The sequence below is a fragment of the Tasmannia lanceolata genome, unplaced genomic scaffold, assembly GCF_043159265.1.
Source record: "Tasmannia lanceolata isolate RefF3 unplaced genomic scaffold, GAP_Taslan_0.1 ptg000019l, whole genome shotgun sequence".
In the NCBI taxonomy this organism is placed as follows: domain Eukaryota; kingdom Viridiplantae; phylum Streptophyta; class Magnoliopsida; order Canellales; family Winteraceae; genus Tasmannia; species Tasmannia lanceolata.
In genome coordinates, this window is record NW_027518696.1 from 6,907,079 (window position 1) to 7,039,961 (window position 132,883).

General features: G+C 38.6%; 5 protein-coding genes across 8 annotated transcripts; 4 read left to right on the forward strand and 1 right to left on the reverse strand.

Annotated features, from left to right (window-relative positions):
* The first annotated feature begins 274 nt into the window (after positions 1-274).
* Positions 275-3,908, forward strand: LOC143852933 (S-adenosyl-L-methionine-dependent methyltransferase). 2 transcript variants are annotated; one of them, XR_013236908.1, is made up of 3 exons: positions 275-2,549; positions 3,162-3,283; positions 3,409-3,908. XR_013236908.1 is itself a non-coding variant. In XM_077362594.1 (2 exons), the coding sequence occupies exon 2, from the start codon at positions 1,231-1,233 to the stop codon at positions 2,638-2,640; it is 1,410 nt and encodes a 469-aa protein (XP_077218709.1). In that variant the 5' UTR covers positions 275-631; positions 762-1,230; the 3' UTR covers positions 2,641-2,717. The 2 variants fall into 2 exon arrangements, 1 of the variants encoding a protein (XP_077218709.1); XM_077362594.1 differs by lacking the exons at positions 3,162-3,283; positions 3,409-3,908 and having other exon boundaries at positions 275-631; positions 762-2,717.
* Positions 3,909-9,539: 5,631 nt separating this feature from the next.
* Positions 9,540-82,293, forward strand: ABH1 (ARM repeat superfamily protein). 2 transcript variants are annotated; one of them, XM_077362065.1, is made up of 19 exons: positions 9,540-9,749; positions 14,321-14,380; positions 19,232-19,288; positions 32,477-32,548; positions 42,026-42,088; positions 44,046-44,222; positions 52,099-52,230; positions 52,840-52,906; positions 54,745-54,944; positions 63,074-63,144; positions 63,391-63,475; positions 65,379-65,447; positions 72,008-72,126; positions 72,971-73,109; positions 75,343-75,840; positions 76,425-76,724; positions 77,421-77,599; positions 77,701-77,812; positions 81,916-82,293. In XM_077362065.1, the coding sequence occupies exons 1-19, from the start codon at positions 9,666-9,668 to the stop codon at positions 82,033-82,035; spliced, it is 2,604 nt and encodes an 867-aa protein (XP_077218180.1). In that variant the 5' UTR covers positions 9,540-9,665; the 3' UTR covers positions 82,036-82,293. The 2 variants fall into 2 exon arrangements, with proteins under 2 accessions (XP_077218180.1, XP_077218182.1); XM_077362067.1 differs by lacking the exons at positions 9,540-9,749; positions 14,321-14,380 and having other exon boundaries at positions 19,233-19,293.
* Positions 82,294-84,336: 2,043 nt separating this feature from the next.
* LOC143852202 (acyltransferase GLAUCE-like) lies at positions 84,337-85,960 on the forward strand. The gene is made up of 2 exons (XM_077361582.1): positions 84,337-84,853; positions 84,950-85,960. The coding sequence occupies exons 1-2, from the start codon at positions 84,401-84,403 to the stop codon at positions 85,850-85,852; spliced, it is 1,356 nt and encodes a 451-aa protein (XP_077217697.1). The 5' UTR covers positions 84,337-84,400; the 3' UTR covers positions 85,853-85,960.
* Positions 85,961-92,157: 6,197 nt separating this feature from the next.
* LOC143853077 (nuclear transcription factor Y subunit B-4-like) lies at positions 92,158-93,191 on the forward strand. Its single transcript, XM_077362799.1, has one exon. The coding sequence runs from the start codon at positions 92,403-92,405 to the stop codon at positions 92,937-92,939; it is 537 nt and encodes a 178-aa protein (XP_077218914.1). The 5' UTR covers positions 92,158-92,402; the 3' UTR covers positions 92,940-93,191.
* Positions 93,192-103,200: 10,009 nt separating this feature from the next.
* On the reverse strand, positions 103,201-124,538 carry LOC143852723 (potassium transporter 5-like). Of its 2 annotated transcripts, none has more exons than XM_077362288.1 (8): positions 124,354-124,538; positions 115,351-115,576; positions 114,631-114,879; positions 112,238-112,288; positions 107,738-107,998; positions 107,418-107,585; positions 107,066-107,320; positions 103,201-104,337 (listed from the first exon to the last, which is right to left on the reverse strand). In XM_077362288.1, exons 1-8 carry the CDS (start codon positions 124,495-124,497, stop codon positions 103,337-103,339), a joined length of 2,355 nt encoding a protein of 784 aa, XP_077218403.1. In that variant the 5' UTR covers positions 124,498-124,538; the 3' UTR covers positions 103,201-103,336. The 2 variants fall into 2 exon arrangements, with proteins under 2 accessions (XP_077218403.1, XP_077218402.1); XM_077362287.1 differs by lacking the exon at positions 124,354-124,538 and adding an exon at positions 116,559-116,802.
* Between the last annotated feature and the right edge of the window lie 8,345 nt (positions 124,539-132,883).

A 132,883-nucleotide genomic window follows, 5' to 3' on the forward strand; every position in this document is an offset into this window, starting at 1 on the left:
GTAAGCTCTCATTCGTAACGTACGTGTAAAATAATAATAAATAATCATAATAAGAGATGGTTTTTTGGCCCCCTCTAGGATTATGCGCCCCGTTAACTGATTTTGTGGGCAGAGTTTAACGCTTTTTGACGTAAATTAACGTTACTAGGGGGGCGTATAATCTTACAGAGGGGCGAAAAAATTATAAAAACTTCCGCCGCAACTACAAGTAGAGCACGAGGAACGACCCTTCCCGTATCTTTTTTCATATTCCTCGCGAAAAAGCGGGAAGAAAAATAGGAATGGCGGAAACGAGCTTCTTCTTCTTTCACCAACCAAGCAGAGTTATTTCACGTTCTCTTCACATTAGGAAAATAATTTCCAAATCCCCCAAACGGCGTAAACTTGCCGCAATGAGAGCTGTTTCTCACTGTCATGGAAAACCTAACCCTTACCTAGGTCAACGCCTCCAAACACTGTACAGATTAAAATAAAGAAAAAAACTTCCAGATGTTAGGGTTTTGAGCCTTCTGGGTTTCAAAACTCACGATATTTAGGGTTTTGATTTCATGAGAGAAAAGAGTTTCCAAAAATTCACCCGATCGGGCGTTCGATCCTGCTGATCGGCGAGGATAGGAGTGATTGGAGTTAGGTAAAGTATGTTTGCTATAGAATTTTAAGATAAAGATGTTTTTTTCTCATTGCAAAAATCAGTTCTTGATTTGTGATCACGTCATTTTCAAAAATTCAAAAATCAGTTCTTGAATTATTATTATTTTCAGATCTTTGCCTTTAGGTCATTTTCAATCTTTGGTCGTCGTCAGCTCTTCAAGAGATCTAAGGATTTAAGGAGGATTCGCTGCTTCAGATTCCTGTCTTTTTTTTTTGTGGTAAATTAAGACTCCGAATCATTCATATGTTTGAATTTCAGTTTTGTAGCTCTAATCCTCTGTCTAGTATTAGATTTTAGCCGGAAAAAAGAAGAATCTAGGCTCTATTTTTTTTAAAAAAAAGGAAGAATCTAGGGTTTTTAATCGCCATTCGTATGGTTTTACTCTCTGAAGCAAGAAATCGAGCGATTTTTTTACCTTTTCGTGTATCTAGATTTTGCTCTGTTTGAATTGACAGTGAAGCTAGAGGTTTCAACGTAATCTTGGATTATATGAGATTTGAGTTTTCTACTTGTCCTGGTTGAACACTTGGAAAAGGGGAAACCATTGTTCAGCATTTCCTAAAAAATTCGTCTCTTAAATGAGGATGGAGAGGTTATGTTTTCCGCGATGCAGAGTTACAAGAATAATGGCTATACTTCAGATTGTTTTAGGAGGGTTTGTTGTACTAGTTAGCATTACCAATCTCCTTCGTTTCTACTCTGCTGGATTTTTCCTGCACGAAGAAGATATTTGCCGGCATTTTTACGGTAACAAAGATGCTTATGCTGATTTTGACAGTAAAGCTTTGTCGGATCGAGTTGAGGAGGTCCTTTCAAAAATGGCAACTTTGCAAGGCAAGCTTGAATCCACTGTACAACAGATGGAGAAAAACAAAGACACCTTGGGTGTAAACATTTCGAAAATGGAGTACAAGAGGTTTCTACAAGAGGAGGTTATTCAGCCTCTTTATAGTGCTCACATCTCTCTGAGACTGATTCGCATTCCTAAGGTTGAAGATACCAAAAATGGGGCTCTAAAAGAAGACCCTTTGATTAATTTCTTCACGGTTGAGGAGATTAGGAAGTATATAACTGCGAAGGAGAACCGATTGGGGAAGATTAATATATACGGAACACATAAAACTTACAACACGATAGGTCACACCTGTGTCTTAATGAAGAAGGAACTGGAAGAGTACATGAATTATGACATTGGGTCTTACTGTAAAGATGACTGGAACATAGCCCAGCGGCTGATGATTAATGGGTGCAACCCATTGCCTCGGAGGCGATGCTTGGCTAGGGCTTCAAAGCTCTACCAAAAACCGTTCCCAATTAATGAGTCTCTGTGGAAATTACCAGACGATAGAAATGTTAGGTGGAGCAATTACCAGTGTAGGAATTTCAACTGTTTGTCAAGCAAGAATCCCAAGAGGGGTTATTTTAAGTGTGCTGGGTGTTTTGAGATGGAGAAGGAAAGGTTTAAATGGGTAAATAACAACTCTTTGCCAGTAGATTTCTTGATAGGCGATGTCTTGGCAGTCAAGCCTGGAGAGATAAGGATAGGGCTGGATTTTGGTGTTGGTACAGGGACATTCGCCGCTAGAATGAGAGAGCGAAATGTGACAATTATCTCAACTGCTTTGAATCTTGGCGCACCTTTCAGTGAGATGATTGCACTGAGAGGTCTGGTTCCTCTTTATGTCACTATAAATCAACGGCTGCCATTCTTCGATAACACGTTGGACATGATTCATACAAGCGGGTTCTTGGATGGCTGGATTGACCTACAATTGATGGATTTCATCTTGTTTGATTGGGATCGGGTCTTGAGACCAGGCGGGTTGCTCTGGATTGACAGGTTCTTCTGCAGCAGAAAGGATCTGGATGACTACATGTACATGTTCTTGCAGTTCAGGTACAAGAAACACAAATGGGTTATTTCTGCTAAATCCAAGGATGAGGTTTTTCTTTCTGCATTGTTGGAGAAACCACCTAGGTCTTTATGATTGGACATGTTATGTTATTACTTGTACGTCTTTTATATGCTATTGATCTAGTTAAAACTATCATTACTTGTTTGCAACTCATGGCTTTCATTTTTTGGGAAGATAGAACCTTAAGCCCAATACAACAATACCGGGACCTTGAGAAAGAATAGTTTTAATGAATACTGGGCCTTGAGAAACAATAGTTTTAATGAATTGACCATTACTAGATAGTTGGGATGATTGGATGAACATATATTTAATTCAAATGGTTGTTTTCATCAACCATCGCAATCTTCCAAGCTCATTCCTCTTCACTTTTTATACCTCACACCATGGCATCCAATATCTTACGATCAATCCTTACTCCTACTACGTTTCTCAACCATTTTGAGCTCTGCTATCTCAGTTCATTGATTCTCATTTGTAGGTATTTTTCTGTCTACTATATATCACTTGCTTTGGCTCTTTTTCTTGAATACACTTCTTATAGATTGCTATGTTGCCATCACAAGCTGTTAATTCCAACGTGTTTCTCTCAGATTTAATCCTCGACAGTGAATGCCTTCAGTAATTCTCTTCTCCAAAAATCTGAAATAACAGCTGAGATTATAAGGGAACGGATTGGAAGTTACTCATCATGATAAATGGTTTTAACTAGAAGGTAAGATGTGAATATGTGATTGCCTCATGAGCTAGTTTGAACTTTGAATTAAGTGCAATTCTAACTATTAGGTTTTGACTGGTAACTTAAAGTACACATCAGTTGAATATTTTAGATGGTCACAGATATCACCCAGCACTTGCCTGGTCATTGGTGTTTGGGATCAGTTTGAAACATGAGAGAGCTCATTGCCCTTCTTCACATGAAGGCTACATTACCAGCAAAGTCAGATAAATGGGATGAGGCGTGAGGAAGATCCAAGTGACCAAGTGATGTTTGCTAAAACATCTGGGATTGAGGAGTAAGGAAGGTGGGCATCATGACAACAAAGGATATGTGGAAGGTAATTTCCCAAAATCAAACGTCCAAGGGCGTTTGAATGCAAATGTGTTGTAGGTGGCTAGATGTCTTCCCCTCGCCAAGTGCTCGGACTGTTTTATCCATCTGGGTCTGTTTCGTTGCACCACCATTGTCCTAGTAGAGTAGTTGGTAAGTAGGAAACTGGTAGAGTGGTGGGGTCCTAGTGGAGTAGTGGTAAACCTTTGGTTCTCAAGCGTAGAGTACTAATCTCCTTGAAGAGTGAGAAAAGAGAGACATAAATCCCACAATTCTACTGTAAAATACTACCTTTTAAAATGTTTTTTTAGCAGTAGAGTTAAAGGGTGTGACCTCAACAGACACGGGACTAACTTGTAGAGTAGTGGGCAAGTAGTTTTTTGGGTTTTGGCTTCTTTTTGCAGCCAAACGTAACATGACGCCCAACTTTACTAAGTAAACTACCAGTGAAGTCCTCCAAAGTGTACAACCAAAGATCTCGTGTTTGTGTGGATCCAATAATGTAAGATGTTACATTGAACCCCGGATGGGGTTTGCAATCTACATGGTCAGGTGGTTCAGGGTTCAGGCTGTGGAAGGTTTGACATTGCTGTGGCTTCAAATAATAATGCAACCAGGGAAGCATGGAGAAAAGCCAGTGTCTCATACCTATGGGGAGGAGGGTCTCCTCTACTTGCAGGAATTTTCTGAGTCCGGAAAAGAAAAACTTCTCCAAAACTTCTTACTTTTTCACTGTTTGATTACAAATGAAAACAGTTACTTGAAACAGAGCAATTCAAGATTTATCTAGTACCTTCAACTTATAATGGTCTGTTGCATCTGACAACAGCCACAGAGGCTCACTTTACAGCAGATTTTGCCTTCATTTACCAGGTGGCTGCTGTTAGATGCAACAGACCATCTGTGAAATGCCTTTTGCGATGGATGCTAGCAAATCCCCTCTAAACAAGCCATAACTATATCATTTTCCTCTAAATGGTGAAGATGGAAAAAAAAATCCCTGTCAAATTTTTTCCACGAGAAATTTTTTTCAGGCAATCCAAACAGGGACTGTAAATAAAATAACATAAGATAAAAAATTGAGGTCCTATTTTGGATGCCACCAAAATTGACCCTTATTTTCATATCCATTACATAAATTCACTTGTGTAGCCATGTGAACCACCGTTATTTAATACCTTATAAATGTAAATTTTCCTATGGGAAATGTTATCAGCACTACTGTATTTTGATGAGGGCACTCCTCACTTTATTAAAAGTACGGTATACCCCGCAGCATTGGATGATCCAAACCGTCCATTAGATGGGCCACAGCCTAAATAGGCTGCGCCCCAAAAATCATTTCCATAGGTTCATCCTAAACCTTTGATCTATAGAGGGTTAGGATCAACCTTCTAACATTCAGATCAGAGGGGTAGGATGAACCTACGAAAATGATTTTTGGGGCACAAATTAGTTAGGCTGTGGCCCATCTAATGGGCGGTTTGGATCATCCTATGGTGCAGGCCATACCGTACTTTAATAAAGTGAGGAGTGCCCTCATCACCCTCATCAAAATACAGTAGTGTTGATAACATTTCCCTTTTCCTATAGTTATTAAGTACCATGTAAACTTATTTGTAGCTATTAAACATCTTTTTTTTTTTTTTTTTTCGAGAAAGGTAACAAAATTTTATTCCAACATAAACGGTAGGGGACAAGATGTCCCCAATTACACTAAACAGTGCCAAGTCGTCCAAAAGATCCTGACTAATTATAATAAAAAACAAAACTCAGATCCGGGAGAGGATGAAGGACTCGCATAAATTGATAGCCAGATTAACTCCCGCCTTAGCAAGCGCATCCGCCGAGGAATTCGCCGATTTCCTCCGATGGACCACAAGAGGTCGTAAAATTCTCACCAAACCTCTCACTTCGTCAATCTTGTTTGCAAGCCGCCAGGGTCCACACTTCCGGTTTGTCGCCCAGGCCACCGTATTGGCCGAGTCACCTTCAATTATAAGAGGTGCCAAGTTATGTTCCATAAACCATTTGAGGGAAAAAAGAAGGGCCGTGACCTCAGCTTCATTTGCATCGCATAATCCTGCCGGCCCGGAATATGTAAAGAGAGGATTTCCAAAGTGATTTCTGATGATGCCTCCGAACCCCGCCACACCGGGATTACCAATGGAGCTCCGTCGAAATTTAATTTAAGCCATCCCACGGGCGGTGGCTCCCATTAACATTCTTAAACTTTTTTTTAGAAATAACCGTCGACCAAGAAGAATAAGAGATACCTCCTTTGGCCCTTCCCCATCCAATGACCTCCAGTTTGATCTCCAGGGAGATATGCTGCCAAGATCTCGCCACGCCATTAAAGATGCGATTATTGCGTTCCTTCCACAAATACCATGTGATTGCAAATGGAACAACAGACCACATGAACTCCCCCACACAGCTATGAAAAGCCCATCCCCAATCCATAGTGACCCTTGAGATGCTACTTTTAAATACCAACCGCATACCGAAAAATCTAATAATATCCATCCAAACAAGAGAAGAGAATTCACAATGAAGAAGGACATGGTCAATAGATTCCTATAGCTATTAAACATCTTTTGAATGTAAGTGTCTCTATCTATTAGATCTAGATGTCTGTGCTATGTATAAATTTAAGTTTCTCTATAGCTATTAAATATCTACACTATAGTTATTAAACATCTTATAAATACGTTTGTCAAGTCCGTGCCTTATGCTCTGTTTGGTTGCCGGGTTTTTTTTGTTCCCGGGAGTTAAGTGGGAGAAAAAAATACCCTGGGAGATAGGTGGAAAAAAAAGTCCTGGAAGTATCCTGGTAAAATAAAAATCCCATGTTTGGTTATGTGGGAGAAAAAAATACCCTGGGAGATATGGTGGGAGAAAAAAAAACCTTTGTTTGGTTGCTTGAACTGTTGGGTAGAAAAAAATTCTTCTCAAGCTTATTTTTGGTTCCTGAGTTTATTTTTGTTCCTGGGGTTATCTTGGGATGGGATGAAAAGGCAATCATTACAAAAGTGGGATTAAAAAATTCACCCCACAAGTAATCATTACAAGAGTGGGATTAAAATAAACCTAGTGATAAAAGGCAACCAAACATGGGATGGAACCAAAATTTAACTTACTCTCCCACAAAACTCCCAGGCACAAAAAAAACCCGGCAACCAAACAGAGCATTAGGGAGGGCTCTTAAGCACTCGTTTTTTATTATTTTTAATTTGACCTCATAAAAGTTTAGTGATGTAGAACAAGTGGCCAATGACTACTTTGAACGATTAGATTTTGAAGAAATTGGGTCGAAGGGCAGGTGGTGATGTTAGTGTGCCCACCTTATCTTTTGATTCGAAAGGCGTAATTGGGTTACGGTTGTTAGAATCGCTATTATTACATATAGCTAGAAAGATTGTCGGGACCTAGGTAGAACTCACCCTTAAAAGCGAGCCGTTAAGGGGAGGGTGCCCGTTCCCTTATATGCCCATCTACATCCATATCACTCTCTGAAGTGGGATCTTTTTTGCATTTGAGTGGAACCCCCAACAATCTCCCCCAACATGGAAGCCACGTGGACAATCTCGCCATGGGTGGAGCTAGGAATTTTCACTCGGGGGCGGGACTAATTTACACTTGCCTGCATTGGTCATTGGGCGGGGGGGGGACATGGCCACTATACTACCTAAGCATGTATGTCTGGACATACATGCTTAGGTAGTATAGTGGCCATGTCCCCCCCCCCCCCCCCCACCCTCATGCCATATGTGCCTCTGCCCCCGAATCTCGCGCCTCCATACGGCTGCAATGTGGGAACTACAAGATCTCCTCCGAAGAAACTTCACCGTCCTTGAAGATATACAGGGGTTACCAATATTTTCTCCTAGGGACCTTCTACATCCATATCACTTTACGAAGGGGAATCTTTTTTGCTTTTGCGTGGAACCCTAACAAAGATGGCGAGGAGCCCTACAATGTTGCTAGTTAAACCCTTTTCTTACCAGACAAGCAGGCGAAAAAATAATGAGAATCATCCGAAGCAACTTTGAGCCACTCTAATCGTTCACCATTCCTAAAAGTGAGCATGGCACCAAGTCAATTTGTGCCATGTAAATATTAAGGCCCTGTTCGTTTAAGATTATGGATCTGAACTCGCAATGGTTGTCATAATCAGGGCCTACGTACGTGCATGTTTGGTTGCTAGGGGTGCAACTTGGGTCGGGTTCAACCCGAACCCGGTGGGTTGAACCCGAATTTGGGTTGGGTTGGGAAAAATCAACCCGAATTGGAAACCGGGTTGGGTCGGATTGGGGTGTCGGGAAACCCGACCCGAAACCCGATTTCCAATTCCAATATGTATAAAATTTTTACTTCTATATTTGTTTTGTCATTACTTCAAAAATAAAATGGAGAAATCAAACAAATGGTGAAATCGAGTTGGGTTGGGTTGAGAAAATTACAAATCTGGTTGGGCCGGGTCGGACCCGACCCGAGTTGCACCCCTAATGGTTGCACTACAAAAATTTGTGAAAAAAAGTTCTTCACTTAAAAAAATCATTTCAGGGCCCTTTTAGATTTCATGAAAAAACATTTTTTACGGAATTTTTTGGGAAATTTTTTAATTCCCACAATTTAGAGGGAAATGATAAAATTGTGATTTTCTAGGTTTTCGTTCAAATACTTTTATCTGGAAAAGCTGTTACTTACAAAAAAAAAAAAAAAAAACTGCCAAACATGCTACACGAAAAATTGGTGATGTCAACCTTATTCATATGGGTGGGCTCAGAAAATAGGGCTGGCAATTTAACCCGGGAAACCGGGGATCCGCCCCGCCCTGTTCGGGGCAGGGATTCTCCGATCTAGACGGGGCGGGCCTTGGCCCCGCCTCGATTCATTATATTATAAAAAATAACTTATTTAAAATTTGAAGATCTATCAAATGATCATTTCATTTTTCAAAGGCTTTCACAGCAAATTAATGAAGAAAAGACAACTGAGGTTGTGCAAATATCATTTTCCATAAAAATATGCTTATGATTTAAGTTTGTCTTATATTTTATATGTAAGCAGTTCTCACATTTCTTATTTCATTGGGCGGAGATTGCACGGGGATTTTTTCCCAGGCGGGGATGGGGATTCCACGCAACCCCCGAAGCGGGGACGGGGAATGCAACATCCGGCCAGGCCCCGCCCTATCAGAAAATCCAAAATCCTAGCCCTCCAACGTAGAGATTGCTTCTTGTACGATGGAGATTTTTTTTTTTTTTTTTTTTTGGGTGGGGGTCAGTACAATGGAGATTTCATATAACCACCAAAAAAAAAAAGAGACTTCATATGAAATCGCCTATGTATCATATGAAAACAATGGAGAATTCATATGGTACATAGGTGTGTGATTTTTGAAGAAATATATTAGGGCATACAAACTAGTAATATGGGTCTACCCTTTGGATGATCCAGACCATTCATTTGTATGACCCCGGCTGTACATATCCGTGCCTCAAAAATATTTTCCATAAAGATGATCATAACTCTCCGTAATGTTAAAATCGGTATAAATTGGGTCACTGCCTCTCAATGGTGGGACCAACAAGTGGACGATTTAGATCAGGGAATGTTAAAATCCCCCCCTATTCTACCCGGGCCACCCCCTAGTAGTCTAAAAAAGTAAGTCATAATTCATAAATACACTAGAGGGGACTAGCCCGAGGAACCAAATGGGGCGAATTTATCACTGGCTCACTGCCGTTTAGATCATCAAAACAGGTGGGCCTGCTGTGTGTACTCGGCAAAATACGACCACGTATCATACGGTACTCGTACAAGTTGCTTCTTATTGGAAACTGGAAAGGACGAAAAAACCCTTCCAAGCTCCTCTATTTCTTGCCGGTAACATAAAAGCATAAAACCCTCCTCTATCCCTCTCTCTCACACACGCGCGCGCGCACACACACTATCTCTTTACTTTTTGGAGGTTTCGGTAAGATTGTTTTGGGTTTATACCTTTGTTTTTTCACCCTAGGGTTTTTAGGGTTTGGCAGCCATGAGCAGTTGGGAGAGTCTTCTGCTTAGGATCGGTGATAAATGCCCCGAATACGGTGGAAACTCTGACTTCAAAGAACACATTGTGAGTAAATTTTCTCTCTTATTTTTTAGCCATCTGTTAATTTATCTATTCTCTACTTCTCGAAGCCCTATTTTAGAGAATTTGCAATGAATTTATCTATATACAAGAAACCAACATGTTCTTGAAACTGAATATTTGAATTCTATGGAATCTTAAATTTTAGGCTCTACAATGGAAACATATCAAATTCGAAGGGTTTTAGGTATTAAAATCCAAGTTTTAGCTTGTAAAATCTGGGATTTTACAATCCTGTATTATAAATTCCGTGTATCCTAACAGCCCCTTACTGTTTTGGGTGTCATGAAATGTGTGGATCTGTTGCTCATGCCTTACTCAATTTGGTGCATTTTTCATGAGTGCCTCTGGGTTTGCCATGATAGTTTGAGGCCTTGAGCTAGCTGTGAATATCTTGTACTAGTTTAATTTCTATGGGCTTCTTTCTAAATTCTTTTGTGTGTTTCTCTGATCTTAGAAAATCCATAAATGTGCGAGCATAGTTGGAGAATGGGCAATCCGATAATCATTAGATTGTTAACTAGTCTCTTTATTTTCATTTCTTCTGTTGACATAAATTGACAATTTTTTTTTAAAAATAGTCGTCCTTTGTAAATACATACAAACTTCGTGAGAATAAATCTTTCGAGCAATCTGTTAAAGTATAAAAGATAAATAACGCCTTTCTCCAATAGCTTTAGCTTTTGGAGAAGTTGGTAAGTTAACATGGTATTAGAGCTAAAGGTCTCGAGTTCAAACCTCCCGGATAGCAAAAATCCACATGCCATGGTCGGCCCAAAGTGGGACCACATGTGCCACGTGTTTGCCAAGTGGGCCACACGTGCGGGCTAGTGTTAAAGTATAAAAGATAAATAACGCCTTTCTCCAACAGCTTAAGCTTTTGGAGAAGTTGGTAAGCTAACACAATCAATGTACGATAATGTATTGTAATTGCTTCTTAAACAAGCACATGAATTTGGAAATGCTTTTACTTTAACTAAAATAGTGGCTAGACTATGAGCTTACTAGATGTAGCGTAATAAACAGATAAACCCAGCCAGAAGTGAGAGATATTATTTTTCCCATTTGGAAGGAATCTTCTTGGATGTTTCAAACTGGGAGTCACAGAAAAATAATGTTATTTTAGAAGCCTCCATGCAATTTTGCTGTTGGGATTAAATTTCTGAACCAATGTTTCTTTTGACTCATGAGGTAGAAGGGCATGTGATGGTTTTCATTGGAGGAGGAAGGTAAACTTCTTGATGTTATGCTATGATTTCCTTTTGGGTATCTTTAAAATATCGTAGAATGCTGTTGACTCTTGCCCGATTATGTAGATCTCATTGAAAAATCTCTGTTGCACTCTCTCTTGTTGTGCCTGGTGCCTCTTTTTGGTCCTTGTTAATTTGCATTCCTGACCCACCCCCTTGAGTGGTGCCTCTATCAGCGCAATGTGATTATATCTGAGATGGGTTTCCCTCAAAGGAATCCATCTAGTTTTTTGGTATTCTTCGATCTCCTTCCACTTTCTAAGGAAATTCTGGATCAAAAACTTCTCGTCTAGGCAACACTTAATATTCGTAATCGCTCAATGCTAATATTTGTCATCGCCTTCTCAATAATGTTCTATTAATCTGATGTAAAATATTATATCGATCAATTTAAATAATATTAACATGGGCCAACACTCGGATATTATTAATATTGACATGTATAAGTATAGTACATTTATGTTAATATTTAATGTTAATATAAATAAGAAACTATTTAATTATGACTGGACAGGAGGTACCTAAGAGGGATATCTTTCGCTATTTTTGTCCAATCCTACATAAGGAAGGAGAGATTGAAGAGGATGTTAACCACATAATACGACCGGGTTGGTTGAAGTGGAAGCATGCTTCAAGAGTTCTGTGCGGCGTAAAATACCTACCAAGTTGAAGGGAAAGTTTTTATAACACAGTTGTGAGGACAACCATGCTGTACGGCTCATAATGTTGGGCCACCAAGAAGCAGCATGTGCATAAGATGGGTGTAGCAGAGATGCAAATGCTTAGATGGATGTGCGACCACACAAGGTTAGAGCGAATTAAAAATGAAGACATCCGTAAAAAGGTTGGGGTGACACCAATTGAGGAGAAGATGAGAGAGCTTCGCTTAAGATGGTTTGGGCATATCCAACGTAGGCCTTTGGATACTCCAATGAGAAGAAGTGAGTCGTGCCAAGTCGAGGGAGTAAAAAGTGGTAGGGGCAGACTGAAAACAACTTGGGTAGAAACAGTGAGGAAAGACTTGAGGGCTAGGAACACAACATAGGACATGACCCTGGATAGGATAGAATGGAAGAGAATGATCCTTGTAGACGAACCCAAGTAGTGTTAGGATTAGACTTAGTCAATTTGAGCCGGGTAGATCCTTTCACCTTCTTTATGAAAATTTTCTAAAGGATTCATTAGCCGACCCCAACTAGTTTGGGACAAAGGCTTAGTTGAGTTGAGTTGAGTTGTATAAATAAGAAACTATTAGGATTTGTCTAATTACTATAGGATATCACTATATTAACATTTTAATACAAAAAATCATTTTGAACAATCACCATTTTCCTTATTGTACGACTTGGACCACTCACATGTACACGATAAGGTTTCTGTATCTTGTCAGCCATCACAAGTCCAGCTGATCGCTCTTCGTCCCATCTTCATTGAACCATCCAAGTCCCTAGCCCATGGGCGATGGAAAAGACATCATTTGAAGTGTCTCCAAGTCGTTGATGCACTCTTCCATATGGAGAATGGGATCTCTATTTGACATGGGATCTGGGCCTACCAGGTCATGGGTCATCATATTATCAATCCCGTTTGATGACTTTTTGTCCCTGATCCTTCGATTCGCTCGAATGGCGAAAGTGATCCCGGCTCTAGCCAAAGGAACTTTTGCTAAAATAATGAAGGAACCAGCACTACAATGTCTTGTGCGGCTAACTTCGGGTGTTGAAAAACTCATTGATTAACGAAGCCGAGTTATTTAAAAGCTTGGGCTGGAAAGAGAACTTGCCCGAGATAAAATTGACTGGACTTAGAGTCAATGAACGGCATGATCAATAGTGATGCTGATCAACAAACACTTGCGTCAATTGTACGGCGTATTGGGCTCTTTTCATTCTTCAACACGATATACTGGGCTGCTAGTCCATCTTTTAATAGAAATGTTTTCATTAAGATCTTGTTTGGGGATTTTTTTCATAATGATCAACCCGAGGTCCCATTTGCAACATGAATGTGATTGAGTCCAGTTATCTAATGGTGTACACAAGTCCAACCTATTGTCAGTGTTTACACTCTGATTGACTGATCATAGCCCCTTGATCTCTAAAGAAACTGCTTAGGTTTCTGCTGAGAGAACCTAAATTGTTGTGGTTTTAGGTATTAATCTTATGGTGGCATGTTTGTTTGGTATGGGAGAACCTAAATTATTGTTTTTTTAGGTATTAATCTTATGGTGGCATGTTTATTTGGTATGGGACTAGTACCGCATGGCTTACCACATGATGGTCCTCCAATTAGCAGTCTACTCTTAATCACACTCAGGTTTGTCATGTGGGACCCAAGGTTGATTTTAGGAGAATTTCTAATGGTGATTTTAGGCTGAATTCCTTATTTTGAGTTTTTATATGGTGTCCGACCGTCCACCAACAAGGGCAGAGAGAACACCCCCACCCCTCTCCCCCCCTTGATTTTTGATCCAGGTCAAACCCCCTTTTTTGAATTCCACCTTGATAAAAAATTAACGTGGTTGATATTTTCTCTCTCCGCCCTTTACATATAAAAGGCCGCCACCATATAATTTCTCCATTATTTTAATATCAATATTGGAATACTGATATTAATACATTTGCAACCACTTAAATGTGGATTGCGTATTGATATTAAATTTTAAATATTGCACACAATGTTCATCATTATATTGTAGCCTCTGTTAGATGGTGAATGCCAATCTTTTCAGCACTTGATAGTTTAGTCAAATTAACGTTCCGATGTTAATATTTAATATTAAAAAATATTATTGGACATAGCTTGTTAGGCATTGATTTTTTCAAACTACCATTAAAAAAAAGCATGTTAGGCATTGATTTTTCCTTTCAAAATTTTTTGCATTATATATAACAAAAAACAATGGTTGGAGCCAAAACAAAATGGAGCTGTCATGCCAGATCATTAAGTCAGTACAAGTCCTCCCAAAATTTGCTTAACTTTCTGCTAAACTATACCCTTGTGTATATAGGGACATAAACAATTAGCCCAACTGAGATATCATGCATTTCTAGAAAAAAAATCTCCTAAACCTCCAAGGCGAGGATGTTATCTTATTAAGCTGCCAAATAACGCTGAGCACGTCGCCTTCAAGCCACAAGTTCTGAATGTTGCCATTATAATATTTACTTTGCGTATGATTGCGGGAAATCACTTACTGGTTTAATCATAAAAATACCACTTTGTACTTTACTGCGTTACCTTCGTTGAGTCACTCTGTTGGGTTCAGAATTATGCAGTGTATTACATTACCGATTTTTGTTGCAGGAAACATGCTATACCATACTTTTGCGGGAGTTGGAACACTCTGGAAATGATATTTTAGAGGTAAAGGCTTTATTTTTCTTTCATCTCAACTATGCTATTTTGTAGAAATACTTCTAAAATGGTGAAGCATGTTCATTGAATAGGTTTTCAGTGTCATATCTGTTAAGTGTCATCCTAATTTTCTTGAATATTGCGTTGAATATTTTATTATTGTTCAAGTTCAAACAAGTAAACATAAATATCGCATTGAATATCGCGGACTATTTATTTTCAAATTCTTAAGCATTTATCTCATTATTATAGTTGCCACGTTACAAATATTTCAATGCATCTAATACTAGGTACTCGTATGAGTGGGTTCCATCAATAACTTAAGGAGGTTGAGCAAATGAATAAGAAAACATGTGAATTTTGTCTCTATTGATGTTGTCAGCATGACATCAGCAATGTGGCTCACCAAATTTTTTATCAGGATGGAAACTGATCATTTTTTTTCCTAAAGATTTTTAGGGGATATTTATTTGATATTCAGGTGCTATTTATATGGCTCGTACAAACTCCCTTATGTTGCCAACACCATATGACCTCTTTTTCCCTTTTTGTAGTTGGTTTTAGAGACTTCTATTGCTACTTATGAATAATTTTAGTTGTGGTGAAAGGGTTTTGATTAATGATAGGGTAAATCTTAGGTTTTGGTAGTATTTGGGTTTTAAGCTTTTATTATATTTAGGGGCTTTTAATGCAATCTTTGGCCTAATTACAAAAATTTTCAATTATTATTGATTTCTACCGGTTTTCTCCATTGGATCAGCCACTTTCATTGTTTATGATCCCTTTCTAGTTGTTTTGGATTGAAGCCATTGTTATGTGCTTACGTTTTTTTTCTTTGATTGACAACTTGATTGTTTTGTTGTGGCTTTCAAGTGATCGAATTGCATTGATTTGGTGTTAGATTTTAAGCCTTCTAGTCCTTGGTTTTGAGGATGCACATTTATTAGGAAGGATAGAGTATAGACTGATTGCAAAATTCAATTGAGAGGATTGATTAGGGATCATACACCCAAAACGTACCCCCTGAAAGCACACAGTGAATGCTATTAAAAAAGGAAAGCACGCAATGCTCCAACTATAAGATGGCATGAGGGACGAAGGTGGAGGGTCTACTACATGAGATATTCTCTACAGGGGTGTTATTATAATTTTGGGACCATATTATCCCTAGGGTGTCTATATCAAAGATGGGTGTCGTTATCATTAGATGACATTGTAATTGATGGGGTGTCATTATCATTATTGATCCCAACTCATTAGACACTTGTGACATAATGTGACATCATGTCAAGTCATATATGGCCCACCCTTTGCCTAGAAAGAATTCTATTGATCATTAGGGCTTATTTTAATTGTTATCAGTATTGCAATATTTGAATAACAGAATAAGACAAGTAACGTGTCAGAACACTATTGGTAGATATTGGGAGTAGTTGTTTGGTTGTAGCAGGATTATTAAAGAGTTCTTGTGATTTGTGACGGCAGTATTAAAAGTTTAAATTTAGATAGTTGAATAAGTCTTAGGATGCGTGCCAGTTTCCTATTGGTACAAAACATTGTTTTAAATTTCCCTAAAGTTTCCCCAAAACAACCGAAATGTTTCCGTTTCCATCCCCTCTGGAACGAAATCTCAACGAATTCCTTCCACGCCATTATTTCCATCAAAATTCCTGAAATTTGTCCGAAATTTCCAAGATTTGACCGAAATTGGGAACGACAAAAATAAAAATAAAAATAAAAATGGAAAGATATATATAAAAATATATATTTTTTTAAACTGAAAAAATAGAAAGATGTTATTATTTGCATTTCATTAATGTAGATAATGATATTTGGTAGGCAACATCATTGACGACACTGATGTAATTAGAAAACACATGAAAGACATCAGCTCAAGCTCTAAATAAAAATTGAAGAAAGCAATTGAAAGTACTATGATGCAGTGAATTTTCATCGAAGAGTAGATATTTTCAATGGAGGAGATTTGGTTATGATGCAATTGCAAAAAGGCCTATTTCTGGTGTGAAATTGCAATACGTTGGAGTAGATGAAAATTGCACGGTGCATACTGATATGGATTCTCAAATAGATCAAACTACGGATGTGTTGGATGCAAGGTTTAAAATTTTGATTTCGGTACCGGTTTCGGACTTCCGGAAAACCGAAATTTTGACCGAAATTTGGAAATTTGGTTCCAAATTCCGGACCGAAATTCCGAAATTTCGGCCGAAATTTTGTAACACTTTTTTTAAAATTATTAAATAATGTCATTAAATCGAAAATTTGGACCGAAATTTGGTAAATGGCGAAAAATTGAATTTCTGAAAATTTCGGTTTCGGTCCCCACCGAAATCTGAAATTTGGACCAAAATTTCGGATTTCGGTCGAAATTTAAAACCATGGTTGGATGTCAAGCAATGACAAATCATGGTAAAATCTGTAATCTTTATCTCAGTCAGTGGGTTGGATTACTATTGCCTTCAACTCTTCAAGTAGCACTTTGGTTTTAGTAGAAGACTTCAAAAAGGATCGTTGAAGAGAAATTCAAACAGTCCATCACCAACTACTCGATGATTCTCTTTGACCTGGGCGAATGATGCTTATGATTGGGCCCAGCCTCCACTTAAAGGGTTTAAAAAAATGGAAAATTAAGAGGTTTCAAGGGTGAAAATTTGACCCCAATTGACGACGTCAACATGATACTTGCATTGGGGTCCACCCATTTTCAACTCGAATGAAACTCATGGAGTATGTCTTTTTTTTTTTTTTATCATTTTAAGATTTTAGGTATGTTTCTTTGTTTTTTAGGGCTTGTATAGGTGGATTTTAGAAACCCTTATATTGCCCAAACCATATGGCCGATCGGGTTGGTTAAAGCTCTGTTTTGGTGGTAGCAACAAATTCAACCACGGTTCCACTAAAGTTTTTTTTCTTTTTTTTCTGCCTATGTTTGTTCTATTGATGCGACAATTTTTTTTTTGAGAATGGCCACCATTTCATTGATATGAAGACCGAGATGGCCAAGGTACACTGAGAAAAAGACATCCAATGGGCTAGAAAACAAACAATAGAAATGATTCAGGGAGGAAGAGATTCAAACAAAGCAAGAGACTCTTTCTGCACTCCTTCCCTAGTCAGACGATCAGCCACCTCATTGTCCGTCCGATGAACTTGCATGAAAACAAACTCTGAATTTCTCGACCAATCTAACATCTCATCAAAGAGCCTATCAAATCTCCACGGATGGCTTTGATTCCTTTTTAGCCACTCACATTGAGAGAATCCCCTCTACTGCCGCCTTTTCTATTTTGTTCTCCACCATAAGTTTAAGTCCCCGATTAAGCCGCACGAACCTCCGCTTCCCCAATGGGGCCCGAAAATGCCCATACTACATCCCCTTGAGCATTTCTTACCACGCCTCCTATTCCTGCCTGCCTAGATTCCTCAAACTCGATCCGTCAAAGTTTAACTTAAGGAAGCCGGGTGGAGGGAGTTCCCATTTCTTAACTATTTTTTGTTTAATCTCCACGCTCCAACATACTTCCCTCCATCCTTCCCAAAGATCATAAGCCGATGCGAATCTAAAGGAAGGAAGAGATTTCACCGAATGGATTGTGAGGGCTATCACTTTGATAAATAAGCCCTTGAGTGCCCTTTGAATACCCTTGCATTTCTTTCCTTCCAAAGAACCCAGATTAGCATTTCTTTCCTTCCAAAGAACCTAGATTGTTGTGACTAATGTTGTAGTTAGAATACCAAAATGCGATCAAGTTGCTAGGCCAAATTCAGCAAGCAACACTATGGATTGAGGGTGAATGGGTGGATCTCTAAATAGTTCCAAGTGAATATGAGAGGGACCCTTTCTGCATTTCTTTTTACCTTATCTTCCCGTTTGTTAGGTTGGGTTTACGTTGTCCTTCACAACGCAAATTCTCAAGCTCATGAACTTGGTAACTCTGGATGTGATGTGATGTTTTGATGGGATGGTTAATATAAATATTTAACTAGCTTGGGTTCTATTTCTAGTGTAATAGCTTTCACAATCTCTCAGCTAACAGAATGAGTAAGTAATTCAACTCATTCGCTTGTAGATATGAAAATTTGAAATCAATATTATGCAAGGGAGCATTCTTTCGTTAATCTTTTTTGTTGCAACTCACCCCCATTAGTTCATTTCTCTAATCATATTTTTCTTTTAATTACCAAATGACCTGTGATTCTATAATGTAGTGACATTTCACAAATCAGAACCATATTTGAAGTTTTTATAGGTACCTGGATTTTGTTTTGGGAGAAGTCATTAACATTTTGTATATTAGAACTATTTGTTCTTTTGCCACTGGTATTATGGTAGTAAAAAAGTTGTGCCAGGAAATGGACGTTATCATTGTGTGGTTTCTTTTGGGTGGCTTATTTTTGCCATTTGGCATGAGAACAATGCTTATCAAGTAAACTTAATGATTTATGTAGGTTTGTACATAGAAACTGAGTACAAACTTAAATGAAAACAAAAAAATAGGGTTGAAGAAAGAAAACGAATTAATGCATTCTAGGCTTTTGCAAGCTTGGATTACTCTGATAATTGTTTATCAATGTTGTGTACATGATTCACGGATGACTGAGCTATTGGCAATCGTATTGGTAGCCTATGTGATGAATTGGTAGCCTATGTGATGAATACTATTTGAACTTGAAATTAATGGTAAATCAATTTAAAGCCTTCTGTGGTCTCTTGAGGTTATTCTTTCCAAGATTGATGCTCAATACTGTATTTTTGATATTTTGTTAAAAATAAATTCATTATTTTTCTGCAAGTTTTCACATGTTTAAGTACTTACTCGGTTTTCTGCATTCTCACAGTTCCTACTTCAATGTGCTGAACAATTACCACACAAAATCCCTCTGTATGGAGCAGTGGTAATGTATATCTATGTCCATTTGTTTCCCTCTCTTGATAGATAGCTGTGCATTTATTGAACTTTTGTTAATTAGTTCTTTCTCTATTAGCCTGATAATTATCTCCAATATGCCATGAACTAGTGCTATAAGTATGATACTTGTTTGTTGCCGAAGCATCTGAATTCTGAATTACACCCAAATCCTCGTTTTTTTCAGTTGAACTTTGTTGTCATATTCTATTCATGAAGAGAAAACAAAACCCTTATAAAACGAAAGGGAGAAACACACAACAAAACTACAACAAGGGCAGAGATTGTCCCCACAACTAACATATCTCTACTAATCCCATTCTTGGGGTGCTTTGTCAATCATCAACATCTGCTGATATTGGCTAAGCTTAAGCTATGCTTGAACTTTACTGATTTAGTTAGCATATCCACTTCATTGTCATTTGTATGTGTTTTCTTTAGTACTTCCATCTGCTATCCACTCTCTTATCTTGTGATGTCTCACGTGAATATGTTTAGTCCCGTCTTGATGTACTTTGTTTTTCGCTAAATATATGACACTTTGACTCTTACAATGTAAGAAGGCGCCTTCTTACTTCAACCCTATATCACGAACCAATCCATCCAACCAAATAACCTCCTTGGTAGCCTCATCTACCACCATGTACTCTGCCTCTGTTGTGGACAAGACAATCATAGATTGAAGAGAAGCCTTCTAAGAAATAAACCCACATGCTAATGTGAACATGTAGTAGTTTTCTTCTCGTCCATATTTTCTATAGAATCTGAATCTACACAGCGTATCAACCCATCTTCAATTTTATCCATGCCATACAACAAGCCAAATCTTGTAGTGCCCTGTAAGTATTTGAGAATCTAATTCACTGCACTCCAATGCTCCTTTCCCAGATTTGCCATGTATCTACTTACTACACTCACAACGTTGCTATATTTGGCCTTGTACGGACCATAGCATACATTAGACAACCAATAGCACCAGCACGAGGGATGTTAGACATGTCTGCCCGTTCCTCAACAGTAGATGGTCTTATAGATGCTTACTCAAGTGACTTGCCAAAGGAGTGCCAACTGGTTTTGCATTTTCCATTTTGAACCTCTCTAGTACCCATTCACTGTACTTTGCCCGTGAAGGCCATAGCACTCACTCTTTCATGTCTGGTCTAATTTCAATCCCAAGGATCTTCTTAGCAGCACTGAGATCCTTCATATTGAATTCTTGTCTTAACATAGTTTTTAGACTATCGACGTCCTGGCTAGTGTTGGCAGCAATTAGCATATATTCAACATATAATAGCGAATATATATGAATTATCATCAATAACACGATACTAAATACATCAATCGAAGGTACTTGTGTGTACCCATTCCTTGTAAAAAAGAAATCAAACTGCAAACATCTAGGTGACTGCTTCATTCCGTAGAGGGACTGCTTCAGTAGACATACACGATCCCCCTTTGTCCTTTTCAGCAAGCCTTCTGGCTGCTTCATATAAATTTGCCCCACCAAGTCGCCACGAAGGAATGCCAGTTTTGCATCCATCTAGTCTAGCTGTAGATTTTGCCCTGCAATCAAACTCAACAATACCTGGATCGAGGTGTGTTTTAACACTGGTGAGAATATCTCATTGTAATAAATACCCTTTTTCTGGTCATATCATTTTGCGACTGGAAGGGGCTTGCACATTTAGGGGTAAGGCTGTGTACATTTAGCCCCCTCCAGACCCCGCAATGGCGGGAGCCTCGTGCATTGGGCCGTGCATTGGGCCGCCCTTTTAAGGGGCTTGCACATTTCCCCACCTGTATCAGAAGATGCCTCATTCTTCTTGTATATCCACTTGCATCCAATTGCCTTCTTTTCTCTTTGGAAGCTTTACGAGATCCCTAGTATGATGTTGATGGTGTGACTACATCTTATCTGTCATAGCCATAACCCACTTGTGGCTTTTCCCGCCACTCATAGTGACATTCTCCAGTAGCAGTAACTAAAGCAAAGGAGACAAAACTTTAAATCCATACGTGACTGATTGCTTAATATTTTGATTTGGCTTTGACCTTGCTATTCTATATGGCGCTTCTTGCTCATCATGAACGCTACCCGATGATTCTTCTTTGGAAGACTGGATCATGTTGTTCCCTATTATTGGATAATCCCAAATCATTAATATCGAATTGTGCTGTATCATATTTCTTCCACATCTATAATTCATGGTTCGTCTATTGGTCCACTAGTTTTCAACATATTACTCTCATTGGAGATCACAGCCCAGCTAGCCACAATTTTTTCCGTTGTAGGGTCCCATAGCTTATATCGTTTCACTTCTTTCTCAAAACTAAGAAATAGAGACTGTTTGGACTTAGCATCCATCTTGTTTCTCTGTGAACTCTGGATATGCACATAAGCTGGGCATCTTAGTGATACGAAATATAGAGTAATTATTGACTTTCTAGTCTTTATTCACCACAACTGTCCAAAATGTTTTTGATAAATTTACGTTGAGCCTCATACCTCTGACTATATCAAGGGTCCCCTTCATTACGATTAGTGCTTCCTTGACTATTTTCATAACACCTGTTGCGCTGCACTGGTAGCTACTAGCATCCAATGCCCCAAGTGGCATTAAATTATTCTTTAACTCTAAAAGATAGCATACCTCAGATAGAGTCCGCAATCCCATTATGCTTCTCGATTTTAACTGTACCTGCACCAATATCTTGACAAGCCGCATATAAGAATAATTCATCCGTGATATGGCTTGTAAGTACGAAACCAATCTTTGTTCGGGCACATACGAAAGGAAGTTAGGAACATCTCGAATCAAGAATCCATGTATTTCGAAAATAACTCTTTTTTGCAGACAGTGATAAAACATCCAATTCATCTTCGCCATAATTTTCTGCTGCAATATTGGCTTAATTTGAGGCATTTTATTTCTTCTAAATCATTCTGACGCTTCTTGATGTTTCTTTTGATGCGCCTCTTTTTATGGCACAACTAGTGTTTGATTTTGCCTCTCCTAGTCGATTTGGATAGAGATTTTCCTGTGTCTGACCTCCTATCACGAGATTGACCACGTTCCTACCTTTTGTTGACATTCAGTATATGCCTATCTGCCTTGGATTCTTCCCCAGTAACCATCTTTAACTTTTCACTTGCAAGAAGGGTTGAATTACCTCTGTTGTGATCAAGGTATCCCTCTTGGTATTCAAAAACTTTCCTTTAAAGTGATCGAAGTATTCTATAGCCACCATGAATCCACGCAAATGTTGCTGTCAAACTTCTTCTTCAACACAAGGAAAGAATCTGCTCTGATACCAACTTAGTGCAGTGAACGAAGAAAATCACAAACCTGAAGCACTATCTCGTATACAAACTGCTTCAATATATGGCTTTTACGAAACCACAATACAGGGAGGAGGAGGAAAATAGTTGAATGGTTCAAAATGTCCAAAATTCCCTTTCTCTCCTATCAATCGTCCATATATATCCTAAAATCTCTGAATGCATGTCGCTATAGACAAAGATAAATTCTTAGGAAACAAAATCACTTAGATTACTATGTTTCCTAACACTCCTTTTTTGTTGGAATTTCGGCACAGGAATATCGGCAAAGGATGCGTCTGCATCAGCAATTTATATGGCTTCTTCATGTTTATATTACAATGGTCCCTGCTCTTTTCCATGAATTCATACACTCTTTGGGGATAAGATTGCCATCCAATATGTGACGACCCTCCAGATCCTTGGAATGATGAAACAATTTCCAACGTAACCTTCAATCTAATTTATAGTCTCTGCGATGGTCTTGTAGAGCCTCCACACCAAATTCACTGGGATAAAATCTCTAATCTCCACTGCATCGATCTTTTTCGGAATAATGTCCATGAAGGTCACTTTCTCCTTATCAATATCCTCCCTATGAAAAATTTCCATCATAACTCGCTTAAGATGCTCCTTATTACAATCCCACTTCTCGTGATAAAAACCCATCGTGAACCCATTTGGTCTTGATGATGAGGAAGACGGTGTTCTCCATGATTATGGACGAGTTGCAGATTCTTTCGTGAAATTATATAGTTAATAGAATTCAAATACTAAATTCTGAATTGTAAACTTGCTCTAAGGATCCCATCTTTAAGCTTTTAGTTGCATGAGCAAAACTTGGTTATTCGAAACTTGGTTATTCTTTGTATGTTGGAGAGTGTCGTATCTAAGAGTATCCTTGTGGTTCAGCTGTATTGAATGCGGAAACCACGGACTTATTTGAGTCATGAGGAGCAAAATGTGCTTAACATCTGTGCGCTATACTATTAGGGATGATATACTGTGCTTATGGTCCAGTGGTTGAAGTAGAACCATAAAATACGGTCTAAAGTTGTACCGGCCCCTTTTTTTTTTGGAAGACGATGGAACTTTATTAAAAGAAGGAAAAATCAAAACTACGAAAGGGCAGAAGCTGCCTACAGCTAATACAGTCCTATGCACACCATCCTTAGCCCAAGAGTTGGAAGCATTGTTTGCATATTGAAGAGCATATGTGAATAAATTTTCCTCCTGAAGATTAATCCGAGGAAGAATCTGTGGATAAATCAATGAAGGCCATGGGACTTGGTGGCCGCGGTGATCTTCTTCTCTGGCGTCTGATAGGCGGCTGGTAAGCGATTCGGAGAGATTCGGAGTTGGGTGGAATCGGATTGGGAGTTCTTCTTAGGCTAGTCGAAGCTGATTGGTCTCCTCCCCTATTCCTCTTCGTTTCAGCCTCGAACTCTTCCCTCTCCGATCCTGTTACTGAAGTTTCCGACGTAGAGGTTTCTACGTTGTACACATAGGGCTCATCGTATTCCTCTTCTGTTTCTTCCTCTTCTTCTTCTTCTGTATCTTCAGCTTCGGTGTCATTTCCCATTTCCGTGTCTTCATGGGGATCGGAATCGGAATCTGGTGGATTAATCCTGTCTACTGGCCTGCACATCTTTCTGAAAGGTGGAGGCTTTAGTAAGGCCTGTTTCAACGCGGTGTGGTTTGCCGCTTCTATTGATGGAGGAATTTGTTAAGAACATGAACTCAAATGAGCAAGAGCGGAATCTGGGTCGGCTTGCCTTTCAACCCCGTACCTGGAATAACAACAAGGATGCCCTGGCAAAGAAGTTCCTATCAGGGAGGAAAATTTATCAAGAGGTCTGGAAAGTTAAACTTAGTAAAAGAGATGAGAGATTGGTTAGGGTGGCAAAAAGAAGAAGAAAAAGCAATTTAGAGGATTGGAAATGTTCTAAGTGCAAGTTTATCAACTTTAGAAGAAGGGTGGAATGTTACAGGTGCTGGAAAGTATGGTCGGGTTTCGACATCGACATTCCCTCTTCCTTTTCAAAATTCTCCTCAGTTATCTCCTCCAAGGAGATGATGACAGAATATACGCCTAAGGCAGCGGCTAGTATGAAGGAGTCAAAGTATACAGGGGTTTGCTCTAACGCAGAGCGTAATGAGGAGGGATTTGTTAACTATGCTAATGAGCCAGAATTTCATGAGACTTCAGTTTTATGTCCAGAAGAAATTTGGGCGGAATCAATCACTTTAGCTTCCCAGTTCAGTATTGTGAACACTCTATGGGGAAAATCTAAAGGAGGAATAACTCTCGAAGCAGAGGAGTTGCAAAGGTGGTTGGAAATGACTTCAGGTAACACAGGAAGCTTAAAAGTTTCAAAGGTGGCTCCTCAGGAGTTTGCGATTGCGTCCTCCCTCATCCTCTTACTGGACTCGTATAAGGATCAATGGGCTAATGCTGAAGATAGTCCTTTCGAAAGGATATCTGTGTGGAAGGATAGATTCACAGGGAAGTTCTTATCTTCGTGGTGGTCGATTAAAGGTTTGCCTCCTCATGCTTGGTCGGTGGTCAATTTCAGAAAAGTGGGATGCAGAATCGGGAGAGTGCTAGCGACAGATGGGTCTTGCGAAAAGGGTAATGGGTATGAGACAGCTTTGATATTATTAATGGTATCTAATTCAGCTCCCGATGTAATCAAACTTCCGGTGTGTATAGACGAAACTGTATTCTGGGTGGCGGTAGAACGATGCTCTACTTGACCTTGGATAAATGAAGTTCGTGAATCGGAGGAATCAGCCGAACTGTTTTTTCAACCGTGGTCTGGTTCGACCGCGAATAATGGCGGAGTCTTGCCGGAGAAGAGGGGTGCCCAGTATAGCAATCAAGGAGGAGAAAAACTTTCGTACGCCTCTTCCTCTTCTAGCATGCAATGTGACGTGTCCTATGTACGTGGTGGTAGCTTGAGCTATAAGGGGATAGCCTACGACGATTTGATCGTTGAGAAGATGGCCATGCAGAGGGTCAACGTGGAGGGTGCTCATTCATCTTCAGTTCGGGGTGCGTCAGAAGTAGGTTTCTCGAATGTGGTGGAGACGCATATCCCCTTGATAAGCTTCGTGGGTCCTCAGCCGTTGGATGAGCAATATTGGTAGACGGGTCCTCAGCCGTTGGATGAGCAATATTTGCAGATGGGCCCATCATCGCAGATAGTTTCTTCTCCTATCCCGCAGATCTGTGGATCTAGCCGTCCAATCCTTCCTATTAAATCCGCTCCGTTGGGAAGTCTTGAGTTATCACGTTCGGCGGACCTTTTTAACCTATGCTGTATGGAGGCCTAAAGCCCACGTGATCTGATGGACTTTATGGATATTTCGGTCAATGGGCTCTCTATAGATTATCCAAGCGGCAATGGGCTCTCTATAGATTATCCAAGCGGGGTTGGAAGCACGGAAGTTTCCAACTTACAGTTGAAAGTCCCTGCAATCTCTTCTCCCTCACTTCTAGTCAACTGGTTTGTGCAACCCAAGGGCCTCTCGCCCTTTCTATCACCAAGTATGGGGACCCGAGGGGAAGTAGGGATTATGGGCGAATCTAATATTATCTCTAATCTATTGGACGAGTTTGCAGAAGCCTCCCGGGGAGCAAGCAACTCCGAGGAGGGCGTTCAGGGTGATGTTTATGTGACAAAGGGGAGGCAAGGTCAGTTACTGTTGCAAAGTGTGGAGGTGAATGAGGTTATACCTTCTTCAACTGCACCTTCCGATAGATGCGCGCAGATGGATAGGCGGGTGGGTATCGGTGGGGAGGATAGTAGGGGCAACGAAGAATCATTTTGGTCCGAGAACAGGTGTAATAACTTGGCTTTGGTTATTTCTCAGGAGGAAGACCCAAAACCCATTTCCTGGGTTGATCCTAAAGCTCAGATTCTGGAGGTGTTCGTTAACCACATCATTTCTACGAGCAGGGCTTTGGGCTTGACTTACTCCGGATCAGAGGATCAGTTAATAGATTTGTTCAGGGTTGCAGAGGGAAGAGAGTTAGATCAGAGAATGTTATCCGACCCTTCCAGCTTAGAGGGGATCAAGAAGATGCTGCGGGAACTAGCTAAACTCTAATCCGATGTTAATTATGATGGGTCTCATGGTAGTATCCCTAAATCTTCAAATAGGAAAAGCAGTAGAAGAGGAGGTCCAAGGGGTCTGTTACCTCTACAATCGGTGTGTCCATGAAGATAATTTCTTGGAATGTGAATGGGTTGGGGTCCTTGGAAAAAAAGGCCCAAGTTAAAGCAGTTGTAAAACATAATAAACCTGTGGTAGTCTGTATTCAAGAAACTAAGTTGGGGGGGGGGGGGTGTAAATAGGTCTCTAATTAAGAGCTTAGGAGCGAATGCGAATTGGGAATTCCTAGCCTTGGATGCCATTGGAGCTGCAGGGGGCGTTCTAGTGATGTGGGATCAATCAAGGTGGGAAGTTCTAGAATCTTGGATAGGCAAGTTTTCAGTTTCAATCGTATTGAGGCAGGTGGGGGAACCTATCCTGGTAACCTTCACAGGCATTTATGGTCCAACAGTGAGGAATGACAAGGTCAAGTTATGGGAAGAATTAGCCGTAGTCAGGAATACGTGGGGTCATCCGTTCTTGGAATGTGAATGGGTTGGGGTCCTTGGAAAAAAAGGCCCAAGTTAAAGCAGTTATAAAACATAATAAACCTGTGGTAGTCTGTATTCAAGAAACTAAGTTGGGGGGGGGGGGTAAATAGGTCTCTAATTAAGAGCTTAGGAGCGAATGCGAATTGGGAATTCCTAGCCTTGGATGCCATTGGAGCTGCAGGGGGCGTTCTAGTGATGTGGGATCAATCAAGGTGGGAAGTTCTAGAATCTTGGATAGGCAAGTTTTCAGTTTCAATCGTATTGAGGCAGGTGGGGGAACCTATCCTGGTAACCTTTACAGGCATTTATGGTCCAACAGTGAGGAATGACAAGGTCAAGTTATAGGAAGAATTAGCCGTAATCAGGAATACGTGGGGTCATCCGTGGTGCTTGGGGGGGGGATTTTAATGAAGTTAGATGGGTGGAAGAAAGGATGGGGTGCAGAAGATCCAATCAGTATATGGGTGATTTTTCAGATTTTATTGCTAGGCATGAATTGATTGATATTCCTTTGTCGGGGGCTAAATTTACTTGGTCTAGAAACTGCAGGAAGAGTCGGATTGATCGGTTTTTGTTTTGCTCAGAGTGGTTATCCATCTTTCTGGACTCCTATCAAAAGGCTCTTATTCATTCGGTCTCGGATCACTGCCCGCTATTGCTGGATCCGAGATTGGGTTCTTGGGGCCCATCCCCGTTTAGGTTTGACCTGGCTTGGCTGGAAATTCCTAAGATAGTGGAGTTGATTGGGGGGCTGTTGGGTATCTCACAATGCTGTTGGGGCGGCGGATCTAGTCATAGGGGAAAAGCTCAGAGCGGTAAAAAAGAAACTCAAAGAATGGAACTCTAATAGACTGGGGGAAAGATCAGGAAGAAAATTGTGTTTATGCGACCGTATTCGAGCGATCTCTTTGGCGGATGAGGAGGGGACTGCTGTAGAGGACGAGCTGATAGAGTTGGGTTGTTACAAGGAAGAACATAGATGTCTTCTATTGCAGGATGAAATATCTTGGAGGCAGAAATCAAGAGCTTTATGGTTAAAGGAGGGGGACAAAAACACAGCTTACTTTCATTGCATCGCTAGTGCGAGGAGGCGAAACAATCATATAGCGACTCTTGAGGTTGACGGTGCTCCTTCATTCAATCGGGAAGTCATCACCAAGGAAATTCTGGATTTCTTTAGGTCATTATATTCCTCGGAAGTCATTATGAGACCTGTCTTAGATGAAGTGCATTTTAAGGTTCTAGACGAGCACAACAAGTTGGCGCTGGAAAGGCCATTCTCGGAGGAAGAGGTAGAGTCTGGGGTTTTTTCGATGGAACGCGATAAAGCTCCAGGGCCGATGGTTTTTGTTTGGCCTTCTTCCAATCTTGCTGGGAGTATGTTAAAGGGGACATCTTTAAATTTTTCAAGGACTTCTTCGAAGGGATGGAGCTGGATAGGGGTACTGGAGCGTCGTTTATAGCTTTGCTGCAAAAAATTAAAGCCGCGGTGAAGGTCTCGGATTTTAGACCTACCAGTCTAGTTGGTTGTCTTTATAAAGTTTTGTCAAAAATATTGGCCGACAGATTAAAAGTGTTTCTTCCTTTAATCATTTCGTTGAATCAGTGTGCTTTCGTGAGCCAGAGGCAGATTTTGGATTGCTCTTTGGTGGCCAATGAAACGGTGGATTGGATGGTTAAGTCGGGTGCGGCGGGGGTTGTGTGCAAACTTGACATGGAAAAAGCGTATGATAGAGTTGAATGGCATTGTTTGGATCATTTCCTTGGGAAAATGGGGTTTGGGAATCGTTGGCGGGGGTGGATAAAAAGTTGCTTATCGTTGGCTTGGTTCTCCATCCTTATTAATGGTTCTCCAAAAGGATTTTTTAGATCGACTCGAGGATTGAGGCAAGGGGACCCTTTATCTCCTTTCCTGTTCGTTATCGTTGCTGAAGCTTTGAGTCTCTTAATGGAGAAAGGCAAATCCGTGGGACTAGTTAAAGGGATCCAATGCGGCCAGAACGGTTTCGAAGTGTCTCATCTGCAATTTGCAGATGATACTCTTTTATTTAGTTCCCCCTAGATTTTGAAAATTTTGAATCTTAAAGCAGTTCTGAGGTGCTACGAAATCATCTCTGGTCAAAGGTCGAATTTTTCAAAGTCCCGAATGTATGCTGTGAATGTGGGGGAGGAGGAAGTAAATAATTTGGCTAATCTAATGGGATGCCTTTTAAATAGTTTCCCTTCTTCTTATCTTGGGCTCCCTTTGGGAGGTGGCAGACCAAAAATAGGTTCGTGGGCGCCCATTGTGGAAAGAATCGAAAGGAGACTAGATACATGGAAAAGGAATTTTGTATCAAAAGGGGGAAGATTGACTTTGATTAAGGCCGTGTTGTCTAATATTCCTATTTACCAATTTTCTTTATTCAGGTGCCCTGTTTCTATTGCAAAGCGAATCGAATTGATTCAGAGGAGGTTTTTGTGGGGAGGATCGAAGGAAAAAAGGAGCTTCTCTTTGGTCTCCTGGGAAGATGTTTGCAAGCCGGTACTCGGCGGAGGTTTGGGGATCCGTAAGATCAAACACGTAAATGATGCTCTCTTGGGGAAATGGCTGTGGAGGTTTGGCGAAGAACAGTCACAGTTGTGGACGAAAGTTATTGGTGGTAAATATGGCACAGACGTGGGAAATTGGAGATCTCTAAATCGATACAACAAACCAGGGGTGACTCTGTGGAGGGATATTTTACGGTTGAGTCCATGTTTCGACCGCGGCATAAGATATAGAGTATACTCGGGGGATAGAATTTCTTTTTGGAATATGGTATGGTGTTCCGTCATCCCTTTAAAAGATTTGTTCCCTGATTTATATGTTGTGGCCAGGGACAAGCAAGCCTTAGTCAAAGATTGCTTTGAGCTTCGGGCCAATAAGGTGATCTGGAAGCCGCTGTTCCGCAGAAATTTCTTCGATAGGGAATTGCTCTCGTTGGTTTCATTTCTTCAGGTCTTGGACGACAATTACATTAGTTCATCAGGGGCGGATAAAAGGATCTGGGTGTGGGATTCTTCGGGTTATTTTTCGGTAAAATCTTTCTACAAAAGACTGTATCCGTGTGTGGCAAATCTTTCTGTGGCCAAAGTGTGGAAGATAAAGGTTCCCCCAAGAATTTGTTTCTTCGGATGGTCGGCGATTCAAGGCCGTATTCAAACGGTAGATTTTTTGAGGGCAAGGAATATGATCATAGTAAATCATTGTGCTATGTGTATAGAAGCTGGAGAATCTGTGGAGCATTTATTTATTCATTGCAAAGTCGCTCGAGAGTTATGGGGAAGGGTACTGTCGAGATTCAGTATCGCGTGGGTATTCCCTTCCCAAGTGAAGGATCTTTTTGAGGGGTGGGCTTTGAGTCCATGGAGGACAAAAGGTAAAGTCTTGTGGTTGATTCATTATTGGCTACGCTGTGGGTTCTGTGGTCGGAAAGAAACAATAGGATTTTCGCTCGGCGTTCAAATTCTCCTTACTGCCTGTATATTAAGGTAGTAGCATTATCAATTTCATGGGTGAGGGCACTGCCCATGTTCAAATTTGTTTCGGCTTTCGACCTGTGGGTGGGATGGAAAGTGGTCTGCAACAGTCAAGTACCCGTTCTTAGAATATCTCAGCAATTGGTCAACCCTCCTGTAGGATTTTCAAAGCTGAACTTCGACGGATCAAGCTTGGGTAACCCTGGTCCAGCTGGGATCGGGGGTGTCTTAAGGAATTCAGAGGGGGATGTGGTGCAGGCTTATTCCGGGCCTATAGGCGTCGCAGATTCAAACGGAGCTGAAGTAAGAGCCGCTTATCAAGGCTTTCTGCTGTTAGGAAGCGAGAGGGTAGCGAACACTATCGTGGAAGGTGACTCGGTGAATGTCATTAGGTGGCTTAGGGGTTCGGTGGCTCCTCCTTGGAGATTTCTTCGTTTTTTCGATGAAATAAAGGATATTTCGGTCGGATGCTCTGTAGCTTTCCATCATGTTAGGAGATCAGCCAATGAAGTCGCTGACAAGTTGGCTAAAGCGGGTGTGGTCAAGCAGTCTCTGGAGCTTTACGACTTTCTCCCTCCTTAATTTCTTATTTTATTGTTTTCCTATTTTTCTTCCTTCCTTTGTGTAATTCTGGCCTAGTGGGGTGTGTGGGGGGCTTTTTTCGGTCTATCCCTTTTTAATATATTTAGTTACCATTCAAAAATAAAATAAAATAAATTTTCCTCCTATTCACATCCAATATTCCATCAACTATATGGCTAACTGCCATGGTTCTGGGTTGCGGCGGAGTGCCCATGATATGATGTTAACGAGTTACCTTTCACACACAACTTCCGTTCCAAGTTGTCTTGGGAGACATGAAGACCGATAAGAAGTGTGTGAGCCCCGGCTTCATTTGAGTTCTTCAAACCAATCGACCTGGAAAAAGGCCATCTCAACATTGCCTTTGGAATGTTGACGATTCCCCTAATACAATCCGGTGGTCTCAGCCTTGAGCTTTGAGTGTTTGGCACCTGAACCAATCTTTGTTGAACCTTGTTCCTTTTAGATTCCAATGTCATCCATGTGCATCAGAAGGAAAATGGTCTCTCAAATGCTATATGTAACTATGACTTCTTGGTCTCGTTGTCATTGCTTCTTTTTCTTCACTGAAAGCCCTTCTTCTTCCTGGCTCAAAAGTTAGATGGAGATAGAGTAATTGCTTTAATAATAAATGATTACATTTAAGTAAAATCAAGAATGACTGTAACAGGATGGGGTGATCTACACTTGCCGTTTTAATTTATGAGACTTTTTTTTTTGTATTTTATGGAGTTTTGGGCCATTTTGATTTTCACATGCTGGTACTTGTAGTTGGCATGTTGATACTTGATATCCATTTATTTAAGTTGATTTGGGAGGCAATGTCATATCTTAGAGCTCTCTCTTATAGTCTTATGTTGATTGTTTCAGCTAATTTATTTTGTATTTAATGATTGTGGAAAGGCTCTCCCAGCTCATTCACTATGATCTTTTTCATATTTTTGCTATTTTTTATGCGTTAGACACTCGTTTAGTTAATTTCGTACTGTTATTGTGTGGTAACGAAAAGAACAGGACAATGAATTCTCAATTCCAACCCACTTTCTACTTTTTGTTGGAAACTTTTTGTTAGTCTGTATCCTTACACTTCTTCTTATTACTTTAACTACCTTATCTTGCCTTACAGATTGGTTTGCTTAATTTGGAACACGAGGACTTCGCCAAAAAAGTGATAGACAACATCCAAATTAATTTACAGGTGCACCTTACTCAGTCTTCTCTTTCGACTATTGAATGCATATCTTCCGTTCCTCTCCTTTCTTCCATTGCTCTATGTAGAATGTATTCTCTTGTAACCCCTAAGTGCTGTCAGATTAAAAATTTTCTTTTTAATTAATGGTTTTCTTGGTGCCAAATCACATCAAGTTTTATGAACTGTGCATCAGAATCTATGGAGGAATGGATTGAATTCTTATCTGACAATGAGATATTTAACTATGTGGTTACTTCTGGACTTGTTCTTAATGCATGATTCATCGAAATCACTTTAGTTTAGTTGTTTTAAATGTTTTTTTCATTAATTAGGATTAAAAAAGGTGCGTACTAGGCATGTTTTAGCTTGGCTATGAACTATCTCTGTTCACAGCTCAAGGAGTTTCTGATGCAGTCTTGACAAAAATGTTGACGAAAATGAAGCACTCCTAATATGTCCACTCTTTGCTGTTGGTTTATTCTTGTATTTATATCACAAACATGTGACATTTTTGTGAATTGTCTCGAGAAATTCTGCAATCAATCTAGGCACTGAATGCGCTTCCTACTTTATTCAAAACTCTGCTTCATGAATATAGAGGATGTTATAATTTATTGAACCTGAAAGTGCAATCCAGGTTCACTTGGATCATGGTATCATGATTTCCATCATAAATGGACTCAGTTTTGATTTATTCATGAATATCTCTTGATGTATTCGCTCTTTGGTATTGGTTTATCCTTGAGTTTTATCTCTCAAAAAAGTGACATGTGAATTGTCGCAAGGGATTTGTCAGTCTTTAGAGTGAAAGCACTTCCTATTTTATTCAAAACATGTCTCAATGTAAAGGATATTATGGTTTGTTCAAGTGGAATGTGGATCTTGGTTCAGTAGGGTCTTGATCTCATGATTTCCACCATAAATGGTATATTTATACTATTTTGATAAATTTATGTATAAAATACTCAAATATTTCATTCCAATAAGTTTTCTTCTGCAATTAATTTGATAAAGACAATATTCATATGGGCCCCTCATATGGAAGCTTCATTTAAAACCCTAGTGATCGAGCTCATCTACCGTTTGTTAGCATCATTTATACCATTCATATTCAAGCTCCGTGGATTTTCTGTAGTAAAAATTCACGTCAGCTGAATGATATCCCATGAATTTTCCACCCGTGAGATGCCACTCTTGAAGAGTCCTGTCCCACATTGAAGGACAGGGCATCGAGTCAGAGATTGTTTGGAATTCTTAACCTTGGAGTAAGATTTTGTAGAAAATCTATTGGTATTATAATTCATAGACTTCTGGATACATGCAAATTTTCTAAAGGATTCATTAGCCGACCCCAACTAGTTTGGGACAAAGGCTTAGTTGAGTTGAGTTGAGACTTTCTGGATACATTTTAACTCAATAAAAGAGGTCTCCTCACATTTATTAGGCCATACATAAGTGTTAGTTCCATCCATTGTTTTAAAACTCCCCCGCGTCATTGTGGACTCCCCCAAGTCGACTCCCTTTTCCCTTAGCCGCGTTCAGCGTTCTGCCCTACAAAGTCAATAAAAACTCCTTTGACTCCCCCGAGTTATGACCGCGTCGATCGAGTACTTAGCTGTGTCAACTGCGTCATTGGCTGCGTCCATGCCGAGTCGACAAGGATTTTTCTTGGCCGCATTTTGGCCTGCATCCACGTTTTTAAACACGGGTTCCATCTCCTATATCATTTCTCATGCTTCCATTGAAAAGCATGAATTCGTGTTCCCAAGAATTCTAGATGTTCACTTGAATTCTTGTTCCCGAGAATTCTAGATGCACATTGTACAAAAGTTCACTCTGTATGCTGAAGAAGGGCCCATGGAGCTTTAGGAGTAGGGAGGAGTCTTTTTTTACCCCAAGCCTGGACCAATTATGAAATTGACCTTTTTTTGGATAGACGATTGATATTATATAAAAAGAACTACAAAGGGGAAGAGGTTGTCCCCTCCTACAAGGAATTCTGACACACACTAGATTTAGATTTTAGCCAACAAATCGCCTAACCAGTGGCCGGCGGGAAACACATGAAAAGGAAACGTCTAAATCTCTACAACTGGCCACTGCTTCATCAACAAAACAAGCAAGGTGGCATGGACCCGAGCGCCCCCCCCCCCCCCCCCCCCCCCCTCCCCCCCCAAGGACACCCACACACCCACAACTAGAATGAACATTCCTAAGAGGAGCATAATTCCGGAGTAAGTTTCTTTACAATTTTTTCAACTTCTCAGCCATCGAAACAAAGCTTATGAATGGTGACAAGTACATCTGGATATTAGCTAAACTTGCCATTATCAAATTTATCTGATGAGGGAACGGAGATATTTTCCTTTGGATGTAAACCTAGATTTTGCACTTGAAGGTCCCCATCGATCATGGAGGTGCAACCTTCTTTGGGGAAAGGGCCTAGATGCCTAATGGGAAAAGGAGAAATCTCACGGTCTTGGATGAATGCTACCTTAGCTGTTGTCTCATTAATATGATCCTACTAATAAAAGATTCTACTAGTATTATATGTATTATTAACTTGAGGAATTTCGTTATTGAGGAATTTCAGTTTCATCCTCGCTTGGGTCACTAATTTTGTAAGAGGTGGTATATTTTAGTGGGAGATAGAGGTACTAAAGGGCATTGAGTTGATAAAGCAAAAGATGACATAGGCTCTGGTTTTAGTGTTACCATACTTTAAGAAAGTCTTTGAGGTGGACTGTGATGCCTCTCATGCGGGCATTGGGACGATTTTGTGCTAGAAGGGTCATCTGGTTTAGGTATTACCATACTTCAAGAAAGTCTTTGACGTGGATTGTGATGGCTCTCACGTGGGCATTGAGGTGATTTTGAGCTAGAAGGGTGATCCTATAGATTTCTCTAGGCTCAGTTTCTTTTGACAGAAAATGAAACAAATTTTACGCCCATTTTTTCTATTAAAAATGGGCGTAAAATTTGCTTTACACCCATTTTACATCGAAAGAAACAGAGCCCTTATGCCGGTAGGTCCCTCAGAATATTCAAGGGGTTCCATCATCCTTTTGTTTTGGTTTGTAACTGTTGCAAAAGAGATTGGAGAGAAAGTGTGTGAGTTGGGTATCTCCCCCTCACCCTTTTATTAATATAATAAAAGCTGTACAATGACTAAAATGCCCATAGGCATATAGGCTTATTCTAACACTTCCCCTCAAGCTGGGATGTATAAATTGTACATTCCTATCTTGTTACATATGTCACTCAATTTTGATTTATTTAATGGTTTGGTAAACATGTCAGCCAACTGTTCTGCAGAACAAGTAAATACAACGAGTATCTCCCCTTTCTGGATTCTCTGACGAATGAAATGACAGTCAACTTCAATATGCTTTGTTCTCTCATGAAAGACCGGATTCGTCGCAATATAGATAGCTGCTCTGTTGTCACGATCACAATACAACTGTGACGGCGAAGGAAACACAATACCAATCTTAGCTAGGAGTGATCTCAACCAAATAATCTCAGTCGTAGTATGCGCCATGGCTCTATATTCTGCCTCTGCACTTGATTTTGCAATGACATCCTGTTTCTTACTTTTCCATGAAACTAGGTTACCTCCAACAAAGGTACAATACCCGGTAGTCGATCTCCTATCCGCAGGGGATCCAGCCCAATCAGCATCAGAGAACCCCTCAATTCGTGTATGACCATGTTTTTTGAATAATAATCCCTTTCCTGGTGCACCTTTCAGATATTTGAGTAGTTGAACCACTGCATTCCAATGCGAAGTACGAGGAGAGGTTATGTATATATCAGTGCGAGTAACCGTAAGGTATATAAGTTTGTCCACAAGTCTTCTATACCTACCAGGATCCTTCAACAACTCACCCTCTTCTGGAACCAGCTTCACATTTGGATCCATGGGTGCAGCTACAGGTTTCACACCAAGATTTCCTGTCTCTTCTAACAAATCCAGAATGTACTTCCTCTGTGATAGAGACAAACAACTAGAAGAATATGCAACCTCTACCCTAAGAAAACATCTGAGACGTCCCATGTCCTTTGTCGCGAACTCTTTTTGTAGGAAGGCTTTCAGTTTCCGAATCCCCCCTGAGTCACTCCCTGTAATAATGATGTCATCGACATATACAATTAACATAATGCATCCTGCTGAGGACTGATGACTGAATACTGAGTGATCCACACCACACTGCTTGAGGCCAAACCTCATAACTGCCTCGCTAAATCTGCCAAACCATGCACGCGGCGATTGCTTCAACCCATAAATTGCTTTTCTGAGGCGACAGACTGATGAGGACAACTCCCCCTGAGCAACATAACCTGGTGGTTGCTCCATATACACCTCTTCAAGGACGTCGTCATGCAGAAAAGCGTTTTTCACATCTAACTGGTGAAGATGCCATCCATTATTTACTGCAAGGGAGAGGAGAACCCGAACGGAAGGAATCTTCGCCACTGGGGAAAACGTCTCATGATAGTCGACACCGAATGTCTGAGTGTACCCCTTGGCCACCAGACGAGCCTTCAGTCGATCAACGGTGCCATCAGGTAGATATTTAATGGAGAACACCCAACGGCATCTTACAGGATGAGCACCAGCAGGTAGAGAAACTAGATCCCATGTGTGATTAGAATGCAGAGCTCCCATTTCAAGATCCATTGCAGCTCGCCATCCTGGGTGATGAAGAGCCTCATCCAGAGACTGGGGTAACACAGCAGAAGACACAGACAAGACAAACCTTTTGAAAGGAAGAGTTAGACGATCATAAGAGACAAAATTAGGAATAGGGTGAGTAGTAGAATGAGAACGAGTACGTGAAGCAATAGGAGAGTCAGAAACAACTACATGAGATGAAGGTACTTGATGAGAGGGTAAAAAGATCTCTGCCAGTGAAGACGATTTGTCGGTGTGAGGAAGTTGTGCCTGTTGTTGACGACGTTGATATTAGACTTTAGTAGGGGGACGATCTACTCTAGGAGCACACGAATCAACCTGTCTAGTGGGGCAAGCAGGAGGAGGTGCTAAGGAAGTCGGAGGAAGAGGAGGAAGAACATGAAGAGAAATGGTCACATCAGGTTCCGTTCTGACAACATGAGGAACGGAGGTAGAGCTAAAGAATGATTCAGATTCAAAAAAGGTCACATCAGCTGATACATACCAACGGCGCAGACGCGGACTATAGCAACGATATCCTTTCTGAGTGCGAGAGCAACCCAGAAAAACACATCGTTCTGACTGAGGGTCAAGCTTGTCGCGGCCAGGTCCCAAAGGATGGACAAAACAAACGCAGCCAAAGACACGGGGCGTAAGAGAGAATGAATCCTGATGTAGATAAACGATGTGAAATGGAGAATCCCCATGAAGCACCGAAGATGGAAGACGATTGGAGAGGAAACATGCAGTGAGAATGGCTCAGACCAGTAGGTTTTAGGAACATGCATCTTAAAGAGGAGAGTGCGAGCCACCTCAAGTAGATAACGCAGTTTTTTTTCGGCAACACCATTTTGCTGCGAGGTGTATGCACAAGAGGATTGATGGATAATGCCATGAGAGGAGAGATAATCCTGAAAGCCACCAGTACCAGAAAAAACTCACGTGCATTATTAGTACGCAGGCATTTAAGACTGCAACTAAACTGGTTTTTTATTTCATTATGAAAATTTTGAAATGCAGAGAAAACCTGGGAGCGGTCTTTCAATAGATACAGCCAAGTCATTCGAGAGTAATCATCAATAAAAACAGCAAAATACTGAAATCCATTATTCGACGCGTCCCTAGAAGGTCCCCATACATTACAATGAACGAGTTGAAATAAGCTATCTACTCTAGTGACAACTCGAGAAGGGAAAGACACTCTATGATGCTTCCCGACTTCACAAGACTGACAATGAAATGGAGAGACAGAAGAGGGAACTAAGGATGTCGCCCGGAGGCGTTGAAGTGATGGGTGACCCAGTCGACAGTGCCACTGAAAGGCATCCACTGAACTGTGTAAAGCTGATGAAGAGGGGCTACAGTCAAGACGGTACAAGCCATCCACCTCACGACCGATCCAATCGTCCTCCCAATCGAAAGATCCTGAAAAAGACAGTAAGATGGAAAGAATGAGATAGAGCAAGAAAGATTTTTCGTAATTTGGCTAACAGATAATAAACTAAAAGGAGATTTAGGTACACACAATACTGAAGATAGCGGAAGATTAGGTGAAGGACATGTGGTACCAATACCAGTGATAGGGGTAGTGGAACCATCAACTAAAGTAATGGATTGAAAAGCAGATGGAAAAGTGCGAAAAGAAGAGAGCTGTGATGAGTTACCAGTCATATGGTTCGAGGCTCTGAGTCAATGATCCAGGACCCGGAGCTAGAAAGAAATGTAGTATGTGAACTACCTGGCTGGGCAAAGCCCACAGTGGCCTGTGAAGCACTCTGTCGAAGGCGCTGGAGCTCCTCATAGTCTGCCCGCGTAAAGGAGAATGAGTCATCAGCAGGTGGCAAGGCAGGGCAGAGACGACTGAGTCAGGTGGGACAGAAGTGCTGAGGTGAGCTGATCGAGGCGGCCTGAGCTCGAGGTGCAATGTGTAACAAGTCTCAATGACATGGCCATCGCGCTGGCAGTGGGTGCAATAAGGACGGCCACGCCCACTCCCAACACGACCACCACCACGGCCACCGCTGCCACGAGCTCGTGAAAAAGAACCACCACCCCGAGAAGGACGAGTACCACCACCACCATCATATGCTGCAAGAGCCGAACGGTCAGAAGTAGGGCGGAAGGAAGTCTCGCTAACGCACTGCTGAGCTCGGAAGTAAGTCTCGCGCAACGAAGGAATGTTCCCAGAACCAAGAATCTGATGGCGCAGATGGGTAAACTCTGGGCCTAGGCTCTCAAGATAGTGCACCACTCGAATTTGTTCCCGTTGACGCCGGAGAACATTAATATCAGAAGTGAGTGGCAGAAAGACATCAAGCTGCTGACATAAAGAGATGAACTTCCCATAATGAGTTTCAAGAGACATGTCGTCACCGGAGCTGTATCCACTCAGAGTAAGTGGAACATATACGAGTGATGTTCTCAACCCCAGAATACGTCACTGCAGTATGATCCCAGATCTCCTTCGCAGTCGGAAGAAGAATCAGAGTAGAATAAATATCAGGAGTCATACTCTGCCATAGAAGACTTTGTATCAATGCATCTTCCTGCTCCCAACGAGTATACGCAGGATCCTTAGGCGAAGGAGGATCCTCACAAAGGAAACAGACTTTGCCTCGCCCAAGTAGGTAAGTCTCAATCGCAACCTTCCACGGTAAATAGTTGGTTCTATCAAACTTGTGAGTTTGATTTTCTCAACCCCAGAATACGTCACTGCAGTATGATCCCAGATCTCCTTCGCAGTCGGAAGAAGAATCAGAGTAGAATAAATATCAGGAGTCATACTCTGCCATAGAAGACTTCGTATCAATGCATCTTCCTGCTCCCAGCGAGTATACGTAGGATCCTTAGATGAAGGAGGATCCTCACGAAGGAAACGGACTTGGCCTCGCCCAAGTAGGTAAGTCTCAATCGCAACCTTCCATGGTAAATAGTTGGTTCCATCAAACTTGGCAATATTCAACTGTGGGTAAGAATTTTCCACAGGTGCTAAGTGAGAAGAAGAAGAAGAAGAAGGGGCCGAGGTTGTGGTAGAGGCACTGACATCAGTGGTCATGCCAATGGAGGGATCAACAATGATGAGAGGATCCATAACGACAACGAATATAGACGAACAAAGAAACCACTACCAACGGCAACAACAAATAGAAAGGAGAGAAAGATAGTCGGTAGGGGTGGCCAGAACCGAAGAACCGAACCGGAACCGAAGAACCGAACCGGAACCGAACTGTAAAAAAATATTTTTGGTCCGGTTCGGTTCCACTGATGAAGAACCGAAAAATTTCGGTTCGGTTCCGGGTCTAATGTTCTCGGTTTGGTTCCGGAACCGAAGAACCGAACTTTGAATATATATATATATATATATAATATTTTTATATTCTATTATATATATACTTAATAATATAAATTACTTATAATATTAATAAGTAATAGTATTAACTATTACTTATTAATATTATAAGTAATTTATATTATTAAGTAATAGTTAATACTATTCTTATAATAAGAAAGTAACTTATATTATAACTTTAATTAAAAGTTTTTATAAATTATAATTAATAATTAATAATTAGCCATTAGAACCGAAGAACCGAACCGGACCGAACCGATTATTTTCGGTCCGGTTCGGTTCGGTCCTACTGTGTACTACGGTTCGGTTCGGTTCTTACGGTTCATGGAACCGAGAACCGAGAACCGAAAAAAAATGAACCGAGAACCGAGAACCGAACCGGTTGGCCACCCCTAATAGGCGGAACCAGCTAATCAATAGCAAGAGTCATATGACGATGTCAAAGGTGCAGGACATGAGTATAGAGAAACCCATAAAGAACCAGGAAGATGCTGAAAGAGAAATGGAGAAGATGATTAAAGAAGATCAGCACATTGAGCAAAGAAAAACAATGAAACGCAAGACCAGAAAATAAATTAGGGTGTAAAAGAGGGTTTTAGAGGGTATAATAGATTAGGGTTTAAAAGAGAGAAGTAGCGGTACTATAGCGGCACTGTAGCGGATTAGGGTTAGGTGAGAGAGAGGGAGAAGGGGGAGGGTTTAGGGTTAGGGTTAGGGTTGATGGAGAAGATGGAGGGTAAAGGTTTCCCTAGGGATCAGAAACCCTAGGGCTCTGATACCATGTTGCAAAAGAGATTGGAGAGAAAGTGTGTGAGTTGGGTATCTCCCCCTCACCCTTTTATTAATATAGTAAAAGCTGTACAATAACTACAATGACTAAAATGCCCATAGGAATATAGGCTTATTCTAACAGTAACCATTAGTTCTCTCTTGTGTATACCTGCTGTAAAGTTTATTAATTAATTGAGTTATTTTTACCAATAGCAGTTTTATTACTAAGAAAATCATGTGAAAGCCAAAAATAAAAAGTGACACTCGCAGGGTAGGAAAAGTATCATTGCAGATAAGTTTCCCTATTTTAATTTCTCACAGGAATTTCTCTTCTACAAAACAAGTTTTGTTTCCTTTTTTTGTATGGTTTGAGGGAAAAAGACTGGAGTTTCTCTTCTACAAAAAAGTTCGGTTTCCTTTTTTTGTGTGGTTTGAGGGAAAAAAGATGCAAAGTTAACAAAGAGTTTTCTGTTAACTATTGTTTTTGAAAAATGGAAGGGATGATAACTACTGTGAGAGGTTAATGCCGTGACATGTTTATTATGGTCTCTAGTGAATTATAATGGTTATATAAGCTTAATTTTTTAATTTATATATTTTTTTCTTTGGATCTTTCTTGGACTGCTTTTGAGAGGATATTTTCGATTTCCTTGGAACTCATGATTTTTGTGTTTATTAAAAATTTCAGGATGCTTTGGACTCAGGAAATTGCAACGGGATTCGTATTTTGATGCGTTTTCTCACTGTGCTGGTAGGTTTTGCTTGCTGCTTGTGTTATTTATGCTTACAAAATTATTATCCATACCTTCACCACTGCTGCTAATACCATTGCCAATTTTGTTTTTATGTCTTCCTTTTGCAAACCTGATTATGTTTATTATCTTGATTTACTATTGTTATTATTTTTTAGTGGCAACTTGATTTACTTGTTGCAACTGGAGCAGAGGTTTACCATTTGAATTAATTTTTAAATGTCTAAGGATTGACTTGCTGGTAGGTAACTTATCATACAAAGGTATCATACTTGGTTGTGTGACTCTTATTGTTGTGACTTTCAGTGTCTCCTTGCTATAATAATTTCCGAGTTATGCTATGGAATTCATCGAAATAAAGTGAGGATGAGGAATCCTAAGTGTTGAAAGAGAAAACAGAATTGGGAGGATGAAATTCGCCGTACCCAGAAATGCACTGTTTTCTTATAAAATAGAAGTGAGGTGATATGGTCAACTGCTTATTCATTTGATTTTGGACCAAAAGTCCTGTGGAATGTGGGGTGAAATACCCCTTCTACCCTTGGCTCTCACTAACATGGCAAATATACCTTTACTTATGAGGACTGTGAAGGTTGTGGGTTCTCCCTAGCTGTTGATCCTATCCACTTGGTTTCCTGAAAAACTGAAGGAGGGTAAGTTTCTTTGGAACTGCAATTTCCTAGTACCTTTTGTGGACACGTTTCTGAAAAAGGGTATCAAAATAAATGAGTTAGGATATTTCAAAATAAAAATAAAAATGAGTAAGGAGCTCAACATAGAGTTTCTGGGACTAGGTCTGCTATCCTCGCCCCAGTGGGAGGCCCAAGGGGGCTATTCCCCATGGTTATAGCAAGCCAGGGTTCATTTTATCCTCGGATAGGCTTGCTATCCTCGTCCCTGTGGGATGGGTATAGCAAAGCGAGGCTTCATTTTATTCTTGGATAGGATTGCTATCCTCTATTCATGTCTAGAACTGAAGATGTAGTAAAGAGGTTGAGAGGAGTCCTAAGGCACAAGTGTTTGACTTCGGTTGTTTATCTGGTATCTTTATTATATATCAATTAAGATTCATATTTGTATAGGTAAATGATATTTTTTTTATAATTGCCTTTACCAATCATTGAAACCTCAACCTATAAGGTTTAAGGAATGTTCCAACTTCCAAGCCATCGCGGCAGTGGAGAGAATTGGTTAAAGGTAAATGATATTGCGAGTCACTTGTTGTCGTATTTCCTTCCATCATTTCTGTTTAATTTTTTTGTTGCATTGGTTCATATTTGCACTTTCCTTATTGAACCTCTCTAGTACTTGTTCAATGTACTTTGCCTGTGAAAGCCAAAGCACTCACTTTTACATATCTCGTCTAATTCCATCCCAAGGATCTTCTTAGCAGCACCGAGATCCTTCAGTATTTATCTGGTACCTATAAAAATCCATTGCTGAGGTTGCAACATTAATTTCTCACCTTGTTGTGGGCTAGCACATATTGTAAGAAGAATGGTAATGGTCTAAAGAAGTGATATTGCTACTCAAAACAATGCGGTGTCTAAAAGCTGGTTAATATGAGGGACTTGATTCGAATGTTAGTGTGGTGTTCGCTGGAAAGTACATACTCACTACAATAATTGAAAGGAAGACACCCTAATCTATCTCCCATGATCCATAGCCAGGTTTAGAGATATTGGTGGCTTCTGGAGGTTGAAATGTATATAGATATTTTTTTTGAAACGTATATAGATATAGGTTTCCATGCACAGGTGCACTCTTTTATCTGTGTTACCTGCACCACTACTTTTTTTTGTTCTTTTGTGATGGTATGCAAAGCTTTTAGTCTCTTGAGACTTAATATATCTCTATTAATTCGTTTGTTCTCCAAAGTCTGCACTAATTTGTATTTTCCCTTCCCACAGTTGATCGCTTCCTTATTAGTAATGATTTGCTTCCTACGTTTTTTAGATGTGCAGCAAAGTCCTCTTACCAGGGGCTTTGGTCGTGGTGTTTGAGATGCTATTGTCATCGGCATGCACAACAGTAGATGAGGAGGCTGGAAATCCTTCTTGGCAGGCACATGCTGACTTTTATGTTACTTGCATTTTATCCTGCCTTCCATGGGGTGGCGCAGAGTTGATTGAGGTAACAACTTTTGTGCTTAAAGGTCTACTTTCTCGCTCTATTTGATTGTTTATTTTGGGCTGTTTAAAGTCCACCTGGAAGGTATTGCCTAAGATGATTAGCCAAAGACTTGGGGTAATTCTCATTCCTATAGATTAGTGCTTCTTTTCCAAGTTTCATGTGCCAAACCATATGTTACTTTGGTTTAGGGTTTGGACGTGAGTATCTTTCCGGTATGGTAAAATTTGGTAAGATGGTGCCATCATTTCTACTTGCATTTTAGGCTATGGTAAGTGGCTGTGTTAGGCAGTCGTAATATTTCCAGCACGTTGTTATAGTCAACTGTCAAAGGAGTATGTCAACATGAGTTATGTGCCTATGAGGTACTGAAAACTGTTTGCGAACATCATAATACTGGATTGTGTCAAAACCCATCCGAACGCTGTTAAATTTTAATAGCCGCTAATCACTTTCCTCTGCTTTTCTCATCCTGGTGTTTTGATTGGTTACCAGTTTTTTTCTGGATCTTTTTTAAAAGGTGGTAAGGTTTACAAGTGTATGGAACCTTTTGGTTTTGATTCACTTTTTTTACTGTAGGTTTCTTATAATCACAATTACACTTCTTTAGAAGTTTGTGAGTTCCTATTGTTTTAATTTGTATTGAAATTCAGAATTTTTGATGTGTTGGTAGTGGTTTTGATATCACTTTTTTTTCTTTAGGTTTCTTATAATAATAATAATTCATATTGAGACTTGGAGATGCTTGGGTGAGGTGGGTTTGGTTTGGTTAATTTGATTATTTAATAATATTTTGAAGACTAAGAAGATGCCTGATGAGTGGAGGAAGAGTATGTCAGTACCTATTTATAAGAATAAAGGGGATATTCAGAGTTGCACCAATTACCGGGGAATTAAGCTAATGAGTCACACCATGAAGCTTCGGGAGAGGGTAATTTAGCATCGACTAAGAAAAGAGACTAAGGTGTCAGAGAATCAGTTTGGCTTCATACCCGGACGATCGACTATGGAAGCTATCTTCTTGATTAGGTGGTTAATAGGGAGATTTAGAGAAAATAAAAAGGACCTTCATATGGTTTTCATTGATTTGGAGAAAACATATGATAGGGTTTCCAAGAGTCTTGTTGGGTCCTTGAAAGGAAAAAGGTGCCTACTAAATATGTTGATATGATTAAGGATATATACGACAGAGCAATAACTAGTGTCAGAACTATGGATGGCACGTCTAGTGAGTTTCCAATTACAACAGGACTGCACCAAGGATCAGCTCTAAGCCCTTATCTTTTTACGCTAGTTATGGATGAACTTACGAAGGGTATCCAGGACAAGGTGCCGTGGTGTATGTTATTTGCAGATTACATAGTATTAATTGATGAAACCAAAGCGGAGTTAATACCAAGTTAGAGTTATGGAGAACTACTTTGTAATCCAAAGGTTTTAGACTGAGCAGGACTAAGACAGAGTATATGGAGTGCAACTTTAGTTATGTAAGAAGGCGGGGCGAGGATGTAGTAAATATGACTGGACATGAGGTACCTAAGAGGGATATCTTTCGCTATCTTGGTTCAATCGTACATAAGGAAGGAGAGATTGAAGAGGATGTTAACCACATAATAAGAGTAGGTTGGTTGAAGTGGAAGCATGCTTTAGCAGTTTTGTGTGACCATAAAATACCTACCAAGTTGAAGGGAAAGTTTTATAAGACAGCTGTGAGGCCAGCCATGCTGCACACTCATAATGTTGGGCCACCAAGAAGCAGAATGTGCATAAGATGAGTGTAGCAGAGATGCAAATGCTTAGATGGATGTGCGGCCACACAAGGTTAGAACGAATTAAAAATGAAGACATCCAAAAAGGTGGGGGTGGCACCAATTGAGGAGAAGATGAGAGAGCACTGCTTAAGATGGTTTGGGCATATCCAACGTAGGCCTTCGGATGCTCTGGTGAGAAGAAGTGACTCGTGCCAAGTTGGAGTAAAAAGAGGTAGGGGCAGACCAAAAACAACTTGGGTAGAAACAATGAGGAAAAACTTGATGGCTAAGAACATAACATAGACAATGACCTTGGATATGAGAGAATGGAAGAAAATGATCCATGTAGACGAACCCAACTATTGTCAGGATTAGACTTAGTCAATTTTAGCCGAGTAGATCCTTTCACCTTCTTCTTCTAATTTTTCTAATGAATTCATTAGCTGACCCCAACTAGTTTGGGACATAGGCTTAGTTGAGTTGAGTTGAGTTTCTTATAATAATAATTGCACTTCTTTAGAAGTCTGTGCGTTCATATTGATTTAGTTTGTAATGAAATTCAGACTTTTCGGGGTTTCATTTTCCTATCATATAAGGGAGAGAGCCCAGTTTGGTATCAAGGATAACTTGGTTCGGTTCAGCTTTGGAGTTGAAGACTTTGAAGATGTGAAGGCAGACGGTTCGTGACTATTTTGGTTCGGCTAAGAGGATCCCGACTAGAGGAAGAAGAACTCTAAAAAAAGAGGGATGACGGTTCGTGACTATTTTGGTCATCAGCGGGGGAGATTGCCGGTGTGTGACTACTTTGGTCATCACAGGGGGAGATCGCCGGTGCGTGACTACTTTGGTCATCACCGAGGGAAATCCGCGAGCGCGCTCTTCTTTGAAAGCACTAATAGTAGAAGCTATTGTAGTTGTGGGTTCGAAATAGAGGTTTTAAAGAATGTATATCTAGACTTTATTGATGCTGGATACTCAGTTCTAGATGTACATCTGCATAAGGATTGCTGCAGGAAAAGCCTTATACTAATTGGAAAAGGACAAAGTATTATCGCATCACCCCAAACATCGCCGCGGAGTACCCATGGGTTTGGAAGGGCAGACCTAGCACGAACCAACCCAGTAGGCAATCAAAGAGCTATTGATAGGAGTGAAGAAAATGGAAGGACTACCCCAGACCGCAATTGGCGATGTACTTTTTGTGGATATTACAATTTTGGACAACGCCAATGTTGCCGAAAGTGTAACTTAAGCAAAAATAGAGGACCCCCAGAAAATGGGGGCTCTCCGGACCTTAGATGGGAGGAGAAATCCCGAAGCACCAGAGTTTTTAGCAGATTTCCAGATATTCAAATCCCCTCAGCTGCGGCCAAGGAACGTAAGATAGCCCTCAAGAGATGCTTGGTGGGTCGTATGAATGGCAATGCATGGAACCTTGATGTGGTCTGGGATTGGGGTAAAAAATGTTGGGGGATCCCATACCTTCCAAAACCCTTCAAGATCAACTCAATGGAGGCCCTATTCTGCTTCGAATCGGAAACCCAAGCATCTCGGGGTGGAGATGCTTTTGGGAGTCACGTTTCATCCCCTCAAATTTGGAATCCAGCTCTCAATTCAGGAGCGAAGACGATTTGGGTCAGATTTTATGATGTTCCTATACATGCATGGACATCTCCATCGCTCGAAGCTATGGGAAAATACTTCGGTCAGGTCCTACAAGTTAAATTATCAGGGGACCATGACCATTGTTTGGCATATGCATCCGTAAAAGTCCTTACCAAAGACTGGAAGAACGTGCCACCATTCATTAACTTGAAGATAGATGGTAAGAGCTTTTTAGTGGAGGTTAAGATTGCGCATGAGAATAATGGCATTAAAGAATCCTTGGATATTGAAGTCACTATGCCCAACGAGAGCATTCAAGGCGATGAAGGCCAAAGATCTTCTGGTGAGAGGCAACAGGAGGATAACCCTTTTTCAGGAAAAGGAAAGGAAAGGGAAATCACTTCTCTCGTACGGACAGGAAAAAGAATTCGACTGTTGCTCTAGGCCAAATTCAAAATTAAACTGAGGCTTGACGAGCCTGAGATGTCATTGGCTGGTATGTTGAGGTCTGCAACTGAAGAGGAAGGTTGGCTATTTAATTCAAGTAAGCACGTCGCGTTTAATGCAAGGACACGTGTTAATACTGGAATGGATTTCCAGTATCGAGGGGAAGAAAGATATGATGGTGGGACGCCTGCTGCCTTGAAATGTAGGAAGAAATTAATTAGCTCAAAAGTATTGCCTTGGAATACGAATATGAGAAATCTGGAGAAGATCTCTTGATAGCAAACGTGTCGATAATAATAAGAAGCCGAAAAGGTTCCGTAAAGATAAAGGAAACCCCATGTATAGCCGCTGGTATTATCGAAAACGTTATGACAGGCTCACAACCCTAGTCTCTTCTAAGGGCGGTTTTCCTCTATATAAGAGGCTTCGGGTAGGGATTCTATTACAAGCAGAGAAAAGAAAAGGAGAGACATACTAACAAGAATCCGATTGATAATGGATGAATTTGAGAAATTGTGGAGACTCGGCCCCCTCAAATGAAGGTGGGAGAACTGACTACATGGGGAAAAGAAAAGTAGAATGCTTGGGGGTAGAGTAGAAAGGGGCTTTAAAAAAGATTGGATATGAAAAGAACAGGGCAAATACTGGATCGACAATGAAGAGAGATTGCCATGGAATATCTAAAACGTCAATGGAACAAATTCGAAGAGGAGGCAAAAGGAAAAGAAGAATTATTTCAATTGACAGGAAAAAGGTTAATTGAAGATGTGTGTATTTCGGTGTCGAAGCTACTGTCTTTTCAAAAGCGTTTGGAGGATTAACGAAAGGCGCTCCTGGAGGCAGGTGGGGATGAAGAGGAGCATTAAGAAGAGGAAGGATCTGCTAATATAAGTGATTTGTTGGAAAAGGGATCTAAGCAGGAAGGTCAAGGATTGTCGTACAAGGGCGGAGCAGCTCCCTGAAGAGGAAGACCCTGGAGAGGTAGAGGTCACTGCACATGAGGATGTGGATCAATCTCAATCGGAATCGGAAGGAAAACAGATTGTTCTGGAGGAAGAGGAGCAAGCGAGTTCTGAAGAGTTTAAAAAGATGGTTGAGATGGGAGACATGTTGGGAAAAGGCTACAAGGAGGATGTTGAGGAGACAAAGAGAATGTTCTTTGAAATTGAAAAGAGAGATGTAGAAGAAAAAAAGGGCAAAACTCCTGGCCTTGGGACTCGAGAGCGTAAAGCTCTCAGGAAATGAAGGATTCGTTTGTAAATATGCTATTTTTGGGGTGTTGGTTTTTTTGGGAATGGGTTATTAAGTTTTGTTATGTTTAGGGTAGGCAATGGAATCCGTTTCTTGATGGAAGGTTAAGTGTGTTGGGGCTGAAGCGGGGGTTAAAAATTTCTTAGTGGAGGTTTTAGTGAAGTGTAGATGGTCTATCTGAGTGTGCTTGAGGGACTCGATCCTTGCTGCTCAGTGGAGTTTTTTCTCCCCTAAATATCCATCCTACCTCTCAATTTACCAAGGTGAGTAAACAATGCTTTAGGTTCCTGATGTATTTCAAGTCATAAAATTCCTTGGGTTCATTGCTAGTATGATTGTTATGGAGGCCTTATGGTGATGTCTGGAAAGGTTGTTTCTGAAACGTTCAATGCAGAATTGATGGTATAGGTGTTATGTGAGGTTTGGGGTTTGGGTAGGTTTGAGGTTCAGTGGGTTTTTCCGAGGGATTTGGCTCTGGCTTTTGAGAATTGGCAATATGCCCCGTGGGGTTTGAAGGGGAAAACTATGTGGAAGCTATCTTTTCTTGCTGTTATTTGGTCGATATGGAGAGAAAGAAATTATAGAACTTTCAGAGGTATTTCTAAAAGTGCTTCATTCATTGCTTCCAAAGTAACGGCATTAACAATTTTTTGGGCGAAATCTTTACAGTTGTTTCAGTTTGTTTCGGCTTTTAATCTATGGTATGGATGGTTAGAGGTTTGCTCAAGTAGTGGCGGAAGGAACAATATTGTCCAAGAGTTGGGAACCTCTACGGTATGGCTTGCGTAAGCTTAACTTTGATGGATCTATTATTGGTAATCCCGGTCCTGCGGGTATTGGTGGGCTTTTAAGGGATGATTTGGGTGCAGTGATTTGGTCTTATGCTGGGCTGATTGGGACTGCTAATTCGAATGAGGCTAAAGTTAGGGCTGCTCATCAAGGTATCAAGCTGCTTGAAGGGGAGAATTTTAATAATATTATTGTGGAAGGTGATTCTTTAAATGTCATCCGATGGTTGTCCGGTTCTCATAAATTTCCGTGGAGGTTTGCGGATTTTTTTAATGAAATCCTTGATATTGTTGGAGAATCTCATGTGAGGTTTAATCATGTTCGGAGATCGGCTAATGGAGAGGCGGATTCACAAGCCAGGAGGGGGGTAGATTTGGAGTCCTTGGAGAAGTTTGATTTTCTTCCCCCTTGAGGGTGTATTGCATTTTCTTGTATTGTTTATTTTCTTTTTGTACATATTGACTGCCTCGGTCTTTTTTAATGAATTCCACCATTCAAAAAAAAAAAAGTGTTATGTAATTCTGAAAGTGTTCTGAGATGTGGATGGAGGAAGCTTTCATGCAGTTTTAATTTCTTCTTTTATGTTTCTTTTTTGGGATTCAAGAGTATACTCCTGGATCATCATACTATGTAATCGCTAGAGGGACTACTGGTCCCCATGTAAATTCCATGGTATGAATATATCAAGTCACATTTAAAAAAAAAATAAAAAAATTCGGACTTTTCGATGTGTTGGTAGTGGTTTTGATATCATTTTTTTTCTTTAGGTTTCTTATAATCATAATTGCACTTTTTTAGAAGTCTGTGTGTTCCTATTGTTTTAATTTGTAAAGAAATTCAGACTTTTCGATGTGTTGGTAGTTCTCATTAAATGTGTCAAAAAATAATGATTTAATTTATGTACTCTACCAGCACTTGTTTTGGGCCCAAGAAACACATTATTAAAGAAAGGGAAGTATAATAGTGTTTGACAGTGATTATTTCACTTGCAGTGAATGGCTCCTGGATTGCTAGAATGCGAACCAGATTAGGCAGCCTTTTAGTTTCTGTTTTTGTAAATGCTAGTGTTGGTTCTCTTGAGCATTGTGGCAAATGCTTTTCTCTGGAATTCGTTGCCTCGGGTATTATCATAGGATAAGTAATTGGGTGAAGATAAATATGCCCTCGTCGTTCCATGGCTATTGAACCATAAAATGACTTATACTGGGTGCTTCTCGTAAACAAATGGGTAAGTTTATCATGTCCTTAGTTTCGAAGTTAATGCGTTTTTTTTGGGGAATGAGCCCCCCCCCCCCAAAAAAAAATAAAATAAAAATAAAAAAATAAAATAAAAATAAAATAATAAAGTATGTAAATTAAAAAAAAAAAAACGTATAAGAAATGAAAAGTCTCCTAAGATTATCATGATAATATGGGGAATAATGAGAAATGTTCTCTCAACGTTAGATTATCCTGCTCCTTGTTTAAAATGATATTATCAGAATAATATCATTTTAAACAAGGAGCAGGATAATATCACTTGAGGTGATACTTTTCACATAGATTTTGAGGACATATTGCTGGATGTAAAAAAATAAATAAATTCTGTTGAAACAGAATTTCCTGTATTCTAAGGATGCAATGTAAGGATGTACTTATGATATTGTTGTGTTTTGATACAATAGCTTGTTTTTATTTTTCCATTATTATCTCTAAATAAAAGCATTTTATTAGGATATTGTTCTGATAATATAATTTTAAACAAGTTTTTAGATAAGATCACGTTAGGTGATGCTTTTCACATAGCTTTTGAGGACATGTTGCAGGATGTAAAAACAAATACTTTTGAAACACAATTTCCTGTATACTAAGGATGCCATCTAAGGATGTACTTTTGATATTGTTGTATTCTGATACAATAGCTTGTTTTTATTTCCCCATCAGTTCTGAATTTAATTTTTATTCATGTTCTTGTTCTACCATAATTAGTTTGATTTTGTAAACTTGAAAATTGGTTTAGCCTCCCTCCTCCATGAGAAATCAAAATGTACTTGCAGCAAATTCCAGAGGAAATTGAGAGTGTTATGGCTGGTGTAGAGGCTTATATGCGCTTCCGAAGGCATGCTTCTGACAGTGGCTTTACTGTGTTTGTGTTTAATGAAGAACGTGACACAGCTCATTCTGAGATGGTACAGTTTCTGTTGCAATCTTCTGTTCTTTTTTAGACTATTAGTTCCATGTATAGGTCTAATCTCTCTCTAATTCTGCTGCCCCATTGCTATATGAAACCTCTTGTTTTTCTCAATATTTTGCGACTTTCATATTTCATGTATATAATTTGAGTTAATGGTTGGATGAAATTTTTTTTCTAGGGCTCGTGGTCATGGGATATTTTTTGACAATTTTTTCTTGGGAAAAAAAATGTAAATTTGGTGGATTCTGGTTACAAACTTCAACTGATTGAATTTATAGATAGTTTTGCTCGTACAAATCATTACTCGAGTTTCTGAATGTTAATTGTGAAAACATAATGTAGATTTGGTAGCTTCTGGTTACGAACTTCAACTGATGGAATTTATAGATATTTTTGCTTGTACAAATCATTGCTCGAGTTTGTGTGATATTTGTGAAAAACATACATGCACAAATCATTGCTCTAGTTTCTGTATGATAATTGTGAAAACATGCATGCTTATACCTTCGCCCTTACATGGCCACACTTTAATTGGCTATTATTCTTCAACAAAAATGGCTTATTCACTTTTCATATTTTTCTGCTCATTGGTTTATGTTATTAGGATTTCTTGGAAGATTTGTGGGATCGTATACAAGTCCTATCCAACAATGGATGGAAAGTTGATAGTGGTATGTGGCTTTTTTTTTGAATGGCTATGTGACTTTTAATTCTTTTAGTTCTTTCATCAGTCATTTTATTGTGTTGGTTTATATTGTATCATTTCTTCAATTGAGACTAGTCCCTACTAATTTTTTACTTGTGGATATTTAGTTTTATCTATTTTTTTACATCATGGATGGAACATTTATTCCTCTACATAGTTTTTTTTTCAAGAATTTGGTCTTAAGTCGCGTATTGATGAAATGTTGTTATGTCTCACGAAGTGCAGAAGCATCAGCGGACATTCAATGTTACATAGGTTACTGACAGAATTGCGGGAGTATTGGAGTTCAAAAATCATTTTTAACTATTTAAGTTAGTTTTTCCTAAGCAAGAGGTAGTTTTATGTGCACTCAACTTGGCTTAACATTTTTTAATGGAATATATTAAATTTTGTTTAGTTTGGGCCCACTTTGATTTAATCTGAAACCCACAGTACAACCTGTGGGTGCAGGAAAGGATTAAAATAAACGCCCCAGAATGGGCATGAATGACATTTACCTTCAAGTCAATGACGTGTGGCTATAAAAAGTGGTACACTGATAACCGAGTTTTGCATTTAACCGACCACTTCTGCACAGTTGTCATTTTCAGGTTAAAGGGGTTAGTTCTAGTGCTTCTGTTGGCTGTTAACATGGAAGTATGCAGTCACTTTTGCTGATTTACCTGAAGGGCCACTGAATTTGGTTGTCCATTAAGGGCTGATCTCCTTGAAAATAGTTGTCCTCTTTGTGGCCGCTAACTCGTTGTAGGGTTGATTCTTTAGGATGGGGCTTGAAGATCTTGCTTTGTGGCTAATCAGAGAGGGCCCTTTGTTGTAGAAAGAACATGTCAGAGTGACTTTGCACTTTATATTATGCTCAGGTGAATTCTTTTGTTGAAACATCAAACAATCAACATTTCTCAACAAATTATTACCTGTGAGCCATGTACCCTTAGAACCCTGTTACCAACTACCACGCCATGGACTTACATACATGCACTTACACAAGTCAAAAAAGAGAAAAAGAAGGAAATAAATTACATTGTGCTGCTGTTTGTATATTTACTGATGCACACCAACTATAAAATGGAACATTTGCAGGCCAATACAATTTTCAGTTCAATTGAATAACCCTTTCTCATTCGTATCATCTTCGAACATATCAACATAATAGTCTTTCGCAAGCTGATATATCTGTAAACTCAGAACCTGAATGTCCAAGTCATTAAGCATTATTTTCTGAACTCCGGAAGGCATTCTGACATTCTCACCGGAAGGATGATAGACTAACCTGACCTAACCAACCAAAGGAAGATTCACCAACGCTGCGAGACTGGAACGGCACCACCTTATTATAGGAGTCAAATATAGAGCTCTCTAGCTCTCTTCATATATGATGTAAGATCTCGTCTCACTGTGTTTTTTTGTCTCTCATGCAGAAAGGGAAGGCCAGTAACTGATTGTTATTTGAGAGCATAGTTATATCCATTACGTCTAGTTTATGCTGATTGCAAATCAAATTCTATTTGCTCCGACATTGATCATTGCAGTTTGAATTTCTGTTAGAGATAGGCATAGAAATTCAAACAAGAACTTTTCTGGTGTGTTCTGTTATAATCACAATTGATATTGCGGCTAAGCTACTTTTTTTGCACTATAGTTTTGTATAATTTTGAGCAAAATTTTTCTCATCATGGACTATGCTTCCTGGATTGTCTGAATAACTTATATTTTGGGCTTGGCGTTTTGTTTTGCCTTCATAGTTTCATTACCATTTGTTGTTTGTGTCATTTGCTGATCATTATGCTACTTTTGATTTTCTAGTTCCCAAACCTTACCTTTTATTTGAGGCACAATTGGTGGCGGGAAAGTCTCATGATTTTGGTTCTCTCAGCTGCCCCAAGCAACCCGACCCTCCGTCATCACTTTCTGACATCACTATTGGCAAACAAAAGCATGAAGCCGAATTGAAGTATCCTCTGAGGCTTCACAGGCTTAATCTATTTCCTGCGAGTAATGCTGAGGTACATTACTAGGCTAAAGTATTATCATTATTCACACTTCCTTTTTTTCCAATTGCAAAAAAAGAAAGAAAAAAAGATCAATGTAAAGGAAAGAGTTCTTTCTTTTATTATTTCTTGGATTTCCTTGTAGTTGGATTAAATTAAGCTTTTCAATTCATGTTATCCTCGGTTTTCAAGTGGTAACGGAGCCTCTCTTCTTGAGAGGTCGCACATTATGGTCATGTTGCTTGGTTTCGGTCTGTTAGAACCAACTTGTGTACCAAAACAGTTGAACTTAACAATAGGGACTGAAAGTTTGACATTTATATGTATCTTTTTTGAATGGTGAAACGATTTCATTGAAGAAAAAGAGACTGAGGGGGTCCCTAAAGTACGCTAATCAGACGAAAAACATAACTAGAAAAAACAAAATACAAAAAGCAGTAGTCAATAGGGGTGCCACTCGGGTGGGTCGGGTTCGGGTTGAGGCCAACCCGAACCCGACCCCGACCCGACCCGAGTTCCAACCCGACGAGGTTTAACCCGACCTGACCCGAGCAGCCCTTTTTGCCAACCCCAACTTGACCCAACCCGAGTTCAACCCGACCCAACGCGACCCAACCCGAGATTTTAAGCTGAAAACTTAAAAAAATTATTAAAAATTTCGGGTTGAACTCGGGTCGGGTTGCCCAAGCCCTCAACCCGAATCTGACCCGAACTCAACCCAGGTTGAGAAAACCCAACCCTAACCTGACTTGAACTCAACCCAACCCGAGTTTTTCTGGGTTGAACCCGTTGGGTTCGGGTTGAGCCCGCCCGAGTTGCACCCCTAGTAATCATGGAGGAAGAAAATAAAAAAGCTCGACTCTCTCCCTGAATACGCCCTCTCTAGCTAATTTATTAGCTTCACCATTGGCAGACTGCCTAACGTGGATGAAAGAATCACTAATAACCCAATTCTATCTTGGATCTCGTCGAAAAGTGCAGGGAATCTCCAAGGTGCCACCTTTGAACCTCATAGCCATCTCATTACATTGAGGGAATCACCTTCTATCACCACCTTGTTTAAATCTATATCTTGGAGCATTTTGATTCCATGTTGAATAGCACCGTCTTCCGCCTCGTTTCAGTCTGCCACTCCGACCGGACCTCTAAATGCCCATATCACACCTCCAACTTAGTCCGTCAACAACCCTCAAATTCTTGAAGGTCCAGGATTCCCTAGACTAGAGCCGTCAAAATTCAACTTTAAAATACCTTGAGTGAGAGGTGTCCAACCTTGGATTGTTTTGGGGGTATTACTAGACCTGCAGCAAATCTCCTTCCAACCTTGCCATAATTCATAGGCCATTACAAATCTGAAAGAGTCTAAGGTTTTCACCCATGAGATAGTTAAAGCGATTACCTTATTAAATATAAAGTTGGCACTCTTTGTAAGACCCTTGAAAATTCTAGCATTTCGCTCTTTCCATAGAATCCATATGGTGGATAGGAAAGAAACTTGCCATGGTATTTTGCCTTTACTTTTCCATGGCCTCAATGCCCACTTTCCAAGAGGAGAATAAACTTTGTGGGAAACACCCATGCTATTCGAAGAAGTGAATCTGCTCCACATCTCTCTAGCCATCTTGCAATGAACTAGCAAGTGGTCCACAGACTCTCCACTCTATGCAGAGGGCACAATAATCAATGATCAACATTTTCCTACGCCTTAGGAAGTCAATAGTCTGAATCCTCCCAAGGCCTGCTGCCCATGCGAAGATACATACCCTTGGCGGTGCTTTCATCTCCCACACTTTGGCTACTTTGGAGGGATCGGGGCAAGGTAGAAGTTGATGATAGAAAGATTTAACCGAGAATTCCCCATCTAAGTTCCTGACACATATTCTTTTATCGTCCCCATCTAACTTGATATAGCAACTTTCCAAAATCTGCAAAAACCTACCAACCATTTCGAGTTCCGATCGAAGAAATTCCTTCTAAAGGACGGATGCCAAACCGCACTTTCTTCTGAACGGCTAAAACACTCCTTTACCACTGCCAAGGCAAGCAACTGCAGGAAAGCCTCTTTCAACGGTATCTCAGAGCACCATTTATCCCACCAAACCAGTATTCTGTCCCCAACATATACTTTGAATCTAACCCCGTCCAAGAATTTGACCTTAAAGCACATTACATCCCGTCATATAGTCTTCCTTGTCTTCCTATACTTATCCTCTGACTCCCAATGTGCCTTGCATGATCCATACTTTGATTCAATCACTTTTGCCCACAAGTGAGACGCCTCCTCACCATATCTCCATAACCACTTGCCTAGGAGTGCCTGATTCATTTCCTTTATTCTTCTAATACCAAGACCACCAGCTTTAATGGGCCTGCAGACGGTCTTTCCAACTTACCAGGGCAATACCTTTCCTTTCGTTTGTCCCACCCCATCGGAATTGCCTTTGAGTTTTTTCTATTCTTAAGATCACACTCATGGGGCATTTGAACATAGATAGCTGATAGATGGGGTTATTAGCCAATACTGCCTTGATTAATGTAAGTCTTCCCCCTTTAGAAACCAAATTCCTCTTCCAAGACTCCAACCTTTTCACCACTGCCAACTATGGGCTCCCAGCTTTGTTTTCCAGGTGTACCTACACCCAGGGGCAAACGGAGATAGGTAGAGGGGAGAGTATCTATCATGCATCCCATTTCTCCTGCCAAATCCCTTTTTCTCATTTTTGATGTTGATGCCATAAACTTTTGATGTGTGGAAATTTGTTCTTTGACCTGTGATCATCTCGTAGCACCTAATAATTGCTTTTAGGTTTACCACTCGAAGAAGATCCAGTGAGCTAAATTGCAATGTATCATCCGCAAACTGTAGGTGGGAGATCTCAAGTTGGGCTTCACCAACATTGAAACCTTTGTTAAACCCCTCTTCTTTCCCTTTATCTAACAACCTGCTTAAAGTTTCTGCTACAAGGACAAAGAGGAAAGGAGAAAGGGGGTCGCCTTGTCTTAATCCTTTTGATGACTTGAAGAAACCTTTTGGAGACCCGTTTATAATTACAGAAAACCAAGCTGCTGAAATGCAAGTTCTAATCCACTACCTCCATTTAATTCTAAACCCCATACGACTGAGCACATAATCCAGACAATCCCACTCCACCTGTCATAAGCTTTTTCCATGTCTAGCTTGCAGACAATACCTTCGTTCCCCATCTTAGAGTAGAAATCGATCATTTCATTAACAACTAGGGAGCAGATCGTAGGAGCAGTCTACGATCTGCCTCTTATAGATAAAAGCACTTTGGTTCGGGGATACAATCTTTGATGAAACCAACTTTATTTTTTCTGGTAATACCTTTGCTAACACCTTATATAAGCATCCCACTCATCTTATTGGCCTGAATTCAGACACTTTCAAGCCGCCCTTCAATTTAGGTATCAAGGCTATGAATGTGGCCGCTGTCCCCTTGTCCAGCTCCATCCCCTGATGGAATTCTTCAAAAAATCTCAGAAGATCCTCTATTACAAACCCCCAACACTCCTGAAAGAAAGCTATACAAAACCCATCTCGGCTAAGGGGCCTTGTCTCTTCCCAATGAAACGACCCCTTTCTCAATTTCTTCCTCTGTGAATGGACGTTCTAAAGATTGTCTATCCAAATCAGACAAGCAATCAAAGGACACCCCATCCAGAACTGGACTCAGAAGCCTCTCTGAAGAGTACATGCCTTGATAAAAGTCAACTACTTGTGTAATCCTCTCGTTATTTTCGATGATCTCTTCATTAACTTTCAAAGCTTCAATACGATTCCCTCTTTTTCGCACACTGGCCACGGCATGAAATAAGCACTGTTCTTATCTCCTTCTTTCAACCATTTGACTCTTGATTTCTGTCTCCATAATATCTTCTCTTTTAATACAAACCGGTTGTGCTCTTCCTTTAAATTCCCAATTTCCTCTATTTCTTCTGCACTGGCAGACCCGGCTTCCTCCTTTTGCACTATCGCTTTGAGCCGATCTAACAACCATGCCTTTCTTACCGATGACTCCTTTTCCATTTCCAACTTCCATTTTCTAATTTTCTTTTTGACACGACCCTGATGACCACATCTGCCGGCCCCGTGTTGTGTTCGACCTACCAAGATCCTAACATCTCATCCATTTTGGGATATTCCAATCAGGCCATGTTAAATCTGAAGGGAATAGGACACCACGATTCGATCCTGGGGTCCAAAAGGATTGGGCAATGATCTGAGACAGAATGGGGAAGGGCCAATTGACATACCTCCTGAAAACCCGCCAAACATCTAAAGCAAATTAGGAATCTATCAAGCCTGCTGCCACTTTTATTTCTTGCCCAAGTGAATTGCGCTCCCAGGAGTGGAATATCGATGAGGTCTTTTGCATCTATGAATTCTGCGAAGGCCTCCATGTTGTGGCTATAGTGATTGCAGCCCACTCTTTCCTCTATAAATCTGATTTCATTAAAATCCCCTCCAATACCACCATGGGTAAGACCATATAGAACTCACCTCCAATTCCTCCCAAAATAAGCTTCTGTCCTGTCTACGAACCTCCAATACCACCATGGGTAAGACACCTGAAAAGGTCCAATAAGAATTGTTGTTGATATTCTTCACAACATTGGGAAGAGAGAAACGACCACACCAAGAGTATATGTATTTTTTTTTGAACAATTGAAATTCTATTAAACAAAAGACCGGGTTAAATGAAGCTAACCTGGGCACAAAATACAAAGGAAAGAAAAAAAAGAAAAAGAAAAAGAAAAAGGCCACGAGCAATTAAAATTTAGGATGCAACTCTATCTCTGTCGAGCCGAAACCTTCAGTTGCCATGCATGTGTCAAGTCATATATGTTTAAACTGTATAAACATGGTGCAAAGGAACAAATTTTGGTAAATATATTGAATGAGATTTTCTGAGTTTTGCTTAGCTTCTTTCCTGACTACTTGAATTAGCGTCAGTTTTATTATTTCAACTGTACGAATATTCCAGTTCGGGTACTGTGTCAAACAATTTCTCTTTCTATTCCTTTGTACTTTTGTGCTGTAATGATTTACTTCTAATTTTGGCTGGATAATGATTTCTTCCAGCTTCTCTGGTTCAAAAGTGATTTTAGTAATAAAAAGTAGGAGAACTAAAGGGGAAGAGAGGTTTGGTCCTGGACTTTATGGTGACGTCATAACCTAGACATAAGGCCCTATAGAGTTCCATTTGCAAAAAAAAGTAGAATAATGGGTTGTTTTTGTGGGGAGACCCTCCAGAACTTTTCTGGAATTTTATAAGTTATTTGATTGGGTTTTTTGAAAGTGACTTGTTGGACGGGTTGACGGAACTAGGAGCCAGGCTATTGCTTGTTGTTTCTATTTGGGAGACTTTCTATGCTAAGAAGCTCAAGAATTTAGACAAATATAATTATTAGGTGGCTGTAAGCAGGAAAATTAAGCTGAGATAATCGAGTAAAATTTCTATATGAATCTTCAAGTAGAATAGGGGGCGATTTTTTTGGTGTTTGGACCTGTGTTGCATGGATTTGGATTCGTATGCCGGGATCTGACTCAGATTGGAGGTGTCGAATTCGGCAAGATTTGCCGAATTCGGCAAATCTCTAAAAGTAGAATTCGTGGATTTGTTAATTTTTCTTAAATAAAATAGAAATAATATATATATATATTATGCATGCATATATTTTCATGAAAAATTTGAGGATAGAGGGTTGTGGCGTTTGAGTTTCTATTAAGAGAGTCAAAGGAGGGGGGATGTTGGTTGATGTTTGACGGTGAAGGGTTGAGGAGCTAGGGTTTTTATTAAGAGATGATGGGTTGTGCTTAATTATATGAAAAAATTTAAGAAGAAAATGCGTTTAAATGGAAAATATACATAATTCACATTTCGAAAGAGACAACGTTGTGCCAGATTCGCCCTTAAAAAACAGGATTCGTGTGGGACACTGCTACAACACGAATCTAGGTTTGTCCCACTTGAATCCATGTCCGATTCGCGTGTCAAAACGGATTTGGCATAATGGGGCAAAGAATCCGTGCAACACAGGTTTGAACCCTTTACATAGTTCTATTTTTTAGCAGTTTGAGTTGTGGAGTTTGATATATTTTAGTAGGAAAGAGGCTTAAACTAGTCGCAACAGTTAGGTTTCATCGTAGCTTATACCCTGGTTTGTTTTTTGTTACAGATTTATGTAGTTTCATGAATTTGGTTCCACTTATTGCCAAATTAAATTGGGATTTACTCCTTATTGATAATTTGACCAATCTTTTTTGTTTTTGTCTCTTTACCACCTCTTTACCACTTATTGCTAAGAGAAGAATGCGAACAAAGGTTTAAAATTTCGGTTTTGGTTTCGGCCCACTCGGAAATAGAATCGCTTCTGTTTCGGTTAGAAATTTCGGTGAAAATCTTGTAAAATTGTGGGAACATATGGAAACTACAGCAAATGATAGAATTTTAAGATAAAATTTCAGATAATGCTAGAATAAACAAAAATACACACTTAGAAACCATCACATAAGCACCATTTAAAAAAAAGAAAAGAAGAAAGAAACCATCACAAAGCAAGACTACCAACCATCTATAATAGTTTAATAACATCAAATACCCAGTGACATGCATTATTGCATATGCCTGATAAGTCAATACATACCACTAATGCACTTTTGGTTTCAGTATGCATTTCAGTTTCGGTATCGTTTCCATGGGGATGAAAATGGAAACATTTCGGTCATTTCGTGTTGGTTTCGGTGGAAATTTAAAACTGTGGATGCAAGTACACACACTGGAACATAGATACGACATGCATTGTCAGCAGATATGGTTATATGGGTATGTGTATCTCATGCCATGAACCAAACTTCTATAAATATGTTTCTTATATGATGAATACACATAGGAAAAATGTGCTCTTATAGAGGTACAAGTAGGCCCCACTGTTTCCATGATACATACCATTTATCTTTTAGGCTTTACTATGGATGGGGCATGCATCAAAATCCACTTCCATCCACGGATTCTAACCCTCCAAATTGTGGCCGTGAATGCAACTCATTGCTTCTATGGTTTCTCACGTCTATTTAACAGCCGCAAATCGCCGGGTTAAAATCGTCTGGTGGAAGTGGATTTTGGTGTGTGACCCATCCATAGCAAGGCCTCACTAGTTTGGATCATTGAACTAGTGGGGTCCTTACTTTATGCACTCACCGTTTTCCATGGAAAACATGTGCTTTTAGGATATGAAGAACCCCATAAATAAAATTCCATAAGACTTGGCTAGATTTTACTTAGATGACGGGATTAATAATAGGTTTGAAATAGGACCAGTATGATTCACCTATTCGGAATTGTAATTTCAAATTTGCGTAATTAACAAACAAAAAGCATGATAGTTAATTCGAATAGAGTGACTCATATTTGAAAATAACAGTTATTATAACAAACAAAATTATCCGGTATCATGTATTACTGCCCATCTAATTTTTTTTTTAAATGATCACATGTTTTTCTTCCTTCGATTCTGAAAGGTGAGGGGAACATAGTTGTTTTAGGTCTAGGGGGTTGATATGGCCCTAGTCACTCATTTATCTTCTCTTATCTAAGAGTAGGTTGCGCTTTTACGCTTCTAAGGCCTTGAGTGGTTCCATAACATGTGACTAAAAAAGCTAGGTGTCCAATGAGGTGAATTCTGAAGACTGCTATGGAAGCTATTGCTTAGGTTCTTCACCTGTCCCATTAACTATGCTGAAATTCTGATTCTTATACACTTAAATTTGCAGAGAATTTGACACAATCTTCATGATATATTTCCTAAAATAAAATTTCCAAATGATGCTATGTACTTTGTCTATGGCATTTCGAAATTCTAATGAAATGTTCTTCATAGGGGAATCAAATTGGTTTATAGCTGAATCCTCTAGATCTTGGTTGTAATTGTTTACTTCTATTACCTTCTTTCTTCTTTATCTTGTGAATTTGGGGCATCTTTTAATTGGTTTATGCTTGATCAATCTTTGAGTAAAGTTGTTTAATATTAGAATATGAGCATCCCATCATTGCTAGTACTACAGATTTACAAAGATGATATCATTTATCTTTGATGCATTTTTATTGTTCTCGAGATGGCAGAATGCGCAGCCAATAGATCGTTTCGTTGTGGAAGAATATTTGCTCGATGTGCTGCTTTTCTTCAATGGCTGGTTTGTAAATGACTGCTCATTATTTAACAGTTCTGAATTAAAATGAGTTTGACTAATGAAAGACAATAAGGTTCAATCATAAAATCTACTTGGTAAAAAGTTATTATATGCCTCTTGTTACTTTGACTAATGGAAGACATAATGTTCAATCATACAAACTACTTGGTAAAATGTTCTATTTGATTTTATATTTGTTCACTGTGTTTTGGATATCTTATTTATGTTTCTGGTTTCATGCAAAGCTAGTCGTAAGGAATGCGCTTCATACATGGTGGGGTTGCCTGTACCATTTCGGTATGAGTATCTGATGGCTGAGACAATATTTTCTCAGGTATGTCTTTGTATTATCTCATTGCATTTTCCTCTATGTTGCTTGTGGTTCTTCATGTGACATTAATATTGCTTGGTTCTATTTCAGTCAGTTTTTATGTGGTTACTATTGCAATCTGTTGACAAGTTCTATTTCAGACATTGCCTAGATATGGTAGTGAAGAGTTGGGATGTTTCCCTGTAGGTAGGACATACTATGTGCTGCATAGATATAGACAAACTCCAGCTTTGTCAAATTGAATTTGTAAATAGTGTAAATCATATTGTTCATCACAGAGTCTAATTTTTTACTTCAACAAACAATTCATCAAAAGAAATGAAAAGTTACAAAATGGACAACATGACACAAGATAAGCTGGCACAGAAAGTAAGCAAAAAATTAAAAAAACTGAATTAACACCTTCAGCTTGTAACGCCAAACTACATGTATCGTCAAAATTTGTTATTGGAAGAAGGGGGAGGGAATTTTTTCATTCTCGCCCAATCAGATTTCAAGTTGTTAATAGTAACAGAGTTATCTCAGTCCCTATTGTAGTTAGAGCAAGGTTTCGGGTTTTTTTTTTGTATGGTTTCAGTTTCACTATGCATTTTTGTTCTGATGGAAATAGAAACATGTCAGTTTCGGATAGAAATTTTGTGGGAAATTCTGTGAAATTACTGAAGCGTATGAAAACGTATGCAAATGATGAACTTTTAAGATGAAGCTGTAAGAAATGCTAGAATAAGCACAACAATACACTAAAAACAATCACATAGGCCAAAGAACCACCCATAGTGGTTTAAGAATATTGAAAACCTAGTGACATGTGCTGTCACCCGTCTGATCATTCAGTACGTATTACATTTCGCATGTAACTCAAATATTTTTATATAATACACACCTTCACATGCAATTCATATAAATATAATTATGTAACACATACTGGTATAGTAGGCCAGTAGTATACGACTTACATTTACTGTTTTGGTTTGGCTCTGCGTTTTGGTTTCAGTACGTGTTAAGTTGGGGATGGAAACATAAACATTCTGGTCGTTTTGTTTCAGTTTCAGTTTAAATTTAAAACTATGAATTAGAGATAACTATTCTTTGTGAGGCATCCTTTGTATGCCTTGTTTGTTGTTTTGCTTCGACTCCCATCAGTGATCATCTCGGTAATTGTTGGGTAGCTATTACTTTTTTTTTTCTTTTTAAATAACTTTTGCAATCATTAAAAAAAATATTGCTAGCAACTCTTTCAAAAAGCTTAGGTTTTGAAGCTCTCTCTTAGATTTAAGTAATTACGTCAGTAATTTATGCGAGGTCCTATACATCTGTAGGTGAAAACTCTAGAGTTTATCCGTTTCCATATTAGCTATATGGTTGAAGGGAGAAGTTTTCTTTCAAATGTAATTTAATCTTTTGCCATTAAAAAAAAATGTAATTTAATCTTTTGTTTTATCACAGATGCAAGTAATTTAGTAGGTCCTTATTTAAAAAAAAAAAAATTGTCCAGTAGGGAGCTGGTATTTAAAGCCACAAAAAAGTTAATGCAAAATTTGGCAGACCAATTCTATTGGATAAATATATGTTCTAGTGTTTCTCGGAAGCCATTGGATTATGGAGAGTGAGCCTGTTTATCATTTTAGTTATTTCTCACCTTTCACTTATGACTTATGAGGAGGTTAGGCAAACAGGATCGTGGAATAAAAATGTAGCAAATGGGCTGTAAAGTGTATGATTTCAGGTGTGATATATGCTTTGCAAATACCATTTGCATGAGATTACCTTAGTATGATTTAGGGTTTGTTTTCATTTTCAATATTATCTATTTTTATGAACAGATTACTTTTTCTATGTTGGCTGTGTAGGTGGTATATTAACAATAGAACTATCTGAGAGAAATTGTTCATTTGTCTCCTTGCAGCTACTTTTGCTACCTCAACCACCATTCAAGCCTATATACTACACATTGGTTATTATTGACCTTTGCAAGGTAATGTGATGAATAAAAAAGAATTTCCGCTATCCTAGAACAGTTTGGCTCATATTTTTGGTGATGTAGAAAATATATTTTCTCTAAGGTCAATATTTTATATGGAAACTTGCAATTCACACATTTATATCTGTGTGGGACTTGCCAGGCAATTTCGCAGAAAGCCATTTTGCAGCTCACTTTTTCCTGAGAGAACAGCCTCCTTAGATTATATGAATAAGACAATCTTTTATGAGGGGGCTGTTCTCTCCTGAAAAAAATGAGCCGTTAAATGGCGTTTTGCGAAATTGCCTTCCAAGTCTCTATTTTTATATTATATATTATACATTATATATTATTTATTATATTATATATACATATATGAGGGATAATACATCACTCCTTTTCCAGCATTTTTACCCCCTTGCTTGTGTTGTTTTCTTTTTTCTTTTTTTGTGAAATGATAAAAATGCCTGTTGTCCTTTTTGGCATTTTGACTTCTTATTCCTTATATGTCAAAGTCTTTTGATGCGCTAATCTCTATTCTAGTGTTTCTTGGGTTCATTTTTTTCTCTGAAACTAATAATCGTCTGCTGTAGTGGACATGGGAGCGATCCTACACGGTTTTTGCAGCCAGTCGGTCACCATATAATAGAGTGATCCCTAGCCCATTTGTTATATATCTTCAGGAGAAGAACTTAACTTTTTGGACTCCAGTAGTTTCCAGATCACCTTGCAAATTTTGATTATATCAACTTCATGTGCATGCATTATCAAAAAAAAAATGTGCATGCATTATCAATGACCATTTTGATAGAACTTCTAAACTTGATCATTCTTTCTAACAAATCACATCAAGGCCATATCCTTAAAAAATTCAGGGGATTTATTTAAGAAAAAATGCTCTATTTGTTTCATGGAGTTGGAATTGACACGTTGTAGAAACTGCCCAATGGATCAAGAAATTCGCTTTCTAAATAGGTAGAAGCCTCCACAAGAGATATTCTGATTAAATCGTGATGGTGTCATCAATTTTTTTAATGTTAAGGGCTTACATTAATAATAAGAGAAAATAGGATGCTCCTTGACCGAGGTGGTCTGTACATGAAAGCAACAAGTAAAAAGAGTTCAAATAGCGAATAGACATCTCGAGGAAGACAATCAAACAACTCTAGTTTTTCCTATAGAACCCTGCCTTGGCCATCCTATCAAGTCACTGTTTGCCGATCTTTTGACATGACGAAAGGAAATAGATGAGCCTACCACTATATATCTCATCAAAGCAAGGAGTGAATCTCCAGGGGAAGGAGTGACTCCCTTTTAGCCACCTAATAACGTTAAGAGTCTCCCTCCACTATCACTTGATCCATGAAGCCTTAAAGGCCTGAAGCACTGCTCTAACCTCCCCCTCATTAGAATCCGTGATTTATATAGGACCCAAGAAAACCCATGATGTTAAGCCGTTTTCATCTCTAAGTACTTCACCTACTTCTGTCATGTTGGCCCAGGATTTCCCGTGCTAGAATCGTCAAAGTTGAACTTTAGCAAACGGGGGCCTAGTGGTTCCCACTCTTGAGATTGCAGCGACACATGCTCCGAACTTCCTCAAATCTCCCTCCAACCGTACCATAGATAATGGGCTGAGAGAACCTGAAATTGGGCAAGATCCTAACCCATGATATGGTTAGAGCTATTACCTTCCAAGAAAATGAATTGAGGGCTTTTTACCAAACCTCTAAATACTTGGCATTTCTTTCCTTCCATAATACCCAAATCATGGCTAGCAATGTCATATTCCATAGAATCTTCCTTTTGTTCCATCACGGAACATAGAACCAACACTGCATAAGGTCAATGAACTTTTTTTTGAATGGTGTAATGTCAATGAACTTAGCAAGGTTTTAAATTCCGGTTTCGGTTTCGGTGGAAATTTCGTTGGAAATCTTGTAAAATCATGGAAACGTATGGAAACACATGCAAATAATGATATTTTTAAATATTTTTAAAAATATGCAAATGATGAAATTTTAAGATGAAACTTTGGGAAATACTTGAATAAGCACAAATACATACCTTGCCCCTCCTCCGTTGGGGAAGACTTAAGGATTTGGGTCTGGAACTTAGATGGGGAATTCTCGGTAAAATTCTTCTATCATCAGCTCCTACCTTGCCCTGCCTCCTCCAAAGTAGCCAAAGTTGTGGGACATTCAAGCACCACCAAGAGTACGCATATTTGGTTGGGCGGCGCTCCTAAAATGGATTCAAACTATTGATTTCCTAAGAGTCAGGAATATATGGTTTATCGATTACTGTGCGCTTTGAATTGAATTGGGAGAGACAGTGGATCGTCTTTTTGTTCATTGCAAACTCGCCAGAGGTATGGGGTAGAGTGGTCAATAATTGGAATGATACGAAAGCAAGGTTTTAAATCTCGGTTTCGGTTTCGGTACGAAATTTCGGACGAAATCTTGTAAAAATTTCACCGAAATTTCTGAAACGTTTCACCGAAATTTCCGAAATTTCACTGAAATTTTGTACTTCACCGAAACGTTTCACCGAAATTTCTGAAATTTCACCGAAATTTTACCAAAACGAAACGTTTCGGCGAAGTTTGGTACTTTTCCGACTCACCGTGAATTTCGTTTCGTTTTCCACCGAAACCGAAATATTTCGACCGAAACGAAACATTTTGGCTGAAATTTAAAACCATGTACGAAAGTTGGGCGATGGCACCATGGAAGGGAAAAGGGAAGATCTTGTGGCAAATCTCCTTCCTAGCTACTATTTGGGACTATGGAAAGAAAGAAATGCCAGGATCTTCGAGGGTTTCACTAAGGGAGCATGATATATTTTCAATAAAGTACTTGATTTAACTATATCTTGGATGAAATCAATACCATGCTTTAGATTCGTATCTGCTTATGAGCTATGGTATGGCTGAAGAGAGATTTGTGTGGGGGACAGAAATGATCCCAAAGTGATTGAAACTTGGGCCCCTCCAGCACATGGGTTGCTTACACTGTATTTTGATGGTTCCAGTATGAGAAATCCTGGGCCATCTGGCATTGTAGGCTTATTGAGGAATGAGGAAGGGGTGGTGATTTGGGCCTTTAGAGGCCCCATTGGAATAGCAGATGCAAATGAAGCGGAAGTTCGCGCATTCCTTCAGGGCTTCGAGTTGCTCCATAATGTGGACTTGAATAGGGTGGTGGTGGAAGGGGACTCTCTCAACGTTATTAGATGGTTACGGGGTCCAAAACTGGTTTCTTGGAGATTTGCAGCCTATTTCGACGAAATTCAAGATATCATTGGGGTGGCGTCAGTCTCTTTTAAGCATGTTAGGCGATCCACCAATGGTGAAGCGGATAGTCTAGCAAAAGCTTGGGTTCACAAAGAAAGCCTTGAGCTGTTTGATTTTCTTCTCCCATAGTTGTTGGTTTGTAAGTTTGTTTCTTCTATTTTCCATTGTAATATGTTCATGGACCTTCTCGGTCTCTTTTTTTGGAATGAATCCTATTTACCATTAAAAAAAAGAAGAAGAAGCACACATACATACCTACGATTAAAAAAAAGCACAAATACATGCTTTTGAAACCATCACATAAGCAACAATACCATCTATAATGGCTTAATTACATCGAACAACTAGTGACATGCGTTGTCGCGTATTTCTAGAACAGTAAAGTACAATATAATGAATTATAAGAAAGTACAATGGCTGGGCACTGCTGGGATCGGAGGTGCTCTAAGGAATGATCTTGGCGAGGTAATTTGGGCCAATTGGAGTAGAGGATGCTAAGGAAGCAGAAGTACGTGGAGTGCCTCAAGGATTAAAGTTATTGGATCGAAGCCAAATGGCCGATTTAGTAGTTGAAGGAGATTCTCTAAATGTCATCTGTTGGTTAAATGGGTTACATAATCACCTGTGAATGATTGATAGGTTCTTCGATGAGATGTTTGATATGATTGGTTCCTCTCATTTACTTTTCCAGCATGTTCGTCAATCCACTAAGTCAGTGGCGGATAGTCTTGCTAGAGTAGGAGTCTTTAAAGAAGACTTGGCGTTGTTCGATGCCCTTCCGCCATGATTGTTATATTTCTTTTAGTTTTTTATTGTTTAGCTCTTTCTTTTTATCTTTCTTATGTACTTTGACCAACTCGGTCTTCCTTTCATTGTAATATAATCTTTGGCTACCATTCAAAAAAAAGAAAAAAAGAAAGTACAACGACCATTCTTCCCTCCTAGGACTCCAACTCTATGTCAATACCACATAGAGTTACAAAGTATTATTGGTCCCATGCCGACATGACATCCCATGCATAAGATATGATTACTTTGTTTTGGAGTTCATTGACGCTGCCTACAAATATCATTTTATGCATTAATGAAATGAAATGAAATGCAACTAATAACATCTTTCCATTTTTTGTTGTTTCGACCATTTCGAAAATTTCGGTCGAATTTGGAAATTAGGTTAAAATGTGGGTAAATAATGACGTGAAAGGAAATCATGTAGATTTCATTTCGGTGGGGATGGAAATGGAAACATCTCGGTCGTTTCGGGGAAATTTAAAACCATGAATCTTCTAAAGTCTCTGCTTCCAACCTCCCTAGCCAAGCTACAATGAGGAACATACGATCTACTGACTCTCCTAACTATATGCATAGAGCACAGTGGTCGATAATCAACATGTTTTGATTGTGTAAGTGATCCACTGTCAATATTTTATCTAGGGAGGCGGTCCAGCCGAACGCACGTACCCTGGGCTGGGCTAGAATGCTCCAGACTCTAGCAAAGCGCAAGGCTACTGAGCTAGGAACAAGCTAATGGTAAAATTATTTGACATTGAATGCCCTGGAAGAGCTCCAGATCCAAAAACCCTTTTGTCTCCAGCAGTCGTTTTAATGTAATGGTCTTCCAACAACTCTAGAAGCCTAGCCGCCCGATCTAGCACTTTGTCAAAGAAAATTTGCCTAAAGTCAAGCTTCTAGGAAGTCCTATTATCCTTCCGTTCAAAACATTCTTTAACACATACTTCCTTGTTCATCACCACTGAAAATAAATTTGGAAACACACCCTTCAACGGTAACTCGTCACACCACTTGCCATGCCAAAACTTGATTTATCTCCCCCCCCGCCGCCGCGTCGCCGCCGCGAGTAGACCCTAAATCTAATCCCATCATTAAATTTTTGCTTTTGCCTTAGTATATCCTCCTAAACAGTCAATCCTCCATGTCTGAGATTATCATCTGATATCACGGGCCCACAATTGATGATTCTCTTCTCAAACCTCCAAAGACATTTCCCCAAGAGTGCATTGTTCGCTCTTTTTAATCTTCTTATGCTGAGACCCCCAGTTTTTATTGGTTTGCATACCTCTTCCCAACTTACTAAATGTAATTTCTGCTTCTCAAAGAAATCTCTGCTGGATTTGTTCTATGTGATTGATCACACTCGCGGGACATTTGAACACTGATAATTTGTAAATTGGGATGTTTGCAAGTATTGCCTTAATGAGAGTTATCCTCCCTCCTAGAGAGATCAAGTTTTGCTTCCACGTGTCCTATCTTTTCTCCACCCTCTCCACTATTGGATTCTACTCCCTCTTCCTAGGCCTTTCCACGTGTCCAATCTCAGCTTGATTTGTTCTACAAGTGTTGAAAGTTATTCTAGAATTTCCTCTTGACATAAGGTTCACTAACCGGGTATTGTACCTTTGTTGGAAGAAACTTTGTAACATGGAAAAGCAAAAGCCGAATGTGGTTAGTAGGTTCAATGTAGGGGCATAGTACATGGCAATAGCTCATTCTATTTGTGAGTCATTATGAAACCCTGCTGCTTGAGATGGGTTTTAAAGTTGAGGAGCCTATGATGAGAGGATTAAACATGTTAAAGTATATTTCACTTAATTCGAGAAAAGGTCTTGAGTAAACAAATATCTACCATATTTGAAGTCCAAATATCAGGTAGCTAAGTCTTATTTATTTTTCACTTATGAATGACACTCTTGTAATATTTGTCAGTTGCTATTGAGCAGAAGATAAGGAGAAAAGCCGTGAGGGTTGATGCGTTCTCACTTTTAATCTCACGAATTTTCTCTCCTCTCTAAACCTTTGTTTTCTTCCCTCATATTCTCTCCTCTTGTTTTCTTTGGTTCTTTTCTTCTTCTTCTTCTTACTTTCGTGATATACCCCATAATGGTTTATGGGGCAATACATACATTGTTTTCTTTCCACTTTGTCAGCTGTGTTCTCCTTCATGAGTTATCATGCATTGTGGTTGACTACGATAACATTTTTTCCCAACGGCAAGGTAGTGGTCAATTAATGTTTTCAGGTCAATTGCTTAGTGTCATGTGCATTTATTTAATTAGTAAGGAGCATATTCGTGTACCATTCAACAAAAAAAAGGAGCATATTCTTGTTTCTTTTCTGGAAGAGAATTTAGTTTCTCTTCTATTTGGTCTGTACGATTGTGTTTTCAAAGTAATCCTTAATTTTCTGACAATAACTATCCTCTCTTACAGTTCAATGACCATCACTGTTCTTTAAGCGTGCTGACTTTCAAGTTATTTTTTAGGCTCTTCCAGGTGCTTTTCCTGCAGTTGTAGCTGGAGCTGTTCGTGCTCTCTTTGAGAAAATTGCTGATTTGGACATGGAGTGTCGCACACGGCTCATCCTCTGGTTTTCTCATCACTTGTAAGTTTTTCTGAGAAGATTCAAGGTTGCAAATTTGGGATATAATTTTCAAGCAGTACTTAGTTTTGTTACGGGGCAGACATCAAAATGTCATATTTCATCGAAATGTGTAAAATTGATAAAAAGTGATGCAATTACTGTTAAATTTTGGGAGAGCATTCAAAGCACCTGTAACTTCTTTCTAATGTGTTTTTTAATGGTTTTCTAATGTGTTAAATTTATAAAAAAATGATGAGAATGCTGTTAATTTTTGAGAAAACATTCAAAGCACTTGTAATTGCTATTCAGGGTCTTTTTTTTCTTTTTTTTTAATAACTGCTTTTATTTCTTTAAGGGTTGTCTATGAGGTGTTCTGGGAGTTTTTTTTTTTTTTTTTGGTACTTACCAAAGAGGAAGCCTATTTTTTGGATGGGTCTTGTTTCCGTTATTGATTATGGATAGAAGTGAAGTGGTTATTTCCTACTGTATCATTGGCATTGAAATGGAGCAAGGAAAATGTTCCTTTGCCATTCGAAGGCAAAGTGAAAATCCTGAATGGATACTCTTATTTTTAATAAATCTTTGCATATTGAGGTCTTAATTGTTAAGCATTTTCTATGCCAAGCAATTTTACCTCTTGTATGTTTAGCATCATATTGTGCCAATTGAATATGATGCATCTGCTTTGGGTTACCAGTGGATATTTTAGGAAGTATAAGAAACGGAATGTGGTGGATGTTTTCATCAGTCTCATCCAATCGTGTTTTCTTGAAATTTGAAAAACTCTGCATTTTCTAGTTTCCTAAATCAGGTGGATTTTTTAGTTTGCCTAACTATTGTCAGTAACTTTCTGATGTTGTTGCAGAGCAAACTTTCAATTTATTTGGCCATGGGAAGAATGGGCTTATGTCTTAACCCTCCCAAAGTGGGCCCCACAACGCGTGTTTGTTCAGGAAGTATTAGAGAGAGAAGTTCGTTTATCATACTGGGACAAAATCAAGCAGGTATTAAATCCATATAAATCCATTAATTTTCCATATAATGATCCTGCCATCATGTATATTTAAAATGATTCAATTAGGCAGAGTAAAATCAGATGAACTGAATCCTTGGAAAGTGAAATCATATGCACTACAATATCACATATAATAATGAGGGCCAGCAAAGTACTGATTTGTCATGTATTCCCAACACGCTTAATCCTTGAAAAGTGACAAACCATGTTTCCATCATTTGTGCACTAATGTAAGTCAAAATATTTAATGGATGGATCCTTTTTTCTACTCTGATCATATATTTGATGCTTTTCGGGCATTTAATATGGACTGAACATCTGGTCATAGTTTTGAGAAGTTGATCAAGTTTTACAGGAGAGCGTAAGGGAATCCCGTGGGAGGCACGAAGTGACTGAGGGACTTCCCGAGCGATAACATAGCCTTTCAGTAGAGCGAGCTAGTGACTAGCTTGTTAGAAGCTTGCTGTTGTTTTCGAGCAAGGTAAGGCGAAAGCAACAAGCAACGGGTGAACGGAGCTAGCGAGTTGGCTGTTCGAGCTAACGGTCCAATCAAGCTAATCAGTGCTATTCGGATCTCCTTTGTTCGATTGTATGGGCGATTTCTCACTCCTCGTCTGAGAAGAAATCGATCTTTCCGCAGAATTCATCCCTGGATGATGAGCTGGAAGAGTCAAACTGATAAAGGTGGTGCTGGTAAAGATTTGATAGAACCTTGACAGGGGTGGAAGAGCGTATAGATCAAATCATGAGATAATTGTTATGGAACGGCACAGTCAAAGGGTAGTATGGAAAACGGTTTGCCAACCGCGTGTGTAGACTTCCCTTAATTTTTTGTGAAGAGGAAGCTGGTCAGTAGTAACTTTTTTCAAAAAATTTCCTTTTGAGGTATACGATTTTTGGTTAAGTTGAGGTTGACATTCTTTAAACTTAAATGGGCAAATTATCACTTTAGAAAATTTTGGCTTGGCTGAGTTGATCCTTGACCGACTCGATTATGAATGCCTTTGGTAACGTTAGGCTCTGAGTTTGAGGTTTTAAACATTGTGTACCATCTTTGATTGCTCATGTCTCAAAAGCTGACTATCTTAATCATTTGATCATTACCGTTTTGCCCTTGAATCTGGACCATTGGTTCTATACATCATTTACCCTTTGTGATCTGATATACAGTGAACCATCCAAGATAAGGTCTACACACTTGGATTGAAAACTCAGCTGATACTGAATCTATTTTGCCAAAAGGTCTCGGTTTCAGTGTATACTAACGCGAACATAATTGTGCAACTGTCCCACATCAATCTAATGGATCATTTTACAATTGTTTCGGAATGTTTGAGCCAAAACATTTTTCTATCTTTTGATAAAACGATAGAATCACGAAATTTTCCTGTGATTCTGAAAATTTATTGAGATATCTTCATGTTTTATTGTTTACAGTATAAATATCAGGAAAATAACACAATAAATCCGTGATATTATTTGTAAAATAAGAAACCATGTTATTATTTGTCATGCTAATATTCTTCTGACTTTCACATTTTAAATATTTTATTTTTCCAGTTTTTTACGATATAAACCCGAAACTAATAATTAGATTTTAAAATATCCCCAGATTCATTCTTCCCTAGAAATTCCCAAGACAAATATTTGTGACTGTTTTTAACCAATGTCTCACTAAATTGATAAAATCTTGAAGAGCTCGTATGAGATTTGTCAGGTTGGATCTCAAAATTTGTCAGCGCAATATTTGAATCTAAAAAGGTTGTTTCTCGATCTGTTGGAGACGTAATATTGTGAATCGAAAAGGGCTGTTTCTCGATCTGTTGGAGACATATCACCATGTCTGTTAAGAACAGTTCATGAATTTATCGAGGTTGCTGTGTTGATACGAATGCTTTTATCGAATTCACTAACACTTTTGCTTCTAATATGTAGCAAGTAGGTGATGGGAGTTCGCCAAAAAGAACCGGATATCTAGGTTGACAACCTCCTTACGATGACTGTCTCATTGCCGCCATGCTTAACATTTCTTGGCTGCAATGTTCCTAGAATGAAAATGATTTTTTGCTTTTACTTTTTCTTTTTTTATTCAAACGCTCTGCTGTGAATTACAAATAGACGAGCCTTACTGTACTTGTGATTGTCCTTACAATGCTTCTGCAGGTAACTATTACTCTGAAGATCATTTCAGTTAATGTTTTATATAATTTTTTTGTCTGTAGAGCATAGAGAATGCCCCTGCATTGGAGGAGTTACTGCCGCCAAAGGGTGGACCTAGCTTCAAATATGGTGCAGATGATGGTAAAGAAAGTGGAGAGCTCTCAGTTTCCAAGGAACTTAACAGCATGGTGAAGGGAAGGAAAACAGCGCGTGAAGTTATTTTGTGGGTGGAAGAGAATATAATTCCACTGCACGGCTCAAAATTTGCGCTTGAAGTTGTCATTCAGACACTTCTGGACATTGGGTCAAAAAGCTTCACCCATCTAATCACTGTATTGGAGAGATACGGACAAGTCATTGCTAAATTATGCCCGGATCAGGAAAAGCAAGTGCTTCTGATTGATGAGATCAGTTCATTCTGGAAGAACAGTTCTCAGATGACAGCTATTGCCATCGACCGGATGATGGGTTACCGTCTAATATCTAATTTGGCAATTGTCAACTGGGTTTTCTCTAAAAGTAACATTGAGCAATTCCATACGTCGGATCGTCTGTGGGAGGTGCGTCTTGTGTTTATTGACTTGCATATTCTTTTCACTGTTCCAGGATAAGCTGTCTTGCTTTGGCATTAAAGGTTATGCTTCTTTATGCGAGAAATTACCAAAGCCACCTGGAGAGGCCAAATTTCCTGCAAGACTAATTTGACCATATTGTACTTTCAAGTAGCTTTTGTTTTTCCTGATTCTGCTCTGCTTTATAGTGGTTTGAGTTTGCTTTTATTCTTTTGTTAAAAAAAAAAAAAAACTAAACATGTCATTTAAGATTAAGTGAAAAGAACCTCCAATTGATCACTGTGACTAAGGTGCCAGTAAAATGAAAATGGGCATGAGATGTGATTTAACCACAATTACTTGCTTTAAATTCTAAAATCCTTCTTAGTACTTTTCCAATCCATTTTAATTGGTTACTCTTTTATCATTTTCAAAATACAGGTCTCATTTTTAGCTCATGTCAAATGTCAGTTTAATTCTTCAGTATTGTGGGTGCAGTAGCACTGTCAATTGTTGGGAGGGGATTCGGGTCTTCAAATATTATTTACAGAATGTATTCTTCGTTTCATAACACAATTCTTTTCTCCTTGAAGATTCTTAGAAATGCGGTGAGCAAGACTTACAATCGAATCTCCGATCTAAGAAGAGAGATTTCGTCTCTTGAGAAAGGTGTTGCATCTTCTGAGGATTCTGCTCTCAAGGCTAAAGCAGAGTTGGAGGCTGCTGAATCAAAGCTTGAAATTATAGATGGTGAACCTGTACGAGCTGAAAATTCGGTGAGGTTGAAGCGCTTGAAAGGGTATGCTGACAGAGCAAAAGATGAGGAGATATCCATACGGGACTCTTTAGAGGCCAAGGAGGCTCTCCTTGCTCGAGCACTTGCTGAAAATGAGGTGCGCATATAATATTAGTTGTAGTTGGCAAGTGTGGTAGTTACTAAGTTTCTCATGCAATCACGTGTTTGGAGCCATTGTCAACATTGTTGAAACATCTAGGGTTTTAGCGATCCAGTTTTTTTTTTTTTTTTCTTTTCTTTTTTTTCTTTGCAGATGTACCATCTTTGTTTGGATTGTGTAACTCAATCTAAGAATTGTTTATATTAATTTTTAAACTAGGTTTGGTGGGTGAATGTTATGACTGGTAGGCTATTCTAGTTGGGAGAATAAAAGAAGATTATGTCCCTTCATTCTCTTATAGAATTCTGTGAATAACGGCAGCATACACAATATATGTCTTAAATACCCTTATATTTTCTAAAACCTTAGTCTTGTTGACTTCTGTTTTAAAACAGCTCCTATAATTTTCCCTCATCTTTTTGAATACGGAAGGAAAAAGTAAAACAAAAATTGCAAATTGCAAAAGTTCGTTAGATTTTCTGATGAAAAAATGGTTTATTCTGTTAGAAAATGTTGTATATGCAACCATCCGTTCCCTTTGTGTTTTTTCTTTTACTCAAGTCAATGCATGTTGCCATTTACTTACCATGTGGACCAATGGATTGCCCCTGCATGCATTTGTACTTATATTTTCGTTCATCTAGCAAATCTTTCAGTCTATTTTCATGCTTTAATTTCATTCATACTATGCAGGCATTATTCATCTCTTTATATAAGAGTTTCGCAAATGTGCTCATGGAGCGCTTGCCTTCTGTATCTGATGAGGAGAAAACAATTGGGCTGCAATCTGATTCTATAGATGCCATGACTGTTGACTCCGAAGAACCATCAACAATGGATGTGGACAAAGAGAATGGAGGACCCAAGAAAAAGTGAGTTTATTGGAGCTTGACATGCTTTGGAAGTTCTTTGTTTGGCAATGCCTAACCAATTCTTTCGTTGTCTTTTTATGTTTCTACAATCTTTTGAGCAGCCGCTTGAATGGGGAAAGAGTAAACACCGGCTATCACACAGGAGAACAAGAGCAATGGTGTTGGACAACCTTGGGTTATGTCAAAGCCTTTTCAAGGCAATATGCCACTGAGGTAAATATTGCATGGCAGGGTTTCTTTGACATTAATTAAAAACTAATTCCAATTCTAAGAAAATGGAACTATTGTCTCTCTCATTCATATATTGATTTGTTTATATGATAAACATTAGGGTAATGTTGTCACAGAAGGCTGCCTAGTAACATTTTTGAGTTTGCACAAGAGGCAGACATTAAAAACAAAATCCATAGTATGTTCAAAGCGATTCTACTTTTGGTCTGTCCATGTAGATGGTCAGCTATATGCTCCTATAGTTCTCTGTCTATAATTTATTATCATTTTTTCTTGTTGAATAACAAACTATATTGAGAAGGAAAAAGAGAAATCGGAAGGAGACAGAGGTTGCCCAAAATGAGCTCTGGATAATTAACCCGTTCCCTAGCTAATAAATCATCCACAATATTTTCCTTCCTCCGAAGACACAGGAAACCCTAAACTATTAAGGCAAAACCCAAATTTCATCTCATGTATTCACCTGACTATGGGTGTAGACTGTAGACATGTTTCTTAGAAGCCCAAAGAAAAATATGTTCCCCTTCAACAACCAACCAAGGTTTTAAATTTCAGTTCCAGTTTCGGTCGCCACGCCACGCCACGGAAACAGAAACATTTCAGTTTCAGTTTAAAATCCTATAAAATCATAAAAAATATGCAAATGATAGAATTTAAAGACGAAACTTCCGAAAATGCTAGAATAAGCATTAGATATATACTGGGAAACTATCACATAAGCAAGGCAACTATCCATAATGGTTTAAAAACATCAGACACCTAGTGACATACACTGTCGCGCATGTCTGATAGTTTAATAGAAACCAAATTTCGCATGTAATTCATGTAAATATAATTATGTAACGCACACATACACATATATATATATATAAGCAATGATCGATACAAGGGAGCCCTTGCATAAGGAGGCACAAAAGGGCTCTTGATTGGATCCACGTCATTTTCAGTTACATTTTAAAATCGTTTGAAAAAGTAAAATCAGTTACGTTTGATGACGTGGATCCAATCAAGAGCCCTTTTTTGGCTCTTTATGCAAGGGCTCCCTTGTATCTATCATTGCTCTCTCTCTCTCTCTCTCTCTCTCTCTCTCTCTCTATATATATATATATATATATATATATATATATATATATATATATATTGGAAAAGTGACCGTACTCGGTCGAGTAGATAAGCTTATCTACTCGGTCGAGCTAAAAACAGTGGGGGCCCAAATTGTTTGGGTGATCCAAACCATTCATTTGAAAGGCCCTTACCTACATAGGGTGTCCACAAAAAATCAGATCCATAGGATCATCCTAACCCATCCAAATGTGGAGGGAAAATGGACACACAATTTGTCCACAATTCTGCCCATTTTCCTCTCCATCCACTGTTGAATGGGTTAGGATGATCCTATGGAGCTGATTTTTTGTGGACACCCTATCTAGGTAAGGGCCTCCACTGTTTTTAGCCGACCGAGTAGATAAGCTTATCTACTCGACCGAGTACGCTCACTTTTCTTATATATATATGAGAATATGGTTCGTGAGCAGCTGCTTCAAAAACTCATGTGGCCCACATTTTTGGGGTGATCCAAAGCATTCATTTGAAAGGCCCTTCCATGGATAGGGTGTGTACCAAAAATCAGCCCTGTAGGATCATCCTAACCCAATCAAAGGTGGAGGGGAAAAGGGACAGACACTGTTTTTGCCCATTTTTCCCCTCCACAAATACCAGGGTTAGGATGATCCTATAGGGCTGATTTTTGGTACACACCATATCCATGGAAGGGCCTTCCAAATGAATGCTTTGGATACCCCAAAAAATGTGGGACCACATGTGTTTGTGAGCTCCTGCTCATATAAGCTTATCTGAGCAGCTGCTCACAAACCATTTCTTCTCTTTCTCTCTCTCTCTCTCTCTCTCTATATATATATATATATATATATATATATATATATAGAGAGAGAGAGAGAGAGAGAGAGAGAGAGAGAGAGAGAGAGAGGAGAGTGTTCCTGCACTGCAGCGCAGGGAGCTCCTTGCGCTTTAGTGGCTTATAAAGCCTCCAATTCGTCACTTTTTGTAGACCCGCTATACGAACCAATGGGAGGCTTTATAAGCCACTAAAGCACAGTGCGCTGCAGCGCATGAACACTTTTCTCACACACACACACATATGGTAGGGAAAACTGTTTGTGAGCTTGAGCTCATATAGCTTATATAAGCTATAGTGCCATAGAAATATGGGTCCCACATTTTTTGGGATTATCCAGAGCATTCATTTGGAGGGGACTTTGTATAGATAGGGTGTGTACAAAAAATCAGGTTCATAGGATCATCCTAACCCATCCAAAAGTGGAGGGGAAAATGGATAGACACTGTTTGTCGACAAATCTGCCCATTTTTTCCTCCACTTTTGGAGGGGCTAGGATGATCCAATGGACTTGATTTTTGGTACACACCCTATCTATGATGGGGCCTTGCAAATGAATGGTTTGGATCAACACAAAAAATGTGGGACCCATGTGTTTGGGGCCTTTGGGCACTCGAGCTCATATAAGCTTATATATATATATATATATATATATATATGAGCTCAAACCCAAACACATGGGTTTGAGCTTGAGTGCCCAAACCCATGTGTTTGGGCACTCGAGCTCATATAAGCTTCTATATATATATATATATATATATATATATATATATATAGAGAGAGAGAGAGAGAGAGAGAGAGAGAGAGAGAGTAGGTACTCCTTGGAGTAGATAACTTATCTACTCCCTACCTTAAAATAACAGTTGGGGCCACATTGTTTGGGTGATCCAAAGCATTCATTTGATGGGTCCTCACATAGATAGGGTGTGCCCAAAAAATCAGCTCGATAGGATCATCCTAACCTTATGAACTATGGAGGCAAAAAATGGACAGATTTGTGCAGGCTTATACACGTCCATTTTTGCCTCCAGAGTTCATAGGGTTAGGATGATCCTATCGAGCTGATTTTTTGGGCACACCCTCTCTATGTGAGGGCCCATCAAATGAATGCTTTGGAGCACCCAAACAATATGGCCCCAACTGTTATTTTAAGGTAGGGAGTAGATAAGTTATCTACTCCAAGGAGTACCTTCTCTTTTCTCATATATATATATATATATATATATATATATATATATATATATATATATATATATATATGAGAAAACATTTCCTACACACTTGTGTAGGTAAGTTACCTACACAAGTGTGTAGGAAATGTTTTCTCATATGTGAAGGTTTATAAACCTTCACAAAAAATGGACTAATTTGTGAAGGTTTATACATGTCCATTTTACCTCCACAAATCGTAGGGTTGGGATGATCCTATAGATCTGATTTTTTGTGGACACCCTATCTATGTGAGGACCATTCAAATAAATGGTTTGGATCACCCAAACAATGTGGGCCCCCACTGTATTTTAAGCTAGTGTGTAGGTAACTTACCTACACAAGTGTGTAGGAAATGTTTTCTCTCTCTCTCTCTCTCTCTCTCTCTCTCTCTCTCTATATATATATATATATATATATATATATATATATATATATATGGTAAACACATACATATATATTACACTTACGAATTCAGTTTATGCATTTCAATCTTTTTTATTTCGTTTTCGGTGGGGATGGGAACGGAAACATTTCGGACGTTTCATGTGGGTTTTGGTGGAAATTTAAAACCATGCAACAAACCCATCATTTAACTTGCTAAATATGACCTTAAATCCTATAAGTCTTGTGGCTTCACCAGTCCACTTAAAATGCTACTTCTGTTATTGTCCTCATTCTAGTTATAGTTAATCTAGCTTGAGCGTCACTTCTGTTATTGTCCTCGTTCTAGTTGATTATCTTTTGTAGCCCTAATATGTATTTGAGGTTATTTTACTCTAAACATCGTTTTAGAGCAGAGGTGAAACTCAGTTCACCTCCTTGGCAGGGGTTTAAATATCATGAATTGAAGAGCTACTGTTACCCCATTTCTTATTTATTGATTTGATTTGCCCTTCATATTCAAGTGTCGTTTTCATTTAATGTCACTGATATTTTATAATTATTCCATGATTCTTAGATTTGGCCTCACATTGAGAAGCTAGATGCTGAGGTATTTGTAGAAGACGTGCATCCGCTTTTCAGGAAAGCTGTTTATGCTGGTTTACGTCGGCCAATGCAAGCAGTGAGATCAAGTTGATCTTTTGTTTATTTATTGTATTTTATCTCGGAACCAAAATGAGATAGGAAAAGAAGAGGAAGGATAAAACCACAGCTTTTGCAGTCGGGTGTGCTTAATTAGCGGTTTAATTTAATTGACTGCAAGTCATTTTAAAGCAATCTATTTTATGGGAAATGTAAAATGTTTTGGTGTTGGGTCCTTTAATCTCGACTCAGTTGTAGTACATAGTTTCTTTTTTGTGATAGTCAATTTTGGTGTGGAGTCCTTCAATCTTGACTCAATTGTAGCACATGTTTTCTGTTCCTTTTGTGATATTGGCAGAAGGGAATTGTTAGCGTCCATCGCAGACACCATTTCGCAGATGGTAATTTGCATCTGACAGCAGCCACCGAGGCTCACTTTTCAGCAGATTTTGCCTTCGTTCACGAGGCGGCTGCCGTCAGATGCAACAGACCATCCGTGAATTGCCCTCTGCGATGGAAACTAGCAAATCCCTTGTCAGAATATAACGGAATGCCCCATGGATGAAAATATGTTAGCTACAGTACAGAGGGTTTATCTTCGTTGGAATTATATCCAACATTATATTTTCTCTATTTAGTTCATCATAATTTTATACTTGCTGGAATTCTTGTCTGCAGAAAGCACCAATGATTTTCAAGATATTGCAAGAAATTAAGGAGTTGCCATACCCTGTTTTGGACGAGAAGCAAATTGACAAGGCTAGATTGATATATGTGTAAGGGGTTCACTGTGGAAAGTGCGTATATAGAAACCATATGGATATAGAGTAGAAATTTGTAGGAAAAAATCATCCCTATAAAAAGTTCTCTACTGTTTGGCTAACTTTTTCTCATGGAAAATTGATTACTTTCAAATTTTCACCATTTTACAAGAAAATTTAGCCCTGCTTGAAACCTTTTCATGTTTGTTGCGTTTGCTGCGAAGCTACAGTAAATATTTGCTTTTCCTCTCGTAGGACCTTTGTTGAATGTGGTGAGAAGAGAATGACCAACTCAAGTGCTCATGGCCTGTCTGTTGGCTGGAAAATGGTCGAAAGGAAAATCTTTTCCAAGTTTTCATCAGTTTCCATCCTTTGCACAAGGAAAGGCTTTCTAAGGGTGAAAGGGCATTTCTCAGCCATTTATCGTCCTAGGATTTTCCAAACTGAAAACTTGGATGCAGATTTCCTTTCTACCTGGAAAGAATGTTTTGCGGCAATCAATAATTTGGGGTCATTAGTATTGGCCATTAGTAAATGCCTAACTATGATACACATGGGGTTTTTGGCTGTTGGACCTTTAATAGTATACCTTCTATGTAGGCCCTAATAGTATATCTAACAATTATATATGTGGCCACTGGCCATAGTCAATTCTGAAGTGAAGAGTTCCATTTTCCTTTTTCAGGTCGGAGAGTACTTATTCTTGAGAAGGTTTCTGTTTTCCTATTTATTAAGCCAAACAATTAGAAAGCTTTTCTAAGAAAGTAATCGAAATGAAAACTTTCTTTTACTAAAATTTCACAATTTCAAAAAAAATAAAAATAAGTCTCTCTGTGTGAATGGCCTTTCCTGCCAAACAAAAAATCCTTATGTTGGTGTTTGGATCTAGGGAAAAGAAAAATATGGAAAATAGTATTTTCCTGGAAAATATTTTATGAGTTTTTTCTTCTGGGTTTTCTTTTTCTCCTGTTTGGGTCTCATCCATCGATTTCCTGGAATTTTAAATATGGTTTGGGGTGGTCAATTTCCTTTAAAACCACCTAAGTTGTTAAGCATCTCATGGTACCTGATGGAAAAGAGAGGTTTTGACTATTTTGTAACTTAGGTATTTCCTGTAATATTACCACACGAGAGGTTTTCCTGTTGTAATTGGTCAGTGAATGGTTTCATACAAAATTTGTAGCCCGATTCACTGCACAAAAAAGAGAGGAGAGAAGAGATTTGGAGCTATCAGTGTTGAATGACTAGGATTTTTGGACCAAAAAACAAAGATTTTTGGACTATCAACAACCCCAGTGGGGACATCAATTGGTGGGTCCCACCTGCCTTATGCAGTGGAACCCTTCCTATGTTTCATCTTCTTTCTATTTTTGTGATCTCTGTAGGTATTGTTTATAGTATTTGGCCCCTGGCAATCTTATACGTTCTAATCCATGAGCAGTAAAAATGTCAATCTCATGCCCCAATGTAAGGATGCATGAATGGTGAATGAGAAGAATTAACCATTAAAAATTCTCACTAACACCTCCAAATCCCATCATGCATTTCTCACCCTTTTAGAATTCATCTATTAAATAGATGGGTTCATACCATTGATCATCTAAATTCTTGCAACATATATACTTCACCTGAAACGAATAGAGAGGCAAACTGTTCTTCATGGAGATCACTGTCATGATAACTGATCAACAAGTTCAAAAGGAACAACCCATAATGCTGACTTCACCACAAAATCCAACACCTATTGAGACTGTGTTTCTGTCTAACATTGACCAGACAGTGGCCTTTCCTGTTGAGACAATTTTCTTTTATGAGGTTTCTCCAAGTAGGAAAACATCAGCACTTGATATTTTGGAAATGATGAAGAAATCAGTTGCTGAGGTGCTACTAAGACCATACTATTTCATGGCTGGTAGGCTGAATTTCAACCTTCAAACAAATAGGCTGGACCTTATTTGCAACAATGCTGGAATCTTGCTTGTTGGTGCAACATCAAGCCTCAGTTTAAAAGACCTTGGAAATGTTTCTATTCCAAATCCATCATTTAAGCATCTTATCTTCAGAACAGATGGCTATAAGAACCTCATTGAAACTCCTCTTCTAACAATTCAGGCAATCCCATTAATTTCTTTTCATATTACCCAAAGGAGAATTCAGCCATTGGAGAAAGATTTTATTTATTTGTTTATTCTTTATCTGTTTGTGTAGGTTACAAGATACAAATGTGGAGGTTTCTCACTAGGGTTTGTGACAAACCACTGCGTACTTGATGGGAAATCGGCGGCAGAGATGTTTTTGAACCTTGCCTCCATTTGTAGAGGTGAAGGCCTAATGACCCATATTCTCTACAATGATAGAACATGTTTTAGAGCAAGAAACCCACTTCAGATTAAATACCCACATAAAGAATACACAAAGCTAGAGGAAATATCTGCCTTTTCTTCCTCATTCACTTCACCAAACCAACCTTCATCATCTCCTCTTTTGCAACTCTCAGACAATCATGACTACAAGCTCTTCACTTTCACCTTTGACATGCTCAACAGCCTAAAAAACAAGGCCATGACAAAGTGTTCAACTTTTGAGGCCATTGTGGCACATGTATGGAGATCAAGAACCAAGGCAGTCTTTGAAGACCCAAGTGAGATGTCCACTGTTCTATTTGCTGTGGACATAAGGTCTAAAATATCTCCACCTTTACCAGATGGGTTTATTGGGAATGCTATTATAACAGCTTCTGCTAGTGCAAAGGTTAAGGATTTGGCAGAGAAGCCCTTCTCTTTTTGTGTGGCAGTGGTGAAAGAGGCAATAGATAAGGTAACTGAAGAGTATTTAAGGTCAGTGATAGATTGGTTGGAGGTTTATAAAGGGGTGCCATCAACTACAAATGGGAATTTCTATGTCTCAGCTTGGTGGAAGCTGCCTTTTCATGAGCTTGATTTTGGGTATGGGAAGCCTATTTATGGTGGCCCAATTGTTAGTGGCATGGATGAGTTTGTGCTGCTGCTCTCTGATGGTAAAAGCATGGGAAATGGGGGAGGAGTAAATGTGTGGATTGTTCTTGAAAAAGAGAAGATGGATCGCTTTACGATGCATGTGTTTGAGATATAAACAAGATCAAAGATGGTAATATATTAAGAAAATAATCTCCTTTCTCCTTTTTTTTGCTTGTTGTGGCACTTCTTTTGCATTAAATTGAATGACTGGTCATGTTTGTCAGGTGCCCTCTGCTAAAAATATTAAGATCGAATCGAATATATTCTTTGATGTAAGTTTAACATCGTAGTATAAATTCGCTATTCTATTTGAATAGAACATGGTACATGGGCACATTCAATCCATGTTCGTCCATTAGTTCCTAGCTCTTCAGCGTGGGGTAGAGAAGTTGGCTCCCAAAGTCTCGTAACCTTAAGGTCATGGGTTCAAATCCTGTCTCCACAACATCTTTTGTTTTGCGATTGGAGGAAAATAAGAGGAAAGATAGAAGAAGAACCACTACACTATCGTGGTCAGCTACTACAAATCTTTTATCATATTACATTATTTTACCGTAGGGACACACAGATGTTGATCAGCACACTTAGGATCATCGAGGCTAGAATAGGAAGAAGTGCAAATTACAATCTTGTAAGGCCCTATACTTAAGAGGACCAATACATTTGATTAGTTATATTCGAGATATCGAGTTGCCAAAGGTGGTGTGGGAGAGACGTACTTGAGAAGCTCTTCAACCGAAAGAACTTGACAATGCATTTTTTTTTAAAATAGTAGATTGATTCATTACAAACTGAAAACAGATAAAGTGAGATAAAAGAAGCACTAGAAAAAAAAAAAATGGCCACTCAAGGCCTGTCTGGGTTAACCGATCGATGTAGGAGTTCCCCAATCTTTGCACATGCTGATATGTCACCAATATGCTCTCCACTTGATGTATCAAAGATCTCATTTACCATGTCTGTGAATTTCCACGGGTATGAAAGGTTCCCACTCGCCCATCTAAGATGATGCATTACATGCCTAAAATTGAGTTTGCTTGAAAATAATTATAGCAGAATACTTCCTTAAAGTTAAGAATATTTGCATGAACCAATTATTGAGGCTAGATTAAAAATATGTCAAATCCAAGGGCTTCAAAATATGTAAGATTGGTCTTTTTATTGCTTCTCTTTGAGGGAGGATAGTACACCCAACAATCATATAGTTTGAGAATTTTTTTTGGGAAGTGATATTTACGCCCCTTTTCATCACCAGGGACACCCAGCACATGTAGCAATCGAGGCCACTGGATTTTTCTAACGTCAAGTACATTAGCCTTCCTTTAGTTACACGAGGCCACTGTATTCTTCTGACGTCAAGTACATTAGCAATTCTTTAGTTATTGATACACTAGCGCCAGGTGTCCTGACACCTGGTGATGAAAAGGGGCGTAAATATCACTTCCCTTTTTTTATCAGATATTGAAGCCTTGGCAACAAAAATAACCAGTGTTTTAATTTTTGAGGACTATGAAGCTTTATTTTCCAAAAATTGAAAGTGACATAATTCAGATTAAAAAAATACAAAAATGGAAGAATTTTCAAAAGGAACATGATGCTTCAGATGAAGAGAGTTCACATAAGGCTAAGAATATGAAGTCTTATAAGTGTGGAAAAAATTAGCTACATTAAGAAGCTTTGTAGATCAAACGGAGGCAAAGTTGAAACAACAAAAGATGAGGAAAATAATGGATGTGGCTAAGATTGGAAGGTTGCCTTGTCTCCAAGATAGTCGACACTAAGGGTCTTAATTGCACAATTTTTGGGGTTCTTAGGTGTCTTGACATGCTTGTGGGGTGCATCATCATCTATTAGTGGTGTTTGGTTGCTGGGAGATCGCTTGTCTTATCTCTTTCTTGTCTGCTCATGTGGCATACTAGTAGACTATTAGCAAAAAAAAACCACATTTTTTTGCTAGTAAAGTCTTGGGTTTAACATTTTTCTTTCTTTCTCTCTTTCTCCCTTCTCTCTCTATTTGTCTCCTCTCTTAATGGGAATGACATCATTACTACCCCTTTAATTTTGGATATGACACTTGGTGCCAGAAAACTACTTCATTTGACAACCAAACACAACTTAATTATCACTATACGAGGAGATGACTTCACTGCTATATGTTATACCTGTTGACTATTTATGTTCTCATTCACCATTACTCTACGAGAAGACTCAACTCTATCTTCTATGGACGATAGACATAAAGAAAATGCTCTAGCAACCATAGACTACAGAAGAGATTGGATCATTGACTGGTTATTCATATCCCTAACAGGAGCTAGTTCGAGTTATTCTCAAAATTTCAAAAGTATAATGGGAATGATTCAATTATAACTGACAACAATTCCATTTACTCCATTGAATATGAAGGAATTGATAAAGTGAAGACCAGAAGATCTAAAGAAAAAGCCATCACATTGAAGAATATCTATCATGTTCCTACCTTATCTCGTTTAATAAATTTTAAATTTGGGAAAATGTATTTTATTTGGGTCACATAATGTGATGTTTTATTTATGCCACTTACCCAATAGTACATTAATGAGTTTCTTTACGACAAAAATAATCCCTACGCCAACCCCTATTTTTTAGTAAAAATTTAAAACATGTCCCTATTTTGGTACACATGACAAAATTAATCAGTAGAACTATTTGGGTCCTGTTGAGAAAATCAGTCGGGCAATCCAATCCGATCGTGCACAAATTAAACGAAAAGTAAAATAAACCAAGCTACAAGATGAACACCAAGATTTTACGTGGTTCGGCCAAGCCTATTCAACGGGCAAGAAACACGATCTTCCACTATGAGAAAAACAATATACAAGGATTACAATGGATAAAACCAAAACCCATAAAACTGCAACTCTTTCATTGCTTCTCAAACCCAAGATCGTACACAAGAGAAACCCAAGAAAACCCGAAAGAAAACCCAAGAGGAACCCGAGAAGAAACCCCTTTCTTCCTTTTTCTTCTCTCTCCCTTAGGGTAGCCGTCACACCCCAAGCCTCTCGCTCATCCTCTCTTGCTGTTCTTCACCTAGAGAAAACCCACTCTCTTTTGGTATTTAGGTTTTTCCCAAAGCCTAAAAAGGTAGATTTCCTTTTTGCCTCTTGCCTTCTCACCCAAGCAACTGTTGATGCGCAACTTTCCCAACAGGTCCTCTTCATGTTCTTCACCGGAGGGGAAATAAAAGGAATGTAGGGATCCCTCCAATATTTCGAGCCCACTGTTCATGTGGCACACGTGCAGGCCGGCCCATCCACACCATACCAATTGTTGGCCCACCATGAAATGTCCACACAACAATTTCATTGACCGGATTCTAATTCATAACCAATGAGAATGTAGACCATTACCCGCTCTTCCATGGAATACTAGTTTAATCAATTGTGTGAGAGAGGTGGGGAGTGTGGGAGAGGTAGAAAATTGAGAGCATGAGCGAAGAGCGGGTGAGAAGTTGCTAAAAAATAGGGCAAAAATAAATTGAATTGTGAGTGGAGTTTTATTTTTCTTTGTTTTTCTTATCCTCTCCTAACTCAGTCCCAGTCAGTTATCTCCTTCTCTAGCCTTCCATCACCATTAGGTAAACTAATATTATCCATGGAAAAAACTCATGGTTGCCTTAATCTTTCATTTATCGGACAAAATTGAAGTGTTAGGATCGTTCAACTAGTGCAACTTTTGTGGGGCCCTTAGATTGATGGGTCGCAATCAATGCCAGATGTATGGTGGGATGGTCGAGACTACTAATTATATGATGCCCTAAACCTAGTAGATATGCTCTATAGGATCAAACCCTCAATTAAGATAAAGGCTAATAGCTCTTTACACCCATAATTGTATGCACAAGTGAATAAATTCCTCTGTCCCACATGAAAATAGAAAACCCGATTTGTAGATTAAAAAAGCTCAAAGTCTTACTAGATTCTAAGACTCCTACAAATTATTTCAAGATGAAAATGCCAAAGAATCTTAGAAAGTTAATGTTTTTTAAGTGGCACCACAAAAGATGTATACTAATGGAGGTAAGCATTGCATAAGATAGTACAGATGCTACCGAGGGATTTATATTATATTTGAAGATAAGGCTTAAGCTAATGAAATTGAAGCACTTGAATAAAGGAAAAGGTAGGATTTCAAGTAGACTTTCTAATATCTGTTCAAACCCTAGTGTGGCCTTTATTAGTTTAATAAACTAAAGAAATTTTAGGTAGAGATGCTCAAAAGAATTCAATTTCTAGGGTTTCCTCTTGGCTTTCATGTCCCTTTCACGAATTTAGTTCCCTTGCCACTTCCATCCATTTCTTAAACCCTTACCTAAGCGAAGGAATATAATTAATTAATAAAGTCTAGAACAAAATGGGTTTGGGAGGCTTATTTAGAATACATTCATATACGTACAAGTAGAGCAGAAAATAAAGATAAGAAGCATGATTTACTGTAAAAAAAAAAACATCGGATCAGTGTAAAGTGTCGGTGAAGATATCGATGTAGTTCTATTCAATTTATTAATTTTTTTTAGAAAATTAAATGGAAATTAGACGAGAAAATTTGAAGAAAAAAAAAATGAAAGAAAAAATGAATTTATCAACTTTTTTGGTAGATATATTCATATATAAACATCGAAAACGTTAATGAATGTTCAGAAGGAGTTTGGAGTATGTTGTCATATTTCTTTCTTTGTTTTTTTTTCACTTTTTATTCATTGACGTCTACAGTAAATTCCATTTGTTTTGTCTAACCTTGTGGCCAATTATTGGTTAGTTTCATCTCTCTCTCTCTCTCTCATATATATATACTGTGAGATCCCACATCGGAAAGGGAGGAAAAGTTACTGGGCTATATATGTGGATTCCCTCTCTCCCTGTGTAGACACGTTTTCTGTGGAAAAGCAAAACCGGGGAGGGCTGCGGCCCAGAACCAGACAATATCTACACAGTGGGGCCGGGGCGTGACATATACTGATATTTTTCAGCTTCTTTTGTCATGATATACTATTAACTTTAAGTTTTATTTACTAATAATTTTATTAGTTAGTTTAAAGATATTGTTGTGTTAAAGTTTTACTAATCCATTTATAAAAATAGCTATGTACTACTAATAAACTATCAATATATAGCAAAAAATTACAGAGATATAACATTTTTTTTTTTTTTTTGTGACTGGATGTAAGCCTGACCATGGAGTGGGAAGATCATGATCCAAACGACCTGTTTTCCCTAACCCTAATCATATAGTTTACCTTTAAAAAATGTATCTCAATAAAAAAATATATATTTTAACCATCTCCATGTGTTGACGCGTGGGGGGTAACGATAACATGTACGGCCTAGGTCTGGTAGCATCTCGCTTTCCCATGTTTTATATTCCAAAACCCTAAGTTCATGGACTCCAAATCACAATCTTCCCAATATAATATGGTGATTTTGTTTGATTAATCGAGAAATGGATTAGGTAACCCTACTCTTATAGCTTTTTCTTCTTTATTTTATCTTTTGTTTTTTGGTTTTTGTAGGTCTAGTTTAGTTGAATCCACCCATCACATGCATACGTGCATGAATATAGTCCATTGATCTATTTCTATAGATTTATATTTCTAGTGTTGTTACACTTATTGGGAGCAATGAGGGTTGGAGGAACCATGACCATTTCTAACTTCATGAACAGTTAGAGTTTTCTGTAGTTGATTATTCTAAGAGGATGTGGTTTTTGTCTGGAGAGGGACCATGACCATTTCTAACTCATGAACAGTTTTAGTCGATTATTCTAAGAGGATGATCTCGAGGGACCGTGACCATTTCTAACTCATCTTCTATAGTCGATTATTCTAAGAGGGTGAGGTTAACAATCTAGGAGGTTAACAATCTACATCTACTTGGTCTAAACACTCTTGCATATAATTGGTGCAATGGAAAGTGACCTTTTGGACCACCTACTGTATTATAACCCATTAACAATGGGCGGGGAACAAGCAGCAATGCACGCCTACCCACGATGCGTTCGTGGGCGTCCATGCGAGTGATCGTGTGCACATGTACTTAAACACTCGCATAACAAATGAGCAAGACAAGTGAGGAGTGAGAATCATGTTCTAGAAACCCTTTCTCACGTGTGTAAAGACTGACTGATGAAGAAAAGAATGGCCTAACAAAGAATTCAGTAGAAAATAAAAAATACATGTTCAATGACTCTTCAGAAAAATTAACTAAAACAAGTGTTGTTTTGGAAATAATTTTCTTTTATTTTGAATTCATAACATTCCTAACAAAACTTGTATCATCTCCATATCAAATAGCGAATATGGTGACCCACAAACAACTCACCCATGGATGGCTATATCATAAAATGTCGACTCCCCATCATGACACAAGGTGTGAGCCATTGTTTAGAAGCTTTAGGGCATCTTTGGATACTTCTCTAAGAATAATATGCATATAATATTATTCAGAAATGATAGTAATAATTGTTTTAGAAATGATATAATGGATGGTTTCCAAAGAGGCCTTGAAGCCCCCACAAAATGACACAAGTTGTGAGCAATGCCATGTACATATGAGTAGACCTAAATAGAAGGTGAATAGAATAAGTAGGCGACGTGTCGAAAGGATCTGGTGTGTTTCTTACCAGAGATGATTCATAACACAGGCAGTAGCCCTGAATGTGAAGGTCATAATTACAGCGCCACAGCCGCAGGTACAACCTCCGGTGATGGGGAAATCAAAGCACAAGATCGCCTACTGCCTATCGCCAACGTGGGAAGGATAATGAAACAGATCCTTCCTCCCAATGCAAAGATCTCCAAAGAAGCCAAAGAAACTATGCAGGAGTGTGTGTCTGAATTCATTAGCTTTGTCACGGCTGAAGCAACCGACAAGTGTCAAAAGGAGAAGCGCAAGACGGTGAATGGAGACGACGTTTGTTGGGCTCTTGGGACACTAGGTTTTGATGACTATGCTGGTCCCCTAAAAAGGTATTTGCACAAATATAGAGAATTAGGAGAGAAAGCAGCTAATTCTGCCAACAATAATAAGGATAGTAACACTGATGTTAGGGATGAACCATCTAACTATAGAAGTGACCAAGAAAGAAACCAACCTTTAGCACTGCTTCCTTTGAAGTTCAATGTGCTGGAGAAGAACAATAACTCTAACTCAAGGCCATTTTAGGTCCTTGGGGAAAAGATCGAGATAGAGTTGTATAGTATCTAGTCCTTGAGGGTTGTTGCCCAAGTTTAGCTTTATGGATGGCTTTTATTTGTATGAAATTAGAAGTTTAGGGTTTTATATTGCTTTACTAGTTAGCTATTTGCTTACAATTTCCGTTATTCTGAGCTAATCTTTGTCTTTCTTCCAAAACTATCTTGTTTGAAGTCGAAATGAAATAAGAATTGCAAGGTATATAGTCTTGATTTTGCTCAATTGAGTTTGTAAATTGGGGATATGATTGATGTGGTAGTTTTTGCCCATGAATTTGTTGCCTGTTTTTGGAAATTTTTATTAACTTTACACTGATTTTGGTTTAGATCTAAATGGAGTTGGACGTGGGGGAAGGGGTTCCTTCAGTTGTTTGAACAATGACTTAGTTAACAATAACCTTTATGGGTTTATCTCATATCCATCTAAATCATGTTTATTGAAAGAAATGCAATTTATACTGCTGCGAATAAATACCTCTAATGCAAACTCAACAATGTTTAGGTTGATGACATCCAAGATCTTGCCTACCATTTTGACCATGATCCTGATGCATTTAGAGGGTGAGGATTAATTTTTCAAGCAATGGGACATTAACTTATGGAAACCTCGAAGGTTTGTGTTCGATTTATCCTCGATTTACTCAAGGGGAGAGGGGCATTATTGTTCAAGAAATGGGTCATAAACTTATGGAACTGATGGAAACCTCGAAGCTTCGTCGCCCATTTTAATAAATCGTGATTATTAAAAGGAATTGTAATTTAAATTGCATGGATCCAAATTGCCTTCAGAAAAAACCTGGGACTCAAGAAACATGCTATAAATAACATAATTCAGATAGAAACACATTAGAACTATTCATTCCAGTTTTTCAATCATTTTACAATAGGATTCATTCTTTGTTAAATAATTACTGAGTCACTAGAAAGCAAAATCAAGTTGAGTTCTAATGAAAGTAAAATTTTGTAAGATGTCACATTTCATTGTTAATTGGTAGCTCAGTGATAAGAATTGGTTGTATACTGATTAATTGTAGGTAAAATCTTACTTTGAGAGATCTAAATAATTCTTAATTCTTTAATTAAGAATTAAAGCGCTCGCATTGACCATTAGAGGTAGATATAATCATGTTTAAGGAATCACCTTATCACGAATGTTTTGATCCATCATCCATCTAACTCCTCAATGCACCGCTCTAATTTTCGCCTTATTGGAGTCAGCTATCCCAATTGCTCTCGACAACATCCAGAACGTGACTCCTTTCTCATCTCTTAAGAGATCTCCTATCCCTGCCAACCTGAGATTTCCCAAGCTTGAACCATAAAAAATATAGCTTAAGATCCCCGCTACAAGGAGATCCCAATATTGTGAGATTACCAGCCCCAACTACCTACTACTGCACACCTCTAACCATTCTTGCCATAGATCATACATCGAGACAAAGCAAAAGCTAGGCAATGAATAGACCTAAGCAATAGTTAGAGCTAGATTAATCTTTCTTGTCGTCTAAACACCCTGAAAATTTTCTCCTTCCACAATATTCATATTGTGGACAATAAAATCACATGCCATAAGATTCTACCCTTTGTTCTCCATGGGATCAAGGACCGACTCTCCCATAACTCTAATAATTCCGATGAGAATACCCATGATATGCCAAATTTACCTAAAATTTTGCTCCATATATATCTGGCAATTTTACATTGCAAGAATATGTGGTCAATTGATTCTCATACCCCCACACAAAATGCACAATGATCTATGATCCACATGTGTCAGTTCCACAAGTGGTCCACAGTTAGAATCCTATCTAATGCCGCCGTCCAAGTGAAGGCACAAACCCTCCACGGAGCTGGAATTGTCCACACTTAGAATTCTATACCACACCTTAGGATTGGTATTATTTAATCATTTATGCTTCAACAATATGCAATCTTAGTAGTTTTTATGCATCTTTTCCCTCTTCTTCAATCTCTATGTGTAGGTGATAAAGAAATGTAATCTTTTATTTAATTTGCTCAATATTCAATCCTTATCTCCCCTTAATTAGAGGGAACATTCATTTTCTTTTGTAATCTTTACACTTACCTTCTGCTTGTCATATGAATAATATACAAAAAGAGACTACGTACTGAGTTTCTTCCAAAAAAACATTCATGGTTTTTCATGGTACTAGATCTCTATTGAGTCTTGGTTATTCTTACATTTTCTGCCTTGTTCGGTCTACCCTGTGAGTGATACTTCTCTTCCATAATATCTTGGGTTTGTTCGATAATCCTCTAAGTTGTTATCTTGGAATATAGGAGTTTAGAGTTACAAGAAGTTTTGAAAGTTGTTATTGTTATAGTTTCCAAGTTAGGTCAGATTCTAAGGTTATCAATAGTGAGGTTGGAAGTTGTAATGAAATAAATGATTTATGTAACAAGGAAATGATGTATGTATGTTGGAGCGTCATTGAAGATAATATTGGAATGGAATAAAGAAACTCTTTTGTGGTTGAGCATTGCTCTCATTGTTTGGTCATTCTTCCTCGAGTTCTCTTGTTTGTTCCTTTTCTCTATCACTAGATTAGCCGAAAAATGTTTGTCAGTTCCAAGATGCAAGGTAACCTTGCTTTTTCAATGTGGGCTAAGAAGGGCTAGAGAAAATTTCTTGACCCAATGTTCAAGAACTAGTGCTACGGCGTGAGAGTAACGCGTATCATACTCTTAAGAAATGCTCGAACGACTTTCAAAAAAGGGTACCTATACCTGAAACTGGCACAGTGGGTAGGTAGGGCATAACTAGGGGTGTTTACGTTAGATAATTTGCATGCCATGCCTGAGTAAGCTGAGGTTAGTGAGATGGAGCTTCCATCTAATTTAGGTGATCCAACCTATCAAAGTTGTTTGGGTAAATCCAGATCCCGGATGGTGCAAACTTCACTTTTTTTTTTTTGGTGGGTAAGATGGGGTTCGGCAGGACCCATACCGGATATATAGATATGAAAAAAGATTACATCTAGGGGGGGGGGGCTCAAAAGCCAACAAAAAGGGAACAAGCTCCCACTTACAACCCACACACCCAAAATAGGCAAAGTAGACAAGAAAAAAGATACAAGCGAGGGTATATAGTCCCATTAGAATCATCGACAGTGATGTCCAGCAAATCTATAGGGAGGTCAACCACGGGGATATCCATTCCGTCAATGCAATAGGTGGGTTTAGAGAGAAAATCAGATGGCTATCCAAGGACATGTCCAAACTTCATTGATAACATTCACAGCAGTTAGAGAATCAGATTCAAGCAAACTTCACTTTGACTGGACTTCTAGAGGGAGGCCAGCTTTAATAGTACTTAATTAATAAGGGATAGGGGCCTAGCATGTTTAGGTTTAGAGGTATTTTCAGCTGTCATTGGTTGCTGGCTTAACACCTACTCAGTCAATTAAGAAAGGCGATTCTCTAATAGTTGAATACGTGGACAAAGTGAAAGGAAAAGCCGATCAACTTGCAATTGTTCAACATTCTATCAGTGGTGATGATCTTGTTTCATACACCATGACATGTTTGCATCTCTCCACAAGATCAGATAATTTATCCTCTTTTTTTTTTTTTTTGGTTAATTGTGATGCTTTATGAATTGTCAACGAGGATTCTGGGGATATCGTAAAGTGGCCTCATATGAATTGTTGATGAGGATTTTGTAAAGTGGCCTCATTTGAATTATCAATGAGGATACTGTAAAATGATCATTTTAATCATAAATTAAAATTAAAACATTATAAAGTGATTTCATTGAATATTAACATCATCTAAATTATCAATAAGAATATGAAAATATTTCATTGAATCTAAGCTTAAACATTCAGATATTGATTCTTGTATAGTATTGATGTTTATATCTTATTAAATGCCATTTGTTATGCCTTATGCATTCAACATTCTTTGAAAGCTTTTCATACGAGGCTATGTTGATGTTGACTAGAGTCACTAGACTGACCTTGATGATTGTTGTTCTACCACAAGTGGTTGTGTATTTATTGGTCCTAATCTCATTTGGATATCAAATAGCCTGTTGTATTCGATCTAGTGTTAAATCTGTTGTATCTTGATCTAGTGTGAAAGCAAGTTATGTTATATTGAACTCTCAATTTCTTCTTCATGATCTAGTGGTTTCTCTACCTACACCCTCTCTAATTTCCTGCGACAATATTAGTGCTACTCGTTTGGCAGCTAATCCCATTTTAAATGGATGGACGGAGAATATAGAAATTAATTACCATTTTGTTTGAGAATGGTCGTTAGTGAATCTGTGGATCCGTTCATGGTCATTATCTTCATAGATGTGGCCAACTTTCGGATCTCTTGACATAAGGCTTGACTTGCTCAGTTTGTTTTGTTATTATTGTTCAATCCTTATATCATGCAAGTTTCCTTATCTTTTGTAATCTTTATACTTATCATTAATTTGAGGTGTCATATGAATGATATGTTAAAAGAGATTGAGTAATGCACTATCAATTTACAAACCCTCAAAAGTTTGTGATCCCTTTATGTAAGTCACATGTGATAGAAGGAAAGGTAATTTTGGAAGAATTGCCCCTCAAACAAGACATGGACTCAAAAAAATGCAAAACTAAGCATGATTATGTCTAATCATATTAGACTTATTTATAATCCATATGAAAGCTCATTAGTGTTTAGGTTGGTGCTTGCCAAGATTTTGCATATCCGTTTGCTCCACATCTCATTTATGTAAATCTCATTTGATAAAACAAATGGAAATTTTGATTGTATGGAAGAATTGCCCCTCAAACAACACAGGGACTCAAGAAACATTGTCAAAACATAAAATGCTTTACATGCATCTAATATAAATAGAGTTTATAAGTCATATGCAATCTTAATCTCACTAGAGTTTATAGTTTACATGTAATTTGGTAACTGTTTGGGGTGGTGACTTATAAGGAGGCAGCATCAAAAATTCTATTTTGAGAAAGCACCCAATATTGAAATTGACGATTGTTAGTTGCCTCCCCACCAATGGATTCATTTCCCTCATACAACTTCAATCTCCAATCTGATCAATTATGGCAAGGGCCATTTGTCCCCAAGAATTCCTCCCGTCAATTTTGGATCCAATTCTGGATTTTCCTTGGGAGGTATCGGGAAGGAATTGGAATGTAATAATATTGATTCATACAGAAGAAAAGGTTCTCTATTGATCGGAATAGGAAAAAACCGAAAGAACCTTTAACTATTTCAGTTGTTAATAGAACGAATCACACTTTTACCACTAAACTATACCCGCTACAATATGATTATTGTATATGAATGCAGTGGTAGAGCGCGCCCCTGATAATTGCGTCGTTGTGCCTGGGCTGTGAGGGCTCTCAGCCTCTCTAGACTAGACTTTTGGGTTTTCAGCCAACTAACTTCAATTCAAATATGTATGAAGTATTAACATTCTTTTTGAGCGAGAGCAGGTACAGTATGAAAAAACAAAAAAGAAGAGGGAACTTAGAAACCAATCGCGTTCCGGGAAAAGATCTCAATATCGTATTCGTCTAGAAGAAAAACAAAAATTGCGTTTTCATTATGGTCTGACAGAGCAACAATTACTTAGATATGTTCGTATTGCTGGAAACCATCCCATCGCGGATGTTGGTGACTTTCAAGATTAATTTTCATATCTTTTTGGTCCACATCACATTTATGTAAATCACATTTGATTAAAATAAAAAGGAAATTTTGATTGCACTTTTCCCCTCAAAACAACACATGGACACAGGAAACATGCTTGACAAAAAATCCTATACATCTAATCTCACTAGAGTTTATTCTTCATCTGATGTTTAATCGACTTATGAAAATATGAAGTTCTACGTTCTTCCCCAGTAAGCATAACTTAATAGAATTAAATTTAGTTCAGATCAGATGGAACCACACGTCCCTTAATGGGCACCTCTAACAACATAAGTTCGGATCAAATCTCATTAGAGTTTACAATAGATGAGCAATCCCTTTGATATGTATGGTGACTTCTATGGGTTTTGCTTAACATTTTGATAAAGAAGATTCCAGAATTTGGTTATTAGAAACACTTTTTTAGATCACATGGTTCTTAGTCAAAACTTATTTAGATTAGATGTAGCCAAATGCTCATAAAAAAACTTAGCTAGGGACTTCCTACATGGGAAACTTTTTATTTTTGGTAGGCAAGCTGGGGTAAGTCTAGTCTATCTTTGGTTTGTAAACTTATGCAATCTTACCTATTGCTTTTATCTCTTTCCAGGTCTCACCCATTTACACTTGATAGCTAATTACTTAACCAATTCTACTAGGGCTGCAACTCGGGTCGGGCGGGTCGGGTTTTGGAGAACCCAACCCTACCTGAGAAATATCTCGGATCGGGTCGGGTCGGGTTTTTTTTCGGAAAACCCACGATTCCTAAACCCGGCCCTACCCATGATAAATCTCGGGTCGGGTCGGGTTTTTTCACGTTGACGCAATTTTTTAAGGAAAATTCTTGTTTGGCAAGGCAACTTAACTCATAGAAGCAGAAATTACACTCACATTACACTTGAATCAAACAATGATGTAATTACACTCACATTACCCTGTAATCAAACAATGTTGTAATCAAACAATGCTGAATCAAACACTTGAATCAACTCAACTCATAGAAGCAGAAATTACACTCGCATCCAATAACAGTGGGTGCGTGGGTTTTCACTTTTAACTTTTAACTAACAATAGAAAAAAATGTACATACTATAACTTATGTAACTCGGGTCGGGTCGGGTTGGGCCCCTTCAAACCCGGCTCGACCCGAAACCCATGTAACCTGAACCCAACCCAGGCTATTTTTGGGTCGGGTCGATGAGGGTCGGGTAAAACCCGGCTCGAGTTGCAGCCCTAAATTCTACCATTAAGATCCAAAATTTTATATCTAACATTTTTCTATCTCCTCTTTTTCTGTATCAAAGTTTGATAACAATACCTGCAACCTAGAATCACTTGGACTGTAGCAAACCCTAGTTCAAATTTTATTAGGAGTTCCTAAGTATCTAAATATAAAAGAACATACCATGCGAGTCAAAGCATGAAGCCAAAATCGATCGTGGTAACTAGGGCTAGGGTTTTCTGAACCCTAGACTGTGGGACCATGGTTGGGCTCCTCAAAACTGTCGTGCATGTTTTGTCGTGAACAAACCCACCAGTTGTCGAGCATGTTGACGTTTCTATATTTAAATGAAGTTCCCTTCCTACAAGCAAGGACGACTTGAGTCTCGAGCTTAAAGAAACAACTAGGGTTTTCCTCTTGTACTATTTAGGGTTTTTCATGGTATAAAGTGAAGCTTGTCTTGGGGGACCATTTCTAATAAAGCACTTGATTTGACCTTATGGGTGGGTTTGTCTTCCATGAGTAGTGCTCTCCTTTAGCCACGGACCTCACTTCGATGGGCCCGGACCATGGATATCCACACCCACTTCGATGGGTCCGCACCATGGATGTTGGTATCAATGCCCACATCTCTTTTGATTTGTACGGTTTGTCGCAAGTGCCACATGGAAATCTTGATGACATCAAGTAGGAAATTGACTAGCATAGTGTGTCGTGTTCTCGCATGTCCTAGCATTTGGGTTAATGTTATGGCCCTGAGTGGAGGCCTGCCAAGGTATTGGACTAGGTGGAACCCAGCCTGATATGGGACTGGTCTAATGCGTCAAAAGCTCTAGAGCTGATGGAACTCATTAAGCTAGGCCCTTTAAACCCGTCTCGTACCAGGTTGCGACACACCTAGTCCCATACCTATGCAGGCCCCCACTTAGGACCATAACAATTAACGTAACAATTACCAATAGGCCCACAAAATGGCCCGCCTTGGTGGGTCACCTATTTGCTCAATATGAAGAGCTTCATACCTAGTTTCCATAATGCCTTGGTTGCATCATGGAACCATATGGTGCACCACGCATGTGATGGGTTGACCACATGGTGTTTTTAATAGTGTTTGCTTAAGTTTGTTTTCCAATTGTTTCAGAAATTGATATAGTGTATTTATGATATTCAAGTTTTGATAATAGAGTAAATGATGTAAGACATCTTGCTCAAGATTGATGGTTCTATAGCTTGATTTGTTTGGCACTTTGGCCAAAGAACTGATTAAACACAATATGAAGACGTGGAAAAGAAAACGGAAAAGTACATCTTTTACTTCATTGGTAGAACACTGCCAAGCCATGGAACGGTTTGGGTTGTTCAGTTTTCTCCTGAAAATGAAGTGGAGATGTTGGGATAAGGTGTGGAATATCATTTCCTTAATTACTCTGATTTCTTTTCTCCTCACAACTCATTGGAGTTGTGTTTGAATATTGGTGAGGGAGGCAAGCCAATTACACTAAGCCCTACACCAATTGAAAAAGAGAGAAGGGTCAATACTCATGAAATGCAAAAAACAGTGTGGAAATGACTAACTTGTTGGTCAATCTCACTTTCGTTTTGGTAGTGTTTCTACTTTACATTTATTTAGAGCAAAAAGAATGTGACCACAGGGAACGAACCAAATGAGTCAAATGCCTAAAAAATAGGTAAACAAAATAGGCATTTTGGAAATAACATTATTAAATGACTAAAATATCCATTAAATTTTCTTTGGAAATGAGAAATTGCGAGACAGGTGAGTGTTAAACTTGAAATTAAGAAAAATGATATGGTGACGGAGAATAAGACCCATGGGAGGAGCCCAACAATGAGAATGTGCCATGCGTGCGAAATTTTTACTTTTTATTGATTTTCCTAAACCTAAGGGCTGACTTAAGTCAGTGGCATGATACCATTTGCTTTGGCCGCGTTTTGTCCTGCTTCCGCTTTTTGAAACACCAAGGAGAAGTTACTTTTATGAAAAATTAGCGAATTGTTTAATAATTTTACAAATTCTCCAATAAATCTCATTTTTTTCATATATGCATGAATATATATTGGTGCATGAATTTATGTATGAATGCATGCATGTGTATATATGCATGTACACATGCAGTATGTATGTATGTAACCTGTTTTCGTTTCGGATTTTGATAATTGGTTTTGGGTCCAAAAACTGATTATTGGACGCAAATTTGCATTTAATTTTGAGTCCAACGGTCAGTTTTTGACTCAAAATCATTTCTCAAAGTGGAAAAAAAAGTGATGCCAGCGAAACTGAGAGTATGACCGACCAAGGAACTGAACGAATGAGTTCTTGCCACAGCTTCACAAGTGATGAAAGCCAGCGTTTAGGAAAATCAACAAAAAGTAGATTTGTTTGCACACATAGGACATTCTCATTGTTGGTCTCTCCCACGGGTCTTACTCTATGTTATTAAGTTGTCACTAAACTAGGATGCTGATGTGGCATTGCTCTCTTTGGCATTTTAACAACCCCCTGCAACTAAATACTTATGGATGGTTTTAAGGAAAAGCAAGTCCAACTCTCAAAGTAGAGACTGAACCCAAGTGATTTCAATTGCAGCATTGACAAGGCCCTCATACTCAATCTGGGAGAAGAAAGTGAAACAGTGGGTTGGTTTAACAAGCTTTAGGAAACGAGATTTGGGCCAATGATAGACATAATAGGCACCAGCAGACTTAGGGCACTTTTATGCCCAAGGTAAGGATACTATTATGGTCATCGTGGATAGATTATCTAAATATTCACATTTTGTAGCTCTCAAACACCCCTTCACGGCTCCCTCAGTCTAAATTTAATAAGCAAATAACTAGTGTTTTATCAGAATGAACGTGGCTATTATGGCCATGAAATGAATGGCCTTCTTATGCAAATGTTTGTGGATGGGCCCAATCAATCCATCTAAGGGGAAATAAGGAAGTTCCCTCCACAGTTTGCTGGTTGATGTCGTGCAAAATGGGGAACATGCCATAATTCTATCATTTGACATTGTCATTCTTAAAGAAAGCCAGAAAGGCTTTAAAAGCCAAGTTTTTGAATCATGTCAAAATCACAAAAAATGTAAAAAATTTGGAAATGATAGTTTAACATTGCATCCATTTTCGTTCTGACATGGCTAAAGAGTACCTCTTCCCTGGCATTTTACAACACAAAAAAGCAGGGTTTCTCTAGCATCATACGGGCCAAGGTTTTAGACAGTTTTTGGCATAGAAACCCATTTAAGATTTTCCCATTTTACCTCTAAAGCACAAGTTCATTGGATGGAAGACATCAAAATAGCAACAGACTAGAAGAAGAGAGTAGGGAGAATTTGATTTTTTTTATTGCTTCTCTCTAAAAGTTTTTGTCACATAGTGATATCTAAATATGAGACATAGCAACAGCATGTAAAACAAGACAAGCTCAAAAGGTTGAATATTCACAATTTTTATTTGTTCTAGAGCTCGTAAGTCATTCCCACCTTGAGCAAACGCTTATGTGGAATATCAAGCACCTCATACCTCTGCCTTAAGTTCCTTTTCATGAAGTTAAACGCGTAGTCTATCAACACCCTTTTCCCTAAATGAGACCCTTTTTTGGCCACCACCTCGTTCTCCCCCATTAGATGAACAACACCAACCTCCCATTCCCTCTCCACCAATTCTATCTCCTTGCCTATCATCTCTCTCTTATTCTCATCCTCCACAACCTCATCTTTACTGTCTGTAGACACACTTTCTATTCTGTCGCCATTGTTTGAGACCTCTCCATTGGTAGACACACTTTCTATTTTGTCGTCATTGTTTGAGACCTCTCCATTGTTACCAGCAACCAATGATGGTGACCATAATTCATCTTCTAGAAATTGCTTCAACTTCTCCACCAGCGTCCTCTCAAAAGACTCACTCTCATTTTGCTGGTCTGTATATCCATACCTTGCAACACAATGGAAGACAGCAAGCCCACGTGGGTCAATACGACGGAAGAGGAATCGCTCCTCTACTGGAACTTTGCTTATGGGAAGCGATTTGATGGAGACAATGACGAGGACAGAGTGTAGAGCTGGCACGGTATCGACGTACTGCTTGAAGATAGGTGGAATTCCTTGCACTAGCTCCGAGTAGAAGAAAGCGATCCCCGGTATGCGGCGTATGTTCGAGTTGGATGCCACCTCTTTGAGCGTTGCAATAGAGACTTTGTTCTCTAATTCGTAATTGTATTTCTTACGATATACGTAGTTCCATACGAACATTATAGACATAAGGACTGCAACAAAGGCTAGAGGAAGATACCCGCCTTGGTCGAATTTGTAGAGGACAGAGCTTAGGTACATGAGCTCAACAGAGCCGATCACCAAAACATATAAGAGTACAAGTAGAATGTGGGTCTTCCATATCATGACCATGATCAGTACCAAGAACGACGATGTTAGAGTCATCACGAAAACCACCGCAATCCCTGTACATTAGAGAAAGGTTTATTACTATAAGATGTTATCATATGCTGCATGTACGAAGGGAAGTAAAAAAATAAATAAATAAATAAAAATTAAAAAATAAAATAAAATTTTATATATATATATATATATAGAGGAAAAGGATTGTACACTCGACCGTACCTAAAGTTAGGTACGGTAGAGTGCCAAATCACATGGGTCCCCCATTTTTGGTGGGCATCTAAACCATTCATTTGCAAGGCCCCATCATAGATAGGGTGCATACCAAAAATCAGCACCATTGAATCATCCTAACCCCTCCAAAACTGGAGGCCAAAATGGGCAGATTTGTGGACAAACACTGTCTGTCCATTTTGGCCTCCACAAATGGATGGGTTAGGATGATCCTATGGAGCTGATTTTTGGTATGCACCCTATCTATGATGGGGCCTTGCAAATGAATGGTTTAGATGCTCACCAAAAATGTGGGACCCATGTGATTTGGCACTCTACCGTACCTAACTTTAGGTACGGTCGAGCGTACAATCTTATTCCTCATATATATATATATATATATATATATATATATATGAGAGAACATTTCCTACACACTTGTGTAGGTAAGTTACCTACACACTAGCTTAAAATACAGTGGGGGCCCACATTGTTTGGGTGATCCAAATCATTCATTTGAATGGTCCTCATATAGATAGGGTGTCCACAAAAAATCAGATCCATAGGATCATCCTAACCATTCAAACTATGGAGGCAAAAAATGGACTAATTTGTGAAGGTTTATACACGTCCATTTTACCTCCACAAATCGTAGGGTTAGGATGATCCTATGGATCTGATTTTTTGTGGACACCCTATCTATGTGAGGACCATTCAAATGAATTGTTTGGATCACCCAAACAATGTGGGCCCCCACTGTATTTTAAGGTAGTGTGTAGGTAACTTACCTACACAAGTGTGTAGGAAATGTTCTCTCTCTCTCTCTCTCTCTCTCTCTATATATATATATATATATATATATATATATATATATATATATATATATATATATGAGGAAAGTGTTGGTGAGCTTAAGCGCCCAATCACATTGGGGCCTACTTTGGTGAGCTTAAGCTCACCAACACTTTCCTCTCTCTCTCTCTCTCTCTCTCTCTCTCTCTCTCTCTCTCTCTCTCTCTCTATATATATATATATATATATATATATATATATATATATATATGCTGTAAGAGGAATGCTTCAATAGGGAGCAACAACAAATATGGCACGCTGTCTTAGTTCTAGGAGAACTCGGGTCGATTTTTGGGAATTTGGGTAGAACTTTTACCATAAAATCAGGTCGGGTTCGGGTTGATTCCAATTCATTTTTCAGTAAAAGCTCAACTTGACCCGACCAAAATTGCACCCTCTCAACTATGGTTGGTCAGAACCATTTATTTGATTGGCCTTGCTTTGGATCACTTATGACACAAAAATTAAGTTATTCATCCAATTGTATCATCAAATAATGGGTATTTTTTGTTGTAGAACACGGAATCTCAAAAAGTATATCTAGTCAACAGTTAAGAGGCAATGGAAGCAACTTAAAGAGGATTCTCAACAGAACATGGAGGAGCTTTTTTTTCTTTGACAGGATCTAGAAATATCAAGGACATATGTGTACCCGCTTACAAACTACAGTTCTTTAAGGATAAATTGAAATACGAAGACCGCGTGCGTCGAATTGGTTGGGAGGCGGACCGAATACTCTGCATCAGTAGGCTTGAGGAAGGAACTGACTGCTACTCTGAAGGATCCGATGGAAGAAGTCCCCACACCGGATTTCGCAATTGTCTTCTTCTCCAAGGAAAAGTCGCTGCAGGATAGTGTTGAATTCTTCCTCAGCAAAGTAAGTGTTCGTAGTTTTGGTCTGTTGGGGTAAAGCTGTAGTTAGTTTTTTGGGGAGTTTTAGTTTTGGATTTTCTGAACAAGAACGGAACTTTTTGGGAATCGAGGGGCTTGTTGTTGAAGTGGGTTCTTAGTTTAAGAAGTGGGTTCTTAGTTTCGTTAGAAAAAAAGAGAAAGAAACATGAGTTAACTTAGGTTGGTGAATCGGTGGAATAGCAGGAGCAATCGGTCCATATAATGTTAAATTTCAGGTGCGCTAAGGATAGTAGAAGATCCTCAATAGCTTGAGAGACCATGGTCTTTCGCTTGTCGAGGCACGGATGCCTGGAAATCCTTTACTTGGGTATGAGCGACGGAATGCGAAGGTGGAAGGAATGAGATGTATTGGGGTTTTATTTGGAGGATTGAGTGAAGAAAGATAAGGGCTATAAGGAGCAATAGCAGTACAGGAAAAAATATTTGTACGTGGTCTAGAAAGTATTTTGTGGATAAATTGTAGTGTACAGTCTGTTCATGGTATGGAATAGAAAGCAAGGACCTATACGGGTTTTAGTTTGTGGCTCAGGGTATGCCCTAGCCAGCTTTATTGATACTATGTAATGTGAAGGGCGACCCCTGGTCCCCAATGTAACTTTCATGGTATCAATGAAAATATGTCAATTTTCAAAAAAAATATCTAGTCAACAGTTCACATTCAGCAGTTAAAAATATACATTATTGGCATGATTTTTGGGCCTTAGGTTAGGGGATCCAAATCAAGGTCTATCATATGAACAATTCGAATCAGTCAAAGGGGAGACCTACTGAAGCATCCAAATATTAAAGGAAAGCAGGGATACAACATATTACCATATGCATTGCCGATCTTTACCGTGGTCTTGAATCCAGCAGTGACAGCGACACATGCTAACATGAGTAGGTAATTCACCTCAGGTATATATACCTGCCCCGGATACTTAATCGATGTGTGAATGACCTTTACTCGAGGGAAGCATCCAAGGGAAAGGGATTGTTGAATGATGGAGAAGGTGGCGGAGATCAAGGCCTGGCTAGCAATGATCGCTGCCAAGACTGCAGCCACAAATGTAGGCCAATACATAGGGCCTGCATCATAATTAAGTGCACATAAAGAGTAAAAAATTAAGCATTTTTTGGGGGGTGCTACCAATTCAATCAATGGAAACAGGTAAGGTTCCTTCACCTGGAATGGACTTATAGAAGGCATCTCCAACATCGAGATTGTGTTTACGAAGGTATGAAGATTGGCCCAAATACGCTAAAAGGATTGGTGGGTATACCATGGAACACATGCTTATTTGTATGGAACGAACTGAGAAGTGCCCAAGATCGGCAAACATTGCTTCGGCTCCTGCACAATCCGTTCTTTATAAGAACATAGATAAACGCACAGATATTCAAGTGTATCAGATTTCATCTATCTAGTATGGTTTCAGTTAGTGATGATAATCTTCTAAGAAAAATAAGGAAATAGAGGTTAAAGGGGGAAATGAGGTGGTTGACCTGTTATTGAAAGGACGACACCGCCGAGAGAAATCCATGCATCTTTCTTATTCCTCTTGAAATAATAGACTATATATATGGGATTGATGGCCTTGATTACCGAGGGGTCATGTTTGATAAAATTGAAGATGCCGGTACCACCAATAAACAAAAACCAAATAATGACGATCGGGGCGAATGTAGATCCAACTTTATCAGTTCCGAATCTCTGAAATAAGAACAAGAAGACCAAGACAGCAATTGATGCCCAGACAATCCTGCCTGTGATTAAGAAATAATAACAATAATGAAAAAGTTTGTAAATTCTAATGAAGAAGAATGATAATACTCTTTTCTTTTGGAAGCAATAATGATACTCGTCGAAATGGGGAAAAATAGAAAGGCCCTTAATGTGCATTACAAGCAAAAGTAACTAGGCTTATTCACCAACTAGTACGAGAAGAAGCGCCTTAATATGCATCACAAGCAAAAGTAAGCAGGCCAATTCACCAAAATAGCTACATTTCTGAAGACTCTTCATTTTTTGTTAGTGATGTGTCTAAACCATTCCCTCAACAAACAAAATAATAAAAATACCACAATTTCTCACAAAAAAATGAATTATATACATGGGCTTATTGTTCCTGCGAGTACAGATAAGCTTATCTGCGCTCGAGCTTAAAAAACATGGTGGGCCCACATTTTTGGGTGATCCAAAGCATTCATTTGGAAGGCCCTTACCTAGATAGGGTGTCCACAAAAAATCAGATCCATAGGATCATCCTAGCACATCCAAAAGTGGAAGGAAAAATGGGCAGATTTGTGGACAAACAGTGTCTGTCCATTTGTCCCCTCACTTTTGGATGGGTTAGGATGATCCCATGGATCTGATTTTTGGTACACACCCTATCTATGGAAGGGCCTTCCAAATGAATGCTATGGATCACCCTAAAAATGTGGGCCCACATGATTTTTTTGCATTCAACCGCAGGAACACCTCTCTCTCTCCATATATATATATATATATATATATGAACTTAGTCGAGCTAAGAGTACTAGAAAAGTATCAAATTCAAGAGAAAAAAACGCACCTGAATAACACAAATTACTACTATCTTTTTCTTCCGCTCCCCATACTTTTAAACGAGGGCATTAATGATCCAAACAATCCATTTTCTAGGAAGCACCACATAAATCTCCTCCTTTGGGAAATCCAAAGCGTCCAATCAATGGAAATTTCCTTGTTAATTGTGGAGTGCTATTTTTTTATTGTAAGAATCCAATCAAAGGGGGTTGGGATCTTTAGAAGATGAAGATTTTTGGGGCTCAGCTTCTCAGAGTGGATTTGATTGGATGAGTGGTGCAAAATCAGTAAACAAGTGGCACCCTTCTACTGGTTGAATATATATATATATATATATATATATATATATATATATATATATATATATATATTTTATTTATTTATTTATTTATGGGCTCCATATCCACTCCTTTTTTTTTTACTGTTGAACGTGTAAGGGTAGTTTGGGCATTACTTGTAGTGTAGGGGGCATTGTAGTCTTTGTACTTTATAGCCCTAGTTTGGGCCTATATAAACATCATTTACATGAGAGGACTCCTTAGTGGAGACTCTCCATCTCTCCATTCCTCTTCTTCCTCCTAACCTTATCCATATTTCCTAACATCGTAGAGCAAAGCTCCTAGGGGAAGGATGAAGGAAAGAAGAAGATCAATCTATCCATCACGCCATCTTCATTCTTTCGTCTCTCGTTTTCTCTCTTCCTATTTTCTCTCTATTTTAGGTTTGGGCTTTTCGGCAAACCCTCCCCAAAATCTCTCACATGCGTTTTTCCTCCCTAAAATATCTCCCTAGATCTTCCTTCCGATTTTCTCTTCTCATTTTTCTCTCCTTCCTCCACGTTGTTTCTCTTTCTCCACGCCATTCCTTTTTCCTTTTAAAAAAAAAATCCCTAAAATCTCGTTCTCAATCCCTCATATTTCTCCCCGTGTCTTGTGTTCCTTTTTTTTGGGGAATTTGTCGTAAACCTTTTCATCTCTCTCTCTCTCCCTCTCAAATCTTTCTCTCTCTCGTATTCCCTCTCTTTCGATTTTCTCTCTCCCCAAAACCCCTCAAATCCCTCTCTCTCGCACATATGTGGGTTGCGCATTTGCGCAAACCCATCTCTCTCCTCTGTGTTTTGCAAACCCAATATAGGGTTTGCAGGTTTGTCATAAAACCAAAAAAAAAAACTCTCATTCTCGCATTCTCTCATTCTCTCGGCATCTTGGGCTTGCCGTAAACCTAAAAAAAAAAAAAAAACCTCTCTCTCTCTCTCTCTCTCTCTCTCTCTCTCTCTCTCTCTGCAAACCCTCTTTCTTTTGTTGTCGTAACCCATTTTGGGCGTCTCCTCCACCTATTCTCCACATCCTATAGGTATTCCTCCCTTTCTTTCTCTTTTAATCCCTAAATCTCCTCCCTCAACCTTTATTCCCTCTTTTTTATATTTTTTGCTTATTTGGCCTTCCACCCAAAACCCCAAATCTCAACTCCAAATCCCTTATTTTCTCTTTTCTATATTTTTTGGCCTGTGTTTGTGTAGATCTACTCCCCAAATTCTTTTCCATTCCCAAAACTTCACTCCAAATCCTTTATTTTTTTTTCTCTATATTTTTTTTGCTTCTATGGCCTTTCTTCTCATCGTTCCCCCCAAGTGTTCGATGAAATGTCCAAGAGAGGTTGGGTGCCTTGAGAGTTCTTCTTTTCGTTTCAAGTTGAAGGCCTTCGACTTCAACTTGGGGGAGGGGGAGGGGGAGGGGGGATGTTGTCTTGATGCCTTCTTGAGGGGGGGTGTCGTCTTTTCTTGAGAGAGTCTTCTCTTGATGTCTGCTTGTTGTCTTCTATTTTCTTGTGTTGTTGTCTTTGGGCTCATGTAGTCTCGCCCGAGGAGGAGTATTATTGGTGATTCTGTTCTTCGTCCTTCTTCATGTTGTCTTCTCTTTGATGTATTTCATCATTCTTCAGTTGTTTGGTTTCTTCTTTGCATTGTCAGCAGTCCTTCGGCATCCTGTTTATTTGTGTTTCTACACGTGTAGTTCGACCTCATCTCATCATCTGCCCCGGCCGACGTGCTTTCTGCTGTTGTTGTGCGACAGTTTCCCCTTCGACCTTATCTCTAGATGATGGTTTCCCCATCGTTGGTTGGTTATCTTCAGGCGACGATGTTCATGCCGTCAACCTTATCTCCAAACGATGGTTTCCCCATCATTGGTTGATCCCCGTCAACCTTATCCCTCATGGTTTCCCCAACCTCGGTTAGTTATCTTCAGGCGATGATGTTCATGCCGTCAACCTTGTCTCCAGACGATGGCTTCCACATCGTTGGTTGGTTATCTTTTTCTTCCTTTTTTTCTTATCTTCAAGCAACGGTATCTTGTCGTCGACCTTATCTTTCCAGACGACGGTGTCCCCCGTCGTTGGTTGGTTCCGATCACCTTTCTTGAGGTTGTTCTTCTTCTCTTGGTGTTGTGCTAGACCAATGCTACTTCGCCGTTGTTCGCAGTGCACACCTTTGGTGTGCCCTATTTTGCGCGATGGATCGCTACTATTTCTCTGCCGAGGTGCCTCCGTTCGATCCTTCGTGGTTTGCAGATTTATTCGTCGGGCTCTCATTCGGGGTGAGGTCCTGTTCAGATCGCTCTCGTCGTAGTCCTACTTCCAGGGGCACTATTCCTTTTTTGTGGCCGCTGATCTTGACGATTGTACTCTCACGGTGGCCGTTGTCTTTTATTATTACGTTTTTCATTATGAATTCACCACACTATCAAGGAGTGTTATACCAAGATGGATGTGTGCATGAGATTATTATATTTTTTGTTATTCTAGTTGTTTGTTGTAGTTTTCTTTGTAGCAAGCTGGAATTCTATATTATATACACTCCAGCTCAAAGGGGGGAGTGTTGAATAACATGTAAGGGTAGTTTAGGCATTACATGTAGTGTAGGGGGCATTATAGTCATTGTACTTTGTAGCCCTAGTTTGGGCCTATATATACATCATTTATACGGGAGGACTCCTTAGTTGAGACTATCCATCTATCCATTCATCTTCTTCTTCCTCCTAACCTTATCCATATTTCCTAACACTTTGTCCAATTTAGGTTAACTTGTTTTAAGCAATACTCATCTCTTTGATTTTTTTTTTTTTGAATGGTACTCATCTCTTTGATTAGAATGTGATATCTTTTGTGTGTCTTGAATTCCCCTTAATGCGGGGAATATTTGTTTTTACCCTTACCTTAGTTCTCTTAAGAAGTTAAACTTTTTGACAAAATCGTTTTTCTCTGTGACTAATTGGGATTCATTTTATAGATAAGATTCATTAATAACTATCCAAACAAAAGTAAGTTTGCTTAAATTTCAAAGTAACTAAAAAATGTGAGAGGTTTCATTGGTTCTAAAGATACCACAAAATACATGAGAAATGGGAACTGAAAAAGGGAACGTGGCTTGAGAAGATTACCTTCGGTCATTGAACTTGTAGCTTCCTTTATCCCACTAACCGCAGATAAAACTATCCAAAAAGTTCAAACCAAATAGTCATAAAAGAAAGATAAAATCCATGAGATTTGAACAATGCTCTAAACATTTACAAATTATAATAAACAAACTGAACAGTAGTATAAATAAACTGGTCAAGAAAAATAGTGACTAAAGTAGCATGCCTACAATATAATAACAACAATAATTACCATAACAAAGCTATTTTCAATCAATGAAAACAACTAATTGCCTAAAAAAATAAGAATTCGAGGACTAATTTATTTTATCCTTGCGTCATGTGATGTCGAGAACAGTCTCAATGGCTAGGGTATACAGTAGTAGCCAATCCTAGAGGTTTACTCAAGAAAAAATTAACTAAACAGAATACCCAATCACAGGAAGAGCCTATCCAAGGATAAAACAGTGGGGGCCCCACATTGTTTGGGTGATCCAAACCATTCATTTGAAAGGCCCTTGCCTAGATAGGGTGTACACAAAAAATCAGATTCATAGGATCATCCTAACCCATCTAAAAATGGAGGAAAAACTAGAAAAAAAATGGACAGACACTGTTTGTCACAAATCTGCCCATTTCTTCCATCCATTTTTTGGATGGGTTAGGATGATCGTATGGATCTGAGTTTTTGTGGAAACCCCATCTAGGTAGGGGCCTTTCAAATGAATGGTTTGGATCACCCAAACAATGTGGGCCCACACTGTTTTTAGCCCGACCAAGTAGATAAGCTTATCTACTCGACCGAGTAGGATCACTTTTCCCATATATATATATATATATATATATATATATATATATATGGGGAAAGTGATTGTGAGCGGCCCCTCATATAAGCTTATATGAGGTGACTGCTAAAATCATGGTGGGCCCACATTTTTGGGGTGATCCGAACCGGTCATTTGATAGGCCCTGACATAGATAGGGGGTGCCCAAAAAATCAGCTCCATAGGATCATCCCAACCCTTCGACCTGTGGAGGTGAAAGAGGGAAAAATGGACGGGTACGTGAGGAAATTTATACCCGCCCATTTCCCCCTCTTTCTTCTCCACAGTTCGAAGGGTTGGGATGATCCTATGGAGCGGATTTTTTGGGCACCCCCTATCTATGTCAGGGCCTATCAAATGACCGGTTCGGATCACCCAAAAAATGTGGGCCCACCATGTTTTTAGCGGTCACCTCATATAAGCTTATATGAGGGGCCGCTCACAATCACTTTCCCCTATATATATATATATATATATATATATATATATATATATATATATATATATATAATTGCATAACAATACTTGCCCTATATCATTGAAGTGGTTCTTTCGCCCACTATACTACCATTTATGTTAAGAGTCATAAATCAGGACATAAGGCACCCCCCTCAAGTGATTTCATGACTAAGAAAAACGGACATTAACTACGGATTCGTTTGGATGCGTGTTAAGTAGAAATAGAAGGAACGTAAAATGTCATTTCCCAAGCAAAAACAAAGTAGAAGTAAAATCATATTCACTTTCCATTTCCTCTCGATTTGAGAGAAAACTCTTATTATTTGGAAAAACCCTTGTAGACGATTGAGGGAAAGTAGAATAAACAGTGCGTGACCATCCAACATCGTTGAGAAAGGGATAATGAGTAATGACATCATTTTACTCTCCTCTCCAGAAAATTACTATTTTTATGGGAATCAAACAGACTCTAAGGGCAACTTTTGCAACCATGAAAAATATTCCATGAAATATTTGTGGGGCCAGTCGTATGAAATGGGTGGGAGAGGAAGATATTTAAGAGGGTGGGAGTGGGGGAGCATGAAAAGCCCCTGAAAAACAAGAAAAAGAATTTAAACAACGTATTTAATTCACTGTTTTTTAGCAATTTCTCATGCTCTCCACACTCATGTCATCTCAAATCTCTCCCTCTCCCACCTCTGTCCCTCTCACAATTGGACCCAGGAATGTTCCATGGAATATTTTTTTATGGTTGCCAAACATGTCCTAAAGGAAGCAGCCATAGTTAAAAAGCTTAAAAAAATGGCACTCCACCCATAATTTAACATTTTTCTAGTTAGCTGTAAAGCATGCCATAATTCTCAACAACCCACAAGAAAAAGTACCAAATAAAGTAAGGTATGCCATTATTATAATAAGGTAGGGCAAATACCACTTCCCTAATATAATAATACAAGAGGAAGAATTTTAACATTCAGGATTGTCATTAACAAAGAGTAGAAAGAAGAATATTTTAATCAAAACCTCCACCTATCTTTAACTAAATTTAAATCAGAAAAGTACGAGGAAGTGCTAAATTAAGTTTTAATCCTCAACAAGATAAAGAATCAAATAAGTAAGTTTGTTTTAGCAAACCTGAGATGCAGGGAGTGAGAACTCCATCACCGATGACCATGGAAGTTCCAAGCATGGTCACAAACAACAGAAAGTACTTTGCAAATTGACTACTTTCCAGTTCGGATTTCAATCGAGAAGCTCGACGGAGGCGGCTATTTGGAAGTTCTAACCGGAAATTCGACACATCTCTATCTTCAGCTTGGCGGCTCGGTAGCAGTCCCACCTTGGCGTAACGGCATACCAGAGAATATAAAGCGAATGTTCCCCCTGTAAAACCAACGGCTTAACATTACACTAATTGAAAAGAAAAACCTTTACATGAGAGATGAATCAAATAATCTGGTACAACTGATTTACAACTTCGAAAGATTAATCTGGAATGTTGATTGTGGGCACCACCCGCAATTGCCGATGACCACAAAATTCCCTCCAGTTTGTGGATGATTCTAATGTAAAAAAACCAGTTACTCTAAAAGCATAAGCTGTTAGAGTCGGTGTTATTTAATCATTTATACTTCAACACTCCCCATCCCGAGTGACCCCTCTTTTTTGGGTTGGCCGAGGTGGGTTTTGTACCTTGGACCTGTTATGAGCCAATAGCTCTGATACCATGTGAAACTGCCAGTAACTCTAAAAGCTTAACCTGTTAAAATTGGTGCTATTAAATCACTTATACTTAAACAACTAACTGCCTAAAAGTGAGTAGTATTACAACTGTGACAGGTTTCTTATTCTTACCTTCACCATTATCGTTTGCTTGAAGGACGATCAACACATACTTGATCACAGGAATCAAGGTGATGGTGTAGAAGATTAATGATAGCGCACCCAAGATATCGTCATTATGTTTGATGCCTTTGGGGAAGATACCCGAGTAGGTATAAAGAGGAGAAGTGCCAATGTCACCATAGACAATCCCGATGCTCTGAAAGGCGAGTTGCATGATGGTTCCCGAGTCTAGTTGCTGTAAAAATTTCAAAACCCACATGTATCAATCTATAAAAGCAATGAAACCTCTAACTATTTCTTCATTTTCATGATTCCAGTAAAACAAAACAAAAAATAGCACATAAAAGCCCCTATTGGATTGCAGTAACAACATTTCAAACAGAAAAATTAATTCAAATTAATGGAAAATGAGAAAACAAGAAAATCAGGAAAAAAGATTTTCCTTTTGAAACTTTTCCATAAAATCCCGTAAAAAATATATGGAATGAAGTTAAATTCGGAACCAAACATCTTTAGTCACCAAGGATAACTATCCCAAGAGAGCAACACGAAAGCTTCTTTAAAAGGGTTAATTAATTCTCATTAACGAATTCTAATTTTTTCAAGAACACACTTATCTCATATGATGAAATGACAAATATACCCTTATTGGGAACATTAAGACTTTAAGAGGAGATATATATCTATATATAGTATACGTGGATCGGTGGATGGAACTGGAATAATGTTTGACCATCAGAGCTACGGAGGTCAAGACACGTGCGGGGTTTCAATAAAGGGACCCACTTGCGGAGATCACGACGAGTCGATTATATTCAACTACCTAACCTGAAGTCTCGTTGTTCGATGATAGAGGGGTGCGAATATCAAAACAAGGGGTCGCTTAATCAAAGAAGTACCCCAGAACCAGAGAAAATGGAAAAAATAACAGAAAACAAGAAGAGATCATAACAAAGCACAGAGAATTTTTTTACGAAAACTATCAATCGGTTTCAAAAACAAAATAAAAAAAATCCTTCAGAAATCTCCTATTTTGCAAAAAAAAAAAAAAAAAAAAAACTGCACAGATTCAACGAAGATCTTCTTTTCAAGAAAAATCAATCGATTTAAAATACAAAATAAGGAATTCAACCCAAAACCTTATATTTTCTAAAAAAAACGTCGAAGATGAGGGATTTTTTTTGAAAAGATAGGTCTAAAATTTACTGAAAACATACCTTCTGTTTAAATGATTGGGATTCGAGGGAGTTAAATCGTCTTAATCTTCCCCACGAAGAGTTATTTTCATTTGATTTCTTCACCGGCGGTAGTGCCGGTGCCGGAGTATTGCCGTCGACTTCTTCTCCGGCGATTTCCTCCATATAGAAAACCGGCCTAGAGAAACCCTTGAAAAGAGAATGTGTAGGGATACGTAGGAATGAAAAACACGTCTCTCTCTCTCCCTCTCTCTCCTCTCCTATATTTATAGAGAACGTAAGCGCGTAAACCAAGAGTTTTCTCCTGACACCCGCTTTATAATGCCATCTTTAATAGACTAAAATACCCCTTCTGTAGACAAAGGTCACTGATAAATTCGCCCCACTTTCCCCCCTCTCGCCCCCTCCAGATGAATCGGAACTCCTTCAAAGTCAAAACATTACAAAGATAGGAATGTCCCTTAATTTTCCAAAAAGTATTGTAAGGAATCTGTGGCGTGCCAATAGAAAATCCGAAATTTTTGGATCCTAGATTTGATGATCCAAAATATGCCGATGGATCTTATTCATACGTTTAGATCCCGTTCATTAATGTTCAGATTCGGACGATCCATCCGACTGTCTGGATCCATTGACACCCCTACTCTTGGTTAGGAAGAATCGGATCCCCTTAAAAGTCAAAACACTACAAAACATAGGAAAGTCCCTTGTTTTTCAGAAAGTACTGTAAGGACAACACTATAGGATGATCCAAACTGTCCATATGATGGGCCATAATGTAAATAGGTTGTGCCCAAAAAATTATTTCCATTGGATGATCCTAGCCCTCCGATCGATATATGCAGTTCATCTACAGATCGGAGGGCTATGATCATCCAATTTACATTATGGCCCACTATATGGACGGTTTGGATCATCCTATAGTGTGGTATGTACAGTACTTTTAAAAAAATAAGAGACTATAAGGCCTTACACCGAATAAAATCTCAAAAAAAAACACTCACAAATAGGATTCTAAATCTCCTAAATCAAAACATAAAACCACAAAACAATAGAGAACCGCACAAAAATCATTTCCTTAGGATGATCGAAACCCTCCGGTCTTTTAAATATGAGGGTTAGAATTATCTTATGGGACTGATTTTTGGGGCAATACCTATTTAGGCCATGTTCCTTTAAGATTATGAACAAAAGCCATTGGGAGGGCCAAATTGAGTCCATTAATTGGGGAAATGAATTCAGCACTATCATATTTTGATATTTTCATAAACCATCTTGTCTTTGTGTGTATAAAGATCTGTCAAAAAAGGTTATTACATTTCCTAAAAAGCTCTCAGGAGAAGTAAAGACAATTAGTTTTGTGCAAATATCAAAATATTAACAAATGGACGGTGAAAGAACAGGTCCCACCATATAATAATATCAAAATATCAAAAAGAAATGATAGCATTTCTTTTAATCGGTTTCACATTATCATAATCTTAAAATTTTGGAAATCTATTGTACTATGCCGCCACACACCATATATGAAAAACGTGAATCAGTGAGGGTGAATTCGTCATTTGAACATATTACAACCGACTCAAGTGGGTCCCACCAGTCATGAAATGAGCAGACTTTTGGGTGTTGTCTCTAGCAATGGGTGGGTCCTAATGCAAACGTGAAAAGAATCAAAGAAATCAAAGCTTTCACAGCTTCTTTTAGGTTTGGAAAAGGACAGACTTGGAAGTTGGAAGAAGCATGCATGTGACACCCGGTTAGATTTATATGAATTCAATGCTCTATAGAAAGAGAACAGTTGATTCATTTAAAATCTTATAAATATAAATTTCTAATAAAAGTTTGCAATCTGCAGGAGAAAACAGCCACCTGGTAGCAGATTTTGTCTTATTCATTTAATTCACTGAGGTTGTTGTTCTCTCTTGCAAAAGTGAGCCGCAATGTGGCTTTTTTGCAAAATTGCCTACAAAATCCCTTATTTTTATCATTTTCTTGCCTGATAAAATATTATTTCATAAAAGCACATACTATTTGCATTAATAGTTCCTAAGATCATCCACAAGCTCTGTCAAGTGTCGACTCGGTGAGGCTCCAGATCCTAAAATCTCGGTGAATATATTTGGTAACTGTTCTTTCTAGGGTCTTTTCATATACTCCCTTCACTCTAATTGCCTTTTTCTTTCCCGTTCTTTCTAGGGTCTTTTCATGCTCCCTTCACTCTGGGCGTCAACGGTTCCACTTTGGATTGGACCCACCTATATTTCAGTTACGATCCATTCAAATCCCTTATCGGTCGGATTGGATACGGAGTGTTCTTCAGATCCTACTTCCCATGTCTCAGTTACAATCCATTTCAAATCGGACCGTCCATCGGTGGGTCCTAGTATGTCCTGACGTTGTACACAGTTAAAATTCTCAAAAGAGGGCGACGGCAAGTTGGAGTGGCAATCACGCAGCAGATTAGACTTACAGTCAATAGTAAGAGAAGGAAAAGAAGAGGCTGACTTGAGACTTGAGAGTGATGAATGACAAAATACTAACAATAGAAATTGCTCGAAAAATAGACTAGGCTTATTCCTACTAAAATACCTTTGAAATAATAATTTATGTTATAAAAATTGATCGGCATTTTCGTAAAATAATATAATAATATCGAATTGAGGACTGTCACGTCTAGGTCCTGTACATTTGACTTCGGATTCGGAGAGTCCATCTCTCACAACCTATTAATGTTTCATGGTTACCAAACATATAAATTTCTTATAACTCATTAATTCAATATGTTAAATTTCAGGTAATCTTTATGAAATTGTGCAAAAAACCATTTCGCAGCTCATGTTTTTTGCAGGAGAAAACAGCTTCCCTGTAACATATATTTTGTCTTATGGATTTAGGTCATTGATGCGGCTGTTCTCTCCTGTTTAATTTAGCAGCAGAATGGGTTTTTCATGATAAAATATTATCTCATTAAAGCACGTAGTCTTTCCAAGTGTAGGGTCCTAGACTTCTAGACTGGTTCCAGCTTCTTATGCATGTAGGTGGAAGACAAAAGATACATCACGGGAGCTGACCAAAGATAATGAAGCAACCCCCAAGCCTTTATTAAAAAATGTTTCATTTTATACTTTCCAACCATATTCCTCGTGAAGTCCGAGGAGTCACATTGCACAGTCGTCACCCTTTTTTGCTTTTCTATTTGTACATTAAAAAAGGGCAGTGATAAATCGACCCCCTGTGTGTCTTTCTCTCTGCTCTGAGTTAGAGAGCGAAAGAGGAGAGAGATAGACACATGGGGTCTATTTATCACTCCCCAAAAAAAGGGTAATTATATATCTTTGCCCCTTTTCTTACTTAATTGGGCGACCACTGTAGTCATAACTCAAACACGATTGGCAAAGTTGCATTGTTTCACATGCGGTTTCTTTGTGGTGGGAAGCAAAGTTAGGAACAATTGTATTTTAGGGTTTTAAAAAATCTATGTATAAAAGAAAAAAAGAGTGGTGTTTTTTTCTTTCGGTGGAGAAGCTCTTTGTGTGGCGGCTGAGAAGAGGCAAGAGGGCGAAATAGATAAGGGAGAGAAAATGGGAGGAGGAGGAGAGTTTTCTTGGGTTTTCTCTCGGGATTCTTTCTCAGGTTACCCTCAGGTTTTTTCTCGGTTTCTCTTATGTATGATTTTGATTGAGAAGCAAGGAAAGGGTTCTGGGTATTGGGGTTTTGGGTTTAATCTATTGTAATCCTTGTATATTGTTATTCTCATAGTGGAAGATCGTATTCTCGCCCGTAGATGTAGGCCTTTATGCCAAACCACGTAAAATTTCGGTGTGCATCTTATTGCTTGTGTTTATTTTACCTTTCCATTTAGTTGCGCATGATCAAATTGGATTTGCATGGCGGATGTCCACAACAAGTGGTATCAAAGCTCAGGTATGAGCGATCGCCGAGGCTGGGTGGAGTGATCGTGGGTGTAATGACTGGATCGCGGTTAGAGCGATTATTGGTGGTAGAAATATTTTTCCAAAGGTTTTTGTTCGAAGTGGAGCGCTACACCCGACAAGTTCAGAGGGATCTGAGATGGCAGTAAAGTCTAGCTCTATGCAGTTCAACATTGACAAATTTGACAAAAATAGCAGTTTCACCCTATGATAAATGAGGGTGAATGACATCTTAATTCAACAGTGCATAGCTAAGGCATTGAATGGAAAGGATAGGAAGACAGAGAAGATGACAGATAAAGAGTGTATCAAATGCTATCGTCTAGTTGGGGACACAGTGATTGGTGCTATTAAGATCTTGATGGTTGGTTGGAAATGGAGTGTCGTGTGTGTGCGTAGAGTCTCTTTCACAGTTAGTGCGGAGACATGTTTCTAGGTTTCAGACGATGGTAAGGAGGTGACGGTACCTGTGATGGAGATGATGGATCAAGATCACTCTCCAAAGTTGATTGGGTGAGTCAAGTGGTTGGCAGCTACACATGTGCATTGGCCGTATTGATCAAGTCAAGATGAGTGAATAGAACCAGGATGATTCGAGAGTGTGTAATTGGAACTTCGGAAGCCAATCGTGGTTTGTGGCATGGTTTTAAATTTCGACCGAAATCCGAAATTTCAGATTTTGGTCGATTCAAAAACCAAAATAGCTACTACCCGAAACAAACATTTATTTCGGCCGAATTTCGGTCAAAATTTCATTTATCCCAAAATTCCGTCTAAAATTTTAGGGATTTCACCCAAAAATCTTGAATTTTGATAATTATTTAATATTGTCCCGAAATTATCGAAATTTCAGTAATTTCGGCTGAAATTTTATACGAGAAAAAATAGCCGTAAATTTGATTTTGGCGGATTTCGGCCGAAAATTCTATTTCGGTGAGGATCGAAAAGCATTCTGAAAGTGAAATTTGAAACCATGGTTCGTTGTGACAACAGATCATTAGCAACATCAACAGAAAATCTTCAGGTGGCATTAAAACAAACCAAGACGGAGATTGTTGGGAAAGTTGCCTTGTTTCCAATGTGTTAAGTTTCCATGTGGTGGTGAGCAAAATTAGAAATAATTGTATTTCAGGTATTTGGAAAACTTAAGTACAAGATTAAGAGGGGCATTTTTCTCTTTGACGAGGAAGCTCTTTGTGTGGAGGCTGCAAATAGGACATAAGGGGGAGAAAAAGAGAAGGGAGAGACGAGGTGAGTATTCTTGGGTTTTCTCTCGGTTTTCTTCCTTTGGTTACTCTCGGGTTTTCTCTTTGGTTTTTCGTGTACGATTTTGGTAGCAAGGGTTTGCGAGTTTATGAGTTTAGGTTTAGTCCATTGTGATCCGTATATATTATTTTTTTCCGTATTCTCGCTCATGGGTGTAGGCCTTTGTGCTAATCCACATAAAATCTTGGTGTGCATCTTTTGGCTTGTGTTTATTTTAATTTCCCATTTATTTGTGCACCGTCGAATCCCATTTGCCTATCCGATTTGCTGATCGGATTTTCTTAACAAATACACTACATTATGAGGGTTCAAATTTAAACTTGAAACCAACCCTCTATCTTTCCTACTCATAATCAAGGTTTTAAATTTTGGTTTCAGTATCGGTTTCAGACCCTGAAATTTTGAAATTTCAGTCGAAATCTGGTACAAAACCCGAAACTAATATTTTATTCAATTTTAAATTTCGGTTGAAATTTCGGTGAAATATCAAATTAATATTAAAAAAAAAGATTTTTTGGGTCAAATTTCGGAAAAACCGAAATTTCGGTTGAAATAAATAACCGTTTTGGTTTTTATCGATTTCGGTGTCAGTCTCCACTGAAATCCGAAATTTCGGATTTCAGTCGAAATTTAAAACCATGCTCATAATACGAAAATATCGAGCCTGGAGCGAATCAAAGACAGGTAAGGAGAGTCCCATTACTAAGAATTTTTTTTTGAAAGAGAGCTACACGAAGCTTCCTGACAGCCCTCCTAATAACTCACTGTCTTGAGAATGACAAAGACAACTGAACCCTTAATCAGAACACACTTATTTCCAAAGACGAAATGACAAATATATCCATGGATAGAAGTGAAATAGTGTTTGACCATTGGAGATCCGAAGGTCACGACAGAGGTGCACTGTTTGGATAAAAGATGCGGCCCACCATGCGGAGATCACTCCCGAGTCCGGACCTAGGATATTCAACAACCTACCTAAACTCTCGTTGTTCGATAGCGGGGTGTGAATATCAAGGAAGTATTACAAAACTGACGGGAGAGATTTGAAAAGACAGAAAAACGGGGGATCTCTCGAGTGGAGACTCGAAAAGGATTAATAATAGATTAGCCACAAAGCACAGCGAAAAATTCTTTAAAAAGAAAGGGGGGGGGGGTGGCGCGGTGATTTCTGACATATTCAACTTAACTCCTAAAGTTTCAAAAGTTACAAGTAGATCCCCATGGTTTCATTGGGTTTTTTTAACCGGACGGAGACAGCATGGGAAAAGGACCAAAATGCCCTTGTCTTCCTCAATTGAAAATTAGGATTTTCATACTTGAAAACTAAAAATTGGGGTTTGATTCAAACCACACTTAGACCCCCTGTGGTTTCTGACACATTCAACTTAACTCCTAAAGTTTAAAAAGTTACAAATAGATCCCCATGGTTTCATTGGGTTTTCTTAACTGGATAGAGACGGCATGGGAAAAGACCAAAATGCCCTTGTCTTCCTCAATTGAAAATTAGGGTTTTCATACTTGAAAACTAAAAATTAGGGTTTGATTCAAACCCTTGTTGATTTATCAACATGAACCCTGTATTTAAGAGTTTTATTTGTCTTCATTCCCAAAATTATAATGATTTGCACAAAAATCCTAATGTTTTAGGGCTTTATTTTTTGTTTTTATTAAAGTTTTTTTTTTTTTTTTTTTTGAAATGTGGGTTTGATGTAGCCATGGCATGGGGTTTGATTGTCTATGGTGTAGGTGACGGCGGTAGCCGGAGATGGCGACAGCGGCGGTGGAAAATGGCGTAATCTTAATCCCTCTGCAAATGAGGGTATTTTTGTTCTCAAAATATTAACCATGGTTAGTTTTAGTCTTTCCGTCAGGTTAAACTGACGGACAGTCGACGGAGGGGGTGTACTTGTCACGTTTTGAAACCACAGGGGTCTACTTGTAACCTTTTAAACTTTAGGGGTTAAGTTGAATATGTCAAAAACCAAGGGGGTCTAAGTGTATTTTTCCCACACAAAAAAAACAATCGATTTCAAATACAAAATAAGATATTCCATACAAGAAAATAATTCCACAAATTCAAGAAGGACTACATAGAATAGGGGTGATTCAATACAACAAAACCGACGATGAGATTGGAAAAGAGGAAAGAAAAACAGAAAACTAAATGGACAGACAATGTGTATCAATGTTTCTGCCCATTTTTTCTCTCCACAAATGGCAGGGTTAGGATGATCGGCTGATTTTGGTACACACCCTATCCATGGAAGGGCCTTCCAAATTAATGCTTTGGACCCCCAAAAATGTGGGGCCACATGTGGTTTTGAGCTATGGCTCAGATAAGCTTATCGGAGCTACAGCTCACAAACACTTTCCTCTAATGGGGAGACTTGAAAATGAATTATAGGTTCTCAACAAAACACTGCCAAAAGTTGTTCTTCAATAAAAATCAATCAATTCCAAATAGAGAATAAGTAATTCCATCCAAAATCTCCCATTTTCCATTTTAAAAAAAAAAAACTCGAAAATTCAACATAGCCGAAGAAAAAACAAAGGGTCAAAGAATGATGGAGAGATTGTCTTAGAAAATATAAGCAGAAAATTTACAGAAAGCGTACCTTTGGTGGGTGTCGATGACCATTAGCAGAATGGGATTCGAGGGAGTTATATCGCCTTAAACTTCCCCACGAAGCGTTATTCTGGTTTGATTTCTTCACCGGTGCAGGTGTTTCGCCCTCGATATTACCTGAGACTTCCTCCATATCGACCAAGAGAAACCTTTAACAACAAACAGAAAAGGTGAGGAACGTAAAAACCAAAACTAGAGGCTTCTTCCCCTTCTTCCTTTTCTTATATATACCGAAATTAAGCGCGTGAATTACGAGTCCCGTTGACACTTTTAACGTGATTTGACGTCGACCGGCGTTAAAGTCTGCCCACAATTTGCGTTAAGAGTGGGGCGCATTATCCTATGGTCCATGATATGACACGAGGTTGTGTGGTCCAATGGTCCAATTTGTCATTTGAACATCTTGTAATGGAGTCGAGTGGGTCCCACCGATTATGAAAATTCCAGCATGACGTCTATCAAATGAGCAGACTCTTGGGCGTTGTCTCTAGCAATGGGTTTTCATGCAAACGTGAAGGAAAAAAAATCAAAGAAATCAAAGCTTTCAAAGCTTCTTTTAGGTTTGGAAAAAGACAGACTTGGAAGCATTCATAGTGACGTGGATCTTTATAAATGCAAAAGTTAACCCATGTTTGGCAACCATGATTTTTTATTTTATTTTGCAGGGAATATTAGTTGAGAGAGAGAGAGAGAGAGAGAGAGAGGGGAGAATTTTTTTTTTTCAAGGAACGGCAATGATAAATTCGCATCCCTTGCAGGATAATACGCACCCCTTTAAAGAAGGATATGTGGAAGACTTTTAACGCTTTTTAACTTTTCAAAGGGGTGCGAATTATCCTAGAGGGGTGCGAATTTATCATTACCCTATAGGAAAAATACAACTCTCACAATTTTCTCCCTGTCCTGCCTACATGGCTCCTCTCCGACCACCGGATAAGCAAATATTCCATGGAAAAAAAATTCATGGATGCCAAAGATGGGCATGTTTGGCAATGATAAACATGTTTAGCTACGTTAAAAAAAAAAAATTTTGTTCCATGGAATATTAGTGGATACAAATCTGAAAGATGGGCTAAGAATGAGGCAGGGGAGAGAACTGATGAGGGACAACCGCACAGGTGTAGAGAGCATCGAACGAGCACGAGAATTCCCCTACAAAAATAAATTACACTACTGCAAATTGAGCTTTCACCCGCTCTTCTTCGGGCTTTTCATGCTCCCCTTATTCCTGTCCTCTCATGTCTCCCAATTCCCCTGTCTCTCACAAGTGGCCCTACTAATATTTCAAGAAATATTTTTTCTTGGTTGCTAAAAAAGATCCTATTTATTTAAAGGGAGATGATTTTTTCACCCCCCTAAGGATTATGCGCCCCCTTTTAATGTAAATTGTCCACTTTAACGCTTCTTGATGTCAAATCAAGTTTTTTTTTTTTTTTTTTTTTGGGGGGGGGGGGGGGTGGGGGGTCATATGATTCTACAGAAGAAGTGGTGGAAAAAATCATGTCCCAAAATCTTATTAATATAAAATTCCTGTAACTTGTTAATTCGATAGCTTAACTTTTGGAATTGCTAGGGACCACCCAAAAAGACATTTCGCGGCAGGCGGTTGCAGGTGAGAGCAGCCACTTCAGATGAATTAAATGAATAAGACAAAGTCGGATGAAAGGTTAGCCTATGTGGCTGCTCTCACAAGCAACAGCTAGGGGCGAAATGCCTTTATGCGATGGTCCCTAGCAAATCCCATTAACTTTTTCAAGTTTTGATATGGTAGGGCTCTTCATCTCTACTCAAACCCAAGCATATGGTGGGGCCCACCATATTACACCTATGAGTGGGTCCACATCCCCACCCAAATACATGCACAGGGTGGGTCCCAACTTTTACACCACGTTTTGATAGGGTGGTGAGTCCAATAAACTCCACTCAAACCCATTCATCAGGTGGGGCCCAAATTTTTATCCGGTGTTTTGATGGTGTGGGTTGGAGAATTGGTCAATGAGTTCCAAAATCGGCCACTTTTATCATTTCCCAAAGGGATCAACCCCTTTTTTTTTACTTGGGAGGGGCTGATGTACTTTATCATTTCCCGTTCACAAATTAAACCAAGGTTTTTACTCAGAGGTAATTTGTTAAGAGTTCTTTTACAAATAAGGCAAAGTCAAAGACTTCTTTTGCAAAGCACGCCTTTCACAAAAGCACGTAATGACGGAAACCCCATATCTTTGTATTAGAAGATGATCATTTTGTGCTTTGTAACCATATCCCTCGTGAACTCTGAGGAGTCACCTCCCACAACCGTCCTCTCTTTTCTCTCTTCTTTTCACCTACTTTTTAGTCATAAACATAGTTAGCAAAATGTGATTATGCAAAAAAGGAGAGGGCAAAAATTCTAGTTTAATATGGTACCGGTCCAAAAAAATGTATTCATAAAAACGGATACACAAGAAAATGAGATTAAGATTTTGGTCGTTTACAAAAACTAGTTGCAGTCTCGCACGGGGCGAAGAAAAAATTATGATCTTGATAAAATTGGATATGATCCTGATTAAATTGGGATGTAGATGGATATGTGCTAAAATATTGATAACCCCAATAATTTTGCAAGCAATAACAATGGCAAAATGACTTAAAAGTCTAATATCAATCCTTGATTTTGGAGTTATTTCATTATATAGAAATTATTTTTTTTATATTTAAAAACGCTTGTGATATCAGTGAGTTTAGGAGATTTAATCCATAGAGAGAGATTATTTTAATCAATCCTTGATTTTAGGCGATTTTTCCATTCCTTGATTTTAGGCTTTTTTTCAATTCCAATATAAGAAGCGTATTTTAGGAGATTTAATCTGTAGAGAGATATTATTTTAATCAATCCTTGATTTTAGGCGATTTTTCGATTCCTTGATTTTAGGCGTTTTGTCAATTCCAATATAAGAAGCGTTTTAAATGTCGGGTTAGGAGATTTAATATGTTGTGAGAGATTATTTTAATCAATCATTAATTTCAGGCGATTTTTCCATTCATTGATTTTATGCGCTTTTTCAATTATAATATACAAAGTGCGTTTTAAATTTCGGCCGGAAATTCTGTAATTTTTGTGAGATGAGTGGTGGGGGGGGGGATTTTTTCTTAATTATCACAGGTGTAATTTTAAAATAAAAAGGTAACATAATAAAATGTTGAGTACCATGATAAGCTAAGAGAAGCAGAGACTAAGATGTTGCAGATAAAGATGAAAAAAAATATGAAGAGAAATATTACCAAATTAAAAGAGAGAATCCGGTGTGTGAAATTGATGTTGGAGCCGAAGGAGATAACTGTTATGAGGAGAGAGAGCGGATGGAGGCAGGGGAATGGTGACGAAAATAAGGTAAAATGGACGCTAAATATGAAAGTTTTGGAAGATGAGGCGTTTCAGAAAGGGTAAGACGAATAGTCGCAATGGATTATGGGTTTTGGATAATCAATATGTCTGCTTGGAGAGAGAAACAGAGAGAGAGAGAGAGAGAGAGAGAGAGAGAGAGAGAGAGAGAGAGAGAGAGAGTTTTGGATTTTAGATACGTAAATACTGAGGAGGCTCGTTGAAATGGCTTTTGGAATAGATGCGTCCAAAAAAAAAGTCTTGAATGAGGTTTGCAGAGGGAGTGCCACATGGCACACCCTCAGCGTACCACATCCAGCTTTATATAGATAGTATAGATATGATGGGGTTAAAATTGGAAAGTTGGCCAAAAAATCCGTTTAAAACGCATTTTAAACGTGTTTAAAATGTTTGCCTAAATATAACAGGTAAAAGCTTTAAACGAGTATTAAACGGCACACCAATAAAACAAGTTTTTTTTCAAAAAAAAATGCCATTTAAAACATATAAAGGCATTTCGCCCTAGTGCAATAGATGTGCCATATGTTGGGTAGAGATGCATCTTACGTCAACCTTACATTGTGCCTATGAGATGTGGCAATCCAAGGAGAAGCCCTATTGAGACTTGTAGTTGTATACAAGGTTTTAAATTTCGATTTTGGCGTAACTTTGGTCCTCACCGAAACCAAAATTTTAGCCAAAATCCCGAAATTTTGGCTGAAATTCGGTAGAGGCGTTCGAAATGTCGTTTTCTTGGGTACCAAATTTTGGTCGAAATTTTGGCTGAAATTTTGTAAAGGAAAAAAATTAATATTTTATCAAGAATTTCTACCGAAATTTACCAAATTTCAGCAATTTCGGTTTCAGAACGTTTTGGTTTCGGTCCTCACCGAAATTCGAAATTTCAGTCTGAAATTTTTTATTTCGGCCGAAATTTAAAACCTTGATTGTATATACTTGCCATCCACACTTCACTTTAGACTTTGTTCTTAAATAAAATATTCTACTCAACTCAACTCAACTAAGCCTTTGTCCCAATCTTAAATAAAATATTAGTAGAACAAAATTGGTGAACAACAAACAAGATACTTCTGGGATAACATTGTACAAATAGGATATCCAATCATAGGAGGAATTAACTAAGAATCTCTATCCTTCGAAGAACAGCAATCCTTATACTATCCTTATACTATATATAAAGTGTGAAATTTTTTCTGTATATCTTGTCGTAATTTATCTACTTTGCTTCCATTTTTCCGTAATTTTTCATTTAAAACTTAGTACCCACATGATTATTATTTATTGCTATTATATATTGCTACCCACCTTTGCACAAATCCTACTTTTGCTAATCGTTGCAGTTTGCACCACATCAACAATAAGACAAATGTCTCAAAAAGTCAACGAACATAAATGGGCTAACATCACATGATCGCATGCAATTGCAAAAGATAGGATGGCGAAGGTGGCTAGCAAATCCCTATACAAACAAAAAAAAAATCTTAAAAAATATGTCAAGCTATTATTTATTGCTACCCACCTTTGCACAAATGGCACTTCTACCAATCTTTGCACTTTGCACCACGTCAAGGATAAGACAAATGTCTAACATCACATAATCGCATGCAATTGCAAATGATGGGTTGGCGAAGGTGGCTAGCAAATCCCTATACCAAAAAAAAAATAGCTGAAAAAATATGTCAAAAATCCGACTGACCCCGGGTTGTGACTAGGCCCTTACAGGCCGGGTGCGGGTCCGAGCTTAGTGACCCGTAAAATTTCCCTGGTCATTTTGACCCGTCCCGTTTGCCCCGGACCCGTACGGGCCGGGTCAATCCCGGCCCGGCCCGGCCGTTTACCAGGTCTATTCCCTACGATCCAAAAGCATCCGCCCATCAGAACCATCCATTTTCGTTGACAGGCCTACAACCAAATCTGATCCAAAATTTCTAAGTTATATTGAAAGCGAAATGACATCAGCACCACAATATTTTAATAATTGCACTAGGGTTATTGCACTTCCCAAAAGGTTGTGATAGGCTAATGACAAAATAAAAGACACGCTAAACTTCTGCAGCTATAAATCGGAATTGCATTATGGAAATTTCTACAGATCGGACGGTTGGAATCATTTTGCTATTTTGGTCCTAAATTGACTTTTAAAAGTTTATTTTATTTGGTAAATGGTAGGGGGCATATTAGTATTATATATGTTTATGGAAAATCAATAAGATTGACAAAAAGCCATCTTTGGATTGCATGATATCAAACCCTATCTGATTTCTAAGTTTCAGAGCTGTTAGGCTTATTTCAATTAGAGAAGTGTACAAAACGAGTACAGTCATTACTGTAGTATGGGAATGCAATATATCATTGTCCTTCTATTGTTCAGGTTCCATAGAAAGCTTGGATTAGAATCAACGTATTTGATATTTCCAATTCTCTATCTCTATCACCTTATTTTCATTACTTGACAACTTACGTTATTTAGTTGGAAAATGGAAATTTTCTATAAAATCAACTTTCTATGCTTATATCAGCACAAACATGTTTTAATAATTGCACTAACTCATCTTGTCTTATATCATATAAAGAGCTGCTAAGGTTATTACTATTCCCACAAAGCTCTGAAAAGCAATTTTAAAAGACAAGACAAGCTTAGTTCGTGCCATTATTAAAACATGATTGTGCTATACCATTTTCCTAATAATAAATTACTCTGATAAAAGTCATGGGGGTGTGTAAACATCAGAGAGAGAGAGAGAGAGAGAGAGAGAGAGAGTTTTGTCCTCTACTCCATAACCTGCACCTACTTGCAGATTAACTTTTTTATCGTTTTTCCCATATCATAATCAGTTCAGGAAGACTGAATGTATTTGTCATTAGCTTTCTTTCCCATTACTGTTTAGTTGGCATTTACATTTCTCTGCATTTCTTCCACCTCTGGTTTTTCATTTTTTTTTCAATGGAAACAGAGATAGAGGAGGTAGAGGAATGCGTGAGCTTGAAAGTGAGGACACGAAAGATCAAAACTTAAAAGGAACTTCAACCTGAAGAACAAGTTGGTGCAAAAGAAGAGTTGGGTGAGCACCAAAGAAGCATTTTCTTCGATGTAACTCAAGGTAAAGACATTTTTCTATCTTTCCTTTGCATTTTTATGGCTCTCTGTTGAGAGGTTTCTTTTTTGTGATGGGTTTAAGAAGGCTTTTTATTAAAAGGTGGTATTGTGTGGAGTTAAAGGACTTTTATGCCCTTGATTTACTGTATCTGCTTTTATTAGTGGGGCATGCTTTAAGGTTTCACAGATAAGAAGAGTTGGAGATTGACAAAGTTCGTTTTTATTTTCTTCTTTCTGTTGGTGGGTATTTTCAAATGCATTGGATGAGCTATTTGTTTGATTTGGAAATCAGCTTTCAACTTATGAATTGCATTGGAAGGTTATAAATTTGATGAAAAAAGGGGTTGTTTTATGATTTTTGGGCATTGGGTTTTATATTATATAATGGTGGGACCATATCAGGTTGTGGATTTTGATGGTTTTGGCCTTATATGTGCAATAGATTATCTTGTCTATTGTTCACTAATTTTGTTCTGCTAATATTTTTATCCAAGAACACAGCACAATGAGTCTTGTCAAGGATAAAATAAATTTATGCCTGGTAACCTGTGGAGAACAGACCCAATTGATCGATGAGTTTAATGGGATGATTAGCACAATGAGTCTAATGGGATGATTAGCGTTGAAGCTTAGGAATGTTGGATTGATTTATTTGACCTGTAGCCTTAATGGGTATTGATTTATTTGTTTGCGCGGAAATCATTTCCCTAATGTATAAAAACATGTTTTTCATATAGCATATCCAATTCGAATTGCTGAATTTACACTATAATGAATTAAAACATCATGTTTCCTGCCTAAAAAAATCAATCTTAATTCTTTTCACATTAAAAAAGAGTGAAGGTTTCGCAAGAATATAGAAACAGAGTTTTTCGATTGAAATTATCATCCTTTCAAGTGCTCAAAATGTATTTTTATCGTTTCGTTCTTTCCACAATGACAAGATAGAAAAGTCGAAAGGGGCAGTGATGGCTGGCGAAGTAGACAGCAAGCAGCAGGCATCACTTACTAATAGGGCTAATGGGAGGCCCCTATGTAAGTCTCTAGCTGACGCCCAGTTTTTTTTAAACTTTTTCTAATGTACGACATGTTTTCTATTATCTCCTATTTCTGAAAACTTTCTTTTTCCAGTACAATGATGTTTTCTATCATGTCCTATTGATTGCTCAAAAACTTTCATTTCGAATACAATGATGTTGTCGAAAGATAAGTTAATGGATATCATTTATAGATTACTTATATATGTGTTATTCTTTGTAAACTTATAATTCTAAAGATTTTGACAATCTTCCAAAATTATACTTGCACTCTACAAGATTTTGAGACCAATTTTCCATCCAAAGTGAGGAATTGTTCAAATCAGAGTTCAACAAGAGATTTTGCATGATATATAGGTCAAAGCGTGTCTAAGTTAAAATCTATGTGACTTCATGATTTCCATGAACATATGTAGTTTCAACAATAGTTTCCATTAGAATACAGATTACATATGTAGTTTCAATAATACTTTCCATTAGAATATAAATTTACACATGCTTTTGATACATGTTATTTTGAAGTTGTAATTGCACCTATGTGATGCTTCATGCTTGGAGTATTGTCCTCTTAGGCTTTTTCTGTATCATACTTTTCAAAAAAATGTGCGACCTTCAGAAACTTGCCTTTCTTGCTTAAAGATTATTGTTACTAAATTCATTTTCAGCCAACAGAGTTCATTAAGACGCTGCACGTGCCGTGCACGTGCCTTTTTACTAGAATTAGAAAAGTGTAAATAAAAGACAATATGTCATTATGGATAAAAAGGAGAGCATATATCAATTTCCGCATTGCCAAATTTGATAATGGTACTACTAACTTTGCTTTACACTTTTCTGATTGGATGTTCATGGCATTTGAAGTATTGTAACAACTGTGAAAAAGCTACTTCAAAATGTGTACAACATAATCTCCAACATGTCCTAAGTGTACAACATATGGTAACAACTGTCGCTTAGAGCCAAGAGACCTTTAAGCGACAAGTTTCGAATCATGTCAAAATCA

Excerpts from the sequence above, each read along its gene's own strand:
- LOC143852933 (XM_077362594.1), top strand. The coding sequence starts at position 1,231 with ATGAGGATGGAGAGGTTATGTTTTCCGCGATGCAGAGTTACAAGAATA.
- ABH1 (XM_077362065.1), top strand. The coding sequence starts at position 9,666 with ATGAGCAGTTGGGAGAGTCTTCTGCTTAGGATCGGTGATAAATGCCCC. Across the intron at positions 54,945-63,073 it reads TTCCTGCGAGTAATGCTGAG|AATGCGCAGCCAATAGATCG; the intron begins GTACATTACTAG and ends TCGAGATGGCAG. Across the intron at positions 63,145-63,390 it reads CTGCTTTTCTTCAATGGCTG|TCGTAAGGAATGCGCTTCAT; the intron begins GTTTGTAAATGA and ends ATGCAAAGCTAG.
- LOC143852202 (XM_077361582.1), top strand. The coding sequence starts at position 84,401 with ATGGAGATCACTGTCATGATAACTGATCAACAAGTTCAAAAGGAACAA. Across the intron at positions 84,854-84,949 it reads CTCCTCTTCTAACAATTCAG|GTTACAAGATACAAATGTGG; the intron begins GCAATCCCATTA and ends CTGTTTGTGTAG.
- LOC143853077 (XM_077362799.1), top strand. The coding sequence starts at position 92,403 with ATGATTCATAACACAGGCAGTAGCCCTGAATGTGAAGGTCATAATTAC.
- LOC143852723 (XM_077362288.1), bottom strand. The coding sequence starts at position 124,497 with ATGGAGGAAGTCTCAGGTAATATCGAGGGCGAAACACCTGCACCGGTG. Across the intron at positions 114,880-115,350 it reads AGCAAACGATAATGGTGAAG|GGGGAACATTCGCTTTATAT; the intron begins GTAAGAATAAGA and ends TTGGTTTTACAG. Across the intron at positions 107,586-107,737 it reads TGTCGTCCTTTCAATAACAG|GAGCCGAAGCAATGTTTGCC; the intron begins GTCAACCACCTC and ends CGGATTGTGCAG.